This window comes from Anastrepha ludens, chromosome 4 (assembly GCF_028408465.1).
Source record: "Anastrepha ludens isolate Willacy chromosome 4, idAnaLude1.1, whole genome shotgun sequence".
Classification (NCBI taxonomy): domain Eukaryota; kingdom Metazoa; phylum Arthropoda; class Insecta; order Diptera; family Tephritidae; genus Anastrepha; species Anastrepha ludens.
In genome coordinates, this window is record NC_071500.1 from 29,883,642 (window position 1) to 30,000,000 (window position 116,359).

Consider the following 116,359-nt stretch of genomic DNA (forward strand, 5'->3'; position numbering starts at 1 on the left):
GTTTTTGTTTTTGTTTTTATTCTTTTTTAACTGTAATAATAGCAGTGTTTTTTTTATTTTTCGTAATTATGTTTAAGTAGTTGTGTTAGCACCGGGACATCCATCTTTGATTAAATACATATTTTATATTTTGTTTGTATTTCTTTAATTTGTATTGATTACTAATATTTCTAGTTATATCATTTTTAGTGTTGTGCGTCGCATAATAAATGCTACGAGTTTCTAAAAACTTATGTATGTATGTAGCTCACAATGAGTTTACATCATGGGTTTTCAAAGTACCGGAGGTTATTTATCACTACTTAATGTTAATCTGTGTATGTAGGCATGATTTGTATTCGTATGCACTCCATTTCTCTGCTGCAAGTAAGTATGTGTGAGTGTATGCGTATGCATTTTAAATTGGCCTACAATTTTACCACATTGAAATTGCAGCTTTTCCGATTTTGCATATCACTGGGAATCAGGGGAAATTAGTTTCTATTAAAAGTTCGGGCAAAGGTCGCGTTACGCTTTGCGCAGGTTCGTATTTGTTATACTCGCACGCGCTTGTGCACAAGGATTTTATAAATTTGTTCATATAACGGTTGCATATACTAGCAACAGAAAGGAAACGAGATACATATAATATATATGAATGGTAGAGTGTTCAGAATGAGGAGAAGACTCGATTTCGTCATGTCTATCCGTCCGTGCGCACGATAACTGGTGTGAAAATTAATATTATTCAGTCTAGGATGATAGATTTACAAGGTGAAAAACTAAAAAAAGGTGTTGCAAGAAATGAAGAAAATAGTGAGGGGAACTTCGGCTGCCATGTCACATGGGAGATTCGGCGGCCGAGTTCTACACGATCATTTCACATGCATTCACACACTCGTCCAATCAGTCGTTGTGCAGATAGCAACGAAGTGTCATTGGTTGATTTTTTTCCTAGTATATCACCAACGCAATCTCAGTTTTTTTGTAAACACATCCAAAGTGATGCCTCTGATTCGCTCAAATTCGCTCAGAGCCGAGTAACGTTCTGTTAAAGAACACACCTCTAAAAATCTTTTCACCACATATATTTTCAACCATGAAACTTGGTACATCTATTCCAGCTGATCCAAAGAATGTTGGTGCTGAAAATTTCAAAAATGGGCAATAACTAGCTCTACCTCCCATATAACGGTAATTTTGAAGAAAGTAATTACGTTTTTGCTCTATTATAAATAATGAAAAATTACTCAAATTTGGTCAGAATTATGAATAAAAACAAAAAATAAATAAATAAATAAATAAAAAATATAAAATTTGGCGTAAATGAAAGTTTTGAAATAAGGGCTATGCCACACCCACTTTTGGCTAAATGCATCAATGACGATTTAATGCAACTCACCCACACTTCGTACTCGCAGTGCTCCCCACCTTATTTAGATCCAACATTAATATTAATGGTATCGAATAAAACCACGCCCACTCTTGTATTATATAAACACTAAAATTCGGTTCATCTGTCTGACGTATCCAGCTATAACTTTCATTGTCTGTGAGTTAGTTTACTTTCAAAAATTAACAGCCAACCCAAATTTACCAAAATATGGGCGGTTGTATGAAGTTCGGTTCATACTGAATTTAATATTCCTTACTTGTTCTTTAATAAATTGAAAAATGAACTGATTATGTATGGCATCATGGCGTGAATGTAAACACATCGCTGGTATTTACATAGTTTGTTTGTGATGTCACACGCAGACGAGGACCGCTTTTGGAGCGCGTATTGCGTGATCTGTTATGGTTCTCTACCATACACTTCGTGGCTAACTCTGAACTAGTGTTGAACGTCAGGAGGATGAGATAGTTGACGTTCAGTTTTAAGTTAGCAGCACAACGATCAAGTGACTGATATCCAGAGCGTGCTTGAATTATGGAGGGAACACTTCTCAAACCTGATTAGCAGTGACAAGTACGCCTGCCACAGAGATTGTGAAGATCCCGATACCCCAATCGCTGACGACGGAACTGTCGTTCCGCTACCCGACAATGACGAGGTGAGAATAGCGCTAACGAGGTTAAAGAACAACAAAGTCGCATGAGCTGACAGACTGCTTGCTGGGCTATTCAAACATGGTGGCGAGGAGCTGGTAAGGTGCAGCTCCTATGCATAATATGGATTGCATGCCTGCCGACTGGAGTTTAGGTGTGCTCTGCCTAATCCATAAGAAGGGTGATTCTGCAATCTATGCCAATTATCGCGCGGATTAGTATTCTAAATATCGCCTATAAGGTCCTAGCGAGGGTATTGTGTGAAAGGCTGAATCCCATCGTCAGCCAACTGATTGGACCTTATCAGCGTGGGTTTAGACCTGGAAAGTCTACCATCGACCAGATATTCACAATACGCCAAGTCTTGGAAAAGATTCATGAAAGGAGAATCGACACATACCATTTCTTTGTTGATTTTAAAGCTGTATTTGCCCGAAAGGAGTTACCTGTATGCCGCGATGTCTGAATTTGTAATCCCTGCAAAACGAATATGAATATGCAAGATGACGTTGCTCAACACCAGCAGCGCAATCAAAATTGGGAAGGACCTCTCCGAGCCGTTTGATACCAAACGAGATTTCATGCAGGCGAACTCGCTGCCGTGTGACTTCTTTAACCTGATGTTGGAGAGGATCGTGCGAGCCGCAGAGCTTAATCGCTCAAGCACAATTTTTTATAAGAGTGTACACTTGTTGGCGTATGCCTATGATATTAACATCATCGGCCTTAATAACCGTGCTGTTAGTTCTGCCTTCTCCAAACTGGATAAAGAAGTAAAGCGAATGGGTCTGGTAGTGAACGAGGACAAAACGAAGTACCTCCTGTCATCAAACAAACAGTCGGCGCACTCGCGTATCGGCACCCACGTCACTGTAGACAGTTATAATTTCGAGGTTGTAAGATACTTGGTTTATTCAGGAACAAGCATTAACACCCATAACAATGTCAGCCTATAAATTCAACGTAGAATCTCTCTTGCCAACAAGTGCTACTTTGGACTAAGTAGGCAATTGAGTAGTACGACGAATTGGGCTAACACTCTACAAGGGTCTCATCATGCCCGTCTTACCGTATGGCGAATAAGCTTGGACGATGACAGCATCCGATGAAGCGGTGCTTGGAGTGTTTGAGAGAAAGATTCTGCGTAAGACTTTTGGACCTTTGCAACCGCAGGCAACGGCGAATATCGCAGGCGATGGTACAATGAGCTGTATGAGCTTTACGACGACGTAGAAATAGCGCAGCGAATAAAGATCCAGCGGATACGTTGGCTGGGTCATCTCATCCGAAATGTATACAAAACCTTCGGCACTGAAAGTATTCGATCTGGTATCAGTTTGTCGAGGTAGAGAAAGAGAAAAGAGCAAGTGGAGAAGGACTTGCCTTCACTTGGTGGGCCCTACTGTCGCCGATTAGCACGAGAAAGAAACGACTGGTGAGCTTTGTTAAACTCGATCAAAATTGTGCAAGCGGTTATCGCGCCAATCAAGAAGAAGAAGACGCTTTCAGATAGCATACTGAATAAATAATCTACTTTGTTAACCTGATATTAAAAATCTAATTACTAAAATCTAATTCTGCATACTCGTGAGGATATAAAATGTATGCCTTAACTATTATGGAATAAAATATTACCTCGTTGTTTCTTTAAAGCCTACCCTAACGCTTACTACACAAAGTTTGGAACTAAGCAACGCACAGCGTTAGCAGAGGTTGGAAGTGGCGCACAGTACTCGTATAAACTTACTCGTATTTAACTCATATGATTTTATAGTGGAGTCTAAAGCTTTATCCAGTGACGTATTATCCCACATACAAAATTCTTTCTAGTACATCTGTTCATTATATTATATAATTAGATTAGGATATACATACACATATGCATTAATGTAAAAAAATGTTTGTTTGTGTTCCTTCGATTCGATTACTGCCTTCATTTGCAGCTTAAAATTAGTTGTAAAAAAGTATAGTTTTACTTTTCTTGAGTGTTTCCTTTTCAAAACATTACAGAGATCATTACATAGAGACGACAGTTATATGTAGTTGTAATAGTATACGGGTAAAAACTTACATACGAAATTTTGAATAAAATTCAAATGCATAAAAACAGGTGAATCGGGTCGTACACGTACATACATATTAGTTTTGTTACTTTTGTAATTTTTGTCATTTCGCATTTAAACGAATAATCGAACAATTTTTGTCAGGCTTAGTATTATCTTGAATCGTTCCGGGGCACAATTCTGTACGATTTTTGAAGTTTCCATCGAAAGTGGTCAGACTGTGGTAACACGATCGATTTCGACATATCGCACAGAATTGTCGCTTTGTCAGCAGATCACCTCCTTTTCATCGAGCACGGCCGTATCCATAGAACTTAGTGACTTGAGACGTGTCTGTAGTACCGATGAACCACGAAATTTGCGTTTGATTTTTCTACAATGGAAATTAAAACGCCTAAATGAGATTTTTCGTTTGTCCTTTGAATTAGGTTAGGCTGTGAATAGGGTGTTGGGAGCAGTAGTACTCACTTGTATGCGAAAGCGGCAAAGGCGCAACACAGCAACACGATAATGAGACACAAAGTGGCCAATATCTCAGTAGGCAGTTTCATAATGGCCGAACACTGTAGGAAGGTCTCATCGTCACCGGAAGGGCAGTGTACAATGCCGTCGCACCAAATGCTCGCGTTAACACAAGCTCCCAATTCGGAGCACTTGTACTGACAGTCTTCTGCAAAAAAGTAAAATAAAAAGTGAATACATTTTTGGTTTGCTTTGGGAGATGAGAGTTTGGTAATGGAGATTGTCAAGCACCTGCTATACTTAATACTGGTCTAGGAACCAACTCCATCCAATTGAATGTAAAGTCACCATTCTCAGGACGTAGATACTCGACGCTAATGGCTTTGGAACGATTCGAGATTGAGTAAATGGGTCGCTCATTCCAGCCACTGCTGAAAATTTCCACAAATTCGTAAGCTTTTGAGTCAGGCGACAGCGGGCATGCGGTGATAGTCAAACCTAGATTATCAAGATATATATTTAAAATTAAAGAAATGTATATAAAATTAAAATTAAATTAAAATAATGTACGAAAAGTTCAGTATCACTTTAATTTCGTTTCTCTACAACTTGGTAGAGCTCATTTTCACTTACCCTCAGAAGTTGTTAGCACGACTCGAGCTTTGGTTTCGCACCGATATGAGCTTGTGCCTACAATGGTAGTATTCATCGCCTTCTTCGGATTGTATTTACGCAAGAATATTGCTTTTAGGCGTACATATAAGAATTTGTTGCCATTCGATGGTTCTATTAGCCAAGGTCGTGTGCGGCATTCCATCTGTGAATGGAAAGAAGATTAAAAGGTGTCAACAGTATTTACTCTCCGAAAACTCTAAGCCAGTCATACTCACATCACCGAATGTCATTTGTATGGTGCCACTAGGACCAAACTTTCGACGTCCATCTTTGCAATTCGCTGGTCCTTTGATGAACTCAAACATGCCCTCAAAGTTAATGGCGTCCGGATCGTCAAGCGTAGTCATATTAATTGCAGTAAAATGCACCTCGAGATCACGGCTAGTGGACGTATATTCCACAGGCAGATGTGAAGAATTCGACGAATTGCAGAGGCAGCCGCGTGGCAGTAAAATTGAGTCATGATAGGGTCGTTCGAAGATCTGAAAGATATGCATAATTAGAAATTTTGGTAATTTATTTTTACATGATTTTCTAACTTTTGTTGGAGTTATGAAATCAAGCATTAAAAAAATACTAAAACTCGCACCCTCTATTGTTTTAATTACTTCTTTGATTATCTGCAGTTGAGATCAAGCGAAGAATGACGCTTTCGGGCCCAGCAGGCAATAATCTACATATTTTAAAGTCACATAAAGAGAATATAATACTTGATCCTCATGAAAGGATACGAAATGCTAAAAAATTTTTCCTACAATTTAAAATCTCAATAAAAAACCTTTAACCTGCTTTAATCTTAAGCCTCGCCATAAATTGGGATGGTCCCTGACGATCATTCTCAGAAGAGTCTCTAAGACATCTCAACATCTTAGTCCAGTATGAATCTGCTCAAAAGAGAAAGGGGGAAAATATTTTTAATACGAAAGATGCCAGTCTCATCACTAATGAATAAACTTGCACGAACCAAGAATGGGTCTGAAATCAGATCACATTAGAACTTCAAAGTCAAATATACTTGATATTCAAGTAACTACGCCTAAAAATTTACTCTAGTTCCAGCTGAATTTTGGCGCTGACATCCCTTGTAGGTTATTTGGCCGAGTTCGGTATTTCGGCTATTTGTGGTATGCGTCTTGAAGTTTTTCCCCATATGGAGGGACCTACAGTTTTATGTCTCTGCTTCAATCTGTTTCCGAATTGCAGATTTTTTTTTTAACGGACTTTTCTATGGCAGAAATTCACTCAGAGGTTTGCCATTGCTTACCAATTGGCAACTTTTTTCTTGTTTGGTGTTTCATGTCCAGGCTTTCGAATCGTAGTGACGCACGAACCCATTCGCACCGTACAGAAGCCGGTATATTATATAGCTAAACTGGTATAACCTAACGCAATGCTTCACACGATTCAACCAAAAGATGATGGTAATCTAAAACTCCACACGCGCAACCAAAAAGTCATTGAGGAAATACCAAAGTACCGATTGGCGTTCCAGTGGGAAACGCTACTCAGCAAAGTACCGGTCACGTTGCAAGCACATGGTCTTAGCTTTTAGTCCTAATATTAGAATTAAACTAATTTGTAAGTTCAGTAGTAAAACATCAAGCAACCACCAAAAACCGGTCTAGTCCGGAGTCATTTTTTTTTGTTAACCCCTTAGCCGAAAGTTTAACTTATACAATAAGGCAGAGTAAAACTGATATTGGTGTAGCTGAGAACCAGATTTGTGCTGACTTTCTACATTTCCATTGAGCAACGAAAAGCTTCCCAAGGATTGCCTTAATCGGCCAGTGTGCAGGCGTTTGTCTGCCTTTTTTCTGGGTGCAAGAGTCAATAAGCTGAAAATCTTTTTTTATTTTAATACCATCTCTAGTAGTAGTACCCTTTTCGCCTCTTTGGCATTATAACGTATATTTTAGTGGATACTTTCCTCGCCAGTTTCATACTTTATGTGTCTCCTTAAAATGTCATTTGGAGTGCATCCATTAAGCAACTCTTCTCTATTTGAATCCATACCTTGAATCAATTTGCAATTCGTAATATTACCCACCTCAATGCGTGCGTTCGTATTACCGTAGCAAAATGAGCGATTTATATCCTCGTCTACGCGCGACATACATGGCCGATTTAATGTGGTCACCTTTCGCAATTTGATGCGTATACGTTCGCCTCGTTGACCTTCAAACTTGTAGATACATTTTAAATTACGTGTACCGCCGCGTCCAAAGAGAAATATATTGCGTACGCTGCGAAAAATGGCTGGATCCTTGCGGTCCATGAGACTACTGACGAATTTGCGACTACAGTCGTTCTCACCACCAGCCAGCGGAAGGCCATCCTGATGCAGATCGATAAACTCGTACTTCAATTTGAATTCCAGCGGACTGAAAGTATTCAATTACCCATCAAATAAATCAACTTATACGTACATACGAACAGATCTTCAGTTTCCAACTTACCGCAATACTGTCGACTCACTGTTTTTAAGTTCTAATGTAATGCTATCGCTGCTGGAGACATAACTTTCAGAGACCGTACAGGGTCGTGCATAGGTTTCGTTAATGTTCGAACGATCACAGGTACGCGGTATGGTACCACGACAAAAACGCGCAATAACACTTGTGGAATTGTGACTGTACTGGGAGATTAGCGGGTGTGAGGGTGTGTCGCTCGCACTGCAAACGGTTACGTGGATATTTTTATTACAGAAAATATACGCTGCTTGTTTGATTGCTTACCAATTGAGGTCCTTACATGCGGGTGGTTCTCTCAAGGCGCCATCCCAGATACGTAGCATGCCACTACAATCCTCATGCGTTTGCAGTACACCAATCGCGCCCACAGAGGTCTCATCAATCTGTCCGAATTCGGGATACAAATTGAATTTCATCATTGAGATCCATACTTTAAAACGTGAAAGCGGCTGATTCATGCCTTGTGTGCTAGTGCGGCGGGACAAACTTAAGTGATCGAACGTTTTAAAAACGCCCATACCTTGTAAGTGGTAAAGGCAGGTGGTGTTAGGCGCCAGCGAATGCTTGGGGTTCTCAAGTATACCGCGTCCAGCACCGCGTATCCAAAATTCACATGGCTTTTTATTTTTCGAATACGTCGGACTCATTATATCTACAAAAATCACCTCGACCTAAAAAATATTGCGAAAATGAAGTTACTTTATTATTATATAAATATTCGCCCTGCATACATCCAATTGGAAGCCATAGAGCGGCAACACTTGTGAAGATGTGCCAGTGAATGTACCAAAAGGCGAAGTAGTAAATTCCACCAGCAATTCAGGCCCACTAGAGACTGCTGATGGCACTGCCTGCCCGCCACCGCAAAACTTCAATATGACCGGGTCACGCGTGGTGTAGCCATCGTAGACTGTCACGTAGTCCTGTAAAAATAATCAAGTTAGCCATTGTGCCGAAGCGTTGGAGCCAAAAGTAATTAAAGAGATTGCAATCGATTGGTGAAGGTGGTGGTATCAAAGAGGAAAACACATAGGCGAGGGAAAATAGTAAAAAATGAGGTGAAGACATAAGGTTCATATAAAATACTTGAATTGGAAATAGTTAGCTGCTATACAGATCTTTAAGTACTACTATTAAGTATTTAAACAAATACTTAATTTTGCAGTTGAAAGGCAATGAAAAGTAGTTTAAGCTCAAAGAACAGAGTGCAAAATATTTAAAGGGTTTCAAGTGTTCTCTGATTGAGTGTGCGATATTTCCATTGAGCTACACTAGACGATGCAATTTTTCTAGAAAAATATTTAAACATTTTACGTTCATAGGATGAGTGCATAGAGGAGACGGCTTACAGCAGTGTGCAAGATAAAGGTTAGTCTACGCTAATATACTTAAGAAGAACATGTCGCAGAAACTTAGATGTACAAAAGCATTTGTTTATTGATGTTCTTGCCGAAAGGCAAATCTGTATGCAGTAGGATTGTGTAGGTGTGTAGGTGCAATTTTGTGAATAATTAACCCTTCACTCATCGATTAAATGCGAAATTGAGATTTATAGCTTGCGGCAATCCAATTTGCACATACAAAACTAACACCTGAAATATAAACGATTTACTTTGCGGCCTTGGGGCTGTCACACCTCTTAAAAGTGCATAAAACATATCCATTTTAAACATATCCTTAGCCGCAAAATGCTACAATCAGAATTGAAAAGTAAATGCACTGTTAGTCTTCAGAATAATCTCCATTTAACTCAATACATTTGCGCCCGTAATATACCAACCCATTAACACCGTCTATGGAATGGTTTTATAGAAGGCTGCTAGCGTGGTAATCTGTAGAAATTTCCGGGTATGAAAACAAAATCTGTCTATTTCTAAAAAATAACAGTGGTAGTTCATCCAGAGTGCCTCCGTGTTACGGTAGCCACGAGGATCGTCAGGGAATTTGTAAATAGGATCAAGGTTTCATCCATGCACTTGGAATTAGCTGAGCACAAAACTGATGCGATTTTAATAAGCAGCGGGAATTTATGAAGGTAAATGTTTAAACTTTAAAACTCAGAAAATACTATGAAAAAGGCAACGAATGGGCAGACCTATCTGGTACAAATAATCCCAAACAACGGTGGCCCTAGCCATAGTAGGGTTCTCAGCATTGAACATAAAAAGCCATTCAAGAGAACTCTTATCCATCTATCGGCTAAGTGCTTTGCGGACAATCTATTACTTCCCCACAATTTCTGATGTCGCTTCCTTCGTCATTGAGGGCCATATTCTGGTTGACATTTTGGCAAAATAAATGAAGACAGTATATAAGGGGGTTCAATAACTACCCGATGAAAGAGGACATTCCTGAGGGAAGTTGGTGCTAGCATCGTGTGCAGCCATCTATCAAACGACGGCAAAACCAATTTCAGACTGATTGATAGGTTAGTTTGGATTTGGGAGCTGTTCGAGTAAGACATGTATCGTGATTTTCGCCAAGATGGATCGGTAATTCGCTTTTTGTTTTTGGATGGGAAAAAAATTCGAGGAGATAAAAGCACAGTTGGATGTTGTCAATTAGATATTGGTTCAACAAAAAACGTGAGCGAAAATTCGTTTTTGATGACGAGGTGCCGCGATTGTTCACGGTGAGCAAAAAGCGGATGCGGAAATTAAGCGAGATCCAAAAGGATTTTTGCTTTGAGTTGTCACCGTTGATGAAACCTGGATTCATCATTGCACATCAGAAACTAAGCAACAATCAAAACAATGGATTTCTCTCGGTGAATCTGGTCCAAAAAAGGCGAGGATAGTTGGAATGCGAATGGCGTCATTCTCATGGAAAAAGGAAGAACGATCACTGGAGAGAGACACCGCCGCATTTGGCAAAAAAGAAGGTGCTGTTCCACCACGATAACGCACCAGCACATTCATCTGGAGTTGTCGCCGCCAAACTCCATGAATTGCGCTATCCCTCGACCCGGCTTCCTGCGACTTTTTCTCGTTCCTTAACATGAAGAAATGGCTCACGGAAGTCAACGCCAAGACAGAACCGTACTTTGGAGAGTTTGATAAATACTATTTTTTGGAGGGTTTAAAGAAATGGTCGGAGTGTTGGGAGAAGTGTATCTTTCTAAAAAGTGACTATGTTTTTGAAAAAATTGTGTCTTCATTTCTAACACGAGTACTTATCACAACACGGCTGTAGAGCAAGGCGTAAACAAATTACAAGATGTAAAGATGTCGTTCGATCGCTTATTGGCAAAAGCGGTGGAACAGATCACTTAAAGGCAGATGGGCACACGAGTTAATACCCACTCTTACGTTGTGGTTAGAAAGCTACCCTGGGCGGGGGTGTCAAATTATTACCTTACTCAATTCCTGTCAGGGCTCGCGGTATTTAGAAAATACCTCCATAGATTTGTTTATGACAGTTCACCAGATTGGGCTAACTGTTGAACTTGTCTTGTTCCAATTTCCACGCTACCTCCCGAAACCTATGAAATCTTAAACGAATAAAATATTGCAGACTTTATGCTGAATTCAGCTGATAATTGGAAAGGAATCTGTGCGTATGTTACACATATCCATAATGAACTGAGAGACGCCAGAATCGCCTTGAGCGTTGCCTTGCTGTCAATAAAAATGTTTACACGAGCCTTAGTAGTGGCTAGTACAGTAATTAGAAAATATTTCCAAATACTACGAATCTGTGTGACTTATGATGAAAAATATGTTGATATAATCTTTGAAATATCATGGGCTCATTGTACCCAAATGCAAAGCGATGAGCCAAGAAATTGAATTACGTTACCTCTAATAATATTTACGGAATATCTCCCAGTTAACCACCTATTAGAAGTATTTTTATTGAGCGTAATAAATGTTTGTGCTAACAACTCAAATAGTTCCACCAATATAATTTCCTAATCATTTAGATAATTATTCTATTGCCATAATTGCAAAGAGTTTGTCGCTTCTGCTGATTAAACAACAAAAGACGGAAGATAAATAGTTTGATTCACCACGCACAAATATCAATTAGGCGTTGCAGTATAGCTTTGACAGAATTCACATTCATTTTATTTACGTATATATGTATGTATTTATTCATGAGTGTGTTAGTCCTTTGAATTGCGCGTTTGTCGATCCTCGCTCGTCATATAGATGCGCCAAACTGCATCTGCTTTTGTCTGAGCTAATGTCTGCCCTGCTACTGGACAGTAAAGAAGATGCTGGCGTTGCACGATGCGCTGCAGTGCGGCCGATACAGTTTGCCGGCCATCCATCAAGTTTTATTGCTGAATGAGCAAAATTGTACCAACTGCCATTATTCACACGTGTAGTGTGGAAAATAATGGTGAAAGGAGGGGAAGCAAAACGTAGAAAAGGCGACAAAGTGGCAAAGGAGTTACTGGCGTAATCTATGTATCAAATTTGTAATTGCTAACGTAAATAGTATATAAAGTTAGCAGTGGGGTTTGAAAGTTGGATGCTAAAAATCTTTAAATTTAATTTAAGCTTTACTGAGTAAAATCGCTAAAATTTTCTACTACAACATTTGCACGCTTGTAGCGAAACGTTCATAGTTTGTAAATACCAATAGACAGAACTTATTATAATAAATTATAATTTAATATTATAAGTCTATCCATTTCCAAGCGATTGCATGCTTTGGGAATTATTCAGAAATAGGGGACTTGGGGCCTTATGAGTTAAAATCAAGGGATGTTGAACGTCGTTTTTTCGCCTGTGAACAACTGCCCCAGCGGCAAAAAAAGTAAGGGTTTTCTTAATCGCATCGTGACAGGTGATGAAAAATGGATTGATTACAGCAATCCAAAGAAAAGAAAGTCATGGGGACTGCTCGGTCATGCTTCTACGTCGTCGCCTCGACCGAATATTCACTCTGCGAGGGTTATGCTTTGTATTTGGTGGGACCAAGTTGGTGTGATTTATTATGAACTGTTAAAACCAAGCGAAACCATCACTGGGGATCCGCATCGACTTCAATTGATGCGATTGAGCCAAGCACAGCATGACAACGCTCGGCCTCACGTTGCCCAACCCGTTAAAACCTACCTGGAAGCACTGAAAAGGGAAATCCTACCCCACCCGCGATATACTCAAGATATTGCGCCGTCCGATTATCACCTGTTCCGATCGATGGCGCATGGTCTAGCTGACCAGCAGTTCCATCCATATGATGACATCAAAAAATGGTTTGATCCGTGGATAGCCTCAAAAGATGAACAGTTTTACCGCGGCGGTATAAGAGATGTACCAGAAAGATAGGAAAAAGTAGAAGCCAGCGATGGGCAATACTTTCAATCATTCACTTGTAACAATTTTTTCAGAATAAAGTTGTATTTTCATCAAAAAAACAGCGACAGAAGTACAGTCTGTGTCAGAAAAAAGGAACCGCAATTATTCATGAAAGTATGTACAAAACTTTTTACATGAATGTATGTACACAACTACGAGTCGCAGTTACTCAATAAGCCGTGTAGCCTTCTTCGTTGTCCAGTACAGCCTGGCATCTTCTTAATGCTTTGAACCAGCTTCTCTGCGTAGCTCGTCGATAAGCAGGAGTTGCTTTAAATCATGGACTGGCCTTCCGACAAGATGCGTTTTCATAGTCCCCCATACGTTTTCAAAGGGGGTTGCGTCTGGGGACTGGAAAGACCAGCCGAATACTGTGACGCCATTTTCTTGTTTTGTTGTTCCTCAATGTGTTTTTCTGAGAGCAGTGGTTTTGATGTTGTGGGACGGTAGGATATGATCGCTTACTTCAGTAGACGTTCGATGGTGCTGATACTCACATCTATTCCCTTTTCACAAAGAAGGGTCCCGCTTAAAAAGTCCCGAAATATATCTTGAAGTTACAAGAAAAAATCGGTTATTTTCTTCTGACACAAACTGTACATAGAAAATCACCAATCTAGCTTAGAGAAGTACTCAAAATAAGCCGGTCTAGGGATGAAAGAGAGAAAAACATAGTATTTCTTGGCAACGCATGCAAAATGTCCCACCATTTTGGAGCAACCGTCATTGCTAGCAAATCTAACTCAAGCTTCAATTAGAGGTGCTGTAGCTATACTCGTAACGCCATAGCCGTAACTATAAACATAGCCGCGACATTACAGCGTTTGTGGATTAGTAATACCCTAACCATAAAATGTTGATATTGAAGTAGAATTAATGTGAACATTTGCATTTTGTCGTACAAGCGCGGATAATTGCCACTGAGTTAATTAATTTTTCGTCGTTCATTTCTAATATTTTAATAAAAATTTTAACGCATATATCGAAATAAATGTAAAGTATTTCACAGCGGTTTTCGGTTACGGGGAAAATCAAAAATTCAATAGATAGGCCTACGGTTATGGCTGTGGTGCTTTGCTGCGTTTGTCGTTTACAGTGGTGCCCATATGTTTGATTAGAACAAATGACTGCTATGGTTACGATTATGGCTAAGGTACGGCACCACTAAATGCAGCTTTAAAAACTAGTAGACATAGCATGAAGATGAAAAGGTACTACCAAGGGACATTTTAGAAATTTGTTGTATGCAAGTCCCAGGAAGACATTCAAACATTCTAAAAAGCATAAAAATACAACGACTAACTGAGCAAGTATCTTCTTCAGCACACTTGAGAGGACAACGAAAACAAGTGCATTTGCACATAAAATGAAAGAACGAAAGTCATTGCCAGCACACAAAGGCCTTAATAAACCTGAGCATATGTTGGATCTTCTGATCTGGTATTCTGCCAAGTTCACTAAAAACCTTGCTTTTGCACCTTCCTTTGCATACAGCGAGATAGCCGTATACAATGAAAGTTGGCAATTTCTGGCTCTTTCCCGTCAGAGCAGCTTTTGCCGAAGCTATTGGGGTTGACCTGTAGTTGATATGTCTCTCCTAAGCCTTCAGCCTACGACTGCTGTGATATTTTTTTGTTCGAGACCAATCTAATAGAAAATATTTGCGAAAAATATTAGTCTGTTTATCTTTAATCACCTAAGGTTTGAATAAGTATAACTGGTCACAATGTTGCTAATACCAAACTAGTTTGTATCAGACCACATTGTATATTCGTTTGAACTAGAAGCAATTTTGGCGATCGCCGTAGCCAAATGGGTTGGTCCGTGACTACCATTCGGTAGTGCGTAGGCACGAAATTCCGTAAATAGACATCAAATAATAGAATAGGTTTTTTTCTAATAGCGGTCGCCCCTCTGCAGGCAATCTCGGAGTGTCTTTCTGCCATCAAAAACCTTTTTATACAAAATATCTGCCTTTTGGAGTTGGCTTAAAACTGTAGGTCCCTCCCTTTGTGGAACAACATCAAGACGCACATCATAAAACGGCAGGAGGAGCTTGGCCAAAAACCTACCAGAAGGGTACGCGCCAAATACATATTTTAAGAACCACTTTGATTTGCTCAGCATTCCTCTGCAGGAACGCCAGCATAATCACCCTGCGGATATTCATTCATATACGAGTATGCATGAGTGATAGGCAACTCTTCAACGTCCACAAATACATGTATTCATCTATGCCAGCAAGTGGTTTCAATGTCCGGTGTCGCAGCCAAGAGAGCACACACCAAGCCTAGCACCAAGTTCAACAGAGTAACACCAATACTGTTGGTGGGAAATGCGGAATCGGAAGCACTTAGTTCACTGAGCTAGAGAGACACAATAAAAAAAAACCAAAACAAAGAAATACACACACACACAAAGCAATGAGGATGAAATGTAAAAATTGAAATGAAATGCTGTTAAGAGAAATAAAATCGCAGATTAAGTAAGTAAAAATGCAAACGAAATCCCTAAAAGGGTTGGCGGTGTGCAGTGAAGCCATTAAGTGGGAAAGTAAACACGTTGCTCTCGACACTTAGCGGCAGGACACGCGCCCCCATTATGATGCTAATACGCCTAGCTGGAATCCAAACTCTACGATCACAAACTGTAAAGCGAAAAAAAATTAAAATAAAAAAGGGTGGAAGAGCAAAGCAACCGAAAAGCGACAAAAAGTGTGCAAACGATGGGAAAACTTTTTCCCCAACAAGGCAAAAATGTTAAAAAAGTATAGAAAACAAGTAAAAATAATAAAAAAAAGCAAAACAAAAAAACTTTTTCTCAAAAAATTTAAATGAAAGAACGTGCGAAAATCCCAACGTTAGTGCTGACCAAACTTCTACAGAGGAAAGGCATTCAAAATTGCCACTGTGGTGGACACCACTCCGGGCCAAATGGTGCTCATAAATATGATGAATTAGTATGCTTAAAGTTCGCGGTAGATACACTCAAGCACCCGCAGCATCCGCTACGACCATCTGGCCTTTGAGCGCCTTGGCACTGTGGTGCTTTAAGCGGATCAACGCGGACAAACTCAACTTTATTTCCGTACCCACGTATACGCGAATAGATGTGTATGTGTGAAATATGTACATATATGTATACACGAGTATATTGTGCATATATATGCGGTGCTGTGTGCGCAGCTGAAAATTTGCCATATGTACCCTCGCATGCTCGCCAACAGTGGACATATGCGCGTTTACAAGCATCGGCAAAATGTACTCGTGTGCATGCTTTGACTGTGTTTGTGCATATATACGAGTAAGCAAGTACGGAAATGCCCATCTCAATGGTTGTGAGCTTAAGCGATTTAAGCATTTGCTGGTGATTGATTGCTACGTACCCAGCTATTTTAATTTTGAAATTTGATTAGAACGCTGGCAAATGGAAATCGAAAAAAGAAAGGAAGCCTCTCGAATTATCCGCAGGTGTATAAAGCTGTTAGGTGCTACTTATCCTCCAAATCGCGGAGAGTTTATAAGAAGACTTTTATATATACAATTGACTGACGAAGAGCGACAGATTATGCCATTCGATATTTAAAGTCATTCCTGGGATCAACCGAATTGTCGTCACTCGCAAATCCACTCGGCTACTGTGATCACCGCTAAGAAAAGCTATTAAATTCCGCTTGGAGAAGTTACAATTATTTACGTAGCTCTTGAAAAGCTCGAAAGGTTGACTTCTTACATGCCAAAAAACTCTGTGGACTATCCTTATGAAAACCATACGCCAATTTTAGCAATAGATTTACCAATGAAAAGCTCAAAAGGTTGACTTCTTACATGCCAAAAAACTCTGTGGACTATCCTTATGAAAACCATACGCCAATTTTAGCAATAGATTTACCAACAATAACTTTAACAAGTAGCAAAAAATGTATAGGGAGTCTCGTGCCAACCCAAGATTCATTAACCATTAGCGATCATAAGACATCGGTAACGTTTCACCAGGGTTTAGAGGCGTTCGTCTTCATTTTATGCCCCACGTGGCATTGGTAGCCTTTTCTGTTGACCCGCGAAGCATTCACCTTTCTTTTTTTCCCACATTCTAGGAAGCCTTTTCTCTTTGAGCTGCAAATTCCTCGGCGCAACGAAATTTATAGTATCTCTTCATTTAAATCCGTGCAAGGTCAAAAACTTCAGAAAATTTTCTAGATATTGAAAAATAGATATTGAAATTGTGTAAGAACTTTAGAGTGTTACTTTGATTTCATTACTAATCTCAGCGTCACAATAATTCCATAAGCTTGACTGTTCATAGATAAATATATTACATAGACTTATTGGAGGTTTGCACTTCGATCTCATGGTCTTCAGTGCCCTCTACTCATCACAGTATCTCATCCAATCTAAGTTCTTCTATTGAACTTAAGATAGAGCTGTGTTGGACTGAGCTTATATGCTTTTCTTCTGGCTGTTTCCGAGATGTCTCAACTTTTCCGCGATATAGCGCTGCATTCAAGGAGAAGGTGCATTGAAGTCTCCTGGGATTGGCTACATACCCCTGTGCCCTGGGACACAAATTAGCCGGATGCGATTGTTCATCCTTAACAGATTCAATTTCTCGATACACTCAAGCACCAGCGAGGACTTAATCTCACAGTAAGAAAAGAGTTTAGAGTGCCGTCTGACTGTCGTAGTTTGCTCATTGCGGAAGTTCCTATCTTATTTAATTTCTGCCCCTGGGCATACTCCTCCGCTTGACTGTGCATAGATCAGATCACTGTCACGGTTTTCCCAAAGTCATTTTCGATGATGTCTCATTAGTGGATCTTAAAAGAGCTCCATATTTAATGGCTAAATAAAAGATGGCGGAAAATTAATAATTGGAAGATTTAAAATTTTAAGAAATGAACCAGATCCGCAGCTATCTATACAAACAGCAAAGCAATGAAGCGCGTAAAGGTAAAAGAAAATTGTTTTATTTAGAAAAATAATTTATTTATAATATGAATACAAATAAAAGTCCAAGTCCACTGGTCCAAGACGGAAGATAAATTGCAGCGAAACGACGACGCAGTAAATCCAATATTTCACGGGCTGTATGGCAAGTAGCGCCGTCCGCCGCCTTGTTGGAACCAAATGTTGTGGAGATCACCAGCTTCAATTTCCGGTGTCAAAAAGTTTATCATGTCGCGATAGCGTTCGCCATTCAGTGTTACATTGGCACCAGCCTCGTCTTTGGAGATTCATGGGCCGATGATGTCTCCAGCCCATAGGTCGCACCAAACGGTTGTTTTTAATGGATGTAATGGCTGCTCTTGAATGAATTCGGGTTGTTTTTCAGCACAAATATAGCAATTTTGTTTATTGTCATAGCCGTTAAGCAAAAATGAGCGTCATCACTTAAAAAAATTGTGAAAAAAGTACACCATTCGTAAACTTTTTTGAGGCGTAAGTCTTTTCCTGAGGAAATGTCAATTAATACTGAAAAAATTATGTATTTAGTTTGACGGTAGTCATGCGTGATCTGTCAAACAAACCTTATTGGAAAGGTACCTCCAATCTGATCACCCTTTATGTAAGTAGATATAATATCTCTTAACCCTTTATTGGGTGTTTGGCCCCTATTTGAGGTGTGAAATTTACCATTGCCTGCCGAGGGAGGACCGCTATTAGAAAAAACTGTTTATATCATTTGGTGTTTCATCTACTAAGGTTTGAACCTGTGCAATTCAGAATGGTAGCCGCGCATCAACCTAAAATCCATGGTTCCATCAAATCAAGAAAATATTACTCTGTACAGACTTTTGCTATTAACTGGTATAAATTCGCGAAATCCCTTAACAACCTGATGCTTATGTCAATGAACCGAAAAAGATTTGTGCTAATCGATTTAACTTTAAATACATCGTTCATTTACTTAGCCACAAAGTGTTCACTTCACATTCATACTAACATACATATGTACTTATATATATTATATATATATATATATATATACATACAACATTTGCTTGCCAAAGTGCACTCGCAATACAGTTCAGGGGTTTAATGACCGTTGGGCTAATACGCTTTTAAGTGTGAGAGTGTGCTTGTGTTAATTTTACGGGCGGTTCAGTGTGCAGTAAATAAATGACTTCATTGATTAATTACATTCTTATTTATTCATACAAGTATATAATGCTAACTAATGCAATGAGTGGAAATTGAAGAGGCATCGGCTTGTGATGGATGCTAAATTTGGCATTTCGTGTGCACTAATATAGAGAAAGAAGAAGCATAGAGAGAGCGAGAGAGACTTACAAGTGTGAGCGCGGGAAAAGGTAAGTGATTAAACAATATGAATTGGAATTTGAATATATTTTACTGTTAAGCTACTATTACAGACAATATTAAAGTGTGTTGAATTATTCATACGTTGATATTCATTTAATTGGTTTTTCATTATCTTTTCATTTAGATTTAAAATGTTGTTTTAGGAATGAGTTTTAATTAAAAATAAATTAATCAAGCTCTATTATAAAAATGCTACATTGGCAAATATTTGTTGTACTAGGTATGTCGCTGAGAGATTGCAATTTACATATAAACACTTTTAATTACCGTTGATTTCCATTTCGGCCTTAGATTGTCCTAATTGAGCAAAATATTTGATATTCGGATTATTAAGTGCTAAGTTTTCTTTTGTTCTCAATTATTTTTATAATAATATGTACTACATTGTGAAAAAGGGCAACCAGTTTGTGTGTGTGGTTGCACCGGGTGGGTCAAGTAATAAAGTATCATCTTATTTTCAAACGCAGACCAGAGCATTATTTCGAATATATTCAATTAATGATATAATATTTCTTTACCACACAAAGCCCTTCAAATTCCCATAATCGGTGACGAAATTCAAAATAGCATAGAAAATATTAAAAAAAATTGTAGGCTCATCCGAACTCTAGTACACATAATCGGCATATCAAATATAGAACAAAAAGAACGCCGGGCATTAATTGGAGATAAGCACATCAATAACGCTCATAAAATGGGTTGAAAACCCACTATTAGGCTTATGTTTGCTCACTTGCTATTGAGCAAGCAAAACCACGTATTTATAAAAAAATAATTTTAAGAGTGATTTTTCACTGCCTAAATAAAAAAAATTGGAAGACTTAAATCAAAAATAAAGTTCAGTAATTCTGCTTCATTTCAAAGACAAGTCAAATACTGAAATATGACATACTAATCAGGTGCCAATGCTAAAGGATAGCGTATCACCTTGGACTGTAAAACAGTTCAGCTCGGAGTCATGAATATTTTAATATGAGTGCAAAGCAAACGGCTTACAAAATTGTCTGAAAGATGAAGTTCAGGAAATCATAGGCACTCAAAATTGGTCGGTACTATTGCCATACTCGAATCCTATGACTTTACCATTTGTAAAAAACTTAAAAATTTCGTAGAAAACAGAAACGGGAGCAAGGAGTACTACGTCACAAAATTTCATGATGCCATCGAAGGATGTCTTCGGAAAGAGAGTTCAAAAGATGCTAAATGCTAATGCTAACAAATTTTTAGCTATAAAATAATTATTTTTTATTAAAAAAACTGATTTAAAAAAAAAACAGCGTCTCTTCAATAGGCGCAAATGGTATACCTGCAAAGCAGCTTGCGGCTACATGGCGTATGATTAACATTTTATGATGTATTGGGTTGGGGAATAAGTTCATAGCGTTTTTATATTTTATTTGACAACGATTTGTTTATTCTTTGGCAAAGGTTAAGTACTCATTCGATAGAACTCTTTCTGTTCTACGAAACTATGTTAATTGTATTATTGAGTTATTTAATTTTTTATTAGTTTTGAGGATTAGAAATGGAGGCAAATATCAACACTTTCGACATTTCTTTTTTTTTTGCTTTTCATCGAGGTCAAAAAGTTGGCGCAGCAGCCCGGGGCGTATATGAAGAAAGTGTCGTAGGTGAGTCTACAGCACGGAAACGGTTTGCAAAGTTCAAAAATGACGACTTTGACGTCAATGACACGTCCCGCAGCGGAAGGCTTTCTGAATTCAATGAAGAATGTCTCACATCACTTTTAAAGGAGAACGGTCGCCAAACCAGTCGTGAATTGGCAGAAAAAATGAGATACGATTATAAAATGATTCTCAGTCACCTTCACTCAGTGGCATTTACCGAAAAATTAAGAGCCTGGGAGCTTGATGAGCTCAATGAAAAAAACAAAGAAAGTCGCCTTCGAATTGCTTCTCAGCATCTCGCCCACCATCGAGCAACGCGCGGTCATAAACAGTGCGTTTTTACCGAATCGTCACCGGAGCTGAGAAATGGTGCCCATACATCAATATGAAATATTAAAGAAATGTGTGGGTGGCTCCAGGAGATACGCCAAAACCGAGAACCAAGACGGATCTTCTTCCAAAGAAGGCCCTGATATGTGTTTGGTGGGACTGGGAGGTCATGGTGAACTGGGAAATGCTGGAAAAGAATGCCGGGTTAAACCATGAGCTCTACATTGCTCAGCTGCACGGTGGGAATGAGGCTATTCGACTGAAAAGACCTGATCGACATGGTTAAACCATATTCCTTCACGACAACGCCATGCACCAAGTTGCACAAGTCGTCAAAGTCACACTCCAAGAACTCGAATGGGAAGCCCTTCAGCATCCGTCGTATTCTCCAGGCCTTGCACCGACCGATTACCATCTTTTCCACTCCCTATGAATGGTTATTTTCGATAACAAAGAGGTCCTTAAAAACTGGCTCAACAACTTCTTTGACATCAAACCAGACAATTTTTAGAGGAACGGGATCAACAAATTTGACGAGAGGCGGAAAGAGGTTGTAAATAGCAACGGCGAATATATAATTGAATACATTTTTTATACAACTATTGTTTTTGTTTGAATAAAAGTGTTCGGTAACAACGCTACGAACTTATTCTCCAACCTAATAAGTCGTTAATATTCTATATTTTTTTATTGAACATCTCTTGTCGCTTTGCAAAGAGCTAATTAAAGCTATCATTTTCTGATGTGCATATTTTAGAGATTAAAGCTCGTCGAAAACAGTTTGCAGATTGATTTCTTGCTTGCTGCACTGCGATAACGGATTAGGCCTCTCGGGTACCGAAGTAGCTGGCAGCGATGACGGTCACTGAAATATTTGCGTAGAGTTGTTAGTAGCCAGCACAGCATCTCTTGGCGGAGAAACTAAGCAAGGAGATAGTAGAATTGAATTACAGCGCGCTTTCGTACATTGTTTACAGCAATACTGCTTATTGGTTTTCTGCATGTAAAGGGTGTTTTTTTTAGAGGTTAGGTTTTCAAGATGAAATAAAACGTATATATTGTAATTTAATGTTATGGCCAAGAATTTAGCTTTATTATAAAGATAAGGGTTTGCCATTATGTTTTAAAAATGATTTCGGGCAAGTGGCCGCCGTGGCTGGCTCGAATAAATTCCAGCCGAGAGTCCCAATTTTCGACCACTTTTTGCAGCAATTGGGGCCGTATGTCAGCAATAACGCGCCGAATATTCTCTTCCAAGACGTCAATCGTCTCGGGCTTATCTGCGTAGACAAGCGACTTCACATAGCCCCACAAGAAATAGTCCAGCGGTGTTATATCGCACGATCTTGGAGGCCACGCCACAGGTCCACGGCGCGAGATAATGCGCTCACCAAAAGTTTCCTTCAATAAATCGATTGTTGCGTTGGCTGTATGGCATGTAGCGCCGACTTGTTGGAACCAAAGGTCGTCCACATCAACATCGTCCAATTCAGGCACGAAAAAGTCATTAAAGAAATATGGACCAATGATTCCCTCTGCCCATAGAGCACACCAAACAGTGACTTTTTGAGGATGTAACGGCGTCTCAGCAATGGCTTGTGGATTATGTTCACTCCAAATGCGACAATTTTGCTTATTGACATACCCATTCAACCAAAAGTGAGCTTCATCGCTGAACAAAATTTTCTTGTGAAAATCGGGATCGGTGGCCATCTCGTTTTGGGCCCATTCACCGAACGTGCGACGCGCTTGATGGTCGTTCGGCTTCAATTCTTGCACGAGTTGGATTTTGTAAGCCCGCAAACCAAGATCCTTCCGCAAAATCGTCCATAAAGTGGATGGGCACATCTCCAATTGCTGCGCGCGATGGCGGATGGACTCATTCGGGTCTTCTTCGATACTCTGCTCCACAGCAGCAATAGCGTCTTCGGTGCGCACTGTACGACGTCTCTGAGGATGCGTATTATCCACTAGAGCAAACGTGGTGCGAAACCGATCCATGGTTAATCGAATTAGTGACTCTGATGGACGATTATTCCGACCGAATATTGGACGCAGCGCGCGATGCTACGCGCGAACCGATCCATTATTTTCGTAATAAATTTGCACGATTTGCAAACGTTTTTCAGGTGTAAGTCTATTCATTATGAAATGGCAAACCAAACTGATCATAAATCAAGTGACAGCTGTCAAAAATACCATCTACGAAAAAAGTAGTGCCAACTTGAAAACCTAACCTCTAAAAAACCCCCTTTATTCAATATTAGCTGGCAATAAATTTTCGCTGCTCTTAGCACACGGTATTTTTTTGTTGGGCTGTCCACCGCCAACTTTTTTTGACCACATACATATGGTGTTGAATGTAACATCACTGTTGGTTATTTTCTTATCGTAAAAATGTATTATAAATTTATATTTCTGGCAACTCTCCTCTTTCTTGGAGAATAGCGTAACTAAATGAATTGTCAACTGTTGTTTACTGTTGGTTTTCACACAACTATTTTGGACGCTTGAACTTCCTGTTAGACGATATTTTATCAGCAAAATGGATCTGTATAATTTTTGAAGTGAATCGACAAGGTGTTTTTTGTGGACACTTTACCTTTTTTTAACGACTTTAGCGCACTCAACAATCAACAATTAAATATCTACAACATTTACATTGAACTCAACTACCAGTAACTGCTATGTGTCATTGTAAAAAATGATGTGTCAAAGTCAAACAAACAAATCGAATTTCGTGAACTACAGATTAAATTAATAAACAAGTTTTAATTAACGTGGGAGGTCCGAAAAACACGACCCTACCCTACTCAATCAAATATTTACTGCTATTTGCAAATTTCGATGTATTCAAACTCATTTAAAGATTTTTATATTTATTTGTACATTCATAAGTTATTTTTGTTTATTATTATTTTTCATCTATTAAATTTGCCATTGTTAATTCGTGTCACGCCCACACTTTGAACGTGTCGCTTAGTGTCCTAACGACGGGTTCCGTATTTTTCCCCATGATTTCATTCACTTTCTGGTGGTTGATGGATTGCAGTACAGTTTATGTTGAACTTGTGAAGTTTTTAGAATGAATACTAATAAACTATTTCAAACAGCCGGCTTGTTCATTTTAATGCGGCAAGTCGTGTAAATCGTTAATGTTATGTAAGTAACATGCAACGGCTTCTGTTCATCGATTTCGTTGTTCCCTTTGCTCTTCTTTTATTTAAATATGACTTTTTATATCTACTTTGTTGCAAAGACAAGCCTTTATGGACGTAGAGCCTTTTATATGTATTGTCACCTGTTGTCGAATAGGTTGTAGAGAATGGGACCATGAGTGCTGTTTTGGGGCATTCCAGCTTTTATTTTTTGCAGTCTGGAGTTGTCAATGGTATAGTCAATACAAAAGTATTTGCCAATATTCGTCTTAATAAAGGGTGGTTAAGTTTCAAGGGCCGGTGTTTAACCACCCTTTATAACGACTCACGATTTGCTATCATCAATCAAAGTCATTCTCAAGTCAATTGTCAGCTCATTGCCCCCTTATGCTCTAACTTAAAACTCTAAGATCTGATGCTGAATGAAAGTCATAACTTTGTTCACTTCCCTGTGAACTCGTTGATTAGTTGAGTGTTGCGGCAAAATTCAAATTAGTGGGCAGATATAATTAGCAGGTTTCTTAATGAGGACAGGCTCACCTTGGTCAAGTATAGCCCTCCCATACATCTTTGATAGAATGGCGAGAAGTCTCATGGGCCCTTATATGAAGATCGCTTATTTACATTTGAAGTTTTAATTCGCTTAAATTAAACTTTTAAAATTAAAGCATTCGGCGGAAATCAAGGCCCCTAAATTCAAAAAATTGATTCTAATGGGTTTTACTCAACAATCTTCCAGGTATAAATACACGCCCTTGAGATCTGTGTGAAGGAATGTCTCCGGCGGCTTTGAAAAACTATAATCACCTCAAAAATGGTTATAACTGCCTGAACCTTCTCAAAATGTTAGAGAACTTCAACACTGTATTATTAGGCTGGGTTCCTGGAAACGAAGGAATGAAATAGCGGGCCATCTAGCCAAAAAAGGGCAAACATGCCTCTAATTAGTCGTGAGTTGTTCTGTGCACTACCAAAGAGCTACATTAACGAATTACTCAAGAAGTAGAAGAAGAAGAAATCCTTTGAACACTGTCAAAATTCCATCGGCTAGCGACAAGCGAAAGAATTCCTAACATCGGGCAGAGGAATTTCTGATAAGCTACTCAAGCAAAGTAGACTTAAAATTTGGTTTTAAAGATCCAGCGACTACGCTGCCTGGGTCATGGCGTCCCAGTCCCACGGTCAATGGACACAAACACACCGGCTCTGAAAGTATTTGATGCGGTACCAGCTTGTCCTCTGCGTTCGAAAGATCAGGTGGAGAAGGACTTGGCTTCACTTGGGACGTAAGCGGTTATCGCGCCAATTAAGAAGAAGAAGAAGACTTAAAATTATGTAGCCTGAGATACTACTTAAACAAAATTGGCCTTTCTGAGACCATTTTCTGCTGATTATGTGAACTGGACACTGAAAGCCCAGAGCTCATTCTTTGTAAAAGTTCTCTGCTCTTGGCAGAAAACGGCTACATTAGCTCGATTGGGCTTTTGGGACAATAAATCTCCGAATGGGCTAAAATTGAAAAAAACCTTAAAATATAGAGTTCATCAGCAAGCCTTGCATAATATATCTCTTTTGGTTGTAGAGTGCAGTAGCCTAATAATAGTTATGTTACTTGCAGCTCAGTTGGATCAGGCGGCCGCCGTAGCCGAATTTTGGTTGGTGTTTCACCAAAATTAAGAAAAAGTTTTTTCTAATAGCGGTCGCCCCCCTCGGCAGGCAATGGCAAACCTCCGAGTGTATTTCTGCCATGAAAAAGCTCCTCATAAAAAATATATCTGGCGTTCGGAATCGGCTTGAAACTGTAGGTCCCTCCATTTATGGAACAACATCAAGATGCACACCACAAATAAGAGGTGGAGCACGGCCAAACACCCTGAAAGGGTGTACGCGCCAATTATATATATTGTACAATATATATATATATATATATATATATATGTATATATATGGCTCAGTTGGATCACCCTGTATACATTCTGTATTTTATTGTGTTTGCAAATTTACCTCCGCACTGCCTACGCATTCTTTACTCCTGGCATAAGGAAACAAAAATTTCGGTGACTGAAAAATGTTGTTGGTGTCATTCATCGATAAACTCCTTTGCTTGTCTACCACAGAACCACAAATATGTTTTTAAATAATTTTCGTTATTGGGATTTTTTGATTGACGTTGGTTATTAAATTTCGTGTTCAGAATGTGAAAACAACCCGTGAACGAGTTCACGAAAAGAAGGCAAAACAAATTTAACCATCGTCATTTTAATGAAAATAAATGAGTTTCTTGGCTCTGCCTCGAGGAAATTTCGTTAAAGTAGCTCACAAATTTTTCTTTTTATATTCTTCCAGCTATGAAAGGGAGCAACGTAAAAAAATTTCAATAACACCAACAATTTCTTCTCTCCAGTTTCTATTCTTCCTTTAATAAGTTGGTTAAGTAAAAATAAAAATTCTTCACGCAAAGAATCTGCGAAATAAATTCGAGGAAAAGTGTGAATATGAGCACACAAAAACAAAAGGCGGATTATTCTTAAAAAAATGAGATGCGCTGGAAAAGACTAAGGCTTGTAAAAACAACTGCATAGTAATGGCTGTGCAGTGCGAAGAAACAAAGTTATTTCAAAAGGGATTTGCTAAACTGAATGGACAGAGAAATATGGTAAGGAATTGAATTGCTGCAAGACAATGAATACAAATAGAAATTACATATTCTGTAAACTTCCTTACACATTTTTGTTATTATACCCGCGCACTTTTACACGAGGGCTTTACAATTTAATTTACATAATGGTTGTAAGTAACAGCAGAAATGAATCGAGAAAGATTTAGACTTATATTTATATAAGTAAGTATGTATTGAAGATTTAAATATCCATTTTGAGGAATAATCTTGTATATTGAATTTTCTAAATATATTCCGCGAATTTTTTGATCAAGGTGGTATACTGTTTCACATGTTTGGCAAACAAACACTTAAATCAGGTAGGAATCCATTTTTAGGTTGGTTTTCAAATGAATATTTATTATTTAGCGATTGATGCTGATATTTTGGAGGCACCATATCTCAACTTAGGGGTAAGTATAATCGGATTAGTTCTATATAGATTGGTTAGATCTTAAAACAAACCCAAAAAATAATATACGTATACTCTTATATATGTACGTGAGATTGAAAACATTTCTTTAATTTACGTATGTTTATATTTCTAGTATTTGCACCATTTAGAATGTTCCTCGTAGAGTCAGTGGGTACATATAATATAAGCTTGGATTTTTTTTCAAATTATATTTATTTAATATTATTTACCTGAATATTATCGCATTCATTCCATGTTTTTAAGCGCGGCTCAAATTTCTTATCTTTTTCACTTGTACTGGGAACTAATTTGTTTCCAGCGCCTGTGTCTTGGGTAGATATCCAGATGAGATTTCCTTTTGATTGTTTTACCAGGATCATGGCGTGTTTGCCGTGTGGCACTTCGTGCTGTAATGAAAGCAAACATTTTCAAAAATTGGTAAATAGCTTAAATTTTGGCATAAGGCATTTTCGTTGGGTAAGAAAAAGTACTTCATCATCAATGTCATTATACGACGTTAGAGAATTTTGTTGTTCAACACTTCAACTTCAACACTGGTTCAGTTTGTATTTGAAATACTTCCCAAATTAAATAACCACGTACTCCCGCTCTCATCGGAAGTTAGGTAACTTCGAGTGATACTTGACTCCAAACTCCATTGGAAGCTACACATTGAAAATCGGGTAAAGAAGGCCAGTATAGCCTTCTACTCCTGCAAATCTAAGTTCGGTAAAAAATGGGAACTCAAGCCACAGGCCGTGCTGCGGATGTACAACGCAGTGGTTTTGCCAATTTGGATGCCTTGGGAAGCTTTTCGGAAGCGCTATAATATCACTAAACTGGGGAGGGTGCAAAGGACTGCATGCATTGGCATCACCGGAGAATGCAAAGCTTGCCCCAGTGATACCCTGAATGTCTTTTTGCACTTACTTCGCATCGATTTTTCCATCATTTCCATCGCAGCTCAAAGTGCAATCAGATTAAAGGAGACTGGCCTCTGGAGACAATCTCTCATGGAACATGGTAGCATTTTCGCGCAGTTAACGCCGTATTTCTGCGAACTTCGAATAGATCTCACAAACTCTCTCGCAAACTAGAGTTTGAGGGTCGTGCTAGGGCAATCCTTCCAAGTAGGCAGGATTGGATTGAGGGGGAAATCTGCACCGAAGTTCCAAGATGGAATCGGGAGTCGGATCAGGGGTTTTATCTAAATCAGCCAATTTATCTATCTCCTTTAAACTGCCGAACAGTGCTTGTGTTTTTCAAACATAAGTTTTTGCGATCTTGCAGGCATGCAAAATGTTTAAGGAACGCGGGAGCGAGGGAGATATTAACATTTTCTACGACAGTTAAGCCGCGATTAAGGCTCTGACGACGCCATGGTGCAGTTGTTAAAGGGCAACTGCACAAATTATTTCTCAGGAAAGCGCAGAAAAGATGGAGCTCTATTTCTTCATGTGCTATTTCGAAAACTTTTTGGCCCGAATGCGATACACCAAGGACTCAGAAAGTTCTTTGGACTCCGCGCCATTCAATTTCCAAACTCATAGCTGTGTTTACCGGTCACTGGACCCGCGGAAAAGCTATGCTTACCATTTAACCCCCATTGCAGAAGCTGTGGGGACCTTTCAGAGAAGGACACTGTACATCATTTTCTCTGTAAATTCCAGGTTTGGCAGCTAGAAGACTAAGGTCACTGGGTACTCCTTTCTTCGACAGCCAGAGGCAGTGCACCAACCTAAATCCCATAAATCTTCTCCATTATATCAACAGCTCTGGTTGGCTGTAGATATCTGCCTGTTGGAGGTTTCGTAATGGTATCAAAATGGCGCTTTAGTGCTACTTGAGGAGGGCCAGCTGCACTTCAACCATTTCACCTACCTCCCTACCTTGTATTTGAAATACCCCAACCAATAAACACGTTGATTAATATAACCACTTGTTGCTTAAATTTTCGAAATTAAAATTCTATTTATGTTCCCTTAGTTTTAAATAAACGAAAGAAGGATCTGAATTCAGTTCTGATCCTTCCTACACGAGTACTTATAAAGTGTTTTTAAAAATGTTTCTGGCAATGAAGAAATCAAGTAAGTTTGGTTGTAAACAGTAACGGCGAGAATATAATTGATTAATTATTATTTTTTGTTTAAATAAAGTCTTCAGTAAGAACGCTACGAACTTATTCCCCAACCTTATAAAATAGAATTAAAAAAGAAAAAAAATAGTAAAAAAAAGTATGCATTACTACAAAGTAAAGTTCCTTTATTATTGTTCCTATTTTCCTTTTAAGTGTATAATGGAAAGTTACCAAAAAATGTTGTGCCATAAATCTCATACATATGAATGAAAGTTCCTTCAAAATCAGCAGAAAATTCGGTAGTGGAATTTCAATTCATTTTCTTCAATAAATTTTCACAGGTAAAACAAAAACTTCTTTTGCCCTTTTTCATTTCCAAGAAATGTGCAATTGTCCAACAACGAAAAAACCATTTATCTCTCAATGATAGCTGGTGTTTTTCCAAAATATATGACTTCATTTGTACACCTGCAAGTAGGTTTGTTTCGCTGCAACGTATCCACACCGCAACAATTTTTTGTTTAGTTATCCGCACTCGTTCAATTCTATTGAAAAATGATACTTTGGTGCTATTTAATAAAATACGGTTACATAAAGTTTTAGCGAAATCAAAGTTTGAAATCATAAATGCCGGGTGGACTTCGTGGGGATACTTTGCCCACCCGAAAATGGTTTGTGCAGCTTTGGTAACTGGGAGAACTCCAGCTAACGTTGTTCGATTTTTCAAACGTTAGCTAAAAAATACAAATAATTTCGTATACTTTGGCATCATCAGTGCGTGATTTATCTCTTTCTTTACCGTTGTGTCTGTGTTTGTAGCCAACGGCTGGCAAATAGAAAATAAGGAAGGCGAGTGTGTCAGATTGTGAACGAAATTTTATTTGGAATCAATAGCAAAATTCTTGGACGGTAACGAATGTAAAAAAGGAGAATTGCTAGTTATTCTTTTGGAAAATTGAAGGGAAAAATGTATTATATCGGGGGTTTTTTTAAGACCATGATAATGTAAAATGATACTACAAAATGGAAATATTGTTGTAATGAAGTTCTTTTATCATAAACTGGCAGATAATTTCATGACATTTGTTTTTTGAATATGATATCCGACATATGACCGCCACGGCTACGAGTTACATGGCCTATCCCATCAGTCCAATTTTTGACTACTTTTTTCAATAAATCTTGACATATGACACCAATGTTGTCACAAATATTGCAATAAATTGATTGCCAAGCGCGTTATATGGAAGGTTTGGTCAACCTGTTTAAACCAAATGTGTCGATGCTTAGCTGAATAATTTTTTGGGGGAAAAAACAGTCAGCATGGTTCGATAGCGCTCGCCATTCTACGTAACGGCAGCTTCTTCCTCATCTGGAATGAATTAAATACCAATGATGCCTCCAGTGCGTTATGAATTTCGCGAACAGATTAAAGTTTTAAAGTAGATTTCCCCTTAGAAGTGTTGTTCTGGCGTTAAACGGTTCATGTTGACTTACGAAACTTTACTGAACAAAATGTCAACACAGTTTGCCATTCTCAGATGTCAAACCATAGTTATCGATATCAATACTTCTCATGCAGCTAAAAAGGCATCCACTATTTGCTCCGTTTGTTTAAATATCTGCTTGAACATACGGTTTGCTAACTACTTTTCCAAATCATCTTTGTCCGACATTTCTTTTCCTCTGAACTTTTTTGTTTGTTTGCCTGCTTTTACCGGTGGGAGCAGCAGTCTAACTAAACCTTACCACATCAAGATAACTATTACCGGGAATGTTTAAATAAAACAAAATTAAATTGCAGGCAAATTTATTTTATCTCCTCCAAAATATGACCCGTCTGAAGCAATACGCACGTGCCAACGTTTAACCCAGTCATCCATGCACCCCTTGTAGGCCGACGAAGAGATGGCCTTGAAGGCCTTCTTCGTCGCATTCTCTTTGATCTACTCTATCGACTGAAATCTCTTTCCACGAAGTGGTAACTTCATCCTGGGAAACGAAAAGAAGTCGCACGGGGCCATATCAGGTGAAAACGGAGCTTGCACGATGGTATTTACTTGGTGTTTGGTCAAATAATCCAGCACAATTTGGAGTAGGTGCGATGGCGGATTATCTTCATGCAAAATCCAATAATTGTTGGTGACAGATGTGTGTCTTACAGTCCTACCAATATAAGAAAAAAATATGGACCGATTCCTATGAGCGCGGTTCGTTTAAATTAAACATCCCCTCTAGACTTATTTCTGTTTGTTTTTTAATTAACCCAAGGGTTACCTAATTCCACCCAACCGGTATGAGTGGCGCAGTCCGGATATCGATAATTTTTGTAGTTTCTGCGAAGAGTTATAAAATGTATGAGTTTATTAAGGAGCCAACAAAAACTCCTTCATCAACTGAAGGAAAGTTATGAGTATTCCATCTGGAAACATTTATTGAGGGCGAGTTCGATATATCAAAGGGGTTCGAGTGAAAGTTAAAGCTGCAGTTTTGGTTCGTTTCTCTAACAAGATTTGGCTAGGAAGTTTCCCCACCTGACAACCTAATTGATTCTAAGTTGATTCTAACTTGTTTCTGATTGTCTCCAATTGGGTTTTGTGTATTGGAATTCCCTATGGCTTGGGACTGTAAATTTTCCCAGTGAAAATCTTCTAAGGCAACAAGGCTAAACTATTTTTAAATATACCCTAGCATACTCGTATCTGTGCCTATCTATCTATCGGTATTTTAAATATTCAGTACTCACTATCTGGTAACCAAAGCATTGCTGTGGAAGATAAAGTAGTTGATAATCAAGTTACTAGCGAAAGCAAAATGAAACCAACGGTACAACAACAACGCCTGAAAAATCTTTTCGTTGAGAAGGGAGAAAATCAGTATTGATTTTGTGACAATACCTTAGCGCAAAAGAAGTCAAGATCTCACTTTTAATAACTATTTTTTACCAATAAATTTCAAAATTAATAACAACTAATTAAAACATTTCGTAGGGTGTCAGTTGAAAGAAAAATTACAAAATATTTTCGGAAATCGCTGCCACCTGTTTGAGTTAACCCTATTTAATTTAAAAAAGGGCATCGGTTGTAAACCCCGGGCACGAAACATCAAGTGATAAAAAAGGTTTATCTGATAGCAGTCGAACCTCGGTAGGAAATGGCAAACCTCCGCGTGTATTTCTGCAATGAAAAGCTCTTCCTAAAAAATCAACTCTCTATCATTGTTCCCTCCATTGGGGGACCAACATCAAAATGCAAAAAACAAATAGGAGGAGGAGCTCGAACAAACCCCCAATAAGGAGTTAAATAAATAAATAGTAAAACATAACCGGCGATCAAGACTGAGTGATACACAATTAGAAAGCTGCGCACGTGTAGCTAGCTACCTCATCAATTCAGGCTTATATCGAAAAAATAGTGCCAATTTTCACTTAGGGCTTTCGCTTCATTTGAAATGGAGTTTTTTGGATTTTGCTTTTAAAAGAATGTAAAGGAAATGAAAAGTGATTTTTTATTTTTGTATTCAGAATTTTATATTCTGCAAAGGAAATGAAAAGTGATTTTTTATTTTTGTATTTAGAATTTTATATTCTGATCTATTGTTAAAAAAATAAAAAAAATTTCTTGGCCATACGAGGTTCGTTCAAAAAGTTGTCATTTGAATAACATAGAATTGAGGCCGTTATCGTGTGGACTACAATCATTCGGGGCACAAATTTTTTAGTATTTCTTTTGCAACTTTAAAGTCAAAAATAAGGGTCAGAAAAGGTTTTTCATCTTTGAACATCCGCCAATTTGGCAATTTTTTTTAAAGATCGTACTATTTAACAGTTAATAGTCATGTGAACCGTAATAAATTGCAAAACACAAACGCGTGAGTTGAAACTTTTTTCTATATTTTAGCAAATTTTTTTTTTAATTGTACAATCTTCAATCATTTGGTTAAGATGTCATTTGAAGTAAAAAAAAAAATATTAATGCTGTTGACAATTTAATGTAATTTAACAAGAACTAAAAATCCGACAATATGATTTTCTTACTGTATTAGAAAAAAATAGCTGGGCTCTAGGTTTGTATGTATGTCGCCAAATTAGATGTCGAAAATAGCGGAAATGGCGAGAGGTATAAATATAGTTAGAAGTGGAGACACTTCCACCCAAACGAAGCGGCGCAACGACGGGAAGCATTCAGCCGAAGTACTTGAAGTGTTTTTGAACGCTGCACAATGTGAGTATCAATTATGACAATCACAGGTTCCAAAAAATCATCGAATTCCTTCATTGTCATTGTGCGGATAACCGCGGTATGCTCCATTGGCAGAGGCATACATTCAGATATTTGCACTCACTTGCATTTGTAAAAACTTGCATTAGGGCAATTAAAGCAGAATCACAATTTCGTTTGTAATTTTCAATCCAATCATAACCGATGCTCTGCAAATTACTTATTTCTGTCAAGGCAAATTTATCCACCTTAGAAATTATCTGCTTATGTATGTATATATTGTGAAAGCGGAAAGCAAAAACGGAAAGCTATGAACTTGAATAGATAAATAAGAAGTAAACAGAACAAATTAAAATAAAAGTTTAAAATTTTGATGTTTATTCAATGTTGAAAATTTTGCATAGAGCTGCTTAGAGTGAAGTATTTTTGATTTTTTGTAGCTTTATATCTATAGTATTTTTTTTAATTTTTTATGATAATGCAATTTTTAAAAATTATCTTTTCTATTAAAAGTTTTTGGGTAAACATTTTTTTGAATTTTCAAAAACACTCCGTCTTAGATTTTCGTTAAAAGCTGATACTATGCTCATAGTCGGATTCCATTAACTTACGTAGATAGATAGATAGATACTTTATGAGGTTTGCACTTCGACGTCATAGTCTTTTGTGCCCTCTACTTATTACAGTACCACATCCAGATCTAGTTCCTTTATTAAACGCAGGATAGAGCTGCTGGCTGCAGCTGGCTCGGATGTGTCAACCTTTTCCGCGCTATCGCGCTGCTTTTCAGGAGAAGGTGCATTGAAGTCTCCTGAGATTCGTTGCAGAAACGACAAGAGTTAGTAGATCATAACCCTATCATGTGCAGATGATTGTGCAATCTGGAGTGCCTCTGAGAATGCGCGTGAGCATTCTTAGTTAATTCTTATGGAAAGTTATGAGCCTTTTAAACCTATTTTGGTTGCATTCTCCCAGTAAGGATTTTGTCTGACGTAGCTCTTCACTCGCATCCTTCGTCTTGATCGTGTGTTGTCCCATAGGAAGGAAAGGCTCGGGGCCTATTATTGGAAAGGCCGCAGCCTCTCTCGTCAATACGTTGGAAATTCGCTCATTCTGGAAATTTCTGTCTAAGCTTATCTCTGCACATAGACAGATGGCATACATCTTCACTTGGAAATCCACTCATCGGCACATAATGCTTGGTTCTGGAACCGCAAATTGAAGCGCCTATGCCTTCTGGGATCTTCGAGCCATCCGTGGCCCAGTGCAGTCTACACTGTTGAAGTTTCCTTTCAAATGCAGGTCTACTACAGTTATCGTTCAGTTAAATTCTGAACTTCTTAAGGAATTTGATGACATTGGTGATGCCATCTCTGGGTAGCTGGGTAAATGGGAGCTGCAGCTTCAACACTGCCATGATTTTAGATAACATCACTCTTCTTCTCCCGAAGCCATCCCTGGTCATATTCAGCAGGGAACGCTTGGCTGATTGCTGAATAACTATATGAAGCTGTGTTTGCTCAAGCATCACCTCCATCGCAGCTGTAGAGCAGATCCGCATCACCTGCGTGGTGCACACACATGCTATGTGCTGGAGCTTAGTTCGCGGTGACTGCTCCATATGCCACCATTTGTCTTATTATCATGATGTAAATTGCGCCAACCTGCCTTTTCTAGCAAAGCTTGGCATCCAGGACAAGGTCAAGATACTTAAATTCGCTAACCAAACCATTAGCAGCACCATCCATGCTGATCTCTCTCATTCCTGGTAAAAATATTTTCCGTGTGAATGAAATGATGTCCGTTTTGGACGGGTTTTTATTCAGACCCACACCAGCACACCATTTTCTTGTCAGGTTTAAAGCTCTTTGCCGCATGTCGCAAAGAGTGTTCTCGAACCTGATTCTCGCTATAATTACAACGTCATTTGCGTATCCCTGACAAAGGATTCCGTTGTTTGTCAGCAGGTGAAGCATGTCGTCTGCTACTAGGCTCTACAGGACGCATGAAAGATCAAAGTAATGCGGATTAACACTACCGAAACGCAAACCTTTCAAATTGCCGACGCGCCGCTTAAAGATGTAGATGAATTTTGCTACCTTCGAAGCATAATTTGAAAAATCGGCGGATCAACAACTGACATACGCAACCGAATATCTAAAGGACGCGTTGCATTTGGCATGCCAGACAATGTATGGAGATCAACCCACATCTTCAGGCCCACAAAACTGAAAATATTTGATGCCAGCGTAAGTTGGTAGTTCTGTATGGATGTGAAACATGGAACTTAACCACAAGCATATCATAATCTTTGCAATCCTTCCTAAACCGTTGCCTACGAAAGATAATGCAGATATTCGCACCTGATATTATATTATAAGCAACGATGATCTTTGAGTTCACTTAGAAATTATGCGTCGGAAGCGGAAATGGATCGTGTGTCCGATTGCACAATCCACGGGATGACATCGGAAGGGCAGCGCTAGACTGGAATCCCTAAGGAAGCCGTAGGTGCGGGAGACCAGCTAACACATGGAGGCGGCAAGTAGCTGCAGAGGCGGACAGCGCAGGCCGTCCCTGGAGTCAAATTAAACATCTAGCTATAAACAAATGAAATTATATTGTAACTTGTTTATTGAGGCCCTATTTCATCTAGGGAAAAAAATATATACCTATATATTGTTCGCCTTTTTTCGTTCTTCGTGCTATTCATTAGCAATTGTTGTTCATCAGCATTAGAAATTGTGTATACTTTTTAACAAAAAAAATTTAATATTTTCCTTTATCACCATATTTAAATTGAAAAAGATATTCGAGCATATCGCTTTGCATTTTTTTAACAATTTGCATTTGATTTAATTCAGAGCTCTTTTAAAAAAATACTCAACTAAGTGAATTCCCAGAAAAGATGAATTCATTTTGTCATATTTCCGCCTCAAGTGAGAAAAAACTTCAAATATGGCTAATTCAATTTTCGTACATTTGACCAGCACCAGTGTTTGTTGCATAGCCGTTGTTTTATTTTGCCACACTGAGGCAAGTTAATGAAATGACGGATGGTAAAGCGAAAAGGAAAAAATTAATGTTGTCTTTGAAAATACTTCATTTACTTGAAATGTAATTAAAATGCTAAAAGTGGAGAAAGCAGCAGTAAAAAAACCGAACTGGTTTGCAAAATAAGAGTATACAGTACACAAAAAAAAAAAGAAGAAAAAAAATTGTTCACTTCAGCTCATTTGAAATATGCATCGGTGTATATACTTAATTTATTAAGGGATTTTTCCTCGAATAAAATACGTTTCACATAATATGATATCTAATTAAGTATGCAAAAACGTTATAATTATCATAGGAATAGTTTTTATTGCCCTTCCTGGCTGAATACGGTTTTCTAGTATCATATATGCCTTTATTATTTACTATAATATTTTTTTTCTTGTAGTTAGGGCCATATATCAGCAGTAATGCTGCGAATGTTAAATTGTAAGTGATACAAAGTCCCTGTAAGCTTATTTCCGTAAAAAGAATCCAATGCATAGATTAAGGGCATCCGATTGAGAAAGTATTATTAAGCGGATTAAATCAACTGTGGCTGGAAATTGGAGTTGACTAGCTCAACGTTGGAATTTGGCACAAGAGCTAATAAATTCTTTGGTGAATCGGCTTAACAAATAAATGTTACGAACACCTTTAAGTTTAGAATAAAATCCAAACTGTTTCATCTTCACAAACCGGGATTAGGTCTTCTAAATTTTTCTAAAAAAAAAATTATGAAGTGCTTCGCAAATTAAAAGTTAAAAATGATTTCCTTCAAAACGCAATCGGGCATTCATAAATACGTGCGTAGGTACGTGTACTTATGTACAGGCACATACACATATAAAGATGGTCAAAGATAAGCTTCAGCATAGAGAGGAAGATAACCTTATAATATGGGTCATCTGAGCGTATACGTAACATGTTAAAGTTCCTCCAGATAACGAGTTTTTCAATCATTTTTTGCGAAAAACTGCGAGTTTTTATTAGCTTAAAATAAATTACATATTACTATTCATGCTTAAATAAATATACAAAAATTGTTTTGAAATAAAAAAAAAAAATGGCGGCGCTACAGCTGCTCAAACGTGGCTGCTTTAGTTCGCGCTGTGGAATCTACAGCCTCTTGTAATCAACTGATATCAACCAGACCAAAATAGTTCACTAAGATAAGTTATTCGGCTTTGCACTTACCTATTTTTAATGAAAGAAAACAAAAAAATTAAAATTTTAAGTGAAAAAGAAAAAAATTACACTTTTTTTACAAGCAAATTGATCAAAAGAATATTTTTACTAATAATTAATGTAAAAATTGTACTTCATGCAAAGGCCAATAATTTAAAGAATATCCCTGTAAAATTTTAAATTGATATCTTGATTACTTTTTGATTTAATTTCAGCAGCGCGGAAAAACGCGACTAAAGTTTTCGTTCCCACTCGTCTTTCGTTCGACGCTATGACTTTATGTAAAGGTTATTTTGACTTTTTGAACTTTCTATTTGCTTAAAACATTCTAAGGATATTCTTTAGATTGTAAATGAATGAAAAAAAACTGAAAATTTTAAAGTACTGGAGGAGCTGCTCTCCTCCAAGTGCTTTGTTGTGCGAGAAGAAATATACATTGCCAATGTTGGTCTATCTATTCGCTCGTCTGTGAAAGAGACAAATCGAGCAAATATTTAGGTACCTTAAGGAAGGTTAAGTTAGGTTGGTATGGTTGCCCAAGGAATTAGCACACTTGGAAGAAGAAAATTGGGTTCGTCCTTTGTGATACCATTATGAAGGAGGTGATGTGAAAGAGGAAGACCGATGGGATGCAGGAAGGGGACGGGGAGAGGTGGTGCCGGGATGGTTAGGAGGGTGGGTTTAGAGTGTGTGTATTACGAACGATGACTATGCTGTGTTTGTGTCAGCCGCTTTGAGCTGCTGATGAAGTTCATCAGATTTTTAATGTCAACGCCAGCTATATTAGCAGGCTTAGCAAAGAAGTAAGAGCCAAGATGCCTGGATCTTAGTCCCACCGGAGCAGGACAGCTAAGGAGAAGGTGCTGAGATGATTCCACCTTAACCTGCATACATCCAGTGCAAAAGGGACTCGTGATAATTCCAAGTCTCACAGCATGCATTCCTCGCGCATAGTGAGCCGTGACCCACGAGATTCGAGAGCTGATATTTTGTCAACCTCAGAAGATCGCCCGAGCGCACCCGGTTCACACATGGTCTACCTGAAGAAAACTCGGCATGTATTTAATTCGTGATATGGGGATGATTATGTGTGATTTCCCAAAATGCAAGAACTTTGATGTTTCATTCGAAACAAAATTGTTGAAAAGTGGTGAAAGAAATGCGATTGCTTAAAAACTTTGAAAAAAAATCGTATTACTTAAAAGTTCACTCAACACAATTAGAATTCCGACAATAAATTCATTTAAGCATTAGCACTTTTTGGCAAGATACATATTCACTCAGTTGGATTTTAAACGAAGTCCTCTCCTACTTCAGAATTTATACATCCTCAGAGTGACATCTTTGCCCAAGAATAACTCCGCCTGCAAATATGCAAATATTGGCTGGATCCGGAGCGTATCCATTCGGATGACATACTCCAGCCAACGAAGCTGCTGGATCTTTATTCGCTGAATTCTGTCTATGCCGTCGTAAAGCTCATACACTCTTTGCGACACGCCTACTCTTAACTACATAATAATATTTTTTACTTTCAAACTCCAAGCTTGAGATGACATGAGAATCATTTCTTAATGGAGATAACTTCAGGCAACCTCACTAGCCGGGTTTATTATTGAAATAATATTTGTATGTAATACAGGGTTTGATTGAAAAGTAATGAGCCTTCCCGCGCGGAGCGTCTTCCAAGCGATCACCCGAATCGGCTGGTGGGGGAAAATGATCGTTGGACCTTCCACTTCCACTAAAAACCGGCCCCAGTTCGCTGCCAACAGCGGTGCAGTCAACATCGCTCCGCGCGTGAAAGCTGTTTTAAAAGTGTGTTAGGATTTTGCAGTGGCGAAAATGCAGCGATCGTTGGAGCAACGTTACTCGATCAAATTTTGCGTAAAGCTAAACAAAACGAGTACCGAAACCATTGGACTACTCAAGGAGACTTACGGGGACCAATCTCTGCCCAGTGCCCAGGTAAAACGGTGGCACAAGTCGTTCAAGGAAGGCCGGGAGGCGCTTGTCGAAATCCAAGGTCAAAACAATGCAGATCATCTTTGTTGACTCTCGAGACATAGTCCACAAGGAGTTTGTACCTCCAGGAAGCACTGTAAACGCGGCATTTTACAAAAAGTGCTCCTTCGGCTGAAAAACCGCTTAAAAAATAAGGCTCATTACTTTCCAATTAAACCCTGTACTATTCGATGTATAAACTAATGTGTAAAAAGTTTTATTTAAGAAAATTTATTTTAATATAAATATGATTCTTGAGAAAGAAGTGGAAGCACTTAATGAGTATTATTTACACCGCGTTCATACAGGGAAATATCTGTTGCAAAAAAGACTTTTTTTTTTGTCAATAAATTATTTTAATAAATAAACTTTTTTTTTTGGCCATACGAGTTACGTTCAAAAAGTTGTCAGCCTTCGAAAAATGGCTTTCACATGGATAATGGACACAGATATAGATGGTTTTACTCAACCGATTTTGATGAAATCAAATTTAAATGACGTAGAGTTGATGTCGTTATCGTGTGAATTATGATTATTTGGAAACAAATTTTTTAGTACTTTTTTTGGACCTTTAAAGTCAAAAAAGGGTCAAAAAACGGTTTTCCATCTTTGATCGTGCGCCATTTCATCAAATTTTATTTATTCAAAGATCGTAGCTCACACGATAACGGCATTCATACTGAACAAGAACCTTTTTGTCTTTTTGATTGCAGACACCTGTGAGTCTCGGAATCTGTGTCACCAGCGACATATCTTTTTTTCGAAGACCATGTTTTGAAGGCTGACAACTTTTGGAACAAAACTCGTATGACCAAAAATTTTTTTTCATTTTTTAACAATAGATCGAAAAATAAAATACTGGCAACAAAAATTTAAAGATCTTTTTTCGTTTCCGTTTTACACTCTTTTAAAGAAACACCAAAAAATACCATTGCAAATGGGGGCGAGCGCCTTAAGGGATTTTTAAAAGCGCAAAGTCCAAACGTAGCGCGCAGAGAAGTGGCGAATTGAAGGCGCCTAACGTGATGCAAAGTATCCATGAGCTGGAAGTTTTTAAAAAAATAAAATTTCGTTTTCGAGTAATGCCTTTACAAAGAAATTTTCTATGCCATTGTTGCTTCATTTAAATTGGTTTTTCTATCATTTTTATTTGGCCAATTATATTATTATTTTAATATAATATTTTTCTTATTTTTGTCGAATAGGCAAACATCTGTTTGTTTTCGCACTGAAAACAAAGTAAAATTTGTTCCTTAAGTGGTAGCTTCTATGGCCACACAACGATTAAGGCAAATACAACACCGTTTTGTGCCTTTGGTCATTTCGTTGGCATTTTCAGCCAAGCGGGAGGCAAACACTACGAGTGTTATTAATTACGTTGAGTGCTTTTGGAATTTCCGTCCACGCATTGACGTTTGCCTGCATTTTTCACTCTCTCTGCTTTCATACTTTCTCTCCGGTTGCTATAACCATTCGTGCACTTTATACTTTGTGTTAACACGCCTCCGAGATGTGTTCAAAAATCGTGTTGTTTGTGAGAGAGTTTTTTTTTTCAACGGGAAGTCTTGTTTGTTGAGATAACCGAAAGACACTTGAAAATGAATTGGAAACCAATGCTTGAGTTATATTAAAATACATTTGAATAACTGCGAACAGGTGCCTCTCCAATAGTCAGTGGCATGCAGAGCGTGTTCAGTGTACTCATGCGTTGCATTGAAATTCCTTTTGGCTTGGGACTTAATTAAATTCATTCTGCATATCAAAGCACCGATTGGAAATTTCACGCTAAGTTGCATTCGTAATTGCTTGTTTAATTGATGACAGTTGAATTTGAATACGTTTTCGTTTCGTTTGTGTGTACGTCTTAATTTGGATTATACACTCACCTGCCGCACCGCATAGTAGCAGGTGAGATTGCGTGGATAGATGCCTGGAAAGTTGGGCGATTGTAGGCGACACGCCTTCCTGTCGCAGTCGCTGAAAATGCGTGAACAATAAGTGCCGGGTATTAGATCGCCTAAAGGGAGATATGTAATAAGAACAAATTTTAGTTTAAAACAAGTTAAATGCCAAGGAAATTATTAGGGTAAACAATTTATTTTTATTGCAACATATTTTAGCTATAATTTTCCCTTTTTTGTTTTCTTTCTAATTTTCATTTTGTCGTGCAATTTTAAATTGACTTCAATCTTACTCACCTAAATAGTACTTGGGTTCGGTGTAATTGTGTACATCTCGGTCAACTGCGCGTTGAATTGAATTCGTAAAAGTTTTATTATTTGCATAGGCGCTGAACAAGCTAAAGTCCTGGCCATAACGATCCGAATGTGCGCCACTGGAATTGGTAAACTCTTCGATTGCATTTTGATTTTGAAAACTGCTGCGATTGTGCCAGTGTCGTAGTTCTGCAATAAAATCAAGGATATTAGTGAGTATGCCACTCCAATAACAAGATGAAGGACATACATAAAGGGTGACCAGATTGGAGGTACTCTTTCTAATAGGGGGTTTTTTGACAGATCAGACTACTGCCAAACTAAATGCACAGGGTTTTTCCGTGTGAATTGACATTTCATCATGGAGAGACTTACGCCTCAACAATATTTACGAATCGTTCGATTATACTACGAAAATCGATGCGCTGTAAAAAGCGTTCAACGCTCACTTTTTCCACAATTTTGTTAAGTGATGAGGCGCATTTTTAGCTTAATGGCTACGTCAATAAACAAAAGTGCCGTATTTGGGCTGAAGAGCAATCCAAGAATAGCCACTACACCCATTGAAAACAAACATTTGGTGCAACCTATGGGCTAAAGGAATCATTGGCTCATATTTCTTCAAAGAGGATGCTGGCGCCAATGTAACTGTTAATGGCGAACACTATCACGCTATGATAAACGTTTTCTTGATACCGGAAATTGAAGCTAGTGATCTTCACAACATTTGGTTCCAACAAGGCAGCGGACGGCGCTACTTGCCAAACAGCCCGTGAAACAATAGATTTACTGCAACGTCGTTTCGGTGAGCAATTTATCTCTCGTCTCGGACCAGTGGGTTGACCACGAAGATAGTGTGATATCACACCTTTATACTCTATTTTCTGTGAGGATATTTTAAATCTAAATCCCTAGATAGAGGCAAATGGCGCGGGGTTGTGAATAAAGCAATGGTTCACCAAGGATTGTGATGCTAAGAAAAAGAAGAAGAGTGTAAAGTCTAAATGCTTTGTGGATAAACCAGCTTCGTTTGAGGCATTGGAAGCCAACATTACTAAAGTTATTCACGAGATACCGATCGACACCTAAGTCGTCCAGCGAGTCGCGAGGTCATTCAAAATAGGTGTTTACGGATGGCCGAATTGCGGCGCAATCGCGGCCAACATTTGAAAGGGATTATCTTTAAAAAGTAAATTTCATGAATGGTTCTGAACAAAATTAAGATTATCCAATCCAATTTTTGTTGTTTTATTTCAATTTAAAATCCGATACCTCTAAATTGGTCACCCTTTATAAGCAGTTGACGTTCGTGAGCGTGCAAGTGTGTATGTTTGTGTGTTGGCTCAGGATGACTTAATCGTTAGTTAATGCAAAATTTTTATTTTTCTTTTCTTCGTAAACAATTTTGTGTGTAATCGAGCTTCTGCTTTGGAATGACATTTTTTCATATAAATTTTTTTTTGCTTAAAATCAATTTGGCAAACGATGCAAGATTTTATCAGTTGGCAAAGTGTTGGCAGACAATATCGAAAGAGTGCGTCCTCACTGATTTTCTGCTTCCATTGTGAATTTGCTTGAAAAAGTGAAGTGGAGGAGCTATAAAGCAATCGTAGATTACTTGTGTGTAAAGATATTGAAGTTTTTATATCAGTGCCAAAATAGGAAATTTTTAAAATTGAAGCAATCAAGCTCTAAATTTCTTTTTCAAAAAGGCATTTTGCTACGACAGACTAAATTCTAATAATTGTGACGTAATTTAATGGTCGGCATAGGCGCTGTGATGTTTGTAACACCATAAAAGAAAAATAAATAAATAAATAATTGGTGCTTACACCCGTTTTGGTTGATCGGCCGGGCTCCTCGTCGAATTTGCCGTAACAGCATAAACAGTCCCCTAAATATTTGGGGAATACTGCTGGAGTGATAGTCTTTGACCGGTTACGATTCCGGGCAGTTTCGCTAACGTAGAACCGACTGTCGTGGGAACGATGATTGCCGTGACTTTTTGCCTTTTTAATTTTAATGCGAAAAATCTTAATTGATATTCGAACAGTTTGGTAGGCCTGGAATAAATGTGGTGGATCTGAAGCCTTTCCACATTTTTACTAATTTTGAATATTAAAACAACCGCTGAAAACGTCGTTCCTTTATTGAGCTCTGGCAATACATTTATCTCATTACTAAAATGAAAAATATGCACAAGCTAAGACCCTTACGATTTAATGGAAATGTCCTGCTATTCCCCCTTTTACAATGTTAAGGTCACCTATCGTGTGATTTTCTGAAATCAATGAGCGAAAATAGTCCAAAAAAGTATGCTTATGTTGTTAGTTATTGGGTGGCAACAATGCATAAGCGAAAGTGCGGCGGTAGTAGTTTTAAGTAGACGGAGTTCCAACGAAGACAAAAGTGACGTTAGTGACAACCAAAAACAACTGCAGTGATGAGAGAGCGTGAATGCGAATTCGATAATTGTAACGGCATTTGGAGGGACATATTCGGCGCCGAAATATTAAGAAGGGCGCTAAGAATATGTACTTGTATGTTTCTATACAAAATGCGGCCGGAATTTCTAAATTAAGTAAAGGGTTTTCCAATAACATGTGTTATTTTGCATAGCCCGCTATTTCGGTAGATGCCACTTTTGAAGCTGTAATTTTGATATTTTGACAAATATATAAAAATATATTTGATATTTTACAAGTAGAAACTACGCCATTAATAAAAATAGATCGAGAAATTATTAAAATTCACTATAAAAATGGTGAAAATTTTGCAGACGCGGTTCGTGAAACTCGAACATTTTTGGGTCATCGTGAAGCACATAGAAAGTAGTTAAAATTCGAGCTGTTGGGACAAGTTCGTGATGTGAAGAATAAAACCCGTGCACGTCACTCAAGAACAACCGAAAATATTGCTGTTGTAGCCGAAAATTTTGAAAAAAACCCAGCTTTGTCAATTCCTCGTCATTTTTTGGAATTAGGCCTTCCACAAACGTCTTCAGGCTTACAAAGTCCAGTTAACACAATAACTCAAGCCGGCCGCCCACCAACAACGTCGTTTCTTTGCTGATTGGGTCGATGAAATGCATGAAAATGATCCGGAATTTCATCGAAAAATCATCTTGAGTAACGAGGCCCATTTCCACCTCGGTGGCTTCTTCAACCAGCGAAATTGTCGGATTTGGGGTTCAGAAAACCCATGAGTTATTGCTGAAAAGCCTCTCTATCCTCAACGTGTGACTGTTTGGTGCGGAGCCATAGGACCTTACTTTGGCGAAAATGAAGCTGGAGCAACAGTTACGGTGAATGGATTACGCTATCGAGAGATAATTAACGATTTTTTATGGCCGGAATTGGATGGTATTGATCTGGACAACGTTTATTTCCAACAAGACGGCGCTACGTACCACACAAGCCACGAAAACGTTGATCTTTTACGGGAAAAGACCTCCAATAACACCTCTTATTGGAAAACCCTTTAGCAGCGTTAGAGATATCGTCGAAATTATTTCTTTCTTCGTAGCCTGGCCTCAACTTTTTGTATGCCGTTTTTAAGCGCAATCTGTGCCTAATAGCTTTGTAAATTGGTGTAATTAGTGTTAAAAGAGAATTAGGTGAAAAGAATATTAAAAATTTCTTTTTAGAGTTAAGCGCTTCGTACATGAGCCGAAAAATCTCACTCCATTTGCTCTATGAGATTCAAGAAATATTCATAAAGTATTGAAAATCGTGTTAAAATAAAACAACTTTGACAACCTGCGCTCTACTCCTAAAACGATGAGCTTCCCGTCAACTCAGAGAGTGCTGGGCAAATACGCAAACTTGTAAGGACGCGAAATCCTTCTGCCCATGAGTAGATCGGAGGCGTTCGAGGGATATTCTGATGATGACAAAATCTCAGCACTCAAAATTTGTAGGCGTCCTCACGGGCACTATCCACGAGGGATACATGCCGAGTGTTTTTTGCGACAGCTGTACGGAGAATGAGGTGGAATCACCACACATCACCTTCTCCTTAGCTTCCCCGTTCTCGCGTGACTAAGATTTAAGCATTTTGACTCTCACTTTTTTCCTGCGCCTGCTGATATAGCAGACCTCGATATCAAAAATCTGATGGACTTCATCAGCAGCATAAAGCGGCTAATATAACCGCAAATTAGTCACCGTTCGTATGCCATAAATACTCAACCCCCGCCTTGTATTATAAATGATGTATATATATTCTTACTTTTTGAAGCAGCGTTAAATGAAAAACACCACCGATTTATAAAATTTACTTCATCACGTAATTTGTTCAAAGACTACAACGAAATTTTTGAGCCATTTTAAACTTGTTTTTTTTTCATATCCAAATTCAATCAGCTATAAAACTGTACACCTGAAATTTTTCTAAAACTTCTTCAAACTGGTACTTTATTATACTGAAATTCAATCAGCTATGAAACTGTGTACCGGATGTTTGTTTTTTAATTATTCAGACTTGAACATTGAAAATAATATTTGGCCGAGTTGCTCTCCCTATGTGTAGTGTTCATCTTGATGTTGTTCCACAAATGGAGGACGTTTTCATGAGGACCTTTTTGATGGCAGAAATACACGCGGAGGTTTGTCATTGCCTGCCGAGAGGCTACCGGTATTAGAAACAACTTTTCCTATTATTTGCTGTTCATGCATGGAGTTTCGAACTTACACACTCCCGAATAGTAATCACGCACTAACGCATTCGGCTACAGCCTCCGCCAGTTTATTATACCCAAATTCATTCAGCTATGAAACTGTACAAGCATAGCTAAAATTTGTCTACAAATTTTGATTAAAAAGTGTGAAATTTTGTAATTTTTATTTAATTTGCACAAACTTGAATTTATATGGTTTTTGTAAGAGTATGACCTATATTTGCATAAAAAATTATTCAAATTAAATAAGAAACAAATAAACTGTCAAAAATAGTGAATAAGTTCTAATACTATTGTTATTCAACGCGGCATATAAGAAATATTCCTATGACCAATAAAAAAAAAAAAAAAAGAAATTAAACTATGAAAAAGTTAGTCGTACTCTCTACCAACTATCAATAACTTTTTATGCAGCCAAAATATGTTGTTAAAAGATACACATTTCAAAAGTTTCACTATTTTTAAAGTTTTCGTTAGTTATTTGTATGCGTGCATGTGCACTGTTGCTCCCAACAGAATAGCTTTGGTTGATTTTAATGTTTTTAATCTCAGTGTTTGCTTTTTTCAAATCCATTTAACCTATGGAAACCTACGCAGCCAACCAGCGAAGTGTATAAAAGTTCACTGGAGAAACACATTGGGGAGGAAACAAAACAATGATACAGGAAGCTAGAGCGGATGAAAGGAACCGGTGGGTGGTCTGGGGGCTGGTTGATATCGTACACAGTAAGGCATTCGTGCTTTTTCAATTGCATTTGCTTTTATTTACCTTCGAGCTTGATGCCGCCATAGCGAGTTACCGAGCTGTCCTTCGACAAAACCTTGTATCTGATGCGAAAGTCGAAATTATAACCGCTCTGATCCCGCGCCAACCTGTTTACCGTTTGCGACACAGTATGGATGATGCGACAAAGTTAACCAGCATGCCAGTGGGCCAGCGAGCAAACGTGGAATCACAATGGCGGATCGCAGGGGGCGTCAATGTTGGCATTGTCGAGTAGCAGATATGGAAATAGGTAAATGGAAATGAAAAAAATTGAATAGATTTCGAATGACAAATGAGAACAAAAAGAGGAAAAAAAAACAGAAAAAACAGTTAAGACATAATGGCATGAAAATGAATACTACTGAGAGAAAATGAAATGCAATGAAATCAAATGTAATGGAGTAACAAGTAGTTTCTCGTTTGTACAGAATGTTAAGCAAAAAGTTTTTAGTACGAATTAGTATTGCATTTGAAATTTCAATTTGTCTCTTAATCAAGGATGAAAGAGGATGCAAGTTAAGTCTAAAATGAATAGTTGATGGTGGATATAAGCAACGGTAATCAATAAACTAACACAAATTGAAAGAAAAAAATAAACAAACAATCCACTTACTTATTCAATTTGATTGTGAAAATCAATGATCTGGTTTCGCTGTAAAATAGTACTGGTCCCCACGACGTGCCACACCACATGCCACCGATGGGAGTGCGAGCCGACTCGGCGATCTGCATATACCCATCCGGGCAGCCGTCATGCAGATATGAAGTGAAGCGTCCAATCGTAAAGCTATCAAGTGTCACCTGCAATAAAAGAGAAAAGTAACAGATACGGAAATGGTTGGAGATAAGCCAATATCAAATTTAATTATGCACATATGAATTTATATAAAATACATATGAATCTAAGAGTTTAAAAAGCTTCCATATGCATGTTAGAGCTTATAAAGGGTGCAAAAGATAATCAACAAAAACTTAAGTGGTCCCGGTGGTCTAGAGCTCGAAAAATTAGGGTATTTTCAGGAATTTTTTTTTCAATAAATTTAAAATTTAAAATAAATTTTAATAAAAATTTTTAGGCCTTTTATTTAACTGCATTAACATGCATATATGAAACAATTTTTTTTTTTAATTTTAATAATTTAAAAAATGGCGCTGAAGTTGATCCCCTGACAAATTAGACCTGAACGTTGCTGTCCATTTTGGCTTTTCGATTTATCTGAAACACAAAAACCAAAAAAATTGTTAATCAGTATGACTGTAGCAATTTCAGCATACCACGAAAGCAACGTAGTCAAAACACGTAATGTGACTAGAAAGGTCCCATGGTGGAATGATAAGCTTGCCAAAATGCGTAAAGAAACAAGACAACTTTTCAATCGTTGTAAACATACAAAGGTATGGGACGACTACAGGGTTGCTCTAACAAATTACAACAAAGAATTGAGAAAGTCTAAACGCGAGTCATGGAGAAGATACTGTGAAAGTATTATCGAGGCGCCAGAGGGCGCCAGGCTCCATAAAGCTTTGTGCAAGGAACACTCAAACGGTGTTACAACTTTAAAAAGACCAGATGGGTCTTATACAAAAAATCGGAAAGATACTTTGGAATATATGCTTCAAGTACACTTCCCGGGATCTATAGATACGTCATCGACAGTGAGGGATGATCAGTTAACACCAGACCAAGGGGTCGTGGCTAACAAAAAATCCTGGAGTCTGTCAGGACGTATCTTTACCCCAAACAAAGTACGGTGGGCCGTTGGGTCCTTCCAATCATTTAAAGCACCAGGGGTAGACGGTATTTTTCCAGCCCTCCTCTTACGAGGGATAGAAATACTAATAAAACCACTTGTTGCCATTTTTAGGAATAGCTTTAGTATGGAATACATACCAAACGTTTGGCGTAAGGTCAACGTGATATTTATTCCAAAAACGGGCAAGAGGTCCAGTGAACTTCCAAAGTCATATAGACCTATTAGTTTAACTTCGTTTCTCCTAAAAACAATGGAAAGATTGGTGGATCTTCACATTAGAGAAAATCTAGAAAAGAACACACCCTTGCATAAATCGCAATACGCATATAATAAAGGGAAATCTACAGAAGGAGCTCTTCACTTTCTCGTATCAAAGATAGAGAAAGCTCATTATTCTAAGGAAATCGCCTTATGCGCATTTTTAGATATCGAGGGTGCATTTGATAATACAGATTATCGCTCGATTGATAGAGCATTACAAAATAAAAACATTGACAAGCCGACCATAGGGTGGGTAAAGGCAATGCTGGAAAGCAGAGAAATCAGCTCATCTCTAGGAGATGTATCAGTCTCAGTCAAAGCATTAAAAGGATGCCCCCAAGGTGGTGTTTTGTCACCTTTATTATGGTCCTTGATTATTGACGACCTCCTAGTCAAACTAAGTGAGTTAGGCTTGGAGGTAATTGGCTATGCTGACGATATTGCAGTGATTATTCCTGGCAAATTCGACAGAACAATATCCAGCATTATGAATCAAACATTAAATTTCATTCTAAACTGGTGTCGTGCAGAAGGACTTTCTATAAATCCCAGCAAGACTATTATTGTACCTTTCACAAACAGATACAAGTTGGACCTTGGTTCAATTACTGTCGAAGGAACAAATATAAACTATTCCAATGAGGTCAAATATTTAGGAGTTGTTCTGGATAAAAGATTAAATTGGAACTCTCACCTTAAATCGGTGATAGATAAAGCCACCAGAGCCATGTGGGCATGTCGCAGTCTCCTGGGGAGAACATGGGGTATTGACTCCAAAATGATTCATTGGATGTATACAATGATGATTCGACCAATCATTACCTATGCGTCCCATGTTTGGTGGCCCAAAACCACACAAGAAACAGCCAAGAAATTACTGGCAAGTCTTCAAAGGCAGGCCTGTTTGTCTATAACAGGTGCCATGCGAAGTTGTCCTACAACTGCAATTGAAGCGATAGTAGGATTATCCCCACTGCATATATTCATATGGAAATGTGCAGCTAGAAATGCACTAAAAATGCAAATCTTGTCAAATAAGGAATACAGTGACTTTGGTCATATGAGTATTCTAAGAAAAATACCGGATAGGGATATTAGCTGTTCAGTAACAGACTACATGATTCCGAAACGGGTCTTCAATAGAAATTATGAGATAATTATCTCAGACCGTGATGAATGGGAAATTGGAGGACCTTGGGTTAACCCAAAAAGTCTGAAATGGTTCACTGATGGTTCAAAAACAAATACTGGAGTTGGTGCCGGGATCTTTGCACCCAACACAAAAATTTCAGAACCCATGGGCAAATGGCCCAGTGTCTTCCAGGCCGAAATCCAAGCGATTTCGATCTGTGCACTGACAAATCTAAAAAGGGGTATCAAAGGGGCCCACATAACTATATATTCGGACAGCCAAGCGGCACTGAAAGCACTAATGTCTCATTCTTTGGAGTCGAGACTAGTGGAAGAATGTGTAAACAATCTTCAAGAATTAAGTACAAAAAATACGGTTGTACTTTGCTGGGTTCCAGGCCACTCTGGAATCGAGGGTAACGAAATTGCTGATGAACTGGCAAGGGCTGGATCGACATCAGACCTTATAGGACCAGAACCATATTGTGGTATCAACTGGGCGGAAGCTAAATCTAGGGTAGACCAGTGGGAACATACTCTCAGAATAGCTTACTGGGAAGATAATCTGAAACTTCGTCAAGCCAAGAGGTTGGTTAGACCTTTTACCTACAAAAAGGAACTGATTAACTTACGGAAAGTAGATATCAGGAAAATAGTAGGCTTTCTTACGGGCCACTACTATCTAAACTATCATCTTAACAGAATTCAACTTCTCAGGGACACTGAGTGTAGACTCTGTTTTGAGGATGATGAAACAACGGAGCACTTATTGTGCGAGTGCGTTGCACTGGCTAGAACCAGAATGCAAATTTTCCACCGTGATCAACTGGATCCGGAAGAAATAAAGAAAGCTCCTATTACAGATATACTAAGGTTTATACGTATAGCAGAAAAATTGTTGGAAGAACATGGCTTTCAACCAACTCCTTTCCAAAGGCAGAGAACAACTAGGCAAACTAGAACCTGATGTAGTGGTCGGGTAACTTTCGCGGATGATCAGAAGGATCATCCATATTAAATTAGGTAGCTTGACACAAAAGATCTTTTAGGTCGCAGTGTCGGTCATTGGACCACCTACTAGGATGACTGTAGCTGTGTCCCGCTACTAGAATAAGAAAAAAAAATTGGCAAAATGACGCGGTCTTGAATTTGACACTCTGTAGGGGGTTTTTCAGTTTTTTAATAAAAAAAAGGAAATAATTGAAATAATAAATGTTTCTAATACAGGAGATAGCGATTGATGTTGTGAAAAACATATTAAAATTTCATACGATGCGGTTGAATAGTTTTAGTTTTTTTTTTGACAACACTAGGTCGAAAAAAGTCGTGAGTTTAAGGTAGAGGAGCGCGCGGACCGTTCTCTCCTAGTTTTTTTTTTATCAGGACAGATAGCAAGTACAGCACTCAGACAAAATAAAACCCATTGTACTGCCCTCGAATTCCCTTTTTAATTTTCTTTAAATCTACTTGACCTCCGAAGAAATCTGAGTAGATCTAGTGGTGTCAAGGAGCCAAAGTAGTCGCTTCTTAACACATCAGTGCCAAAGACCTCAAGCCTGATTAGAGCGAAGGTTGGGCAGACACACAGAAAGTGGTTCGCTGTCTCATCCTCCTCTCCACAGGCAGAGTCCACTGTCTGAGATGCCCACCTTTTCCATGTTCTTTGCCCATAGAAATTGGCCCGTCATCAGTACAACCAGCCTCCTACAGTCCCTTCTGCTTAGTGACCGGAGGAACTGCGGCAGTCGATCGGACCTGACAGGTAATATCAGTTTTGCCCATCTGCAGCCTCTCTGAGCCTGCCAAGCTCGCTTGTGTGTTAGCGTTGCCCGTGGCTTTGATGGCTGCGGAAGGGTTCCGGACCAAGAAAGTAGGCCTCGCAGCCCAAAGAGCTAGAGATTTCATTATCCGCCCATGTTAGCATCAGGCTATTATGTCTACCGACATACTTCAGCCTTTATTTACAGGATTCGACTACCCTTGAAGTGGTTGGGGGGCTGTCTAAGGCCATGAGCGCAGCTTGGCTATCGCTATAGACACATTTAGATCTACCTCTCCATCTGTTTTCCACAACAAAGTTCATCGCTTCTTGAACAGCATACACCTTCGCTTAAAACACAGAGGCATGTATTCCAAGAGCAAAGACCAGTTTTGTTCTGCTGGACTCCACCCAGACCCCAGAGCCGGAGCCGTGCTCGGTCCTGGAGCCATCCCCGAAAATGCGAAAACAGTGTTTGCGGGGCTCATTTTCTGAGTTTGACCACAGTTTGGCAGCACCATACTGTATCTCTTGTCAAGCACGACTCTGGATGGCATGGAGTCAAGGGGCGTGGAGAGGATCGTTGGATCGAAGTCCAAAACTACTCTGTTGTCCAATGCCGGACTGAGTCGCATCAATTTCCATTATATTTCAGCCTGCAGAAGTCCTTCACGGCCTCTCCTTGGATGAAAACATCAAGTGGTAGACTAATCAGAACATCTAATGCCGGGCCTGAAGTAGACGGAAAAGCTTCGACGCAACAGATGGCCACAGTGCGTTGTAGTCTCGATAAGGTCCTCCTGACTCCTACGAGAGAGAGTCTACTCATCCAAACCACTGATACATAGGTGATAATAGGTCTTATCATAATCATGCAGATTCATAGGACCTTGCTAGGATGTCTTTGTTTCATATCCAGAGTTTTCTGCACTTTCCTACAAATGTTCTTAAGCGGAGGGCCTGTTACCAAACAGGCAACATCGTCCGAATATGCTTGGGCGTAGACCTCCGAGTCGTTTAAGGTGGTGAGCAAAGGATCGATCACCATGCCCCAGAGCAATAGAGACAGCACACCGTCTTGGGGACAACCTCTATTAACCCCGGATGACACCAGCAGATCTTCCTCTGCTCGGACGGAGACGATTCTTTGAGCCAGCATCGAACGAATCCAATTCACTAGCACCCGGTCTACGCCGTGTCTACTATCAAAAGTGGCATTATCAAACGCCCTCTCTATGTCTAAAAAGATGCCCACAGCGTAGTCCCTCCCGTCGATGGCCAGCTCTACTCTAGCAAGGTTTTGCAGTGCCGACTCGCAGGATTTTCCACTTTGATAGGCATGCTGAAATGGATTTCCTAAGTGATTCCAGCTTTGCAGGTGGGTCCCTTTTCAGGATCCTAACCAATTTCGCCGTGCTACTTAGAGATTCAATACCGCTGCAGAACTCCCTATAGGAGGCTCTTTTCAATTGTCGAATAAGTCTCTTGTTGTTCTTCTGAACATCACGGTATCGCTCCTAGTCCTTAGCAAGGTTAGTCTTGGGTGCCCGGTTTAGAAGTTTCTCTACCTAGTTAATGGGCTATTGAAGCTAGAATATTGGGAATATCCGTATGAAAATTTCACAGTATGTTTCTAAGAAATCGATGTTTTGAATTTACTAGACCACCGGGTCCCCTTAATCGACTGTTCGATTTTGATTTATGCAAATGGAATAGCCAAATGGCGCATAATTTTGTAGGAGTACTTTTTTAGAAGCGCTTGTTTGGGGTTCGAAAAAAATATAACATGGATGCTCTCTCAATTTAAAGAATAGTTTTCTTCTATAGACTTTGTCTCTTCCTTTCTAACCCAACTGTGAAGCTCTTTGCTCTAAGCTCTTTAAATTTTAGACTCTTCTTTTAACATTTATTTATTTATTTTTGGTTTTTGCTTATGCTTAGATTTATCATGCGAGGAGTAATCTCGGGCGGAAAACTTAGCTCGTGGCTGAACATTGAAGAATGAATGAGGGAAGCAGAAAGTGCTCTGTTCGCCTGCAAACTTATGCAGTCCACAACCTAAATATACTCATATATGGCGGCTATAGGAGCAATATTATTATATTACACGGATCAGTAGTTTAGAGGAAAGCTCTAGAGAGAGAATACAACATCAAATTACTTGGCAGAATTCAAAAATCAGCCTATGCAATAACAGTTGGTACAATCAGATCATGCCCTAGGGAGGCTCTTAACGCACTGATACACGTTATTCCGGTGTATCTACCTATCAAGAGGATAGTTACCATGTGGGCATTTACATTAAATGAAGCGGATCGCTGGGGGAAAAAAACGTGTGGTCATGCCAGTCTTTTGTTGTGACAAACTCAGTTCACCTGGGGGAGGACGGATTCCAAAGTTATTCCAACGATCACATTCAATAGGCCACTCTCTCTCCATCTCGGGAGGACTGGAGTAAGAGATTTTTGCTAAACAACTTGGACACTACACATGGTATAAGTTCTCATATACTTAGAGTTGAAATGTCTGTGCGTCTTCTCTATACTTGCAGTGTCTTTCAGGCGGAAGTACTGGCAATAGGGGAAGCTTATAGGCCACTAACTGCAGTCTTATCTGTCAAGTGGAATATCGCTAGTCCTTCGAATAGCAAAGCTGCAATTGAGGCATTGGATTAAGTTACAATAACCAAAGGGTCTCACCACCTTGAGTGCAAGCCGGAAAGTTATCTGTGTGCCGGGGCATCGGAACATTGAAGAAAACGAAAAAACTAATGAACTGGCAAGAGACGGATCTGCTGTGAATAACACTATTGCAGAATCGGAATTCACACTACTGAGTGTAATCCATAATGGAATTTCCTTAACATATACACATAACTCGGAATGCAGATGGACAATACCAGACTAGACAATACTGACAAATATGAAACGATGGGATGCTTGGAGGCTCACGGCAGTCATAACTGGCTTTTGGTTAGTCGGAGAACAAGCCGCCAAAATGGAAATTTTTCACAAGACACACTGTCATAGTTGTAAAAAACCAGAGAACAAAGGAAACGATTTTCTATTTTCTCTGTGAATGCTCTGCTTTATGGAAGGTGAGAATGCCAACCCATGGCAAACTACTGTTCGAGAGTCTCGCAACCAAACTAATAAGGTTATTAAACCGCACAGACTGGATATAGCCATGCCGTAAAGAACCGATAAATAATTTGGTAGCGTGGATGTTGCAACAAAATGGGACGGAAGAGCTCTCTGCGAGCTGAAGTGTGAGTCGATTGGCTAATCTTCTGGCTGTCTGTTCCGATTGCCGCTTCTCGATGTGGGACATGTTCTCGTTTCGTATATAAAAGACTAGAAGCGTGTCTTCCATCTATCGCACCCAGCTTGATGGTGAAGCTGAACGGAAAGTACTTGGCGGCGAAGTCTCTTCCTACCATAAATCCAACCGCAAATTCCGTCTCCTTTACAAGGCAACTATAGTAAACGTCCCAAGGTCTAATGTTATTCTTGCCTCGCCATGCCCACCACATCTCGGGCGTGGCGGCAATTTCAGCCCTCACTCTTAAAAAATAATATAAAGAATTGGAGCGTACACTCCTGTTAGGTGTTTGGCCGAGGTCCTCTCCTAGTTGTGGCGTGTATCTAATGTTGTTCCCTTACTCTTACGAAGACATCAACCAGCCGGGCATAGTCACCTTTCCCATTAAGGGAGAGTCACTGGGCAATTCAGGTGCATGCCCTTAGTTCGTTTGTCGTGGTCGTCATCAGAGTAGGCAGTTCTCATCCAAGGCTTTGCTACGTGGCGGGCCCCGAACTCAGCGCACAACCAGACATCCCGTGCTGTTTTCCTTCTCTTAGTACTAGCTCGCTCAGAACCGAGTGTTCGATAGCTACCCAGCGGATACTTACGCGAAGCCCGGAGGTGGTGAGCTGTTTGAATCGCAAGCAGAATGGCGAATGGCGTTAGAGATTTTCTCCACTTGTGTGGACGTCTACACACGCGAGCAATCTAGAACTGAATTCATTCACTATTCGAATTTGGTAGGTATACGTTTTTTCTATTTTTGTAGACCGCACACATTTTTGTTCGCCTTTAAACTCATACCCAATATTCAAAATTTATTGGTTTGTAACGCGAGCGAACCAAGTCGAATAAATACCTATGAGTGCACCATATATAAACATCAAAAGTAAATACCTAGCTTGTATGTATGCGCATATGTGTGCTGTGCATCGAGTTTCAGGTTTGTTGAAATGGCAAGCAATTCTGTATCAGGTACCACGGCGAGTGAGTGCCTAATACTTGATAGAGCTGTTACCTGCTTGAAACAAATAAATTTCCATTGAAGGTGTGAATAAGTGGATGCTCATAGTGAATGCGAAGTGGAGGGGCTGCGCAATAACTCTAGAAAACAGAAATAGAACTACTACAAACAAACCTTGCAGATGAGTTTCGAGTTACAAAGCTGTTCGGACATTGAGTGAAATATTTACTCGCTGAAGTGCAGTATCCTGGAAAGTATTGCATTTCAACAGATACCTGAATGTATAGTATTTCGTGTGTATATAGGTACATATATATATACTATCCTATATGTATGTATGCGACCATGTACGTATACTAACTATGTTCCTTTGGCACTTTGCGTTTACTTTGCCAACACTTCGTTTGTTAGCACTGCTGGCGTTTGATGTTAACACCCAGCTGTCAGTATGTTGCACGTTCACCATTTGCAACTCAGTGTGAAATTCGTAGTTGTCGGTTGGTATTAATGGCACATTAGTTGGCTGTGAGAGCTGTGGTAGTGTTAACGTTTGTTTATTTTCACACAGATTATGGGTGTTTGTGTGTTGTATTTGCTTTAAGCAGAAAATCAGTTATTTTTTCTAATTGAATTATGTATTTCAAATTTGAATGGTTTTGATAATTTAATTAAAATTGATAGTCAGAGCATAATCCTGCCTACACAGTGCAAAGCAAAGAGAACAAACAAAGCAGAAATAACAAGTTCTGACGAGGGCTTATGCTATGCCTGGCATACACGACGTATTTACTGTACTGTTTTGAAGCTTACGTCTGACATTTTGCTTCTTCATAGTTCCTTTATCTCAGGGTCACGGCAAGAGGTCATCAACACTTTTTCAAGCGTGCGTCTCTGATTGTACTATATTTAGGTATCCCGTGCTGTGGCCCCTTCTCTGTTGGTTTCACTTTAGTGATTGGCCGAAGATCGCGTTCAATGGCTTCCGCGGGACATGACCAACTCAGTAAATGGTAGGTAGGTAGGTGAAATGGTTGAAGTGCACCTGGCACTCGTCAAGTAGCACTTAAACGCCATCTTGATACCATTATGAGACCTCCAACAGGCGGATATCTAAAGCCAACCAGATCTGTTGATATAATGGAGAAGATTGATTGGATTTAGGTGGGCGCACTGCCCCAGGCTGTGGAAGAAAGGAGCTCCCAGTGACCTTAGTCATCTAGCTGCCAGACTCGGATATTTACCGAGAAAATGCTCTAGAGTCTCCTTCTCTGAAAGGTCCCCACAGCTTCTGCAATGCGGGTTAATCCTAGCTTTTCCGCGTGTGTGCCGAACATCCAGTGACCGGTAAACACAGCTACGAGTTTGGAAATTGAATGGCTAAGAATCCAAAGAACTTTCTGAGTCCTTCGTATATCGTATTGGGGTCAAAGGGATTTCGAAATAGCACTTGAAGAAATGGAGCCCCATCTTTTCTGTGCTTTCCTGGGAAATAATTTGTGTAGTTCCCCTTTAACAACTCTCAAAGGGATGCCAATGACCGGGTTGGAGGTCTCTGAGGCCAATTCAGACCCCTTCCTGGCAAGCTTATCAGCAATTTCATTTCCCTCTATGTTTCTATGTCCTGGAACCCAGATCAGAGAAAGGTTACCTGCACATCCAAGAGATTTGATTTTCTCCTTACAGGAGTTTACTAATTTCGTTCTGACTATCGTAGAAAATGTTAATATCTCCCTCACTCCCGCGTTCCTTAAGCATTTTGCATGCCTGCAAGATCGCAAAGACTTCTACTTGAAAAACACTAGCAGTATTCGGCAGTTTAAAGGAGATAGATAAATTGGCTGATTTAGAGAAAACCCCTGCTCCGACTCCCGATTTCATCTTGGAACCGTCAGTGAAAACAGAGGTTTTAGCTTCAGTGCAGATTTTCCCCTCGATCCAATCTTGCCTATTTGGAAAGATTGCTCTAGCACAACCCTCAAGCTTTAGTTTGCGGATAGAGAGCTCTGTTCGAAGTTCGGAGAGATACGGTGTTAACTGCCCGAAAATACTACCATGTCCCTTGAGAGATTGCCTCCAGAGGCTGATCTCCTTTAACCTGATTGCACTTTGAGCTGCGATGGAAATGACGGAAAAGTCGATGGAAGTAGGTGCAAAAGGACATTCAGGGGATCACTGAGGCAAGTTTTACATGCTCCGGTGATGCCAATGCATGCAGTTCTTTGCACCCCTTTGCACTCAGTAAATGACTACGGAAATATTTTCTCGATATTCGTATTTTCACCCCGAAGTTCAGTATTACCAAAATATTCACAATACGCCAAATCTTGGAAAAGACCCATGGAAGGAGAATCGACACACACCATCTTTTCGTCGACTTCAAAGCTGCATTCGACAGTACGGAAAGGAGTTACCTGTATGCCGCTATGTCTGAATTTGGTATCCCCGCAAAACTAATACGGCTATGTAAGATAACGTTGCTCAACACCAGCAGCGCCGTCAGAATTGGGAAGGACCTCTCCGAGCCGTTTGATACCAAACGAGGTTTCAGACAGGGTGACTCGCTGTCGTGTGACTTCTTTAACCTGATGTTGGAGAGCATCGTACGAGCCGCAGAACTTAATCGCTCAGACACCATATTTTATAAGAGCGTACAATTGTTGGCGTATGCCTATGATATTAACATCATCGGCCTTAACAACCGCGCTGTTAGTTCTGCTTTCTTCACACTGGATAAAGAGGCAAAGCGAATGTGTTTGGTGGCGAACGAGGACAAAACGAAGTACCTCCTGTCTTCAAACAAACAGTCGGCGCACTCGCGTATCGGCACCCACGTCACTGTAGACAGTTATAATTTCGAGGTTGTAAAAGACTTCGTTTATTTAGGAACCAACATTAACACCGATAACAATGTCAGCCTTGAAATCCAACGTAGAATCTCTCTTGCCAACAAGTGCTACTTTGGACTAAGTAGGCAACTGAGCAGTAAAGTCCTCTCTCGACGAACAAAACTAACACTCTACAAGACTCTCATCATGCCCGTCCTAACGTATGGCGCAGAAGCTTGGACGATGACAACACCTGATGAAGCGACGCTTGGAGTGTTCGAGGGAAAGATTCTGCGTAAGATTTTTGGACCTTTGCACGTTGGCAACGGCGAATATCGCAGACGATGGAACGATAAGCTGTATGAGCTTTACGGCGACATAGACATAGCGAAGCGAATAAAGATCCAGAGGCTTCGTTGGCTGGGTCATGTCGTCTGAATGGATACAAACGCTCCGGCTTTGAAAGTATTCGATACGGTACTAGCTGGTGGTAGCAGAGGAAGAGGAAGGCCTCCTCTGCGTTGGAAAGATCAGGTGGAGAAGGACTTGGCCTCACTTGGTGTGCCCAATTGGCGCCGGTCAGCACGAGAAAGAAACGACTGGCGCGCTTTGTTAATCTCGGCCAAAATCGCGTAAGCGGTTATAGCGCCAATTAAGAAGAAGAAGAAGTTCAGTATTATTAGGCCGCCAAAGCTTAAGGATTTTTCGAAGGCACTTCGACACGAATTTTATTGCTATATTTGAGAGAGTATCAGTCAGCAATAAAATTTCATAACCATTTGTACATAGTAATGTATAAATACGAAATTAGAAGACATTTACCTCTGAGGTATAAAATATATTAATCGTATTTATTAACTCGCGACTTCCTTCGTACGAGAGTATTTTTTTCCTTTCAAGGAAAATAGAAAATAATATTTAATAAATAAAATAAATGTTAAATATTTTCATAGTGACCCGAAAACGCCCCAAAATGAAAAAAAAATAAAAAATTTTGATATTTTTTTTCTTAATTTCTGGTAAAATTTTTTGGAGGTTTGTGAATCGAAATTAGAAGTAGCCTCCTCTCAGTCGATATTATCGATAGTAGTAGTAGTAGTAGTTACATATATATATATATATATATTTGAGAAGCTCAAAACATGTTTACAATTATTTTTGTTTATAATATACCTAAATAAATATTTATGCTCATACGACATCACAATTCGTCGTCTCTCATTTTCTTTACATAAATATTAGATTGGGGAAGAAGTTCTTAGCGTTTTTACCGAAGCCTTTATTTAAACAAAAAAGTAAGTTAATCTATTATATATTCGCCGTTACTGTTTAGAACTTCTTCCAACCTCTCGACCAATTTGATGATGCCGTGCCGCCAAAAATCGGCTGGCCAGGTGTTAAAGAAGTTGTTGAGCCAGTTTTTAAGGAACTCTTTGATATCGGAGGTAACGATCTTTATATGGTTTGACAGGGAGCGGAAAAGATGGTAAACGGTCGGTGCAAGGTCTGGAGGATACGACGCATGCTGAAGGACCTCCCATTCAAGCTCTTGTAGTATGGCTTTGACCACTGGGCAAAATGAGTCCTGGCGTTGTCGTGACCATGTCGATCAGATCTTTTCATTCGATAGCCTCATTCACGCGATGTAGCTGGGCAATGTAGAGCTTCCTGTTGACCGTGGCATTTATTCCCGAGCAATTCCGAGTTCACCATACCCTCCGAGTCCCACCAAACACATATCATGATCCACTTTGGATGACTGACTTTCGGGTTTGGCGTATCTTCGGGAGCTCCACCCACTGCTTTCTTCCCTTCATATTGATGTATAGGCACCATTTCTCATCTCCCGTGACGATTTGGTACAAAATGCACTGTTTATGACCGCGTGTTGCTCGATGGCGGGCGAGATGCTGAGATGCAATTTCCAGGCGACTTTCTTTGTTTTTTTCAATGAGCTCATGAGCCACTTATGCTCCCAGGCTTCTAATTTTTCTGTGAATCCCAATGAATTAAGGTGTCTGAGAATCGTTTTACGATCGCAGTTCACTTTTTCGTCAATTCGCAACTAGCTTGGCGACCCTTTTCCTTCAAAAGTGATTTGAGACATTCTTCATCGAATTCAGAAGGTCTTCCGCTGCGGGACGTGATATCGACGTCAAAGTCGTAATTTTTGAGCTTTGCAAACCATTTTCGTGCTGTAGACTCGCCTATGACACGTCACAAATGTCCCGGGCTGCAACGGCAACTTTTTGACCTCGATGAGACGCAAAGGAGAGCAGGTGTTGAAAAAGTTGGTTTTTGACCCCTGGGTATTTCATTGCTAAGCTCGAAAACTAATAAAAAGTTAATATAACTAACTCAAAAATACAACTCAGAGCAGAAAGAGTTCTATCGAATGAATACAAATAGCAAAGAAGTCGTTGTAAAATGAAATAAAATATAAAACCGCTATGAACTTTTTCCCTAACCAACAGAATGTTACAATACAGAATTTTAGCAGCCGGAGCCTTGAACACGGAATATTGTACCATATAAATTTTGTCCCCATCCTGAAGCAGGGTGCAAGAGGGAATCTGAAATGGACCTTTGCGAAGGAGCCTTTGAGTTTTCAATTTCCACCGGAAAATTAATAATTTTTGCAAGTCGTCGTATGCCAAGCATATTCGACACTTGTGAAGTAGACAGCGCCGGTATAGAAACAGATAAGCAATGGAGGGCATAAAGGTCCAAATTACGATATTCAGCAATCAAAATCATCTTATTTTTATTTAGAAAATAACTGATTAAAAAATTTATTTACTGAAAAAAAAAAATTATTATTATTTAGTTTTTGCATATACGGTATAAAGAAATTCCCAGCGCTAGAGTCTTGAAAGTTTAGAACCTCCGAGAGCAAATTAGCATTTTTAGTCATAACACAAATTAAACTACAACATTTTCTTTTTGGGATTATCTATAAATAAAATTGGGTATCATGTGCTATGCACATGTGAAAAATTTTCTTTGCCGTAGTTTGCCAACAATTTTATTGTTGCTTTTATTTTTCATAAATGATTTGCATAATTTTACTAAAGCGAAATGCCTAAAACTGTGGAAAATTATCTGTAAATAAATGCTTTAGTTTGCATGAGTTCTGCATCAAAGAAAACACCACCAAATTGTTTGCAACAACAAATTTTTTTGCTATGTTTTGCAAAATATGCAAATTTTCCAGCAACATCAAACGCACACAGCCTTACGATTCAAAACACTGCGGCTGCTGTATGACAGCAGGGAGGCATAAAAAGTAGTCGAAAGTGGAGGGAGGAAGTGTGTAAAATGTACGAAAAAAGCAACTTAAATTCCGTACTTCCGTCTTTGAACTCTTGTAAATGCGTTAGCACAAAAATTTAAATTTTTTCAAAGCTTACTATGGAATTCGAAATGTAACATGCCAGGATGAAAAGTGTGTACGGCAAAATGTTACCACATCTGGTGGAAGGATTTGGGTTGTTTGCTAGTGGCAGTAAAAATGTATTATACAATATAAAAATGAATATAAATGTGTTTGTGTATTCAAAGTCCATATCAACGTCGAATATGGTCACTTAGTCAAATCCATCAAGGACATATGCAAATACGTCAACAGAGCAGACGGTGTTGGCATAGTTAGGTTAAAATGGTTGCAAAAAGTGTAGGCACACTTCAGCGAGCAAATCAAATTCGTCATTTGTGATACCATAGCAAAAGAAGTAAGATGGATACGGTATAACTTGAATACCCTGCGCGAGGAAACTCTACAGCCACCCAGGCAACTGGACTTCTGTATGGAGGATCAACTGGCAGTCCTAACACCAGAACCGGATGCGGCGGGCCAATCACCTACCAATCTTAAAACAACAAAATTACTGAAATCGCTATGAAGAATGCTATAAGAACTAGAGTGAAATTTCCTGGTGACTGCAGCGCCGGCTTGCAGATCCTAATTACGCGGATGATATGTACTTACTATCACATAATTTTTCAGACATGGCAATGCATCTCCAATCGGAACAGGAGGCCGCCGCTAAAATTCGGCTAGTTTGCGACACCTACAGTACAATACGCGCCGGTTCTTGATCGATGGTACACAGCTGGAGGAGTTACAATCTTTTTGCTATTTGGGCAGTATACTTTCGGTGCAAGGCGTCTCGAGCGAGGCCATCAAAATCCACATTAGGAAAGCTCTAGCAACATTTGGCTCCCTACGTCCATTCTGGAAAGCATCACATATTGCGCATCGCACAAAGCTGTGGATATTTGTTTCTAATGCCAAATCATCTTTACTCTATGCTTCCGGTACGTGGAATGCAACAGCGACCGATATAAACGCATTGCACGTTTTCCCTCCAGTATTCCTTGAGATTTGCAGAAGAAAAATGAGCTGGGGTGGTTACGTCCTTCGTAGATAACATGACGACTTAATAGGGGCCGCTATTTAGTGGAATCCCCTAGGCAGCCATAGACGAGGAAGCCCATCGAAAACTTGGAGACGATTCTTGGATTCGGAAATGGGCGCCGTGAGTTTTACCTTGAATGAAGATAAGAGACAGGCGCAGAACAGATCTGGGGAAAGGGGGGTCAAGATGCCTAAATCTTAACCTCGCGAGAGCAGTGCAGCTAAGGAGAAGGTGCTGAGACTCGCTTAAGGGACTCGAAGTAATATCGAGTCTCACAGCATGCGTACCTCGTGGATAGTGTCCAGTAAGTACACCTACTAAATTCAAAGGCGGAGATTTTGTTAACTTCAGAAGATCCCTCGAACACCTCCGATCGACACGTGATAAGAAAAAAATAGCAACCTTACAATTTCGCGTATTTGCCCAGCACTCGATGAGCTGACGCGAAACCCCCCTTCCAGAAGACCGCAGATGGTCAAGGCGATCTCAACCCTCTCCTTTCGCCAGAAACTACCTCATAGCCCCTTGTCAGATAAACCTTATATCAAAGAATTTGGATGCAGTTGAAAGTGAAGACCTTCCCTGATCAATTTTGGGTGCACCGTCATCGAGCCCAGGGCTCTAATTGTCGCTTGGTTATCGCAGTGGATATTTACCTTCGTGGCAGTTATTACACAAGTGGCAATTGTTTGTGTTGATAGATCTGATGCGCGAAACAATGAGGTGAGTCGATGTACCAATGAGGCTGTTTGGCGTATTTGAGCACTTTTGAGTTTCCCCAGTGTTCTTCTTGAAAACGAACAAACAGTCTAATTCATGGCGGGCACTGCACGAAATGCTGTTGCAAAACCAGCCTACAAAACCTTTACAACATTTTTCACAAAGCCTAATTTATCACATTTCCAGGTAATTTTGTTTGATTTGGCGGCTGGTGCCGAATTACATTCTTCTCTATGTTTATCAAAGTAGTCAGGGGACTGGCCCATGTTATGCGGGCAGCCTGGCCCCACACCTCTTTTTCACGACTAAGAACTTATTTGATTTACTCTTCTACTTGCGATATAAGAAAGTACATACATTAAAAAACGAAAAAAAGAGGTTGTCTGTAAAGTCGGTTTACTGCCGATAGTTTAAGGTGACAGCGTCATAAGAAAATACTCATGTAATGGTTGCAATTTTCAAAACAAAATTTTAATTTTATTTGTTTGATAGATATTTTGTATGGATATAGAGAAGGAGGTAAATGGAATGGCAATGGAATAGGTCAAGTTACATTTAAGCAAACGTCAAAAATTACGAAACATTTATCAAATTCATGAAAGATCTGCTCAATTTCGATTATGCATCTGACGTTAATAAGTCATCAACACTAAGAGGCAACATCATCGATTTGCCTTTTTCAAGACACATTACCCTCGAAATACTATCATCGTCCTATTCTCAACAGAGAAATAGTTCATTACCATGCACACTACCATTTGCAAATACAAATATGTGAATTTATATAAGTATGCACATATACATACATACATATATGTGCTCACTCAAGTAGAAGAGAGCCAGATGTCGAACGTTGCCGAACGCGGGAGCCATGTGCCTCTTTGTCGTTCGTTCGCGTTCTCGCTTGCAGTTCAAGCAAGGTAACGACGCTTAAGCAAGATAACGACGATTGAGCAAGATAACGACACATTTTTTCGTGCGTGCAGCCGGCTAAATCGAACTATAAGACGTCATCCCGTCAAAAAATTGCGCATTTCTTTTATTCCTCAAGTATGTAGGAATATGCTCGATTAACATTATTTTTGTACTAACCTGAACGACATCGCCATGTTGGCCACCTGCGGCAGTAAACGTCAGTACACAAACATACGGTAGTCGATCCTGTTTGGGTCGGTACAGCTCCAAGGAGTAGGTTAATCCGATGTCTCCATAGTAAGTACGATTACAACCTGCAATTGTTCGAAAAAAATAATAATTGTTACAATAAGTAAAAGTTAAAAACCCAGTGGCTGGTGGCAGAAGTACCACTCACAATTTAATTAATTTTAAGAAATTACTAAAACTCCGCTGTAAGTGCACCTCACAATGTCAAGAGACATGCAAAAGAATAGCAACGGAATTTCCAATTAGCTTGTATGTGCACACTTCCTTAAGACTACTTATGCAAGTAAATGTAAGGAAAAGAGTTTGAGTTGATAGCCGCGAAAGACGAAGATTAAAGCTGTCATCACACTTCGCCTGCAGCCTCTTCCATTACTTCTTTGTCGTTTGCCTTTTATTAAATTGTGACCAAAGTTGTTGACATTCATTACTTGTCTAGTTGCTTGGCCGCGATCTCCCTCTGTGCTGGTTGCTACAATCCTTTGCACTATCGCTTGTCACTGTGTGCCAGCAGCATTGGAGGTGGTATATAATCGGATGGAAGACAATGCAACTGTTGTAGCCACATTGGCTGCTTAAGTAGCATCGCTGTTTGACAACTGCAGTTGCTTCGGTTGAGTGTCTGTGCTGTTGCATGCACCACAGCCGCAACAGGCAACTCAAGCAACTGCAACGACCATTGTCATTAATGTGGTTTTATGTGACTATTTCGGTTTGCTGTATTGTTTTACTTTTAGTCATCTACTCGTAAGTTATTTCAGGCGAAGCTGCTTGCTTTTGTCATAATTCACAGATGCAGGAGCCTTCCTTGTGCTTGTGATTCTTCAAGACACCATCTATACGTTGCAAGAGCAACAAGTAAGGAAGTGCTAAATTTGGTCCGAATAGAAATTTATAAACACGCGCACATTTTATTAAAATCGAATAAGGGCTGATAATTCTTGGAATCAAACAAACTCGTAGCGGAGATAGGGATAAAAAAAAAAGCTTGGGAATGTGTTCGTGTGCTGGGGATTGGCAATAAATAGCAATTGAGCGGTAGAGTGAAACCTTCGCTCTTCTGTCGAAAAGGCGGCTCTTTAGGTGATTGCACAAAGAGAAATAGCAGCGGTTCGCTAGTAACTTAAATCCTTTGACGATTTCAAAACTATAACTACCGATGTTTTTGCATTTGACCCACATTGTGCCTGACATAGTCCGAAGAAGTTGACCAAAGAGCTTCAGTTTTGGCTTCATTTATTTGCAAGCCCATATTTTTTGCTGCTCTTTCTATACTTTACAAGGCTTCTTTCAGGTTAGGCAGCAATGATGCAATAATGTTTATGTCGTCCGCGTACGCCCGAACCTATTTAAATAAAATAGTTCCCCTTTTGCTTACGCTTGAATCTCTGACAACCTTTTTCAATCGCAATATTAAAGAAGGCACATGAGAGTCCATCCTCTTGCCAGAGTCCATTCAGGATAGCAAACTCTCGCTACAGATTTTTTTTGGACTCTTACGACGTTCCTTAGATTGGTCATAGTCATCCGCTTCAAGCGTATTAGCTTATCGAGAATACCGAACTCAGCCATGGCTGAGAAAAGCTGCTTTCGAATTGTTCTGTCGTAAGTTGCTTTGAAATCTACGAAAAGATGATGAATGTCGTTCCGACTCTGGTGTCTACGTAGAATTCAGTGGGACATAACTACACTTTACTCTTAGAATGTACGCGTCTGTGATTCTAGCGGAGGTGAATACTGTTCAAGAAGCGGTGAACTTTGTTGTGGAAAACAGATGGAGAGGCAGATCTTTATGTGTCTGCAGCGACAGCCAAGCTGCGCACCGACTGTCGCAGATCGTTCTGTCATTAAGCAGAATGGACTATAGGCAGCTGGTTGGACTGATAACGGGCCACTTTCTATGGGCAAAGCACATGGAAAAGGTGGGCACATCAGACAGTACACTCTGCCCAGCATGTGGAGACGAGGATGAGACGGCGAACAACTTTCTGTGCGTTTGCCTGACCTTCGCTCAAATCAGGCTTGAGGTCTTTGACACTGATGAGTTAAGAAGCGACTACTTTGGCTCCTTGGCATCACAAGATGTACTCATATGCGCGTACGTCTTTATCTATCTCGAACCCTTTCTGCCGTCACAGTCGGTTCTACGCAAACGGAACGACCGGGAACAATCCGGATTCATATCCGGTTAAGGACTGCCAGTTCAGCAGCATTCCCCGTATATGTATGGGGAATATTCAAGCTGCTATAACCACAACAACAATGTAACCAAAATTATAATGCAATTGTGTACAAGTGTCCGAGGGCATACAATTTATCTAAATCAGAATCCTTTAACGCTTAAATTACTGCTGCCTGCCTTGTTGGGCAAGATAGTGGCACCATCTGGACACTCGGATGCCCAGAACAATGGACGGATGAAATACATACATATGTATATTATCAAGCAATGTGCATATATAGGTATGCGTATAGGGTGTAAAGTTTGCGTGCACTGCGAGCTGATGAAGAGCGTAGACCACCGGAAAAAGAATGGTTCGCGTAATGTTGGCCCAAAGTGCCATTAAACTTCGGAATTACAATTCAAAGCGCGCCATTTCCGCCTTTTGTTTATTTTTCTTTAATCTTTTCCGTCGTTGTTGTTTTATTTCTCTTCATTTCTGATGTTACAATGAGATGACTCTTTTCAAAGTTTTATGAAGCGCCAGCGAAATGGTGTTTTGAGTTTTGAAATTGAAATTCTCAATGAAACTTTTACAAATTGCAAAATTAACGAGTTGAAATTTTGCAGCCACACACTTTCCGTGACAGAAGTGGTGTTATTGTGTCAGTGGGCGAAAAAAAATTTTTTTTTAGGATCGAATTCTAATAGTGCGGAAAAGTTGCACTGTTAGACTAATACATTGTGCCAAATTTCAGCTCAACCGAACCATATCTTCTGTCGCCAGCAGTGGCCTCAAATTTTGAAATTTCAATTTAAATTCTGAACAATTTTAACTTTTTTGAAAGCACTATTTGTTCTCCTACCGGTATATGTTAAATACAAATTTTATATGAGAAAGCCCACCGAAACAATTTAATTTACTACACTCCACTCTGTTTGTTTGATCAAGCAATACGTTTATGGAGCTCCCAGTAGCTCGTCCTTGTACTGCGAGTTGAACTGAAGTTACAGCAATTACTTTGTTACTTTGTCTATTTTTTCCTCCACTTTATTCGAAAGATATTGTTTTGTACATTTAATTATAATTTTTATAAAAAATTTATATGACGACAATGGCTTTAATCAAATTTCCCTAAGACAAACGTTTAATTGCGCATTGTTTGGAAGTTCAAAAGATTTGCCAGATCATGAACTACCAAGTTATGAAGATGTAATGAGATGTTGTTTTTTCAAAGACGGCAACTGGGAGTAGAGTCTTGAGGAAACAGAGAGCAGGCCTTTTCGATCATAGCCGGACCAGTTGCCAAGAAAATCATTTGTATTTATAACAAGGCTTCTATTCCCACAGTTTCACATTCACGCGTAATATAAAGGGTGGTTATGTTTCAAGGGCCCGTGTTTATTTTGAATAAAATATACTTTTTTTCTTAAATTATTATCATTTCTCTTTATTATGATAATATTGGTATGGCTCAATTACGTATGGAACAAAATATTGCCAATGACCGCAGCGGCCTCAGCGGCACACCTACATCCGATGGTCCAAATTTTCGATGACGCTGAGGCATAATTGAGGTTCTATGTCGGTAATGTGCCGAATTATCTCATCCTTTAGGTCTTGAATTGTTGCTGGCTTATCGACGTACACCTTTTCTTTCAAATAACCCCTAAGAAAGAAGTCCAACGGTGTCAAATCACATGATCTTGGCGGCCAATTGACATCGCCGCGACGTGAGATTATTCGGTCATCAAATTTTTCGCGCAAAAGAGCCATTGTTTCGTTAGCTGAGTGACAAGTGGCACCATCCTGTTGAAACCACATATCGTCCACATCCATATCTTCCAATTCGCTCGATAAAAAGTTCGTTAGCATCTCATGATAGCGAACATTGTTTACAGTAACTGCCTGACCGGCCTCATTTTGGAAAAAATACGGCCGAATGATGCCGCCGGCCCATAAACCGCACCCAACAGTCACTCTTTGTGGGTGCATTGGTTTTTCGGCAATCACTCTTGGATTATCATTCGCCCCAATGCGGCAATTCTGATAATTGACGAATCCACTGAGGTGAAAATGTGCCTCTTCACTGAAGATGATTTTCTTCGAAAATTGGTCATTCACTGTTGCCCGTTTTCATAATAAGCCTGAAAAACTTTAACGCGTTAGTCGATTGTTATTTTTTCAAACGTTTTTTTTTTTTTTTTTGAAGATTGAACATTGTCATTTATGAATGAAAAATAATATTGTTCAAATGACTGCCACGTCTGGCTTTACAGTAGGCCATTCGATCAACCCAATTTTTAAGCACATTTTCGATTGTTTGGGCTCCAATTTCATGAATGGCCACTTCGATTTCGTGTTTTAAAGCATCAATCGTCTCTGGATGGTTCGCATAGCATTTGTCCTTAACGGCTCCCCACAGAAAATAGTTCAGCGGGCTTAAATCCCGGCTCCGAGGCGGCTAATTGATATCGGAATTTCGGCTAATTATTCGGTTGTGAAAAACGGTAGCCAAAAGTTCGAGTGTAACTTTGGCTGTGTGACAAGTTGCACCGTCCTGTTGAAACCAAATGTCGTCCATGTCATTTTCTTCAATTTTTGGAAACAACTCGTTGAGCATGTCACGGTAACGCTCGCCATTTACTGTAACCGCGGCTCCTCGCTCATTTTCGAAAAAAAAGGCCCGATGATGGTGCCAGACCAAAAACCGCACGAAACAGTGACTCGTTGTGGATGCATTTGCTTCTCTACAGTAACGTGTGGATTTTCTGAGCCTATTGACGGAGCCACCGATGTGAAAATCAGAAAAGAAGAAGAAGATTCACCACTTTGGAAATAGGTTTTCAATATTTCCCAATTTTATTCAAGCGTATAGCGTCCCATTTGTGTTACTATTCTCAAAAAAATAGGTGGTTAAAAAAGCAAACGCTATATGGCCCACCCTGCATATTAAGATCAAAAGGGGAAACAAATTCGATCGTCAGTTGATCAAAGAAGAACATATTTTGATTTTATCTGAGCCTGGATCGCAATATTAAGCTCACGTTACACCGAAATCAGGCAGCGTTGTGGATATTACAGACAGCATTTATGAAGCGGTTATGAAAGAGGATGGTTTCGAGGAATTAACAATGGTAGGTCGTAATGGAACTGCAGTTAATACCGGACCAAAAGGAGGGATCTTAAGATGTCTGGAGGATAAACTGGGACGTTTGGAGGATAAACTGGGTGGATGTGCTGAAACAGGTATTGCCAAGACACGGCATGGGTTGAGGCCGCAGTTTCTGGGCCGTGCTAACCGGCGCCAATTGGACACACCAAGTGAAGCCAAGTCCTTCTCCATTCGGACGACATGACCCAGCCAACGTAGCCGCTGGATCTTTATTCGCTGTGTCTGATGTCTATGTCGTCGTAAAGCTCATACAGCTCATCGTTCCATCGCCTGCGATATTCGCCGTTGCCAACGTGCAGAGGTCCAAAAATCCTACGCAGAATCTTTCTCTCAAACACTCCAAGCGTCGCTTCATCAGATGTTGTCATCGTCCACGCTTCTGCGCCATACGTTAAAACGGGCATGATGAGAATCTTGTAGAGTGTTAGTTTCGTTCGTCGAGAGAGCACTTCATTAATCATTTGCCTACTTAGTCGAAAGCAGCACATGTTGCCAACAGAGATTCTACGTTGGATTTCAAGGCTGACATTGTTATCGGTGTTAATGTTCCGAATTAAACCAAGTCTCTTACAACCTCGAAATTATAATTGTCAACAGTGAAGTGGGTGCCGATACGCGAGTGCGCCGACTGTTTGTTTGAAGACAGGAGGTACTTCGTTTTGTCCTCGTTCACCACCAGACCCATTCGCTTTGCCTCCTTATCCACTTTAGAGAAGGCAGAACTAACAGCGCGGTTGTTAAGGCCGATGATGTCGATATCATCGGCATACGCCAACAAGTTTTAAAGTTGCTACAATGCTGATTTCCCTGAGAGTCATTCATGGTGTAGTCTTTGTCTCGAAAAATAGGAGGTTAAGCGAGAATTTATGTTATTAAGTTATTATAAGTAGACGCGAAAGCTTTACAGGCTTTTATATTTCCTAACTTTCTTGGCGTTGAAGTAATTTTCTAACTTTCATAACAGTCCATTCTCCAAGACTTTCTAAAAACGCTCTGAAAGTTCACTTAACAAATATTTGTAATATTTCAAAGCTCTTTAACTTTAAATAACGAAAATATTTAACTGGGGCTTAGTCGTTATGTAATTTGTCGCAAAAACGTCAACCACTGACAATTATGTGCACATTTTTGCGGACTAAAACAAGCAGCAATGAATTTGTTCTTGCTAAATAAAAATAATAAAAACAATTCCAGATAAATTAAATAGATATAGCCCGTGAGGTTTGCATGTACCTATGTATGTAAGAGTGTAGTTCAGAAACCCAACAAACTGTGAACAGAAAACAAGAGTTACAGCTGCGAATATATTTAAACATTTAATAACGGAGCGTGAGCCGGGCGCTGCTAGGCGGATGAGAGAAGGATCGTATCCAATATAGCCACCAACCAACCAAACAAACAAGCAACCAAACAACCTTCTAACTAAGCAGGCAACCAGGCGGAATTCAACAACGGGCAACCAAGTGCGAAAATAAATGAGTAAACAAAGTAGAAATGACAAACAAAATGCATGTAAATTTAAATTATTTTCACTTGTTCAACACCATCACAGCAGCATAAAAACAACAACAACAATTACTAACAACTACAATGGCAGGCTTGCAGAGAATGACGGAGGACCAAAGTACGCTGCAGCTTTGTGTCAGGTGACTAAAACATTGCCACATGTCGCATCACTATACAGAACCACTCGCACAGTCAGGCGCATAAGCTTACACTCGCAGTTTCATACATAAAATAAAATAATTTCTATTGTTTACAGGCTGACGTGGTATAGTGGTTGCAGGTGTGGCAACGTAGCCGTGGGGCACAAGACTCTGAATATGCAGCAATGGCTGCGGCGGTAAAGTGTTGTTGTGCGGTACGCAATTCATGGGTCTGGTGCTGCTACAGGGTGATGCCAAAAGACCGCAGATTTTGTTTTATAACTAAAACACAACAGAATTTCGCGAAATGATGTTTCCTATTTCACCGTTTTTTCTTAATCTATGCGAATTATTTATGTGGGATTCGTTTTTCGTTCAAATAAAAATCGAGTTTGCCCGTTTACAATCTTTATTTAATTTTATATTAATTTAATGTTACAAACGCGTCCGATGTGCTTCTATTTGAATGAATACTCGCTTTCTTAATGTTTTAGTTCCGAACCCTTTTCGTTCGGTTAGTGATGCCCATTACAATTACGTTCGTTCAATATGCAGAGATGCATTTACTTATGTTATAATCTAAAAGTTATGCCCACTTCTGGTGGTTCTTCGCTCGTCTGTCAATACCACATTTATGAAGCGCAAGATTTGTTTAATGGGACACCACGACTCCTCGGCAAATTTCTTTGCTCCTATCAAAATTACCCATCATTCTTTGGTTCATAGGTTCAGGTTGCATAGAGCATACTTTCGCATAGCTCCAGAGAAATAAATCTTGTGGCGTCAATTAGGGCTTTGTTTCATGCGCCAACTAATTCAGACCATAAAAAGTTCGTTATCATGCCATGATAACAGCCACCGTTTATTGTAATAGGACTATGAATAAGTTCGTGCGGTTTTTTTTCGAAATTTGAAACTTTATTGACGTAAAATGGTTACAAATTTAATATTCAAAATATTGTCCATCGCTTACTACTACTTTTTCCCATCTTTCTGGCAATTCACGGATTCCCTTTGTGAAAAATTCGGTCGGTTTTGCCGCAATCCACGAATCGATCCATTTTTTGACTTCATCGTAATTACGGAAGTGCTGGTCAGCCAGGCCATGTTGCATCGATCGGAAGAGATAGTAATCGGATGGCGCAAGGTCTGGACTATACGGCGGGTGGGGTAGGACATCCCATTTGAGCGTTTCTAAGTATGTTTTGACCACTTGTGCAACATGTGGCCGAGCATTGTCATGTTGCAAAATAACTTTGTCGTGTCTATCGGCGTATTGCGGCCGTTTTTCTCGCAGTGCTCGGCTCAAACGCATCAATTGTCGTCGGTAGACATCCCCCGTAATCGTTTCATTCGGTTTCAGTAGCTCATAATACACAACACCCAGCTGGTCCCACCAGATACACAGCATAACCTTCAGGCCATGAATATTCTGCGCCGACGTCGATGTTGAAGCATGGCCAGGGTATCCATACGTTGCCCGACGTTTTGGATTGTCGTAATGGACCCACTTTTCATCGCCAGTCACAATTCGATGCAAAAAACCCTTTCTTTTGTGCCGTTGAAGCAGTTGTTCGCATGCCATAAAACGGCGTTCAACGTCTCTTGGCTTCAATTCATACGGCACCCAATGGCCTACCTTTCGGATCATTCCCATGGCTTTTAAACGTTTGGAAATGGTTGATTGATCAACTCCCAAAGTTTTTGCAACCTCTTCTTGCGTTTGAGCCGGATCTTGATCGAGCAATTCCTCCAATTCGGTATCCATGAACTTTGGCGGCGCACCCTCGCGTTCTTCGTCTTCCAAGCCAAAATCACCACTTTTAAAGCGTGCAAACCACTTCTGGCACGTTCGCTCAGATAGAGCATGCTCACCATAAACTTCCACCAAGATACGATGACTTTCGGCTGCTTTTTTCTTCATATTAAAATAATGAAGAAGAATTCCCCGCAAAAACACATTATTTGGCACGAAATTCGACATTTTCAAGTGTGGTAAAAATATTGTTGTTTACGCTTCAAATAAAAAACTTATACTGACGTTTGTGCCTTACGACAGTAGCTCTCCAATGAATGTTTGGAAATGTGGATCGATGGAATAATAATCAAGTTACGCCATCTGTTGTAAAACCGCACGAACTTATAAATAGACCTATTAACACCGCAACCTGCATCGTTTTCAAAGAGGCATGGTCCGATGACGACGATAGCTTGAAAACCCTGTCATATAGTGCCTAGTTGTGGGTTCATAGTTTTTTCTTAAGTGACACGTGAATTTTCAGTACCCCAAAAGCGAAAATTTTGCTTGTTAAAGTATCACTTTAAATGAAAATGTGTCTCATCGCTCAGCAACTGAGCATCGCTTCATGTCTATGCCTGCCAAAGCCTGTAGTACCAATTGTTTCAGAAAAAGTTTCATTAACTTCACCCTGCATCACCCTGTACAAGTAAGCTGTTTGTGCAGCCACAAATCATATACAACGTTTATTATTCCGGTTGAAGTTAAAAACAAACGATAATTAATTTTTATTAAAACTCAAGTTTTGTTTAGTTGTTGCAGGTATTTCATTTAAATGTTACGAGCATTTTGCGTTATTTTTACCAAAGCTTCAACAGAGAATCTATGAGATGAGCTGATATTTTTTGCAACTGAAGTTTGTCGGTGTTAAATTTGCACAACGAGTTTTTTAATGGACCAACAACTACCAATGTGTGTCCGCCTCTGTTTAGCCCACATCGAGTACGGGGCGTATAATCAACTTTTGTGTATTTCCATTCAGTTTAACTTTTAACAAATTGTGTTGAATGAATTTTAATCTTTTAAATTAAAATAAGTTTAAATTTAAATAAGCTTTAAAAATATTGCGTCGCTTTTTATCTGCAACACCGTAACAGGTCGCCAGCGATTTTCACTCTACCTTTATTCCTCTTCACTGGCAAGGCAATTGTGCGCTCACACAATTTATTTTTATGATTTTCCAACATTTTTCAATTGCTGCAAACAGGCTTAATGCTCTGCTGTTTTTGTTTTTTGAAAAATTAAATATACTGAATATTCGAATCTTCAATCAGTTGGATCTGGTGGTGAACTAAATGCAAATGCCATATTTGCCAGTATTAAACTGATGATTATAAAAAAATTGTTAACGACCGTTTATTAAATTAACAGATTTTAGTGAATTTTCTTCAACACACTCAAAGTGCGGTTATTTTTTTCACAGCTGACGTCTCAGTAGATAGGATAGTAGTTGTGACTGACATACTCACTCGCGACTTACCCGGGCGCTGGACTTTTTGGTACACCCCAAATGTAGTGTCAGTGCCCTATATATTATATTTCTTTTAATAGTCACACCGAGCTTCTTAAAGTCCCTCATTTAATTTTTCATGTGCCATATATTTATAGAATCCAAAAGTTCCGAGGCAGGTGGTTGCAGATAAGTACGGTTTTGGCGTTAGAGCTTTCATAGCTGGTGCACCTAGTCTCCGCACATAGTAGATAATCCACTTGATTTCGGATAGTGTTGGACAAGATAGTTACGTAGAGTTTAGGTTAGGTTGTATCAGTTGTCCACTGTAGGGGAGACAGGTTCCTAACACATTATTATGCAGCATGGAAAACTTATCCTCATCTCTGTTAAAACCAATGTGAACTTTCTTTCATTGATCATTGAAATGATGTCTGTCTAAAATGGTGAAGCTCCGTCTGGATAGAGTAGGGTAGCGACACGGAAGATTCAAAATAAAGTCTTCCTCTTCCACATCTATACAGCCTATACAGAAGTCGCGTGTCTGAAAATCCAACCTCTGGGCATGCGTGCCTATTAGACAGTGCGCCATTACAACGGATCTTGTCGCATGTCATGGCTATGTTAGAGGTTGTCGTCCGTTTAGTGAGGCCCAGTGATTGACCGCTGTCACGACTTTTATTATTGCCTTCAGGTCACACCCAGCGATTCAGCCCGGACCTGAAATTTTGTAATATATGTTTCGGCTGTTTCTGCCCTTAATCCACGAAGTTTGCCTTTCATATATTGCGTCTAATAATGAAAACACAGTCAAATAATGACGGAAAGCCTTATTGCTTTTGAAAATATTCTCCTTCATCGTCAATGTGCTGCTGCATTCCCTTGAATAATTCTCAAAGTACTTTTGGCACTCAGAAGTAGATACCTCCAAAACGAGCTGTTTAAGAACTTTAACGCTTCTTCAGGCATTGTAAAAGTTTACCTTATATTATATTATATTTTTATATTTCGGAGCAAAAAGAAATCATTAGGTGCCCAGTCAGAGCTGTAGAGCGGATGACCCATTAATTCCATCTTTTGAGTGCTTAAATACTCTCTTGGGTTAGCCAATCTCTGAAGAGATCTGAGTAGATCTTGTGGTGCCAAGGAGTCAAGGTGTTCTCTTCTTAACACATCAGTGCCATGGCTTGCTACGGTAAGAAGACTGTAGTGGGACTAGGATGTAAAAATATAGAAAAAGCTCTCATTTAAACAAAAAAGGGGGAATATTTCAAAAATCTTCTTCTAAATTCTTCACTCCATTTCAAAATTTATAAAGTTTTTAAAGTGTGTATACAGTTTTTCAATTACACTAGGGTTTAGAAGTGCATCCATGATAATTATCCTGTGGCAGAGAAGTTTTTGGAAATGTTAAAGTGCTCTCTCTGCGCACCCGAATTGCCAATGTTATTATATAAAGAATGGAGTGGTCATGCTCTATTCGATCTAGGTCTACTATCTTTGGAATGCTAGGATATTTGAAATTTTAAAGGTCGAGCCAAGAAGCACCGAGAGATTTGGTAACTCTTAAAACACAAGGAGGAATGGAGAGAAGTAAGACAAGGAAGAAAATAGGATAGAATAGAGGACTATTCTAGAGGTAGTTAGACCTGTAAGAATTTTCCAGATTGTTTGATAAATCTGAAAATACCTCCTAGTTTGAGAGAATTAATTTTACTTGTTCTCATGACATCGGCACCTAATATTCGTACTCTTGCTCTAGCAAATACGGGACACACATAGAGAAAATGCTCAGCGCCGTCCGCTTTCTCTAAGCAGCACAGGTAATGCTCAATGATTCTAATGGTGGTCATATGTTGACCCCATGGATTGTGTCCTGTAATAATACTGATCATCAGCCGCACGTCTTTTCTTCCGAATATTTGAACAAAGTTCGAAAGTTTTCTGTTCGGGCTTGTCACAAAGCACTTTGCAGTTCTGCAGCGTTCTAGACCTGATCATCGCTCTTTATGTAAATTGCTTTCATAACTCCTGTGGGACTGATTTCGATTACTGGTTTTGGTCACTGAGGAGGACTCGCACAGATGGCCAATTCATCGGCAATTTCATTCCCTAGAACACCGCAGTGTCGTGGAACCCATATAAATACAAGACCCTGGAGAACTTATTCCGTCTTGCAACAGAATTAAGCTTCTTCTTACATTCTTTGAGGTTTGCTTTGCATTGAAGTAGAACCTAATGCTTTAGCGCGCACGACAGACATCACTCTCACCAACATAGAGGGAAATGAGAAAGCTGATGAACTGGCAAGACAGGGGCTTCCTGTAACAGGTCCGAAGCGGTAAAAATAGGCTATCTCCAAGGCGTACGCAAAAGGGAAATCTTCTTGCTACTCCAGAAGCAGGCCGTTGATGGATGAACTAAACGGATACCTGCAAAATAACTAAACAAACGAGGTCCAATTTCAACAAATCCATAACTAACGAGAGGTTTAGAAAGCCACTAGCAGTCATATTCAGATTAGGTCACCAATAACTGGTCACTGGCCTTTGGTAGACCATGTCAGGAAGATGGAGTGGCCGTATAACGATAGATGAGGAAGCTGCATTCAAGAAGAATCTAAGGATCTAAGTGTTTCGCTATGTGTGTGAGCGCCCAAGTCTGTGTGCTCTACGACATAGAATTCTGGGTGAATTATCGATGGGTAATTTGAAAGAAATTGCAGAAAAGAAAATAGACAACATAGGAAAATTCATAGTCAAATCAAGATGGTGCAACTAATGCAGCAAGCAGTGGTTCCATAAGTGGCCTATCAAAATTACACCTTTTGTGCTAATTGGATATGGGATATGCCACTCAGACAGCACCTTTACCCCCATCAGCATAGTTGGAAACCGCCATTACATAAGTACAAAAAAGGATAATTGAATTACGTGGAAATTTTGTCCAGGTATTTTTAATTACCAGTGACAACACTTTACCTGATTCAATTGGGCTATCGCTGCTGTTTGTAAATGTTTGTTGTTTTTATCAACAAAAAAGTATAGCTGATTGGCGTGTCGCTGCGGGTCTGAGTTTCATTAAATTCCTGCAGCCAGCGGCTGTGTTTTCTTGGAAACAATTACTACATAGCACGAAAATCAATTATATAATTAAAAATAAAATATGTTATTGAAATAAAAACTGTTTCAAAAAAGCGAAAAATTGTAAATGAAATTTGTATCCAATTAAATTCCATGCGATCGGAGAAATCCATCAAATGCAATTATACTTAAACACTTTTTAAAAATTCAGGACTCTGCTTGCATTTGTGCGCATTCCAAATTAATTACTTGTGGATAAATGTCGAGCTTGTAAATTACCAATTTAATTGACAGTACACAATGACATACAACAAAAGTCAATTACTTCGTCAAGCAATGTACGCTTCATACTTTTAACGCGAACCCTTTCATATACCTACATACATATACACATAGATACGCGTATGTATGTATATACACAAGCATATTTACGCATGGTGTTAAGCAAAGAACGTACAATTTTAAAGAGTTAAGCTTACAGACCAAAGCAAAAATAGCGTTTTGCAGATGTGACAAGTCATTGTGTTTTTTTCCTCCTTTGTTAGTTGCATAATTGCATTACTCCATGTTACTTAGATATTCCTATCATAGTTGACTATTGTTTTGTGAAATTATTTGTGCTGAATTTTAAGAAAATGATTTCTTCCTAAGTTTGTACAGAGAGATCTTTATACACCATTGATAGTAATAGGCGTACCAATCGTTAATAAAAGTTTTAAGGCCCTCGCCTCATTTAATATGATGTGCTTTGGTTGTTATTTTTAAAAGCGTGTAAAACGGAAACGAAAAAAGATTTTTTAATATTTGTTTACAGTATTTTATTTTCTGATCTATTGTTAAAAAATAAAAAACTTGTTTTGGCCATACGTGGTTCGTTCAAAAAGTTGTGAGCCTTCAAAAAATGGTCTTCTAAAAAAGGTAAAAACAAAATTATTTTTTAACGATAGGTCAAAAAATAAAATACTGAAATCAATAATAAAAAATCTTTTTTTTACATGCTTTTAAAGAAACACACAAAAATACCTTTTGAAATGAGGCGAGGGCTTTAAATGTTCTCCTTGTCATATATGTATATTATATGTAATTGGCGCGTACACCCTTTTTGGGTATTTGGCCGAGCTGGGTGGTAAAATTTCAAGGGCATGCAACGTTTTGGGCATTTTCGTTCCGCGACAGAGAAAAAGGATATAACGTAGAGAAAAAGGTGAGATAGAGCTATACCTTATTTATATCTTAGATACACTTTAGCTTATTTTTCCTGAGTTTTTCCTTGTGATTGCTAATTTCTAGTGAGTAATAACACTGCCTACTTTTTGGCGCTTGTTTGTTGTGCAAACTCGTAGGATATATATTTTTGGTGCCTACTTTTTGGCGTTATATTTCCTTGGTGCCTACTGTTTGGGGCGTTTTTTTGTCCCAAAATTTTTGGCTCTTTTTGGTGCCTACTTTTTGGCGCTTATTTCCGTTTCCTGGCTGGGGCTTGTGCGTACTATAAAGTGCTATCCATTCCGGCGTCGGACTTATTGGTATTGCCTTGCGGTAATTTGTGCCGTTGCTGCGGTCCTGGAGTCGCTGCGTTTGTGCGGGTGATAAACGCTCGGAGTAGTGCGCGTTGTTGTCACGGTTTGTGGCCGGCGTTCACCTTGACCGGTAGACCCTACTCCTATTTTGTCTATTTGTATTTTCTGCAAATGTTGTGAATTTATTTAGATATATATTCTTTCTCTCTCTCTCTCTCTTTCTCATTCTCTCTCGGGTCTCTCCTTCTTTCTTTGCCTGCCTTGAAAGTTTCACTTTTGTTATGTGTACTACGCTACCCGCACTTTTTTTTGTTTCTAAGTACAAATAAAATAATATCTATTTAGCGCATTTTCAATTCTCAGCCCTTCTTTGCTATAAGATTGAGTTGGGAGAGCAAACATTTTGTCGCTCCGTTTTTCCCTAAGCTTTTAGCAGCCGATTATTCCGTTGCATACTTGTATGTTGCGGCCGCAATGCACGACAATGACAAACCTCCGAGTGTATTTCTGCTGTGAAAAAGTTGCTCATAAAGAGTACCTGCCGCTCGGAGGTAGCAAAGAACTGCAGGCCACTCCCTTTGCGGAAAAACGTCTAGACGCACAACACAAATAGGAGGAGGAGCTCGGCCAAATACCCACCAAAGGAAGTAAGCGACCGCGTTAGGAAAACTTTTTTCTATCAATTGGTGTTGCGTGCACTGTGCACTTTTGCGTGATAGTTACGCACCAACCCATTCGGCTGCGGTGGCGGTCCATGCATGTGGTCCTCCTTAAATACTTTACACACCTTTTATGCATATGTATTTATGTATGCAAGTTTGTGTGTTGATCGAAACGTTCTTTGGAGTTGCACCCATACGTTCTGAACAAGTTATGTAACCACTACTTGACTTGCTAGCGGAAGTATTTCATCCCCTACAGTTTTCATTGCTAGCAAGTGGCATTTGTAACGCAATACAACAAAATGCCAATCATCAGCCTAGGTATCAGCATCATACCAGTTAATAAACTAGTTCGTAATGCACTAAAAAATTCAAGTTCGTTTTGGGAAATTGTCGAGTGATTGAAAAAGATTTAGTAGATGCCGTAGTTATCTCATTGGGTTCTGTAAGCAATATTTTGACTGAAGTAAGGGGGTTTCAGAGGGCAGTGTATACAATGGGTGCCGCACTCGCTATCAATGAAACAAAAACACATTCGAATGCAACTTTCTCAGCAACATTTTGAGCATTTTCGAAAGGATAAAGTGGATTTTGAGCGTCGATTCAAAAATATGGAAGATGCCTGGCTCTATCAACATAACTCTAAATAAAAACAAGAGACTAAAGAGTGGTGTGAACCTGGTTTTGTGGTTCCGAAGCAAGTTCGAGCTCAGAAATCGGCTAAGCATCCGTGTTTTGGGATGCGAAAAGAAGTTTGGTTACGGATAACTTGCAAATTGGTAAAATATAAATTCTAATTATTTTTGTAGCCTTTTGGATTAACTGAAGCAAAAAATTCGTGAAAAAGAGCCAGCTTACAAAAGGAAAAATATATTTTTCACAGGACAATGAAGCGTGTTCTAAAAGCATTTTGACAATGGTTAAAATCTATGAATTAAAGTTCGAATTGTTGGAGCATCCACTGTTTTCACCAGATTTGGCATCTAGCGACTTCCAGCTGTTTCCAGAGCTAAACAAATTCATGCGTGGAAATGGTTTTTCATCAAGTGATGAGGTCCTAATAGATTTATAATCGTATTTTGTAGCCCTTCCAGATTCTCACTTCAGGAATGGACTACATAAATTGGAATATCATTGGAAGAGGTTTATTGACGTTCAGGGAGATTATACTGAATACTAAGGTGTATTTAAAACCATTAAGTTTTGATTTGCTTATCAAATCACAAAACTTATTGAAGGACCTAGTACCCCTGAAACAGAACTATGTTGTATGAACTATGTAGTTTGTGTTGTTCGTTCTACCCTTTTATTGTCAAAAAAAAAAACCTTGTAAAACTCAATTGTTGCAGGGAAAGTTTTCTCTGGAAAAGGTTTATTTGTTCCACTCAAAATTTGCCCCTCTCCAAGTTCCGTAAATGTCAATCAAATTAGTGAAAAGAGGTATTGGCCACTTATTGGCCTTCCTCTTATACTTATAGATGTATATTCCGACAAGTGCGATCCAGTGTCACTACCCCTGCTTTTAATATATTGTAATATACAATTTTATCGGGCATGGACCAATCTTAACAATTCTTCTTTTAAAATGTTCCTTGAAGTCCAAGAACAGAATTAATTATTAATTTTAATTAATCTAGAAAAGCCATGTTTCTCACATGGTCAATTGTATGTTGCCTGTTCCTGTGTTGGAAAACCATCAGATGTGTTTGTATATTCACCAGGTAATAAAACAAAAAAAACATTGTGTATCATAAAGCATTCCAATAAAAATTAAACAGAGTTTTGTTAATAATTTTGATTCACTCGATTTACAATAAAGCGATTATTGAAAATACGTATATACGTTTTATTTCATTATTCTTTATAATATCGGTTTTTAGCCCTATGTTAATAATAATAATAAATAAATAAATAATTTTCTCTATGCTTTGTCATTGAAGCACCCACTTTATAAATATTTGTCACCTTTAGGTTCCCACTATCTCTTTAGATTATTTTTAAATCAGGTTTGAACCTTAAGTTCCCCTCTTAGTTTGAAACCCTCTGGCAAACATCCCAGTCGGGGGTTTTAGTGGGTCCCTAAAGGGTGGCCAAAGTTCGTGGAAGCGAAGATACTTAGGTCACCCAAGCTGACTCTTTTCTTTAATTCTCCTGAACAGAACCGTCACCATGATAATAGGGCGGTGTGTGAGGGTCAGTATAGTAAAAACGTTTTAATGTCGAAATATAAACTTCCACATTCAAAATCTATTTGACAGAACGAAGTCTGTCGGGTCCGATAGTTTAATATACATACATACAACATATTTTGATTAGTTACTTCACTTCGTGGTACGAATAAATTTCTCGTATTGGAATTGCAAAAACCAATGTAAGTCTTTTTTTTCGGAATTGTTTTTTGTGTTCACAAGATTATTGCAAATTTCGTTGGGCAAAATGTATCCAAAATATAGGATTATTATTTTTGTTATGGCTTCTCCTAGTCAGCGAACAATTTCAATTTGCGCGAAACAGCTGAGTATCAGGCAAAAAGTTTCACGTAGATCTTATGGAAAACACCCGAAATAATGGACCTTGAATATGCAATTGGGCAAAGTTTCCTCAAAGCACAGGATAAAACAGAAATTGATAAATAGAGCTTTTAAAAAAATGTTATTACAAAAAATTTTATTACAAACATATCATAGAATTCGTACCAAATGTAAATTGAACCACATTTTATGGAATCTTATTAATTTATTTAAATATAATTTAGTTTACTGTACTAAAAATATATTTTATTTTATTCTATTAATCACTTTATTGAAATAACTTAGTTTTATTTAATAATAATAATTACAATTTTATTAAAATAAATAAAAATAAAAACCAGCCAAAAAGCGATGGAAATTTTCAGTTATGCTAAAACACCAAATTCAGGTTCCAATAGTGGGCAAAAATTTTGGTGTGAAACAATTTGCGTGAAAAGGAAGAGCTCGGCCAAACACCTAAAAAGAGTGTAAGCGCCAATTATTTATATATTACATATATATAAAGAGTGGATAAATTTTAAGGGCCGATGTTGAATGTAAACCATACCTAAACGTCAAGTTTTTTTTCTTCATTTCATTTAAAATTTTTCAATTTCAGATTAATTCAATTTTAATAATGGAAAGATACACAATCGGGTAATGCGTTAAAGCGATTCAGGCTTATTATGAAAACGGGCGTTCAAATCAAAATGCATATCGCGCACTACGTGATTTTTTCGGTCAATTTAATCGTCCAAATGTGCGTACAATCGGAAAAATTGTGCAACATTTTGAGCAAACCGGGTCTGTAGGAGATGTGAAAACACCAGTGTATGCTCGTATAGCTCGTACTGCAGAAAATATTGCTGCTGTTCGCGATAGTGTGGTTGAAGAGCCGTCCACCTCAACTCGTCGTCGTGCCCAACAATTGCACCTCTCACGCTCGTCGTTGATGAACATTATGCAAAACGACTTGCATTTACACGCTTACAAGGTGCAATTGACTCAAGAACTAAAGCCTCTTGACCATTTCAAGCGTCGGCAATGGTCAGAATGGTGGCAGGAAACGGCAACAGTGAGTGACCTATTTTCGAAGAAAATCATCTTCAGTGATGAGGCCCATTTTCACCTCAGTGGATATGTCAATAAGCAGAACTGCCGCATTCGGGTGAACGATAATCCATGAGTGATTGCCGAAAAACCAATGCACCCACAAAGAGTGACTGTTTGGTGCGGTTTATGAGCCGGCGGCATCATTGGGCCGTATTTTTTTCCAAAATGAGACCGGTCAGGCAGTTACTGTAAATAGTGTTCGCTATCGTGAGATGATAACGAACTTTTTATGGCCCGAATTGGAAGATATGGATGTGGACGATATGTGGTTTCAACTGGACGGGGCCACTTGTCACGGCCGAATAATCTCACGTCGCGGCGATGTCAATTGGCCGTCAAGATCATGTGATTTGACAACGTTGGACTTCTTTCTTTTGGGTTATTTGACGTCTATAAGCCAGCAACAAATCAAGAGCTCAAAGATGAGATAATTCGGCACATTAACGGCATAGAACCTCAATTATGCCTTAGTGTCATCGAAAATTTGGACCATCGGATGGAGGTGTGCCGCCGAGATTGCGGCGGCCATTTGGCCAATATTTTGTTGCATACGTAATGGAGCCATACCAATATTATCATAATATAGAAAAATGACAATAATTTCCTAATAAACATGTATTTTATTCAAAATCAACACCGGCTCTTGAAACTTAACCCCCTTTATATGCGAGAGAAGTTCAATAAGTACCCGTGTTCTATGACAGGGGGCGTTTCTGTGGGAAGTTGTGTGGTGCCATCTATCAAATGACGGCAAAACAGGTTTGTATTTGGCAGTTAGATGTTGTCTATAGGGACGCTTCGCCATCTATGACCACAGTTAGACATTGATGAAGAATTGGCGATGAAAAATTTGTAACCCGATGGATGCCGCGATTGCTTGGATATAACAAGCGGATGCGATTGTTAACTTCGAATGTTTGGAGCAATTTAAGGGAGATCCGAAGAAATTTTTGCGTCGAGTTGTCACTGTTGATGAAACCTTGATTCATCACTACACAGCAGAAACTAAGCAACAATCAAAACAATGGATTTCTCCCGGTGCTCCAATCTGAAAGTCAGTGCTGAATCTGTTCCAAAGAAGGCTAAGACAGTCCCATCGGCCGTAAAGGTCATGGTCACGATTTTTTGGGAAGCCAACGGCATCTTCCTTATGATTTTTTTAGAAAAAGGAAGAACTGAGTGAGATCACTGAGCGTATTATCGGACCTTCACAAAAAATTGAGGGAGACTGCCGCATTTGGCGAAAAAGAAGGTGCTATTTGACCACAATTACGCAGGAGCACATTTATCCGGAGTTGTCGCCGCTAAACTTCATGAATTGCTGCCGCACCTCCCGTATTCATCCGATCTGGCTCCCTGCGACTTTTTCTTGTTCCCTTCCTCTTCTTATTAATTGGCACGATAACCGCTTACGCGATTTTGGCCGAGTTTAACAAAGTGCGCCAGTCGTTTCTTTCTCGTGCTAACCGGCGCCAATTGGACACACCAAGTGAAGCCAAGCCCTTCTCCACCTGATCTTTCCAACACAGAGGAGGCTTTCCTCTTCCTCTGCTATCACCAGCTAGTACCGCATTGAATACTTTCAAAGCCGAAGCGTTTGTATCCATTCGGACGACATGACCCAGCCAACGTAGCCGCTGGATCTTTATTCGCTGCGCTATGTCTATATCGTCGTAAAGCTCATACAGCTCATCGTTCCATCTTCTGCGATATTCGCCGTTACCAACGTGCAAAGGTCCAAAAACCTTCCGCAGAATCTTTCTCTCAAACACTTCAAGCGTCGCTTCATCGGATGTTGTCATCGTCCAAGCTTCTGCGCCATACGTTAGGACGGACATGGTGAGAGCCTTGTAGAGTGTTAGTTTTATTCTACCATGAAGAAATGGCTCACGGGGGAAAAATGTAGTTCATACGAGGAAGTCACCGCCTAGACAGAGCCGTAGTTTGAAGAGTTCAACAAATCCTATTTTTCTGAGAGGTTAAAAATGGCTTATATATATATATTTATATAGAGGAGAGGAATTCCAAATAAAATTTTTAAAATATTTTTATTTCAAAATAGAACAACAGTAAAAATATTAAAATAAACCTTAATTGAATAACTGCTGCAATTCAAGTCCCTGTCGCACCAGTTCGACTTCCTCCTTCAAAAACCAGTTCTTAACTACACAGAATTTCTGCTGAGTAGTTTAGCTTTCCACTGTAGGGCTCTTTCAGAGTATTTATTTACATAGTACTTGTGATGGCTTAAGTTTGTTTTTGTTTCCTTTGTGCGAATTAATGTGAGATGACAGCCAACCTCAACACAAGGACATACTTTTTAATAATCTACAATATTAATTTAACGCCATAATGCTTTTCAGTTTCGTAGCCATGTAGCTCTTGCTGACTTCCTCGCTGTGGCATCGCACCAACGTAACTTTATGGAGCAGCAGTAATGAATAAAGTATACTGGATAATTCTTTTTTCTGCACAAAAGTCGTATATTCATTTTATTATTATGAGAATTTTAATTACATACCTACGCTTCGATCGGTTAGGTAAATGGTGTATGTATGCTTTTTATTATGTCAGTTTGTTTGTCATAAATTAATTACAAGCAAACAACAAAGCAAAGGTGCAGTGAGGGAAAAGGTGTTGTTGAGCAAATAATAACAAAACTTTAATGGAAATACTGATAAAGTTAATCAATTGTATAATATGGAACCAGCTGGAGTTCGGTAAACAAAATTCTCTTGATTGTATTGAAAAAACATACAAGGCGTTGAGGACAAAGTTTCGACTTATGCTGTCAGTTACTATTAGCTTGCTAACATTTTAATGGCAATTATCAGAGCTGAGGAATAAGGATAACGACATCCAATTGATTCAGCTAAATGTAGAGCTTAGCCAATGCCATTTACAAATAATTATGGAGGCAAATTAGGCAAAGTAAGATAAATATTTTGGTTGCATAAAATGAAGAGGGAGGAAGAGAGATGACTTCAACTCATGCAGTGAGTCAATGCAATTAGAGAATTATATATACAAAAGATGTTTGTTTTTTAAATTTTTTTTTTTTTATTGAAACCATAAAATCTTTTTCAACCGAAGCAAAACTCAATGAAGTAATATAGCTAAAATTTTCCTTTATGTACTTCGCAAATTTCCTTTGCATTTGATATTTATAAATATTTTCCAGCAATCTCCTTAATAACATGTCCGAATATTGACACCCATAGTTGATTTCTCATGTAAGGCTAGAAGTGGCTAGCCAGTTCTTTGCTTCAGCAGAATTCACTTGAGGCGACCCGAATTCCCAATTGTTAGGGTCTGGTTTTTATAGATCTTATTGGAGATACCAGGGTAGGGTAGAGACTAATTATTAGAAACTATTTGTACTTCAATCAAAGCCATGTATGCAGCCAAATGCAAAGTCTACCCGTGACCCTCCTCTTCCCTTAAAACTTAAACTGCGTTACAGTTACTAAAACTAACTCTGTCCCGCTCGAACACATTCATAGGCCTCTTTATTTGCACGACTTTCAAGAAGACGCTATTATACTGCGAGAGAAAGAGAATGCCCGAAAAAGACAAAGAAAGAGGCGCCTGAATTTCAATTTGGTTTTTCTTATTACATCAAAACACACCCTTCAATAGGAGTAGCTTTGTGAAAAATTCAAAAAAACTTTAAAGCTAGAAAATTGTGTATATTTAAATTCGGTTTGGCATTTTTTATTGTACCAGGTATATACAATCATCAGGTATATATATACCAGGTATATATATACATCAGCTATTAGTCCATAGATGTTGCTAGGAGTATTTTTAAACCTTCCCAAATGTCGTGTTTTTTCGTCTGTCATCTCTCAACAATATTCAGCTCATTGTTTGTTACGTTTCAATCAACAATGCATTTTTGTCGCTCTTAAAAATGTCGAATTTCGTGCCTTCAAACTACGATTTGCGGACATCGTTGATTTTCTGTTATCAATTGAAGAAAAACGCTTCTCAAACTCATCAAATGCTTATAGAAGCTTATGGTGGACATGCTCTAAATAGAGCAATAGCTTCAGGTGGTTTGAAAAATTCCGAAGTGGTGATTCTAGCGTGGAGAACGTGGACCGTGGAACTTGGAGAACGTGGACCGAAAAAGTTTGAGGACGCCGAATTGCAAGCATTGTTGGATGAAGATGATGGTCGAACGCAAGAAATGATGGCAGAGCAATTGGGAGTGTCCCAAAAAACCATTTCCAAACGTTTGAAAGACATGGGCATGATTTTAAAGGTCGGAAGATGGGTGCCGCATGAACTGACAATGTGACAATGCACCGCCCTATCGAACAAGAGCGACCCGGGAGTTGGTGGAGACGTACGATTGGGAACCGCTGGTGCATGCGGCTTATTCACCAGACCTGGCGCCTTCCGAATATCATTTGTTTGTATCGCACTTTCCGAGCAGAGCTTCAATTCTCACGAAGAAGCCAAAAAATGGCTCGATGATTGGATTGCGGCCAAAGACGGCCAATTCTTTTGGCGCGGCATCCACAAATTACCTAAGAGATGGGAAAAATGTGTCGCCAGCGATAGCTATTATTTTGAAGATTAAATTTGTAACCATTTTTTGTTAATAAACGTTTGAAATTGAAAAAAGTCTCATTTCATAGGTATATACCTTACTTCAATTCAATGGTAATACATCCCGGCAAGTACGCAAAATTCCAGCACCCCTGAAGAGATGAAATCACCCCAATCCCTACCTAAAATATTCACCAGAAAAGCTCGAATTTGGTGTCAGTTTGCTCTTGTGGGGTCGAATTGAAGGTCAGTCCAAGGTCAAACATAGAATATTCACCAAAGAATTAAAAACAAAGTTGATATATAATTTTTTTTTAGTTGCTGAGTCCGAATTCGTTACCAGTTTGCCCTTTCGGGGTCAAATTGAAGCTCAGTTCAAGGTCATTTATGAATATTTTAAGAATTTTTTAAAATCGCTCAATAATTATCTTCTCTAGGATTTATGAACAAAATGTGTCAAAAAATCCCCACTGTGTAGGGCCACAGGTTTTCGAAAGAGCTCCATCTGCTCTGCGCTCTCCTGAGAAATAAGTTGTGCAATTCTCCGTTAACAATAGACAGGGAGATGCCGATGACTGGGTGGGAGGTCTCTGAGACCAATTCGGTTGACCCCTTCCGGGCAAGCTCATCAGCAATTTCATTTTCCTCTCTGTGTTGTTGCCCAGATCAGAGAAATATTACCTGCATATCCAAAAGGTAAATCTCCTTTTTAGAGTAGCTGATTAATTTGGATCTACACCATGGCTTAGTCGAGCCTTGATCGCCTTGGCTATCGTAAAAAATGTTAATTCTCCCTAATCACGTTCCCTAAGTATTTTGCATGCTTCTGCTTGAAAAACTGCAACAGTTTTAAGGGAATAGTTAAATAAGCTGGCTTAGAGGAAGCCCCAGCTCCGACTCCCGATTCCATCTTCGAACCGCCAGTGAAGAGAGAGGTGCCAACTTCGGTACAGATTTTCCCTCGTTCCAATCCTGCCTACGAGGAAGGCTGCCCTTGTACGACCCTCAAACTGCAGTATATGGATAGAAAGATCTGTCCGAGGTTCGCAGAAATGAGGTTTTATAGTGATATTGAATTTTTACCCGGGCCTTAGACGAAAGTTGGCGGAGGAAAATTGTTGGAAATGCACGTTTACGGTACGAATTTGTACATTGTCCCACATCTACACATAACTAACTTTATCACTAAGACTTACTGACAATTTTTGGCAATTTATGTTTTTCTTATTTTACTTAAGATTTCTTTTCCTGAAAGTATAGTTCACTCATCTACAAAAAGTTAATCTTATTTAATTAAAATTTATATTATTAAATTAAAAGCATATGAAACCAAGTTAAAAATTTTGCGCTAATGTCAAATAACTCAAAACATTTTCATTCAAATTTCACACCTTTTAATCTGAATTTTTAGAAAAATTCTGAGTTTGCAGCTGTATAGCCCATAGAATTTTGTTTCAAGAAAGTGCAAGATTTTTTTCTGGAAGTTTTTTTCAGGCGCTCTTGTGGATTTTCTTGATATAACGAATTCCGAAATTTTTTTGTATGTAAGAAACACCGAACTTCGTCAGCTTAAAAAAAAAAATTTAATTAAAGCGATTTTTGCGTCACTTCAATGGGCTTTTAAATTGAAAACCTGAATTTTTTCGAAAGGTTCTGATTGAAAGGTTTAAAATTTTGATAATATTTTATTGTCTTTTTTAATTAGTACACATTTTAATTTATATGGTTTTTGTAGGAGAAAAAACTACATTTTTTATACAAAAAAATTAAATGAATGAAAAACAAATATATTTGGAAAACTTGTCATTAACTCCCTGTGTATATAGGGGCTTATAGCGCAGTGTGTGTTCGTGCTGTAAAATAATAAAACCACCAACAATATAACGACTTAACATTTCCTCTGTTTTAATCATTCTTTATTTATTTATTTACTCCCACATTGATTTTCTTCCCCCTCCGCCCAACGACCAATTCTCATCTCTGACGCGTGCTAACGACATTAATTTAATCCACTTTATTTTTAATTGCTGGCTATTTTTGCGCCATGTCGACCGCCAGTAATGAGCGTAATCATTTCCACCCAATCAGCAGGAAAGCGTTCTTTAGCGAACCACTGAAACCTAGTCGGCTTGTCCGAAATTCACTCACCTATATATGACAATTATCTGCTGACATGCAGTAAAAATAGTTGGAAGGTACTCACGTGTGCAAAAGCGTGGCTCATCGCTGCCATCCCCGCAATCGTTAATGTTGTTGCAATACTTGCTGAGCGGCACACAGCGCGTATTCGAGCAGGTGAATTCGGACAGTGAACATTGCTGTTGTGCGCCACTGCCGCTCGGCTTGGCTGTGGCAGTGCCCGTCACTGCAGCCACTACAGGCGCCACTGGCAACAGAGAAGAGGCGGCCGCCACCGAATTTGTTGTCATGGCAGTGGATGTTGACGAGTTGGAAGACATAGCTATTGCTGCGTTGGCTGTTGCCAGAGACGCGGTGGTTGCCGCAGCGATATGGAGGAAGCACAAAACCAGTAATGACATCAGCTTTAGGGCAGTGATGTGGCTGCTTGTAATAAGTGCGGTTTTTGCTCTTCTTATGTGGCAGCCATTGGTGGACTGATGTGGCGCGTTTTTTGCTTTTCTTGTTGTTGTCGTGTTTGGTGGCAAGCAAAATCGTCCAAAAGGAGTACTGTAATCCAAAGCCAGCACACAATTTTGACGCCACCAATTCAAGTAGTTGCAACTGGTGCCATTTGATTTTGCTGTTGCCCCTTCTGCTGTCGCTGTGATTGCCTTCGCTGATTCAGCCTTCATCGTTGGTGATTCAACCATTGCTTTTGTTTTCGTTTTTGTGCTCTGTATTGTAGAAGATTTATGTTGAATTGACGTTGGAGTTGGTGCTGAAGTTCGTATTGCGTTGCTTCCTTCCTTTGTAAGCGTTACACGTTTTATGATTGCAGCGGCGTAGTTGGGGGCCTTTGCTGAATGATTGGCGTATGTGGAAGCCTTGAAAACATCCAGTTTACATTGCTGTTGCTGTTGTTGATGCTTTTTCGTGTTGGTGCTTGCCTTTGGCGATGGCGAGTAATGCTGGTTATTTTTGTTGTTGTTATTGTTGTTGCTATCACTGTTGACCAAGGAGCAGTGAGTGTGATTTTCGGCAATGTTCAGCATCTGCTTAAGAGGTGGCATTGTGTTGGTGTTTTTGTTGAACTTTGATTTTTGCTGTTTCTTTTGGTTTCGTGTTTTTGTATGTTTTCCGCATTTGAATTTCTGCCGCCATTTTATCGTCATTATTACATCTGCGAATGTAAAGAGAAAAATGAGCATAAAGACAATGGATTTTACTTGTTTGTGTATGTGTGAGTATGCGTATGTTAAGTGCTTTGTTTTCATATCTTAACAGGCGACTTGAATTCCTACTTGTTTCTACATACAGTCAAACTTCAATAACTCCAATCTGCATTGTCCAGTGAAAATGTTCGGCTTATGAAGATTTCGAGTTATAGAATATTCATATTTTATTCAAGATAAATCTCAAATAATAAAAATATTGTATTTATTAACTCGGTTCGGTTAGGTTAAGTTTTTGTGGCAGCCGGGTGCGAACAGCCAACTCACTTAGGCCATGCAGGCCCTTTGTAGTACCAATCTGTAATACGGGAACCTCAGTGTTTATTCACCGTGAAACCATTTAGATGCTCTTGTGAGGCGTAGAATAGATTTTATGCCAACACCAGGTCAAACGAGTATTTTCCTAACTCTAATCCTAGATAAAGATGGTCAGTTACACAGGAAGCACTCCACTGTTCCTTCCACTTTCGTGCCCCTAAAATTCTGCAGTATTCATGCGAAAATATTCCTAGCCTAGAAGAGTGCCTACCTAACAGCCACGACTTTCGAGATGTTCTCTCTTGAGAGGCTAATCAATTTTCCTAAACTTTTCTTTTCTATTTGCGGCCAAATCAGCCTGGATGTAACACAAGGCTATGCCTTATTGGCCTCCTGGAGAATATTTTTTTATCCTTAATTTGAAAGTTGCCGTAAGGATTGCAATATCGCCTCTGTTTTCAAGCAGTGGAAGATTAGTACACTTTCTGGCTAGCTCAACGGCTTTGCAATTTGCTTCAATATCTCTACAGGGTCCGAAATCCCCGGTAAAGTGCCAATCAAATGGCGAAAGAACTGAAAATATCCGATCGTAGCATCCAGCGCATACTGAAAAATGATCTCAAAGTTAAGCCTTATAACATCCAAACGGCGCATGATCTCACACTAAAGCAGCAGCAAGTCGGACTTGAGAGAGCGAAGGAATAGCTTCGCTTGGCCGAAAGCTGTCAATTTCCGAACATTGTGTTTTCTGATGAAAAAATGTTCAAATTTAGTAATTGCCAATTTCTCAAAACGATTGAGAATTTGGGTCATCGATTGGCCACCAGGAGGCAGCACCCGCCACTGATAATGCTTTGGGCCGCTGTAATCGCAGATGCACGCTCTCCAATCGTTTTCATCGAGCTTGGCGTCAAGGTAAATGCGAAATATTGTCGAGAAAATATTCTGGAGGTTTCTTTGAAATCGTGGGCAGACAAACATTTCGGTGGCAGACCATTGACGTTTTAACAGGACTCGACACTGTCTCACAAAGCTCGAGAAAACCAAGAATGGCTAGGAAGTGGCCCGTCACTGGCCACTCGATTTAGTTCGAGTTAAGGAAGTTTGACAGTATATATTTCCTTGGCTTTTATATATATATATTCTTACTTATATGTACTTATATATGTAGACGAATTGGAAACATAAATAATGGAAAAGTTAAAGTTCAACGATTTTCCGAAAATGATTTCGTTAACTGATTAATTATACGCTGGTTAATTATAGTTAACAATAGCACCCAAATATTGCACAATAACAATAACACCATAAAGCATAAAAGGAAGTATAATAAGCTACTTCGAGTGAGTGAAATCCCACTTCCTTGATATAAAAATAATGAATTGTTTTTCTTTGTTTTAAGTAGCTGCGCAACCAAGCTTTGTTCGAAGGCGCATACCAGTTGTATGTAGCAGCGTAAAGGAATCGAGATATATTTATGCGAGTATACGTGTGTAGGGTGTACGACGCTCGTTTGAAAAGTACATGCACAGTCAGAGGGATGGCGCGTATCGGGGAAGGAACACACAACAAGTTTCAGCCAGATCGGTATATTTTTTGTGTATGGCATTCGTTTTAGAGATTTTCCTTTTCCGTCATGACAACGCACCAGCTCACGTCTCAACGGTTCTGGTCACAAAATTGATGAAAATAGGGTTCCAGCTCGTTTCACATCCTCCCTATTTTCCAGACTTGGTTCTCTCGGATCCTGCGGATTACTATTTGTTCCCCAATTTGAAAAAATGGCTGGCGGGAAAAAGATTTTATTCAAATGAGAAGGTGATTGCAGAAACGAGTGCCAAGTTTTCAGAAATGTACAAATCCTATTATTCGGAAGGGATGTAATTAGAAGAGGGTTGTACGAAGTGTGTATGCCTAAAAGAAAGAATAATTAAGAAATTTTTATTTTTGCACAGGCTTTTCAAACGACCCTCGTATATATCAAATGGTTTTAAATGATGAGTCGATTTCACCATTTTTGTTAGTCCACCCGTCTACCCGAGGTCGCGATAGTTTTACCAAGGTAGCCCCGCTCACTTGCTATAAAATTGTAATTTTGTTATGATTAAGCAAACTTACTCAAATATGGTACAATTAATGAACCTGAAAAAAATACGACGACAATAAAACTTTGGAATATGGACCCACTTTTGCTAAATGCGCATGGCTCAATATCAATTTAATAAAATTCGCCCAAACTCGACACAAGGTTTGCTTCGAACTTCAGTTTGATTGGATTGAAATATTGTTGTAATCTCAAATCCCTTTGGAAGGAAAACGGTCCTCAAACCAGTCGTGAATTGGCGGAAAAAATCGACTAGGATTTACCGGACAATTGGGATCCTGGGTTCATCGCGAGCTCAACGAAAAAACAAAGTCGCCTTCAAACTGCGTTTCGCCCACCAGCGAGCAACACGCGGTCTTAAACAGCGCTTTTTGGATTAAATCGTCACGGGAGATGAAAAACATCAATATGAAGCAAAGAAAGTAATGGGTGGCTCCAGGAGATATGTCAAAGCCGAGAGTCAAGTCGGACCTTCATTCAAAGAAGATCATGATATGTGTTTGGTGGGACTCGGAGGTCATGGTGCACTGAGAAATGCTCGAAAAGAATGTCATGGTCAACAAGGAGCTCTGCATTGCCCAGCTGCACTGCGTAAATGAAGCTATTCGACTGAAAAGACTTGATCGAGATGGTCAAACTATACTCCTTTACGACAATGCCAGACACTATGTGGCGCAAGTCGACAAAGCCGCACACCGCGCACCGAGAGCTCGAATGGGTGGTGCTTCGGCATCCGCCGTATTCTCCTGACCTTGCCATATGCCAAATCATATGAAGGGCGCTGCCTTCGATAACAAAGAGGTCCTTAAAAACTGGCTCAACAACTTCGTTAACACCAGGCCAGGCGATTTTTGGTGGAACGACATCAACAAATTGGTCGAGATGTAGGAAGAGGTTGTAAACACCAACGGCGAATTTGTAATTGATCAAGTCATTGATATAATTATTGTTTTTTGTTTAAATAAAAGCCCAAACCAAATCATTAAAATATCAGGTCAGTCCATAAGTTCGTGCGTATTTCACCCATAATTTCACTTTTGTACGGAATATAACGCAACTATTTGTATTTTCTTTGATATATTGTGCATTCAACAAGTGATTTTAATCGCGGATTAGAGCATGTGTTGTTAAAAAAAAAATGGAATCTTCGAACGCGCATAAGAGGCATATTTTGTATTTTCCTTATAAAAGTAGTAAAAATGCAACAACTGCTGCTGCAGAAATAATCACTGTTCGCGGAGAGGATACCGTGAGTGTAAAGACTGCGCAAAAGTATTTTCAAAATTCCAAAGTGGTAACTGCGACATAACCGCGCGCTGGTCGTCCTAAAGTCGTTAACTCCGACGCCTTGCTCGAACTCGTGGAAGCTGAGCCAAATTCGACAGTCGATATGATAGCTCAGAGGTTAAATTCATCACATGGAACAGTTCACAGGCACCTAGCTCAGTTGGGACAGGTTTCAAAGCTGGAAAAATGGGTTCCGAATAGAGTTTCCGTCGCCAGCCTTCAGCAGAGAGTGAATGTCTGTTCTCAGCTGCTGCAACGGCTTGAAAATGAAAGTTTTCTGAACCGTATCGTTACTGGTGATGAAAAATGGGTCCTTTACAATAATCCTGTTCGCCAACGCCTATGGTTAGATAAAGATGAAACACCAGACCCTACCCTTAGAGATAGCCTTCACCCCAAGAAGATTCTCTTGTCTATTTGGTGGGATATGGCCCATATTGTTTATTATGGACTTCTGAAACCAAACCAGACGATAACTGCTGATTATTATTCCCATCAGCTATCAAACCTGAACGAGGCACTTAAAAAAAATCGACCGTCTTTAGTGAATAGACGCAAAGTTTTGTTTCACCCCGACAACCTCATACCGCAAGGCAAACATTAGGCAAGCTCATCGAGCTCGGATGAGAGCTAATGCCGCATCCGCCATACTCTCCGCACCTTGTGGTTATCGTCTTTTCCGTGGACTTCAATCCCATATGAGTAAGAAGAACTACTCCTCAAAAGGAGCTCCAAGGACAAAAAAATCTTTAAGCAGGAAATTAAAAATGTGCCTAAACGTTAGGAAGACATTGTAAATAATGAAGGAAAATATATTATTGATTAATTAATGTTATAAACATATTTTTAATTATTTTAAAATTGTATTAATTTTAAAACCACCTTTAAAATCCGCACGAACTTATGGACTGACCGATAGAAATCAGCTCTGATTCTTATGCCGTAAAAATAAATGTATTTTAAATAGTAATTTTTTTTTTGATTTCCATAATTGTTACAAAAATTAGTAAGTGTTGAAATTTGGTAGATAATACATAGGTGGGAAAATAAATTCAGAAGAAACAACGAATGACACGCATTTTCAAGAGTGATTGGATGAATTGCAGATGCACTCAAAGGGCAAAAGGGAAGGATATAGATATCCTAATCAACATTTTGTAATCAATTTCCTTTACTGTTTAGAAAAATATTCGTTTAAATTTATTAAAGTCCACGTTCGTACTTTTATTTTGTATTCAAATATAAGGGCAGATAAAATACTTAGTAATCGCGTAAAAATAACATTTTGCCTGCCTGCGTCACTTATTGCCTTCGTCATACCCTTTTAAATGCATCTATTTCCGTGAAGATTAAGTTGCATAGTAACTTTTTTATTTTTGTTTAAATTCCTCGCTAGTCGACTTTATTGATGCTAAAAGTTTTCGAATGTAAACTATTGCAACGGCAGGAAAAAAAGGTAATGGATTTATGTTTTTAACAACAGTTTTGATTTATTCCATCACGAAAAATGCAATAAAAATTTTTCGCGAGTTTTCATTTCTCTTGCTCTTCCTCTACTACTTACGCGTATATATGAGAATAAAATCCAGTCGATCACAACTCTTCCCTTCGTTTCGCGTGCGGGAAGTTGAAGCTTTTACGTAGTAGCGGATAGAAGTTGGCTTTCTGGCGCAGGTATTCTATTGTTTATTTGTTAGTATTTGTATTTTTTCTGCATAGTTAGCTGATACGTGAGAAACACTGGGAAAGTTTTTGAGCAAGCGCCACTCAATATACTTCATTACAAGCTGTTTACTATAGTTGACAGACTGATGGACGCATGGCTTCACAACAGGGAAGCTCTGCAGTCATTTTGTTGATCAAAGCGTCTGATTGAAGTAAATGTTGTGGAGAAGTGTCGCGTGTGTATAAATGAAGGCTGGCTATTACAGAAATGTAATTTTTTAAGTGTAGTAGATGGCTGCTATGAGGGAATTATACTTTCCATAACCCTAGGTGAAGAAAAAAGTTCCGAGTACCGGCAATCCTGGTAGATTATATATATATTATATATATATATATATATATATATATACATATATATCCCTCTCTTTGGGTGTTTGGCCGAGCTCCTCTTCCTATTTGTGGCGTGCGTCTAGATGTTGTTCCACAATGGCGGCCGCCGTTTCCACAATCGGCTCGACACACCAAATACCAAAAAAGCTTTTTCTAATAGCGCTCGTCCCTCGGCTGACAGTGGCAAATCTCTTCGTACAATTTTGCCATGGAAGGTGCCTCATAAAAAACCTTCTGCCACTCGGAGGCAGCATGAAACCGTAGGTGCCTCCATTTATGGAATAACGTCGAGGAGCGCACTAAGAATTGGGGGAGAAGCTCGGTGAAACCACTGACACTTTTTTTGTAATTTATTCAGAACGAAAAGTTCTTATATATATTACCACACTTTTCAAAACTCTCACTCACTTCTTAAATTTCTAGCCCATTTAAACCACTTTATTCCGCCAAGAATATAACGGTTAGTGCGCTAGTTATTTGGTACATGCGGATAGATTAGAAGGATTACCATTCGGGAACACCATTTTGACAACACGCAATTAAGAGTGATCAAATTGGAAGTACTTCTTTAACTAAGTACTTCATTTTTTGAATATTCATTGACATTTCATCATGGAAAGACTTACGCTTCAACAACGTTTAGGATTCGAAATAGTGATCTGTGCAAACTATTCATCGCGCGTATTATGGCGCTGTTGCGGCCAACATTTGAAAGGGATTATCTTTAAAAAGTAAATTTTATTAAGGGTTCTACACACAAAGGGTTCTGCGAAAACTTTTAAAAATTTAAGTTCAACAATTTTTCGAGAATTGAAAACGAGAACCGCGAGTATTCATAAAGTATAGAAGATATATATTTAAAATTTTTTTACATGAAAGTATATACAAAACTACGAGTTGCAATTACTCAATAAGCCCTTTAGTCTCCATCGTTGTCGAGTATAGCCTGGCATCTTCTTCATGCTTTGAATCAGCTTTTCTGCGTAGCTCGTTGACAAACAGGACTAGATTTTCCGAACTTGACGCACGAGTTGCCTTAAGTCGTGGACTGGGTTTCCGGCAAGATGTTTCATAGTTCCCCATACATTTTCAATGGGGTTACCGTCTGGTCTGGCTACCAAAACAAAATCACTAATGTGTCGAAGCAGTTTGTTTACCATATGTCTAGGCTTGGTTTATGACGTTTAGGTTATGTTAGAATCGACTAGCGCACACTGCTGGCGGCATCTATTGACAAACAGCGGGAACTTAGTTGCGCAGCTATAGAATTAACGTCATGATACGAGATATCGACCACATCAGCCATGTGCCGAGAAAATAAGGAATTTTGTTTACCCCCAAACTATTATTACTGTTGCACAATTTTCTAATTAAATATCGGCATTGTTTCCTAGAAGCAAAACCATTACGTCGTTGGTGTAAAAACGCGAAGGAAAACTGTATCATTTACATGTTTTTGCTGGCATTATTTTATATTTTTTAGAGTATAATTTTTGACTAGAGTGCAAGAATACTAAATTTTTTTAGCCGCGTTAATTATAATGAGGAGTGTCATCCTTTATTTCTAAAAAAATTTCGTGTGTTTGAACCCCAATAGATTTGGAATTATATGTATATATGTACGTATTCCTCCTCCAATTTGAGATTTACGTCTTGATGTTGTTCCATTTGTTGAGCTGATCTACCCCTAAAAAGCTCTGGTAATTTACAGGTGATTTTTTCAGTTCTTTAAAAGTCATTTGCCCTATTGAATTCGACCTTTGAAATGTTTTTAAATCTAATTAAATTCATAAACATGCACTTCAAAACCATTATTTCTTATTATTATGTGGTTTGATGAGGAAAGAAATTCCACCTTTAGAAATTCCATCCGTTAAGTGATTATGTAAAACAAAAGACTAAACATCGAGACCAATCATCCAAACAGAGGAAGATCAAGCAAGGTGTTCCGCAGGGTCGTGCCCTTTCACTCTTGCTGTTCAATTTCTATCTTTCGAAACTCCCACAACCACCAGAGGGAGTCTCTCTGATTCATACGCTAACGACTATACGATAATGGCGCCAGGCAATGACATTGATGGCCTGTGCGCCAAAGTGAACGTCTACCTCACCTTTCTCGCTTTTTCACTGAACAAAGGGGGTCAAACTGCCTCTCAAGGTAAAAATCGCTGATACACCAATTTCGACTGTAAACAATATTCAAATTTCTGGTATAACCTCCGACAGTTTGCTCTCCTTCTCTGCGCATACAACCGCAATTGCCGCTAAACTCCAAAATCGCAAAAAGGTCTTCAAATCGCTTGCCGGCAACACTTGAGGCAAACACAAAGAAATGTTGTGGGCGACATTTAAGGCTATTGGCCGGCCGGTTTTAAACTAAGCTGCGCCTGTCCGGTCGCCTGGAAATAGTGACACGCAGTGGGTAGAGCTCCAGACTTGCCAAAACACTGCTATTTGGGCAGCGACGGGCTGCCTTCTGATGCCCCCATTACAACACCTTCACAACGAGGCACAGATGTTTCTTGTAGTACAGCATAATAAAATACTCAGCAAGTAGTTCCTGTTAGGGTGCTACCACAGGTTTCACCCTTGCAGATACCTGCTTGAGCCTGAGCCGCCTCCCAGGTACAGACAGTGTTTAGACAAACAATAAACGACATTCATCAGGAGACCGTCACCACCTTCCTAAGCTCCCGACAACCGAATGCCGTAATCGGAGTCCAACCACCAACTACAGCAGATGAAGAGCTCCAGCTTCCCTGTGAGACCCGCGTAACCTTGGCACAATTACGTTCTGGATACTGCAGCAGGTTAAACTCCTACTTATCCAGAATTGACGACGCCATACCAAACATATGTTCTGCGTCTGCAGGCACCCCGCACGACACTAGCAACCTTTTCACATGCCCTTAAAACCCACTCATCTAACTACCTCTGGACCCAACCTGTCGAAACCCAACCTGGGCCTACCTTTAGATGAGCTAGACGAAGATGACCGGTGATATACACTGTCAGTGCAGTGTAGGGCTTGTATTACTGCTACAACAACAACATCCTTTCCTTCTGCTTATAAAAAAATACGTACTTAAAAAAATGCACTCATATGTCATTTTTGAATATAAATACAGTTCGTTTTGCTTTTGCCACCGTATTCTGCAATGGAAAAAAATCGTGAATTCATATAACATTTTTTTGGTAGTGTTTCAGTGTGAATTCTTCAACTAAGAATTTTCCAATATCATCTATTTATTTTTTCTGTACTAAAATTTTTCTTTTATTTTATTTGAATTTTTGTACTACCATTTTAATGCTTCCACGCATATGTCCATACAAGTATACAGAACGGAATTCTGTTAAAGTTTTTCATATTTTATTTATTGCGTACACCTGCTACGCCACTGGTCTCTAGAGTTTAATGCTCGAAAACTATGTCGAAAATTGATTAAAGTGCATTTTGATCACACGACTGCATTGAGGGGGTGGGAGCAGTCACTCCAGCACGAAGCAACAATAATAAAATCAAAATAACAATGAATTTTACCAGAGTAGCAACAGCAGCAATCACATCTGCATTGTTGGTTGTTCGCTATCGAACGCACCCACCAACCCAGATTCTCACCAAATTCTCGCACTATCTCTCTCTCTCTCTCCCTCTCCCTCTCAGTGTAGCTGCTGCTGCTGCTGCTGATGCGGCTGTTGGTGTCAATGTGATAAAACGCTGTTTTTTCATGAACACTCTTTACACAAAAACTATGGAAAATGGTAGCGAGAAAAACACACGCTCTGTGGCAAACTTGTCGTCGCTGTTGTCAGCGCTATTGACGACAACGATAAAAACAATAAGACAAACACACAGAAACAATGGCCATTGAGCAAGTGTGTGTTGGGATCGAATAGCGATGGACAAACTGACCGAAAGTAAACAACCGCAATAGCAGCACATTGGCGATGATTTATTGCAAACGGCGGATACGACAACGAGCTATGGAAAGTCAAAACGAAAAAAAAAACAACAAATGCATACGCACAGATGCAGCAACAATTAAATCAATTTAAAAATGTATGAAGGTGCATGTGAGCATCATTCGACAAGCGTAGGACTAAAACTTCTATGAAATCCAATAAGTTCAAAATGAGCAAAGTGTTTTTTGTTTTCTGTCTCTTATTTTATGCTTATTGTGCGGCTTAAACTGTTGATGGTGCTTTTGTTTCTGTTGTTTTTATCGTTTTAATTGTTCTGTTTTATCAGCTACAGCTATCGCAGCGAACTCTTTTTCATTCTAACCAATTTGATTATCGCAATGTCGCATGCACACCAGGGTAGTCGTAATTTGAATTCATTTTATAAATTTTATCTGATTTCGTGTTTGACACTGAGTTCTCGACTAGGCTGATGTTGCGCTCATCACTCATCCCTTGTGATATTAAAAAGTCATCATCATTACGACAGCGCAATGATGCGCTCGTTGATTGTCTAGACAGTCGTTTAAATATATGGAAATTGTCGGAAATTTTTGTCTGCATTTGTAAGGGTTTCCAATGATTTAATTTTGCCCTCGTAATTCTTTATTCATATAGGTATGTAAAGTATACATACACTTTGTACCTATTCAGTTCACGTTTATTTTGTATGCTTTTTGCGGAATGAGAAGTGTTGAAAATGTAATGAAATGTACAATTTATTGTTCGTTAATTTTTTCCTAAATGATTTTGTTTCGCAAGTCAGTGTTTTGCCATGTTTGGAAGACAGAGGGCGAGATCAGCTCCTTTCATGTGATATGGTGACTTAGTTTCTTCTTTGTTTATGTAATTTTTATTACCATCTTTAATTGGTATAATTACACATTTTTTGTACTTTTTACTTGTACTTTTGTGCGCGTGACAAAAAGTGTAGTGACTTTTATGAAATGCACTCAGTGGCATAACCATTACTTGTGCGCCATTAACTTGCATACTCAAGGCAGAAAATCTTCTTTTTTGTTTTGACTTCCTTTTCAGAATGTGGAAAATATTTGAGAAGGATGACAACTTTCTTAGAACAACTACAATAATTCAAATACTTTGGATCAACATATTGAAAGATAGAGGGGCTATATGATTCTTTCTATGACAAAGGCCATATTAAGGGGTTACATGGGTATGGTGGGTTCAAAGAATCGATTTTTTTTGGCTTATTAATTTCTGCAACATCGCGCGAATATTATCCTAAATTTTCAAGTTTATCCGAACAATAGTTTCGGAGATACAGCCTTTGGAATGTGTGCGCTCCAAGCCACTTTTATTGTTTCTCGAAACTATAAACGGGGTTTTCTCGGAACCGTGTTTTCATAGTCCGTTGTCAAATGTCCTCGAAAACTACTCAACCGATCTTGATGAAATTTTACACAGGTGCTCGAGATACAATTTACTCGTGCTTGGACGAAGAATTTTTTTTTTAATTACAATAATTAAAAAAAAAAAAAATGTCAAGCAAATTTGGCGGAAATTTTAATTTTCTTGGAAAAATGTTTGCTAAAATTCCAATTTTTACTTTTTCTTATTTCCTTCGTTCAAGCACGAGTTTATGGTCTTAACTAAAACCCTTATTTTTGTTTTTTCATTTCATTCTGACAACGCGGGACGCACCTTTTCTTCGAGGGGTCACCGGAAATGACGTCACAATGGAGGAGTTTTAATTTTTTTTTTTTTAATTTCTGGAAATTATTATTTAAACATGTATCTAAAAGACAAAAACAAGTTTGAATTAAATAAATATTAAATAGATAATTTTTTACATAGAAAAAAATTATTGAAAATAGGCCTGTTTTTACCCGACAAAACCCATGTAACCCTTTAATCTTTTCTACAAACTTGATACATTATTTAAAATTTTTATTTTCACCAATTTCCGACAAATTTTTATAAAAATTTTAAACCTTTTAATCATAATTTATAAAAAAAAAAATAACATCCAAGGCTCAAAATTCTCAATGCTCAAATTCAAAAATTGTTTGAACAATTTTTTTAATCTAAGAACTAAGTTTGTTCTCTCTCTCTCTCTCTCTCTCTCTTTCATCAAAATTTCAAATGTTTTATGCTGAAAACAGTGACCGACGTACGCAGTCCCTTACCGCAGCCACTAACGAGCACAAAACTGAGCAAAACTCATTCCGTAGAGAACAACTGCGTTCTTTTAGTTACATATTTACACAATACATCGGCTTGTGTCAATATTGTCATTGATATTTTTGCTTACACACTTTTTCACACATCCGCGTTATCAGTTACAATTTTTCATTGTTTAATAAACCAAAGCCAAAAACCAATAAATGTAAATAGTTCATTTATCTATAATTAACATTATTCAACAGTGTTTTTAAGTTATTTTAATGAAAATTATAATTTTTCTAAGTTTATTTTGTAAATGATTTCGAAATGTACTGCTTGGCAACACTGTGTGATGAGAAAGCAATCAGCTGACAGGGTTCTACGGGAATTTTCAAAAACCGTGAAATAAAATCTACGATACTACCATACGGAAGGAAGGAATTTTTCATTTACATGGGGTTCTCATTAGTTTGATCGTAACAGCTGACGGGGGACTGAGTTTACGTCGGTCACTGTTTTCAGCATTAATCATAATTTCCAAAAAAATAACATCCAAGGCGCACAATTCACAATTCTCAAATTCGAAAATTGTTTCACAATTTTTACTCTGAGAACTAAGTCTGTTCTCTCTCTTTCTCTCTCTCTCTCTCTCTCTCTCTCTCTCTCATTGCCTTCGGGGTTGGCCCTCTTTGTGCTCATGCGCCAGCTCCCTCTGTCCTGCGTTGTCACATCATCAGGGTGCATCTTATTCTCCTTTGTATCGTATTTAGCCAGGTCAATTGTGGCCTTTCTTTATTTCTTATAGGCGCGGTTATGTTCAAGGCCAGTTTGACGATGTGGTCTTCGTCTCTCCGCATTACGTGTCCACCGCCTGCCTTCTCTCATTTTGTCAGAGATTGGTGTAATTTTCATATCTTCCTGCGCATTATTTCTGTTGCCCGAAGAATTTTCATTTCCACCACGTGCAACTTTTGGTAGTGCTTAGTTTGCCTTGCTTACACAAGATCGATCCGTACAACATTACTGGTCTCGCGTAGGTCTTGTGCACATTTTCCTTAATCGTTAATGGCATTTTACTGCTACATAATGCCCCCATCAGGTTGCACCATTTTAACCACGCCGCATCTTTGCCTATGTTTCGATTTTTGCTTAGGATCGCTCCTAACCACTTGAGGTTTGTTGCTTCTCTCGCTTTCTGATGTTGCCAACCAAGTTTGCCAAGACAAGATAGTGAGACTAGGGATTACACCATACCCACATTAATTATTTCGCTTCCTTGTAAGCAAAAACGACAATCTCTCCTAGCTGCGAGTATTTCGGTTCCGGTTAGCTGGTTGACAACAATATCCCCAGGGATAGTAATGGTGTTTTGAAAAATGATGCCATAGCCAAACAAGTAAAGAATTGAGAAATATCGGCTGCATTATTCATACGATATTCTATGTTTACAAGGACCAATGTGTTCGATAAAGTCGTCAAAAAACTTCGTCTCGCAACACTTCTTCTGAGCCCATTAACTTCCTGGCAAATACGAAACGGTTGTGAATGCTATGACATCCAACATGTTACAAAAGAGAGCAAAAGTCCATCGACTTGTTTGCTGCTTGAATGTGAAATGTGTGACCATTTGATTCATGCAATAATGGTTTCTTGCTCCGCGTTCCCAGTCTTTCGTATAATGAAAGGTGTAAAGTAAATTAACCATTCTATTATTTTTTAGTACATAGCTGCTGATTGTAACAAACATGAAAAAATTTTCTTTTTCGTTCTCTGGTGGAATGCAGCGTTTGTTGGGTCGTATGGTGCCAACTAATGCAAGTCCTATAGCAACGAGGCGCTTAGCTCCATTCAGTGTGACCAAAAAGTTATCGGCCATTATTGTATGGCCACTGTTCGCATATTGGTTGGATAATTGTACAATCACATTTTCCACTTGTTCAAATGCACGCTCTTCTCTTTCTGATCGGCCACAAGTTTGGGAGTCACATGCCCACCAAATATTCATGCCCCATTTCACCGGTTTTGGTGGAATATATTGTGTGAAGTTAGATTGGCCTTGATATGGCAATAGTTGTTCGTCCTTAGTAGTATTTTCATTCGAATCATAATTATTCTTGAGGTTGTCATTCAAGAAATTCCATATATCATGAGTGGGCGCAGGTTAATCGGTTCTTTGGCGAAACTCACATGTTCTATCTTTGGAAATATATCTGAAAATTTTAAATCCACGGTGGGAGTTTGCAGCTCAAAACTTTCGTTTCCTGTATATTATTGTGTGTTACAGCCATGGTCAAAGGAATACTAATAAATGCATCAATCTCAGTACTAGTCAGATCACTCCAAAATCATTGTTTTGCATCTAAAGGGGCTTCACTCCATTTTTTATTGGCTTCACTTGTATATCGATTTGTTTCCGAAAAGATAATGAATGTAATATTGGGTGTACACTATTTCTTGAATATCTCAATAGGAACGGAATTTTGATGCCTTGGCCCAGAGCGAAGTCGCATAATATTGTGTTATCGAATACGAATAGTCGCAGACGGCTTATCATTTCACTTTGTCCTATCTGTGCCGTGGAAAAACTGATCGTCAGCACTTTTTTCGTTCGCAATTTCTTCATCGCTGTCCAGCATTTCATTAGGCTAGATTAGTCCATCCTGCCCAATATCAGATGCATCTTTCTCAGGTATTTTTAATGTTGTCATTATAGTTTTGAGAAAGCTTTTAGGTATGCAGTTTTATAGCTCTGTCAATTTTAATGGGTTCCGCATAGACTTTCCGTCGCCAACCTTCAGCAGAGAGTGAATGTGTGTTCTCAGCTGCTGCAACGGCTTGAAAATGAAAGTTTTTTGAACCGTATCGTTACTGGTGATGAAAAATGGGTCCTTTACAATATTCCTGTTCGCAAACGCCAATAGATAAAGATGAAACACCAGAACCGACCCCTAGAGATGGCCATCACCCCAAGAAGATTCTCCTCCGGGATATGACCGGTATTTGGTGGGATATGACCGGTATTATTATGAACTTTTGGAACCAAACCAGATGCTAACTGCTGATTATTATTTCCATCAGCTATCAAACCTGAATGAGGCACTTAAAAAAAATCGACCGTCTTTAGTGAATAGACGCAAAGTGGCAAACATTAGGCAAGCTGAACGAGCTCGGATGGGAGCTAATGCCGCTTCCACCATACTCTCCGGATATTGCTCCTTGTGAATATCACCTTTCCATGGACTTCAATCCCATATGAGTAACAAGAACTACTCCTCAAAAGAAGCTATAACAAGGGATATCGAAGCGTATTTTGGCTCCAAGGACAAACAATTTTTTGAGCATGGAATTAAAAATGTGCCTAAACGTTGGGAAGACATTCTAAATAATGAAGGAAAATATATTATTGATTAATAAATACTTTAAATATCTTTTTTGTTAATTTTAAAACCACCTTTTAAAAACGTACGAACTTATGGATTGACCTGATATAAAAAATGTGCCTACACAGATGGTACAAAAATATAGATGGAGCTGTAATAAGGTGGGGTGTGTTTATTTACTTTGTTATTTTTATTTTGAGATCATATTCGCAGATTTCAACCTGATAACAATAGAAATAAATATAAAAAAGTTTTATACATTGCTTATTAGTACTTATATTTTATACAAAAAAATCTATTTAATTTTTTCTTTACAAAGAATTAGTATATAAAAAGTCACGTGAGCCAAAGTACAATGAAAAAAATGTTGCTTTACGGTCTGCATCATTTCTGCTTGAAAAGTTGATGGATCCGTAAAAAGTAAACAAATTCTTGTAAAATAAAGTTGTAGTTATAGTCTGTCCCAAATACTCTTAATATATTTACTGATGGCTCGAAAATGTTAGACGGAGTAGGGGCAGGGATCTACTGAGCAGAGCGAGGCATCAGGCAGCCATTTATGCTCCCTGACCACCGCAGTATCTTTCAAGCAGAAGTCTTTGCTGACATCAAACAACTCCAACATAAATATATACGTTGACAGCGAAGCTGCGATAAAAGCAATAAACTCATGTGAAATTTCATCTAAAAATATTCTAAGAAGCAGGGAAGCCATAGAGAGATTAGCCGCAGATAGACGGTTGCATATCTATTGAGTACCCGTACATAAGGGCATTGCAGGAAACGAAATTGTAGATGAGATTGACAAAAGCGCTGTTTACAGACAATTCGTACAAGAAAACGACTCACTGAAACCTTTAAATACGGTATACAAAGGCATCGCTGGGGACATGAAAATACGGATAGATAGGAGGTAGAATAATCTAGCCACTTGCAAAACCGCGAAAATCATGTGTACACAGAGTGCAGATAAATACGTCCGATTCGTAGTAGCTCTGCCTAGAAAAGAAAACAGAACTATTGTAGGTAAGCTGGCAGGCCACAATTTGTTAGCGGCGCACGCATACAAGATAGGAATTACAAACAACGATAGATGCAGATTTTGCAATGAACTAGAAGAGACGGCATTTAAAAAAATGCATAAATGTCACACTTTAATTATGTTTATAAATTTTTTTAAATTAAAATACCAAAACTCTGCCTTGACAGACTTTGTTGAAAACATTTTCTAATATTAAAAAATCCGCGTCAAAAAATATTAACAAATGTATGAGCTATTATGCAGACCGTGCCAGAAAAAGTAGTTTCGAGAAAAACGAGTTTAAACTTTTAAGTGCATTTCGCTCGAGGTCGCTACCTGTGCGCATCAAACTCTCGTCGGGCAGTTACATTTTCTACCATAACTTTGTATCTATGGGGAATTTTTACAATCGACTTCCACAGAAATCCGCCTAAGACAATAAAGAATAATAATTTGTAAAAAATCGGTTTTTTGAAAATTCTGGACGTATGTACATAACCCCTTAAAAATAATTGGTTGCGGTTCAAGTTTTCCAACGATTTATTTAGCCGTTAAAAATTTTACGACATTAGACACTGGCTACATGTTGTGTTCTTCCTGATTGCTTCGATTGTTTTGATACTGGACCCATGCCTAGTAAAAAATTGGGTTGGTTTTTCGTACGTTTTAGTTGGAGATGTATTCCATTTAGTTCAGTTGGTATGCATTTCATAAATTCCAAAAAAAAAAAAAGAATAACCATCAGTGCATTTGACTTGCAATGGCGGCCAGCGTCTGAATTATTTTGAATTTCTTCTTGACTTGTGAAGTAAATCCCCCATTTACCCTTTGGAGCATGAATTAGTATTGCGCCTATCAAGCATGTTGTTTTGGTTTTGGTTCTTCAAGAAAACATACGCCCTCACAAACACATCTTAAATGATTTTGTAATGTCCTTTGTATGTGAATTGCTTTGAGTGACGAAATTCCTTGAGTCCTAAATTTAAATCATCTGATTTTATCAGCACAAAAAACTACTAATTTGAAGGGTTAAATTTTTTTCTCAGAAAGTGACTGAAATAATAACAGGCTTTCCGTGCTGGCTCATATCTGTGATGGAGCATCAACACGACCGACGACAGCCTCTTGCCAACAGAAAAGTCCTTTCTTTCTCATATAATAAGCCAAAAATGTCAAAAACGTTAAAAAATCCTTCATCTCAATGACACCACAGATAAATATTGTAGAAAAAAAATATATTAATTTTTTTGAATAGTTTTTGCTCTTACTTCCTTTTTATATTGGTTTTGCTTTATTCTTTATTGCTGATACATTTTATGAAGACGCTCAAGTGAAATGTGTATTGTGTAGGAGTTAGAAAGTAGAGGAAGGAAATGAAGTGAAAAGGAGGAATTGTGTGAGGGTACAGTGAGTTAAAGCCATCTCCAGTTTCTATTGAAACAAGCTGTTACCATTTTGTATGCACGAATGTGACTGTGTTGTGTTAGTGAATAGTGCTTTTGTTGTTGTGAATACTTGTGTGTATGTGAATGCGTACGCTGCTGCTTGTTAGAGAAGAATAAACAAGTGAACAAAAAGATATCGTTGCAATGGCGTTATAAAGCAATGACGAGGGTAGAAGTAGACGTCATGAGTTAACAGGCAGGCATACTTACACACACACGTAGAAAGATACCGACACATACATGCTACCATTTGCACACACACATATAGAGTATGATAATAAGTGAACTGTACAAGGGACGACGTGGCGTATGAGCATTTGCAGCTCGTGTTTTTGTTGCAAGGAGACTTATGTGTGTGTTTCCACACTCATCCTTTTTGACTGACGTAGGTTTACCGGAAGAGAATTTGATTTTCCTCTGCATCAAGTTTGCTTAGTAATCCGACAGTGGCGACTGATAGGCCAACCAAACTGAGCTCTAGCGCATAAGCACAGTAAGAACTTTATAACTACAAACATGATATGTGGAGTGCATTTGAATTTTAAAAACAACTGGCCATTAGGTAAAGAAATATGCGAAATGAAAAAAAATAATTATGAGGTTGTTGTATTCGACTTAGGAGTTGTCCGAATTAGCAGAGGTTTTAGTTGACAAGGTTCTACTGTAGTGTATGTACTCCTGGCCGCAAACTCGTTTGTACTGGACTTGCGTGATTGATGTAGGGATTAATTCCTAAATCACATTAAATTTCCAACTGTAATCAATTGAGTTCAATCTTTGACTTATTCCGGTGCAGTTATCATGCAATGGACGTCAATTTGTGTTGGGGAAATGTTTTGAAAATCAAGATGAATTTGTAAGTGTTGGTTGACCGCAATAATTTGTTGTAGGGACAGAATATTTATGAGTTTTAGGGTAAAAACGTGGAACTATAATATTCATTAGATGAGATATATTTTTTATTTGGCCATTAAGAGTTAGGAAATAAATGCCGGGCAATAACAGTCATCAGGCAACCAAAAAAATATTTGGCATGTTATTGGGTTGGCAACAAAGTAATTGCGGATTTCACTCATAGATGGCTTCAGCTGAATTTTTAGGTTTGCAGACGTAGTAAAAACGTAAAACACATATTATTTGATAGTTGGCAAGTCAGCTGTCAATTAGTAAAAAATGTTTGATCGGCTGCGTAGCTTTCGTTTGGCGTTCGTTGAAAAATGGAAAATCAAAAGGAACATTTTCGTCATATTTTGCTTTTTTATGTCCGCAAAGGGAAAACCACATCGCAAACTTATAAAAAGTTACGTACTGTTTATGGTGACAAAGCCTTAAAAGAACGGCAGTGTAAAAATTGGTTTGCCAAATTTCGTTTTGGTGATTTTTCACTCAAAAATGAAAACGCTCTGGTCGTCAAGTTGAAGCTGATGACGCCCTAATCAAAACAATAATCGATTCGGATCGTCCCAGTACAACACGTAAGATTGCAGAGAAGCTTCACGTATCTCATTCATGCATTGAAAATCCCTTAAAACAACTGGGAAATGTTCAAAAACTCGATACATGGATTCCTTTCCAACTGAAAGAAACGCATTTAACCCAACGCATAAAGAGCTGCGATTTGCGATAGAAACGTAATGAAAATATTCCATTTTAAAAACGACTGATAACTGGCGATGAAAAATGGATTGTTTACGACAATATCAAGCGGAAAAGATCGTGGAGCAGGCCAGGTGAACCAACTCAAACAACATCAAAAGCTGACATTCATCAAAAGAAGGTTTTTTTTTATCAGTTGGTGAGATTACAAAGGAATTGTCTACTTTGAACTCTTACCACCCAACCGAACGATTAATTCTGATGTATACATTGAACAACTAACGAAATTAAACAATGCAGTTGAAGAAAAGCGGCCCGAATTGACAAATCGAAAAAGTATTGTATTCCATCATGAGAATGCAAGGCCACACACATCTTTGGCCACTCAGCAAAAATTATTGGAGCTTGGATGGGATGTTTTGCCACACCCACCATATAGTCCAGACCTTGCACCATCTGATTAATTTTTGTTTCGTAACTTTACAAAACTCCTTGAATGGTAAAAACTTTCAATAATGTAGATGATGTCGAATCGCACTTGATTTATTGTTTTGCTAATAAAAACTAGAAGTTTCAGGAACGTGAGATTATAACAGAATAAAGTTTTTTAGTTCCATGAAAAAATTGTGTTTGATTTTCTAAAAAAAATCTGCAATTACTGAGTTGGCAGTTGTTAAGAAATAATATATAAATAAGGTAACTGTTATTTTCGTCTCTAATTGTTTATGAAAAAAAGCTAATTGCTAATGATGATGTTCTGGCAATGCTAAATAAGGGTGGGGTTAGGGTAGCACCATACGCTGGTAAAGTGGCTCTAATGGTATCCGAACCGTTTCCCCAAGTTATGGCAGAGATTTTGGAAAGGTCGCTGGCAGTATTTACTCGCTGGGCTGCCAGCTGCGGCTTCAAAGTCAGCTGGTGCTATTTATCAGAAAATATAAAACTCCACACTCGGATTTCATCAGAAGTTAGGTACCTTAAAGTGATAATTGACTACAAATCAAATAAATTTAAAGAATTTTTTTGTTTTTATTGGACAGCTCTTAGAAGCTGTGACCTGTTCTAAGAGAGAAGTCTCACGACTACGAGAATTAGAATCGAATACTGATCGCCAGAGACAGCGAGAGAGGCACTCGCATCATTTACAGATAACAAAAGATGGCGAATATATAAGCCTTCCAATACCCAAGGTATATATAATATATGTATGTGCTTTAGAGCATTCCATGCCAAGTGGTCCAACTATTTTGGACGTTGTCGTCAGTTTTTTTGAAAATTGGTTTATTTGTAAGCGTAGGCATAATATGAAGTAAGCGGTAATATTTTGAAACAAAAAATTAAAAATGTTGAGATTCATTCATGGTTGAACATTTTGCTATAGAGTTTTTAATTTGAAATATGTTCGGTTCTCTTCAACATTTAAAATATTTATAGGGTCGCAACTAAGTTCCCGCTGTTTGTCAGTAGATGCCGCCAGCAGTGTGTGCTAGGCGATTCTAACATAACATAAACGTCATAAACCAAGCTTAGACATATGGTAAACAAACTGCTTCGACATATTAGTGATTTTGTTTTGGTATCATATACTTTCGGTTTTGTGAAAATGTCAGATTTTGTGCCGAATAATCGTCATTTGCGGGAAGTGTTGATTTTCCTCTTTCATTCGAAAAGAAACGACGGCTGAAGCACATCGAGAGCTACAAAAAGTTTAAGTGAAAATGCCGTGATAGGTTCCGCGGCTACAAAGACGGCGATTTTAATGTTGACGACCGTCCGCGTGAAGGAAGGCCAAAAACCTTCGAAGACGTTGAATTGGAGGCATTGCTCAATGATAATCCGTGTCAAACGCAAGAAGTGCTTGCTTTTTTAGGAGTTACACGCCAATCCATTTCCAAGCGATTGTATGCTTTGAGAATGATTCTGAAACAGGGGACTTGAGTTCCTTATGAGTTAAAACCAAGGGATGTTGAACATCGTTTTTTCGTCTATGAACACCTGCTCCAGGGTAAAAAAGGAAGGGTTTCTTCATCGCATCGTGACGTGTGATGAAAAATTGATTCATTGCAGCAATCCAAAGAAAAGAAAGTCCTCAGAACTGCCCGGTCATGCTTCTACATCGGCTCCTCGGCCGAATATTCACGCTGCGAAGGCTATGCCAAGAATTTGGTGGGATCAAGTTGGTGTTATTTATTATAAACTGTTAAAACCAAGTGAAACCATCACTGGGGATGGGTATCGACTCCAATTGATGAGAACTGCGCGAAAAGCGGACGCAATACGTGGAGAGGCATGAAAACGCTCGGCCTCACGTTGCTAAACCCGTTAAAACCTAACTGGAAACAATGAAATGGGAAATAGTAGCCCGCGATGGGCAATATGTACTTTCATTGATTCACTTGTAACCCTTTTTTCACTAAAAATTGTATTTTCATCAAAAAAACAGGTAGAACTTAGTTGCGCACCTAACATTTGTTTATTTTGTAAGATAAAATATATTTAAAAAAAAATTATTTTCGAAAAAATTTAAATTTTTCTTATAAAATTAGTTAAACATTTTGGTTTTTGAATCATTTTCGAAAAACACCCCTCAGATTTTTTTCTTATTGTTTTCGTTAGTAGCTTAAAAGATATTCAGCAATCCATATTTCGCATTTCTCCATTTTCGTACATATATTCAAATACGTACAAAAACCATAAGAAAATCTTAAAAAAAAAAAATTATAAAAAATATTTATATATTCCAAAATTTTCAACAAAACCTATTTTTTAAACATATTTTTTATACTAAAAAATTTTAAATTTTTTCATGTAAAATTAAAAAGAATCGAAATATTGCACTTTCAAAAAACTATGCACCAAAATTTTCAACTTTGAGTAAATCTCACAATTTTTATTTATTTATTTTTTTCAAAATACTTTGAGTTTGCTTCTTATTATATCTAAGCCTACAAATAAACCAAAACAAATTTACGACAGTGATCCAAGCATTTTGGTGAAGTTGTTTGAGAGACTGATCGACTATCACATCTGACAGTGCTCTGAAACCAAATTATCTCCAGTTCAGTACGCTAAACTGAAATGAAAATCTACCGAAGCAGCCTTGCATGAGGTAGTGGGAGTGTAGAGAAATCTCTGGAAGAGAAACAATTCACTTTAGCCGCCTTTATAGACAAGGAGGGCACTTCCAATAATGTTAGAGCTGAGTCAATTGTCACTGCACTAATAGGTAGGGAGTATCGGTCTTTGGATCTCGCTCCTGCTAGGCTGTAAGAAAATTAATGCTGTGGCGGGAGGCGCCAGAATCCCTAGAATCCCTTTCGTTTGGCTAATAGCGAATGCAAAAATTCTATACTGCTTAAACAGGTGTGGGGTAAAGGTGGCAGCAAATGTCGATGACTTGATCCTACTGACTTCAGAACTCTTCCCAAAGTCAAGGCTGAAATTTGGAGGGAGCATTGGCTGTACTCTGTAGATAGGCTGCCAGTTGCGTTCTTGGAGCCAACACTGATAAAACGAAGTTGTTGCTATTCACCAAAAATACGTCATTCTGGCTTCTACAACATCCTGTAGGACATGGTAGCATTTTGAGCCAGATTTCCTTCTTTCTCTGGACTTTGTACATAACTCTCCATCCATAAACTGGGTTTTGAGGGTTGTGCTAGGGTTATTTTCCCAAGCTGGTTGAATTGGAAGAAGAAGAGAGTCTGCACGGACAGTTTTCACCGATGGATCCAAGATTGAGCCTGGGATGTGAGAGCGTGTTTTCTCGCAATCAGCCAATATATCAGTCTGCTTATTATTCTGAAAACTAGTAGTGTTTTTCTAGCACTGGTCTTCGCGATCTTGCAGGCATGCTAAATATTAAGCACTTTACTCCGTTCACTCGCTGTTGGGAGTGAGTTATAAATATCTTTTCCAATAGTCAATCTGCGATCTCGGCCCTGGCGTCGCCTTGTTGCTATTCTGATCAACTCCTGTAAGCAGGAGATCAAACGTACGAATGTATCGAATGTACAGGAAACATTTACCTGAGTTTCAGGCCACAGGAACATCGTGAGAAATGAAATTGCCAACGAGCCTGCCAGGAAGCCCTCGACA

The 116,359-nt window shown here is 38.9% G+C and overlaps 1 protein-coding gene across 1 annotated transcript; it reads right to left on the reverse strand.

Annotated features, from left to right (window-relative positions):
• Positions 1–3,900: 3,900 nt before the first annotated feature.
• Positions 3,901–92,968, reverse strand: LOC128861436 (uncharacterized). Its single transcript, XM_054099572.1, has 16 exons — positions 91,879–92,968; positions 65,931–66,067; positions 48,317–48,504; positions 47,707–47,810; positions 42,242–42,448; positions 41,930–42,060; positions 27,752–27,928; positions 8,431–8,622; positions 7,964–8,370; positions 7,685–7,900; positions 7,276–7,609; positions 5,444–5,710; positions 5,187–5,370; positions 4,845–5,051; positions 4,560–4,761; positions 3,901–4,464 (listed from the first exon to the last, which is right to left on the reverse strand). Exons 1-16 carry the CDS (start codon positions 92,966–92,968, stop codon positions 4,359–4,361), a joined length of 4,149 nt encoding a protein of 1,382 aa, XP_053955547.1. The 3' UTR covers positions 3,901–4,358.
• Between the last annotated feature and the right edge of the window lie 23,391 nt (positions 92,969–116,359).

Excerpts from the sequence above, each read along its gene's own strand:
- LOC128861436 (XM_054099572.1), bottom strand. The coding sequence starts at position 92,968 with ATGACGATAAAATGGCGGCAGAAATTCAAATGCGGAAAACATACAAAA. Across the intron at positions 66,068-91,878 it reads TGAGCCACGCTTTTGCACAC|GTTGTAATCGTACTTACTAT; the intron begins GTGAGTACCTTC and ends GAACAATTGCAG. Across the intron at positions 4,762-4,844 it reads ACCAGTATTAAGTATAGCAG|AAGACTGTCAGTACAAGTGC; the intron begins GTGCTTGACAAT and ends ACTTTTTTGCAG.